The sequence below is a fragment of the Anas platyrhynchos genome, chromosome 2, assembly GCF_047663525.1.
Source record: "Anas platyrhynchos isolate ZD024472 breed Pekin duck chromosome 2, IASCAAS_PekinDuck_T2T, whole genome shotgun sequence".
NCBI classification, from domain to species: Eukaryota; Metazoa; Chordata; class Aves; order Anseriformes; family Anatidae; genus Anas; species Anas platyrhynchos.
In genome coordinates this window covers 133,532,089-133,653,984 of record NC_092588.1, presented here as the reverse complement: position 1 = coordinate 133,653,984, position 121,896 = coordinate 133,532,089, and the positions used below count along the sequence as shown (strand labels likewise).

Here is a 121,896-nt window from a genome sequence, read left to right as displayed (position 1 = left end):
CTGCTGCTCACCACTGCCATGTGGTGCAGTTTGGGCCCAGCCCTTGCAGGAATCACTGGCAGGTTTATTTTGTTAGGGCAATTGTCCTGCTGCTGAACAAATAGCTCCACCTGACCGGCTTTCTGAAGGAGCCAGTGTGAGAAGACACTGCTCAGGATCTGCCTGGTAGGGAGTGAAATACAAACCCAGCCTTTATTTTCAAGGAGCACGAGGAGTGTGCCCCATCCTCTCGTGATGCTGCCACCTGCTCCCATGGGGTGAGAACGAGCTGCAAACAGCCCTGGCTCTGCGCTGGGGCTGTGGCACCCGAGCTTTCTGCAAAGTGAAGGCCTCAAACTGAGCTCAGATGGAGCCAGAGAGGGCTGCATCACCAGCAGGGGAAGAAAGTGCAAGCTCATCAAGGGCGATGCAGCAAGCAGCGCAGGAAGGCGAGCACCGTGGGCTGAGAAGGGCAGGGCTGACTCACAGAGAGCTTTAGGACGGGGTGGAGGACTCTGAGGTGGAAGAGCCAAAGGTCCTGTGCTTGGTGAAGGGCAAAGCAGCCTCCCTCAGCTCCAGGGCCCAGCTCAAAGCCACAGCAATGCGTGTGAGAGGCAGAGGAGTAGGGGTTTGATCTGAAAGGCACTGTGCGGGTGACACTGGGGATGGGCACTGAAGGCATTAGCTAAAAGGGGCAGACTGTGCACAGCACTGGCCAGCCTGGAATTTGGCCAAGCCACAACAACAACAAAAAGTGTAGGAATGGAGTGCCAGGTCCATGGGCTTCAAAACCCATCGTGTGCATAATGGCACTTGGACAAGGGGTGTTTGAAAGGTGAGGGTGATACGGGCTGCCTCCCGAGCCTGAGCACGCAGACCTCACCAAGGAAGGGCCAGCCGAGTACTGGCTGCTGGAGAAGAGGCTCAGCAGCGTTGCCTCAAACCTTTCTTCAAAGAGCCCAATGCAGCAGGGACAAGCCATTGTCTGCAGGCACTCGGCGGCGTTGTGTGGTGAATCTGCCAAGCTGAAAGGTATTTCCTTCAGGGGGTTCAAAACCAACACCCAAACTTTCATTACGTCTGGAAGCAGAGGAGCCCCCACCCTGCCCTGGACCATCAGGAGGGCTTACTGCAGATTACAGCCTGCAAACAGATGACAGTGCCATGGAAACACCTGGGAATAGGTTTCTTCCCACAAAATGTGTGGGAGAAATTCTAATCCGCTTCTGAGTTTTGGCACCCTCAGGTACAAAGCGGAGGCGGCGGAAGCCTGAGAACTTCTCAGGGAGCTTGACGCCATCCTAGCGAAGGAAGGTCCCTGCTGACCAGTGGCAGGTGGAAGAGGTTCCCCTACCATGAGGGCAGCATCAGTCTCAGTGAAGGCCACAGCTCTTCTAGGGGCAGCAGCCTGGCCTCAGGAAGCTTCCAGAGCTGGTTCTTCTTCAAATTCATAAGCAGAGCCACTTTGGCACTAGAAGCAACACACATCCAGAGCGTACCAGTTCCACAGCCTGGATGTGAGTGAGCACAGAGACCAGCGAGCCCTTGCCAAAACACCTTGAGATCTTGGCATGAGTATTTCAAGCAACGCCACTGCTTCCTAGTGCTGTGAGGAGCCGCACAAGGAGCAGGCAAAGCAATTACCACCCATCGTAAAATGCCGCCTGTCTGCAGCGTGACAAGCACCTTGCTCACCTCCTCGCGTCAAGCTCCTCGTGTCGGTGAAAAGCCACGTGGGCGGGAAGAAACCCCTTCATCCCAGGCGGCTTCTGTTCTTTCTGCCCTGTTTGAAGCTCTCTGGAGGCGCTCAGAGTACAGATGCCTTGCGATTTAGATATTCCCAACCATTAAATAACTTACGAGTGATTACCGGCTCTGGAAACTGTCTTCCAGCTTATGCAAAACAGGGACAAGGTTTCAACTGGGAAGCACCCGGGGCCTCAGCTCCACAGCAGTGCCTGAGCAGCGTGGCCGGCCGAGTCCCTTGGCCCCGTGAAGGGTGAAGTCTGGTGGTGCTGGCACGCCATGGGGCACGCAGCCGGGGCATCCCCGAGCAGTCCGTCCCTGCTGAAGCATGATGCGGAGTGGTTTGTCAGGTTTCCTGTATTTAGCAGGTTTAGAAAAACCTGCCCAAGTTATTTTTGAAGCCTGTGGTATGTTTGCTCGTGAAGGCATCCCTGCGAGCTGTGGCTGTTAGGGCAGCTTAGACCCAACCCATTCCTTGGGGACCAGGCAGAAAAGCATCCCTCGGCTGCTGCGTGGCTGAGAAACACAAGGGGGGACTGCTTGAGAGTCCCCCCAGCCCGCTGTCACACCGATGGGTATCACCAATAGCCCATCCTTTTTGTTTTTTTTGGCAAGCCCCCTCATAGGGAGGTGGCAGGACTCGCAGGCAGCCAGCGAGGTCACATTTTATCCAGTTCCTCCCAAGGCTTTGCATAACTCGCCCAGAAGCCCCGAGAAGACAAACATCTAAACGCTGGCCTCAGGGCCTTTTGTTTGTTTGCAAGGCAATCCTGCAATTTCTTGGCCTGTAAACTTTTCAGAGCAGGAATGCGTCCTTTTGTGTCTGGGGGAAGCCGACTGTGCTCGAAAGATCTTCCCCGAGATCTCCGGGCAGAGCTCAGAGCGCTTTGAACTGGGTCACGCACCACTGGAGCCACCACAGGCTCCTTGCTGGAGCCTTCAGGGGCTCTTCAGCCCCTCCATCCCCTCAGCTGGCCCTGAGGAGAGCTGCAGGACAGACCCACCCCCAGGGGACAGCTCATGGGGGAGGCTGGGGCCTGGCGGGGACGGAGCTGTGAGGGGAGAGCTGCTCCCAGGCCTTGTTCCTGGAAAAGGGGCAGCACCCAGGGAGAACATTTAACTTTTATGACAAGATTCAACCAAAAAACCCTGATAGTTAATTCTGGAGAGATACAAGGGGCAATTTTTTTTAACCCGTTTTTGATACAAGGGAGCTGTCAGCTGGGCAGAGGTGGACAGCTGGGGCTGAGGCCTTCTCCCTGCACCTCCAGGTGTGCCGGTACCGCGGGCTGCTCCTGCCACGGCTCCATCTCACTGGTAGCTTCGGAATATAACTTCATCCAAGAAAATAATTTTTATGATGACTCGAAGACAAACACAGCAATATAGCACTTTCCACGTCAGTGTTTCAACATATTGCAATACAGTGTGATATCATGCCCCTTATTTTTCTGCAAGGATATTGCATCTAGGGGTTCTCTCAGTTTACAATCAATATTGCAGGCACCAACACCCCCTGACCCCTCTGAAGAAAACAGCATCCTTCTATAAAGGCCCAATCCTGGTCTTCAGAGGGATCACAGAAGACACCCAACATTATCTTCAACTGACTACGTAGTCAGATTGATTATAACATATTAACAAACAAACAAAATAAAAAAGGGGGAAAGGTCAAAAAAACAAAGCTTGCTTCAATCCTGTTTTCTGACTGAAGAAAAATCTCTTTTTTTTGTGCAACAACAATACCAATGCATTTCTTTTATACACAGGGGGATACAGGTAACTTTGTTCTCGAGCTGCAGGTGTTCCTATAGCCTCCTTGTCCCAGTATTAGCTTTAACTTGAAGCTAACTTCATAAATGAAGCCGAGCAAGCTGTTGGATGTACAATGCCATTTGTGTAACAGAATACCATGTGTGCATCTGTTTGAAAGGTTTATTTCTATCTTCATAAATACATCATTTTCTAAACACTGTGCAAGGCACCAAAAAATTAAGTAAAATCTTTTCTTTTAGAGTATTTTAATCTCTGTTGACTCAATGAAGTAAATAAGAATCTGAAACCACCTATTTGCCAATTACAAGCCAGCAGTTAAGGCAGGTACCATTGATACAGTGCATGAATTTTCTATTGCAGTTATTTAAACAAGCAGCGTTTTACTAGAAGTGCATATACAAACTGAATTCCAAACATCAGCAACCCAAGATAGGCACCTAGTTATGAAATTTCCTTGTATGTGTAGTAGAATGCCAAAGTACTGCCATAAAGTGCAAAGACTATGGACAATAACACTTTCTTTTGAGCATTTTGATACCAGTAACATAATACAACGGCTAAACATTTATAAATGTGGTTTCCATTACAAAAACATGTTCCACATAAAAGCTTCATAATACAATCCAGAAACAGAACTTGTGCGTGTACATATTTAAAAAGTTGAAGCTGTCCTGGCAGACTCAGGTACCGGGTCTCTATTCGCTGACCTCTACAGCCACGCACTAAGTTTATAACCAATTTACACGTACAGTCAGAATCATTCCGCTTCGAGCACCGTGATATCCACTGAGTTTTTCCATTTGAGTGACGATGTGTGACATCCGCCCTGGTAATCTGCAACCGAGCATTGCCTGTAAGATGATCTGGTTCACAGCTCTCACCCAACCCTCCCCAATAAATGGAACCTAAAATTAGTGTCTTCCCAACACAAGCACATGTCAGATGTGGACAAATACATTCATGGTCCCAAACTTAAAACAACTGGTAAGAATTTCACAGTGATCTGGTTAAGGAAGCACAAAGACAAATGATTACGTTTAAGATGAAAATTGCTTTAAAACTCAAATGAAGCTAAATTGTTTTATATGATGAGAAGCTAAAGGAACAAAAGTATTAACCAATTAGAAAAGTGGCTCTTTCCCAACTAATAACAAAAAATCTACAGCAATAAACTTAGGGTCCTACTGCTGCAGCAGCCTTTGAGGTAGGTGGTGATGGCTTAAACCGAGGTAGGTAAAGTCCAAACTTGTTTTCAATCCCTGCAAAAGTGGCAACTGCCAATTTGTAACCACCAACATGGTCAGGGTTAGGAGCAGGGAGCGTGATCCTAGATTTTGGAACTGGCTCTGATCCGGCTGGTTTTCTGCAAAATAATAATAAGAAGAATTAATTTCCATAGCGCAAAACGAGCATTCACAAAAATCTCCTCCAAAAATCAACCTCAGCACACCTCCCAGTGAGTGACTAAATTAAAAGCTGCAATGTACTGACAAATAGCAGTCATGGGCCTTCACCTTCATTGAGACAGGGGATGGTCAAATCCAGATAAAGCTCATAGTCTGCTAATCAAAACTGCAGCGTGGGGAAGCTGTGCTCCAGCAGCCTCTGCTACAACACACAGTCAATCTGGGAACTTAGCAGAGTTTAAATAACTTTTGTGGTGGCTTTCTATCTATTGTCCCCAAAGCTTCCTAAATGTTCTGCAGCTGCTCCTGGTATGTTAAAATAGCAACGTGTGCACCCACATGAACTGCCCGCAAAGGAGGCACAGCTGAGGCTCCATCAAACAGTATTTGGGCCTGGTAACACCTAGAGACTTTTTTGGGTGTCGAAATGCCCTTTACCACACTAACAAGGATTAATGCAGAGTGTGTCCTGACCTGGTAGGTGTCACACATCCCTGGCAGCTTTATCCCCACCCCATTATTTAGCCTCTTGCTGTCTCCGTAACCCAGGTCCCCAGCTCAAAATGGTGACATAAAATGTGGTAACGTCTTGCTGTGATGCAGGTCCTGGAATATCCAGGTGTGGTGTGGCTTAAATAACATGGACAAAACCTTTGCGATGCGCCCTACGTGATGGTAAGGTCCTGCCCCTGACATATCCAGGACACACAGAACCCAGAGCAGCTGTGCGGCCCCGGGCAGATTTGGACACCACATACTTACACTCCCCCGAAGTCCACGTAGAACCATCTCTGCAGGAGCTCGTAAGTCACCAGAGTTACACCGAATTGAGGAGATGATCGGAACACACGAGCTTGAAAGAAGAGCAAACAGTCTCTAAGTGACAAAATAACACACAACTAAAGCTCCCTCAGTGATCAGAGCTGTTTCACACACCTCCCGCTCCTTTCCACAGAGCCTTTGGACCTTCCTCTCGAAGGATCTTCACAAAACAATCCACCACGCCGCTGTAGGTGGTCTGCCCTGCCCGCGCTGCCACCTGGAGCCGGGTTTTGATGACATCCGCGGGGGTCACCAGAGAGGCCGCGGGCATACCTAGGAAGAGAAAAACCATCAGGTTTTTGCTGCCTTCTCACAAGTGCCACAAACCCCAAGGGCAGATGTCATCCTTCAGCCGAAGCTGGGAAGGCAAACAAGCAGCAAGAGGCAGCCGTGGCGGCCGCGGCTCCCCTCTGAGAAAGCCTCTCCTGGAGGAACACCCCTCTCACACGCTTCCTGTCGAGCTGGGAGGCACGGGCTGCATTTTTCGGCGCTAACCAGAAACTTGCATAGCTAATGAGCACAAAGTTTTGGGAGGTGAGGTCGGTCTTTCCTTTTCCTTTTCACGCCTCTCTGCGGTTCCTGGCGCTCCGGCCGCACGCTGTGCTGGAATAGCCTGCACACACACGTCCCCCTCAGCCTCACACAGCACTGCCACCACAGCCAGATAATGCTCAGCAAGGCGCGAGGGCTAGGGCTCGAAAAAAAGGTTCATTTTCCTCGTTAGGGGTGGCAGATTGCTCAGCTGCAAAGCCACAGCTGACATCCTCAGAAGAACACTCGGAGGAAGATTTAAATTTACCCTGGCAGATCATCAGCCGAAGGCAAAAGCTACCAAATTACCAACGGGCAGGACTTCTAAACTCATTCCTGTCCAAACTGGGGCTGCCCATGTTTAGAATTAAGGAGAAAAAAAAAAAAAAAGGCACCAAGACTGCACCCAGAAGACACTGTCTCTTATGGTTTTATTACTTTTCCATCCTGTGTCTGTTCCAAACCAACTTGGTCAGATGTAGATGCATAAATCTCCTCTCTTTTTTTTTTTTAGGCTTAATAATTCTGTAACAAGTTTTGTCCAAACCAGCATGGTCTGGCTTCAGGCACCAAAGCACCCTTCTTGCAAACTGCTTCTGAGAGATGTAAATGTGCGAGTGCCACCAAAATCAGAACTCCCCCTCCCCTCCTGGTCCTCCCCCGGATCACACACATGCTGAACTTGCACAGTGATCAGCCTGGCAGGCAAGCGCTAAAACCCAGCGTAGGTTTCTCAGCTCTAGAAAGGTTGAAATTCCTCTGTGCTTATCCTTACCCACACCAGGATATTGGCTGAGTCTTCAATTTAAATTTGGACTTTTGTCCTTCAAAAGCCAACCAGTGTTTTCAAGGAAAACCAAAGGACGTACTTAGAAACAATTTTGCTTACTACACATTGACTTCCCTCTCCTTATTCCTCATTCCTTATTCCTGAGGATAGTTTGCATTTAAAGCTGTTGGTATTTTTTTTAAATCCTGTTTTCAGAGCTATTTATACAGCACAAAAGACTTCACAGACAAATAAAATTTTACAGGTCGCTGCCCCGAGGAGCTCACAATTGGAACGAGACAAATTACACAGCGGGAGCCGACAATAAAAAAAGAGGAGCGCTGGGAGGAGGAGGAAGTTCGGGGAAGCAATAAGCAGATGGAGCAAATTAGGGAGATATCCTGTAGCTGATATTAGCAGCATCTCTTCAGAACGCGCCGTGGCCCAACAGGTTGAGACATCTGGCGAACAGCACGAAGCAGCGGCAGACCCAGCCGGGTGACAGCCGCGTTGCGTGTCCCCAGCAAGAACAAAAGGGAGGAAAACACACACAGCAACGCCTGCTGGCCAGAGAGGCAGGTGAGCAGCTAAACCCCAGCTTGAACGTCCCAGTACAGAGGGCTGTGGAGAGCTGGTGTCCTTTAGAGCCCCAGCCAGTAGCTGTGAGGTGGCAGGGCTTTGGTTGTGTCCTCCCCTTGGCAAAAGGGAGCTGATGTGTGCACCCCCCACCACGCTTTTCCTGCATCCAGTCAAGATGTTTCTTGTTTTTGTGCGCAGCATGATGAGTGCTCCATCTTTACTGCTCATGAGAGTTAACTTAGAGTGGATTTCACAGGAAGCCCTGAATAAAATTGGCGTTATAGCCAGTTTGGGAAGCCATATCAGCAACAATAAAGGCTGCTTCTGTGCCTGAACTTCAAAGGGGCAGTTATCTCAGTCTGCAATCACCTGACAATGGCTAGAAAGAGAAAAATAGGAAAATCTAAGAAATGACTTGGCTTAAAAATGCCAGCTTATGTTTCAAGTCTGTAAATATGATCTAAAGTTCAAAAATTGTTTTGTTCCACTAAAATGGGTGAGAAATAAGCTGGATGTAAGCTCCGTCCATGAGGGGCTTGGAGGCTGGCTCTGTTTTGGGCTGGGGGAGGGTAGAGGACAAGGGTTTTTAAGCAGCAGCCATTTGAACACCGCTGGTTTTCCTGGTGCCGGGTTGATTCCTCTGGCCTATGAGCTACTGAATGCAGAGCCAGCACACAGAGCCGAGGCCATGAGCTTCTGCAAGGCACACCGACTGATCTGCACTGGCCTCGACCACGGCCAACATCCAGTTACTGGCTGTAAAAGGTCCTTGCTCTTCAGGAGGGACAGCCCCGTGTGTAATCCTGACTGAGAACAGCTTCCCCAGGGAGAAGAAACCTTACAAATCAAACAAACCTTATAAATCAACTACGCAGCAGACTGAAACAAGCAAGTGCTCAGGGTAAATTCTCAGCACCTCTTTCATATCTGGATAGTCTAGGAAGCAGCAGCTTGTGGCACACAAGACAACAAGCTACACCTTTTGCCTTCTTCTGTGCCAAGTCTCTGTTGCAGTGGGAAAGAGAGCAGGATCCAAGCTGGTGACCCTTTCTGAAACTGTTTTCCAGCACAACACAGCCAGACAAAAAAAAGCACCCATCCATCATGCAGCTTCGTAGTGCAGGCAGAACCTTTCCCAAGCCCTCTACGTTTTTACCTTTTGTCATAGTCATGGTTTCAGCTTTATTTTTACATTCCCTCTTCTACCTTATCTTATACGTTCTACTGTCAAGTGAAAGTCTTCTTCTAAACCGTCAGAACTATTTTCAAGCTTTCCTGTTCTGATAAGGATGAAGTCCTCACAAAGCCAAGTAAGTGCATCAAATACTCTGGATAGCAAGTGAGTTTCATCATTTTGTCACATGTTCTGTCTGTGTTCATACAGCTGTACTGCCAGCATGGCTGTTGGATTCCATACAACAAAATTCAAGATTCCTTTGATCACAAGGAATTTCACGACTGCCATGATTTTAGTTTCAGTGATTTCATTTATGAACCATTTCAACAGGACTGTACCAGTCGGCCAACCAGCCAAAGCCAACAGCACAGTAGCTTCACAAGCAACGATTAGAGATGATGACAAAACATTAGAACATAAATCTTTCCCTTCCTTTTACCTCCTGATCATTACGAATAAACCACAAACTTACAGGATCTTTATTTTTAACCCCAACTCATTTCTACAGCATGGTAGAAATGTCATTGGGCACAAGGCTGCAAGTTCTGAGCTTTTCAGAGTTCCCATTGCTGTAACTACTGCTCTGCAGGTGTGACATAATGGCACGCAGAAAGAAGTTGGGGCACTTACCAGCTATAGATCCAGCCAAGAGTAGATTTCCAGGGCTGACCCTCCCATCCTCATTTGCGAATGAAGATTTCAAATGAGCATAGCAGGGGAAGTAAATAGCAGAGAAGGGAATGTCACGCAAAAAACACGCCTTAGCACCCTGTGTGGAAGAAGAGAACAGGTTTTGAGAATGAACAAATTTAACACGATGAACTGTGAACACCAGAAAACGGAGCAACATCACAATTTTTGTCTTATCACAAAGGGCTTATAGGAAAAGCAATTCCTCCTCTCAAAATTTTGTGAGATACACGTGTTTCACTCTGCTGAGTAGCGTCTGTGCATTGTTTCTTGATTCAGTGATTATTATTGTTATATTTATCTTGTCTGTTTGTTCTTCCCTACTACTCCTTAGTAGTGTAGTTATTTATTGGTAATACGGAAAATGTTGTGTGCTGGCATAAACTCTGAGAGTACCTTTGAGAAGTAGTAAATAGTTGATGCATTAGCCATGTGCCTGCAAAGGAAGTTCAGGGTATGTCTGAAGAAAAGTCACAGGCCAGGTCCATCCCTTATCGTTCCCACTTACAACAAATACCTCAGAGAAAACAGTGCCTGGTCCATGCATCCGTGCAGACACTGCAATTGATATTGCAACATGTATCAAGGGAGAGGAAGAGGGCCAGAACACCGGCCCTTTCGCACAACAGTAACGGGGTGATTTATTCGTGATTTTTGGAGTACGAGTGAGCTGGGATACAGCTTGTTTTCAAGCTTCAGCTCCTGATACCCATTTGTTTAAGTGGTACAAACAACCAACGTAGTTAGTAGCAGCGCAGAGGGTTTCAAATTAAGAGGGCAGTAAACAGGCAAGGAAAACTTTGGGGTAGCAGCAAGCAAGCAAAGCTTGCTAAGTTTTCTACCAAGAGGAGGAAAAAAAAGCCTCTACAGGAGGTCAGCCAACATTTAATACCAAATAATATCCCCGCTCCAACAGCAAAAGGGACTCGCAGCCTGCTTTTGCCCAACACGGAGATCCAGAAGACACCTGAGCCTGGACACACCAGGGCTGAGACAGGCGGGCAGACACAAACAGGAGGTGGATTTAGGAAACGGGTAAGCTCAAGCTTCAGAAAGACACGCTTGGCGGACGAGGCTAAGCCTCCTCTCTTTGAAGCCAGGGTGGAGTTGTGGTGAAACTACTTGAGGTTCATCCTCCAGCCCTCCTGGGATGCCCTCGTTCCTGCACTTGGCTGTACAGTTCCGCCAGGGCATGGCTCGCTGCCAGGCATTTCGCAGGTGACGTGCTAATACGCCCAGAATTTAATTAAACCTAATGATATGCCTGCTCCTATCTGGGAGCTTAGCTTGTACTGTAACAGCAGTGAAAACAGACTGCTGATGCAAGCTGGATGCTGGTTATCCAGCAAACACGCAAGGGTTGCAAGGTGTCAGGAATACTGCAAAGCCTGCAGTGCCTTCCAGAGAGGGCATCATGGTAAAATCAGATCCTGTAAGCCTGTCCACGGGAGATGCCAGTATGTGTATATTGAGAACACCTCTGAGAAAATAGAGATTTGATCTAAGAGCAGCCACTAGATCTCTGCTAGTCACTAGGAAGCCACTGGGAAGCTTCCTCAGCTTTCTTCTTGTCCTTTTCAGAATGGGAGCTGCCCATATTCCCTGACTGTCCATTCCAAAAAAAAAAAAAAAGAAAACCCAAAGCACTGGGGTTTTACCAAGCTCTGTATGAAAAAACAACTTTTTAACGATCAAACGTCTGCACTGTACTTACCTCACAGAAAAATTATGAAATTCACTAATGAAACATTCCCAGCCCAACACGGTTTCTTCCAAGGTTTATTTTTAGAGCCTACTTTTCCTCGGAGCAGATCTCCTCGCTGCCTTTGCCCTCAGGGCACATTACTTTTATTTTCCTTGCAGTGTTGCCATTAAGCACTGTGCACACTTTTCCCCCTGAATTTCTTTCATACTCCAAAATATCTCTACATAGCTAAAATAACTTATGGAAATCAATAAACTCCAACTGCAAGCAACCCTTAGCTGAACCTGGGATGCTAATATTCCTCCCCCTTCGTTAACAGGCTCTTCTTCAGAGGACAGAAAGAGCACATTGCTGATATCACCAACAACACGCGTTCGGGGACACCGAGAGAGAGGATGTCCATCAACTCAGTTGGCCGAGTGTAAACAAAACCCGGATCAAAACTTGGATCCACTTGAATAATAACCCGGATTGGCTCCGTTCCAGTATCACAACAGTCTAGAGTTTCCCCCCATCGCCCCGTTTAAAGTCTGGGAAAGCGTGTTTAAAAGCAGGCCTCGTTTAACTTCAAGTTAATCATCCGCAACCGGCCTAGGCCAATTAGGATGGCTTAGGGAAGCTGGCCGCAGTATCTTGAAAAGCAAAAGCGACATTTATTTTGCCTCTCGCGCTTTTTTTGATGTGGACAACGTGCTGAAAGCCATACGGAGTTTTAATCAGTCCCCAGCTAGCCGTAAGGATGGCCTGCCCGGGGTTGCTCTGGCGGCCGAGGCGCAGCCCTGCCAGGCGTGACATGGGTGGGAGATCCTACACGCCTCTTGGCTCCCACCTTCCATCCCTTTAATAACCCTAAAGCTCCTGATCTGGGATACTATCTCACTGAATACACCAATGGAGGGAAAAAAAAAAAAGAAAAAAAAGAAAAAAAAAAACACAACGGATTGTCAAAGATTCTGATAAATAAACCCAAATCAGGGCCGGGGCAGGTTCTTTAGCATGCTAATTCCTGCTTATACCAGCTCTACCTGCAAAGAAGGCCCTAAACAAACTATTTCTACTACAAGGGGAGGGTAATTATACTGACAAAGGCACCTCTGTGTCGGGTTGGGCACAAGGAGCCGGCAGGTCTGGGAGACGCAGGCTTAACCGAGTCTCCTGCAGTGAATGCACATTGTCTAGTGCAGGGGGAAAAATGCCAGACTGGGGGGACCCAGCAGCATTCAAGACAACAGTGGTGCACCTTGTCTGCGAGGGTTATTTAATGCTTCTGGCACCTGTACTTACAGCCACCCCCTCTTTTTCTCCTTTACAGGTTTAGAATTTATTTGGCATGTATAATTGTTATTTTGATCCTATAGCTACAAACAATAGGCAGCATGTCATTTCTTGATCATTTTGCATTCTTCTTGGGTTTTACTACCCAGTTAACCCTTTGGAACCGGAGCCGTGACAGCACCTAACAGGTTTTGTAGCAGTCAGACAAATATTACTGGCATTTGCTTTCAAGGGCTGTAATTTTTTTCTACTGTAAAATGACATTGCCTTAAAAGCCGCTGTAGGTTTTTATTCACACGTGTTTACCCCAACCAGCACACAAAACTGATTTAGCACATCGAGTTGGGGAATAAAGCACTGGTTTCTAACGCTGTGCCAGCAATTCACATTCACTTTGCAGACAAAAATTCTAACACTTAGGCGGAAGGGCTTTTCTTGGAAATAAACTTTCCGAACAGCAGGTTCTCACGTATGAGAACACAGTCACAAACGAGCGTGCTGGATGCAAATTAATATAATTCAAAACTTTTTCTGCTCCGTTTCATATGTTTATCATCTTGCTGCAAACCCACAACTTGAAGAGGCGAAATACCTCGGCTCTTATCAAAAGCTGCCAGGTGGGAGCTCGGTACACATCCTGTCAACTGAGATTACACTTTCCAGGTCAACACACCAGAAGTCCGTTTATGCAGTTGTCAAAAAATCATTGAAGAACAGACTATTGGGAGCTTTTCTCACTCTTTCTGGAAACGCAAGCTCTGTTGGCAGTATCAGCCCAGGCACGAACCTGAGCTAAATACCTTCTAGGAATTGTAATCATGAACATTACCACAACCAGTGTATCCTTTCCTCACAGGGTCTTTCACTACCATATTATTTCCCATCTTCTTGGGAATCACGGAATAACTTTGTTGCACAAAATTAGGAAGCATCACTGTGTGTTATGCTGCAAAGCATTATCCAGAGTGATTATGTGTAAAAGGAGCAATATTTTATTGCAAAATTAATGTTATTTTTTTTATATATGTTCATATGATGTACAAAATAAGTAGGTATACTCACAATGCCAGCATTGAACAGTACGTGAACATTTTAAAGATGTCTTTGGAAACCACTGCGCTATAAATTCAACTGACTTTAATAGGACATTATGCATATTGCTGTAAAAGATAGGCAAAAAACAGATTACCTGATCTTGTACAATCACTTCAATGTTCTATTGTAATCAGAAATTACATGAAATCTATTAAAAACAGTGAAAACCTGAAACGTATCCTTTCTCACTTCTGCCAACATAAATGGTATTTTGCATTAGGTTAAATGATATTTTCCCTGACTGGGATATTCTGTCTTTATATTTTTAAGAATAGCTGTCATCTACGGAACATCTGCAGCTGAAGAAGGATTTACCACCCATACGCTTCCATGCCCTGGTGCTTTCACAGCAACAATTACTGGCAGAAATAAGACAAATAGAGGCAACAAATTCCTTCTGCAAAAGTGCTGCAATGTGCTCCCCAAAGGAGCAGCTGGGTTTTGAGAAGCACAATGGCCTAAAATTGTATTTACACAAGCAGTTCTGAATTTTAGACAAAGGTAGAAAAAACAATATTTGCTTTCTAGCTTTAAAGAACTACAGGGCTTCAAGCCAGCAGTGGGCCTAATGAGCTGTATGTATCAAGTCTTCTTTCTGCTGGAGTTAATTTTATTTCAAAGCTGCATATCATTACAGAAGTGCTACTCTCTTAACATCTAAGGTAGAGTGAATCTGGAGGAAGCTTCCATTTTAAATTGTATTTGTGATGAAGGACAATTAAATGACAGGAAAAAAAATAATACTTGTCTTTAGTTCTTTGGTGGGGAAGGAAGATGAGAGGAGATCTGAGTGATCTGACCTGGACCTCTGTGCACCATGACAGTGTTTTCCCTCCAAATAAAAACACTGAGGGTTACAAGGGTACCTGAAGATAATACTGGTCTTCAAGGATAGCCTCCTGAAAGCACAAGGATGGTCTGCTCTGCTGTGCAGAAAGCTGAGCAGGCGTGTCAGGCCAGCACGGATGGACAGGGAGCTCATGAGTGAGCTCCAGTGCTGAAAGGAAAAAGGAAGCAGAGGCTGGGACAAGCTACCCAGGAGAAAGGCAGAAACACTGCTTGGGTGCGCAGCAATGCAGTCAGCTGGAGCTGGATCTAGAGAGATATGCCGAGGGAGAGTAAAAGGGGCTCCTGGAAGCACATCAGCAAAAGGACAACGAAGGAAATTATGAGGCTGTTGCTCAACGGGGCGAGGAACACAGAGACAAAGAACATGAAAGAGGGTGAAATTACTTCTTTGCCTTGCTTTTTACTAGTAAAATCCGCACTCAGGCTTCTCATCTACATGAGCCTGCTAGAAAAGCCTGCAGGAGCACGGCATTACCTCCAGTAGGCAGAGCACTTAAGCCATCTGCACACAGAGTGTGTGAGGCCAGCTGAGACACCTCCGGTGGTGCTGTGATAGCTGGCTGGTGTCACAGGGAGCCTGCTATTACTGCCAAAAGATCGAGTCAGTCAAAGGGGTTCAGATGACTGGAAAAAAAAGACAAACATCACACCCACCTTGAAGAGGAGCAAGAAGGAAGATCTGGGAAACTACAAGCTGTTTGGACACAGCTCGGTCCCTGGGAGATTTACAAAGCAAATCCTCCTGGAAGCTGTTCCCAAGCACATGAAGGGTGAGGGAGATGTTGGGAACACCCAGTACGGGTGTACCAAACCGTGACTGAACAACCTGACCTCCAGACTTGTGGATAACACGGCTGCACCCTCAGCAGATTACTGGATGATACTGAATTTGGAGGAGTAGCTAGTGGGCAAGGCTGCTGTGCAGAGGGACCCTCACAGCGTGGAGAGATGGGCTGACAAGAACATCATCAAGTTCCAAACAGCAAATGCAAAGTCCTGCATCTGAACTGGAAAAGCCCCGGGCAGCAGGACAGGCTGGGGCTGAGTAGCCAGAAAGCAAATTTGCAGCAGAAGTCCTGGGGGTGCTGGTGGACAAGTTGAGCATGAGTAAGCAATGCCTCCGTGCAGTAAAGACAGCCACACCCTGGGCTGCATTAGCAAGGGTGCAAGGGAAGTGATGTGCCCCTTCCACTCAGCACTGGTGAGACTGCCCTGGAGTCCAGTAGCCAGTTCTGGGCTCCCCAGTACACCAAAGACATTGCCACGCTGCCACCAAGACGGTCAGGTAGCCCGTGGCACATAAGGAGAGGCTGAGGGAACTCTGCCCAGCTCTGACACCTTACTGCTTTCTTCAGCCACCTAAAAGAAGGGTGCAGGGAAGACTCCTCCTGTTGGGAAGTTTTTTTTTTGTTGTTGTTGTTTAGAAACATGAATGTGGTCAAACACCGAGTCAGGGTGCCCAGATGAACTCCAGACCAGCTTTCAACACAAATTAACATTGTAAGTCCAGCAGCGCACAGAGCTGAGATCACAGCAGAGCACTCCCATGAGTTGTTCTGACATGAGCACAGCAGAGCACGATGTTAACACACCAATGAATGGCCCCAAAGAATATTAATTTCCCTAAAACAGGGGGGGCATCAAAACCGTGTGACCCAGCTTCCCACTGATCACCAGCTGGCTCTGCACTTGGACTAGAAAACTGGGATAATTGCGACCATAATCAATACAAGATTTGCTCAGTTGGATGCAAAAAAGGTTGACATAACATTTCCTTTGTTAATTTGTTGACATGTGACACAAGATTTATTTGCCTGTGCATTAGTTTTCTCCGTTAATGGACAACGGGAGCACTGAAATTACCCGTATCGGGGTGCGTGGAAGTTTTTTATTTGAAAATCTACAAAAAGCGTTTCACGGTTAGAAATTAATGCAAAATGAACTAATTCAAACAACAAGCAGTAGATCTTGTTAAGACACGCAGGCATTTGCCTTGTGAAGCTAGGACTGACGTACCCTCAGTCCTTTTGGCTGCGGGTATAATTAATGGCAGTGCATTCTTCCCTGGTGACTGCTATACCGGACTCACAGATTTTCACCCAAATTTTAGCAGAAACGTTTCTTAGGAAGTAAGCAGAGCATGCTGGATTGATCTGTTGTGGTCAGAACAGCTTTCAAGTTGATTTATGTCTGAACTGGGAACACAGAACCGTAATGCAGTCTCCCTGCAGTGTGGTAAGTGAAACAGCACCAAAGCACAGACAGAACCAGAAGAGCCAGCGTGCCACAGACTGGATGACCATTCCTGATTTAAGAGCTTTGTAACTTATCAACACCGAAGTAAACTTGCATTGACAAGCAGTGGAAACACTTCTGCTCTACTATGAGCTGATGGACTGACTGGTAATGTGCTCGTTCATCACAGAAATACAGCTGCTTGAAGCTGTGCTTCTGTTTTGAAAAGAATATCATTATGGTAATATTAATTTCAACATACATCACAACTTCTGGAGTCCACCTTTTATTAAATATGTGATATCTCCCTATTTACTTCATGTCTCTAGCAAGTCTGTTTTCTCTATTGGTAGCAGTACAGAAAATCAGTGATGTTTGCTCTCTGTGGATTTCACCAGCCACCTGCTAGGCTGAGGGAATCCCTTTCCATCCCTTCTCACAGTGAGACCTCTAAGGAGGTTCTGCAGGCAACAGGGGATGGTGTCACTCCACAGCTTCTTCTACCATCCCATGGCCTCCTCCAGACAGTGGCCATCTTCACTTTTTCCTGTAGTGCCATCAGACCTGATGCTAGAATGGAAACTTCACCTGTTGTAGTGTAGGACACAGCACTACGGGCACTGGTTAATGGCTTTTTGGAGGTTGGAACCAGCTATCTTTAAGGACCCTTCCTACAAAAGCCTTTCTATTAATCCAGTCATCAGAAGTGAGTTATTTGGCTGGTCGCCTTCTCATATTCAGATACTGAGCAGTGGTGGAAACCACTGCAGAAAACTGCGGTCAACCCTTCTCAGGGCAGTTTTACAAGAGTTTCTAACAGGTCAAATGGAAAAGAGGGAACATTATACTCTCGAACCAAAGCTGATAGAACAGGCAATTTTTGTTGGGTTTGCTTTCTCTGGGCCACAAAAGAAAGAAAAAAAATATCACAATTATTCAGAAAATACTTCATAGCAAACAGAAAAAAAATGAAAAAAGTATTGACTACAAAACAAAATATTACATTTAAATTTTGGACTGTTAAACAATTTAAAAAAAATAATTAAAGAAAAAACATTTCAAACAAACAATAGAAAAAATCCTGAGAAGTCTAGAATTTTGCTTTCACTTGCAAAATTAAGTGAATCAGTTGGTCCTTAATCATCACTAGCACACGACAGTGTTTAAACATCTGGAATATTTGCATGAAGGCCCATCAAGCCTGTAACTTCAAGATTCATAAACAAAAATATTTTCTAAAATAAGTATTTGTTTTTGTTCTTCTGCAGTAGCGTGTATACATCATTATTTAGTCCTACTAAAAATAAATACACTTGGGGCATCAGGTATATCTTTACGAGGATATGAAAAACAAAGCTAAACCAAAGTGTTAAGATGCAAATGAAAGTCCTGTTCATGTTAAGAGAGACCAGCACAACAAGTACTGAGATAGACACAAAATCCTCATTTCTATTTTATAGTTCTATAGCTAATTTGACTAGTTAAGAGTACAACCATTCCAAATTTATCAAGATAGTTCAGTTCTCTTCAGCACAGTATTTATTATCTGATATTCAACTGCTCAGTACAGCCACTGAATTAATTTACGCGCAGCAGCAGCCACACAGATAGCACCTTCCAAATCTGGTTTAGGCTGAAACTCAGTTTCAACCACTGGTGCCTCTGGGCAGTGCTTTCAGGGGCTGGTGACTTACACGCGATGCAATGAGGTATTAATCCCTGCCTGACCTCGCCAACGCTGACAGCTTCAGCACAGGCATTCAGACAAATGATGCTGATGCATCTAGCACTGCTGCTTCCAGAAGCACCTCAAGGCACCGTGAAGCTCCTCTGATGCAGAACGATGAGTTCCCCATGCTGTGAGGCCACTCTCCTCCCTCTGTGTGGACAGACCATTGTAAGGAATACACAGCAAGTTCATTGTGTTCAAGAAACTAAGCTTTTTTTTTTTTTTTCAGTTTTAATTAATTTCCCATTCCTGATTATTATGTGGCTGCACCAATATTCACAGTGGTGTAAGGAAAGGACAGCAGATAGGACTGCTCTTTTTTCTTTTTTTTTTTTGGCTCCAGCACTAAAATATTTGGTGAATAACAGCATGAGCGTGCCCAATGGCAGAGCTAGCAGTGACTAAGGGTGCACTCGGACACGAGCTTTCTGATGTGGGCTGTGCTCTGTTGGGTGGATGACTGACTTCCAGGTCATTTTCTAGTTTTGCCAAATTTGTCCAGTGTTTGCAGGCAACAAATTCAAATTGGACTTGCAAAAGGACACGAACACAAGGAACAGGGTCAGGGAAAGAAAAGAGGAAGGGGCAGAGAGGGAGAGAGAAACAAAGACAGCAGAAAAGTAAAAACAAATCAAAACCCCTTCTGTAGCTTTTTTTTTTTTTTTTTTTTTTTGTGCAGATAAATGGACTTAATGAATGAACCAACAAAACCACATAGCTTGTGATTAAACAACACTGCCTGTCTTAATGCAAAGTAGTGATGTGACGGCTCATGTTCAGGTGTATTCCTTAAAAATATTCTCATAGCATATACACTAGAAAACACAAATAAGCCGTATCATCTCAGGTTGTATTATTTAAAAATGGAAAAAACACAGCAAACACTGTTGGAAAACTAATAGCAAGTATTCAGGAAAAAAAAAAAAAAAAAGTAGAAATGCTACCTTGAGTCAACTAGCTTGTCATTCTTTCTCATTTTGTGTTTTATTTTTACTAGTTCATGTAAAAGTCAGGAGCTGCCCTCCATTCCTACACAGCCTCAGGGATGCAGACTGTTTACCATATCCATGTTTTCAGTTGTAAATGTTGACCTGATCGACACCATAATGTCATTTACTAGGAGTTTACACAATGGCATCAGCTTCAGTAAAACACCTAAAAAATTAGCAAGTCGATTTAAAGGGAAAAACAACTCCCCATTAAATCCTATTCAGACCTGCTACTTCTCTCCAGGCCAAAACATACATACATCTACTCCCCGGGCAGGCTTCCTCTTTGTAATGTTAAAAGAACAATTTAAAAGGATTGTGAGCTTTAAAATGTGGATGAAATTTAAATATTATGGAGGAGGGGGATGGGGCTCATTTGTTTTTCTGAAGCATCTTCAGTTTACAGTTGCACTGCTGTAAATAAGAAACAGAGGAATCCTACACATTGCACTAGAAACACTGGGACAAACAGCCAGTGTGAAAGCTTTCTCCTGTAAAGTAAACTGTGAAATTGTAAGAAACACCACATGATGCTCTGCAGTGTACAGCATTCATTACAATTTTTGTTTCATTACCTAGCGTAGTGGCTATCTCAAAGTATTCCAGGACCTTTCATACCCCTCCGTATCTTGTCTACTTCATCAGAAAGTGGAAGGCAGTATGTTTGCCCTTTAAATTATACACCCAAGCATACATCCTGTTAGAATCTACAAAAGATGTTTTTAATCCTGCTGTAGTCTGTGTGTGTGCACGTGTGTTTATTGGTCTAACATTAAACCTAACTTTATTTTCATATATTTATGAGTGTATTTATATATATATGTATGGAGGATAATGGAGAAAGCACAAGCATAGAGCACATTCATTAAAGCAGCTTTTCCCAGGATTATTTGGTACGAAGTTCTTCTAAACTAGTAAGAGGAAGCTTGCTTTAGGAGTTTACTTTTACGCTGGGCTCCCACTGTCTGTATTTCCTCACTCCTCATTGTGCTGTAATTAATTCCCATCACCAGATTAACAATGACATCTGGGAAAGCTGCTGAATCAAACACAGAAAAGCAAAAGCATTGCTCCACAACTGTAAGCTCTATATCATGAAAGCAGATGAAAATAAGTCTATTTTTACACCAGGCAGAACATCAGGAATCATAAACTAATCCTCAATGAACAATACTTACAGCCAGATCTGCTGAAATGATAAAAGGAATTTTTAGTGAAATTCAAAAGAACCACACACTTAAAAACACAAGACAGTTCCTTCCCTTAATTAGAAATGAAAAATGAAGATACAATATCACACATACACACACACAAAAAAAAACAAAACAGAATTAAAAAGAAGTACAATTATGTTCATTCATTAAAGTTTGAGGGAGTATTGAGATGATCTTCCGGTTTGAAATATTCATAATTGGCTTTTAACTTATGTATAAATAAAAAGGTACCTTGTAGAGACCGAAGAAGCCCAAGTCCCGTAGCACAGTAAGGGCACTAACTCGTGGTCCAGTAGTAATTTCTCCAGCTACCTGTAATCGAATCTTGACAATTTCTAGTGGATTGGTAAAGATCACTTGAGAACCTCCAGCCTGAAATTAAAAATAGAAGGCAGCATGTTAACTCATTAAATTATTTCCAACATAACGTCCCGATACATTCGAGAGAAGATATTTTTAATCCTGCTGCAATCAGTTGAGTTATTAGCAGATGTGAGTTTTAATATTAGCTAACGAACTGCATCTCACAAGGCAAGAAACCTACCCCACAGGAGATGAATGGTCAGAAAACAGAGAGGAAGCAGGCCAGCCACTGCAGGACACTGCAGCACATCAAACAAACGCTAGCTCAATTCTTGCTGCAAGGATATATTCACAAACGCCAATTTGGGCAATACTGACAAGCCAAGAACATTGTAAAGCGAGTAATGAAGCAAAAGAAAGAATTAGTAACTAAGGAAAGAAATCGAGATGAACCTGTCAGTACTTAGAAAGTGAAAACACTATTGAAGAGTAAAACTCTGGCAGAAGCTTTTTCAATTTTGGCAAGAATTCATACAACAAAGCACCCAGGGATTCCAAAGACCAGAACTGCAGATAACTTTTCATTTTTTAAAATCCCAGTGAAACACCACTTTCGGTGTCATTAAGTGCTGTTTGATTCAAGAATCCGAGCTCCACATCGTTATTTGTGCAGCAAGTAAGAGAGAAGGTCTACAATACTGAAAGATGCCATTAATCACGAACTGTTCAATGTTTTTAGAGTGTCAACCTCCATTTGTTGGTAAGGTATCGTTCAACAGATCTTGAAAGTTAGTCGGATTTAAAACACAATGGTGGGATGCATTTTAGACTCTGAACTAGTCCTAGCACAGCTCATTTCATTCACAGTGTATAGCATAAAACATAACCTTTTTGCTACACCGACAGATCCCCAGCTAAAAATTAGAAAAAATAAAAAAAAGGTTACATAATATAGCCTAGGTGTATTCAAACCTTCAAGCTCTATCTGGCCAAATTCATCAGTGTCCTTCTAATTTCTGTTAATTTCTTAATTATAAGGCCTAGCATCTATGCTCTTTCTAGGTTCAGATGTCACAGACTATCCAAAGGGCAACCCCCACACTCCCCACAACAAAAACGACTAAAATAAAATAAATTCCCCTTAAAAACACTTCCATCCAGCCATGTCTAGTATGCGCACGGTATGTGCACATCTTTTTTAAATTATCCAAATGTTAAAAGAATTAATCACAGCTCAGATTAACTATCATTCAAAATAAAAAATAGGCACAGTAATATGGTTTAAATAATGTGCTGAAGAAATGGCAAATCGCACGAACAACTATTCTTGTCTACCACTTAGACTGAGCATACACGGTGTGGTTACAAATTAAAGTCTTTACATAACCCCCAAAATATCCCAAATGTTTCCTATTTTGACCAGAAAAAGCATGCTCTTGTGTAACTCAACTGGTTTTGACTTTCAAATTGGCATAATTTAATTTAACTGCATTTACCAAACCAGAATCCTGGTACATATAAAATTGCTATTCTTATTGCCATCAGAAATTAGAATGATAAATTATTTGGCACATGCACTGACTTCAGTTTTGCACTTAAAACATATTAAGTAAGCACTCAAAACAAAAAACGAGACAGTTTCTTTTACTTGTCTACTCATCTTGCAAAGTCTCAAAATCAAAAAAAAAATCTTGGAAAGGTTTTTCTGGTGAATTTTAAATTCCTATGTAATAAACAGTACGGTCTATGTATTACAAATATTAAGTGTTCCCACATGCCATCACCCTTTTCTTTTTTATTCCTAAAAGGATAATATCCCAATTGCAAGGTGCTAATATTCATTTGCGAATTTGCTACACCACAGCCATCCCCTAAAATACACTATTTAACGATTCGTATCAACTGATCTAGGTTAGCACAAACAAACTGCTTTCTCTCAGTATGATTCTTGCAGTTCATTGTGCATGACTCCACATGAAGTGGTTCTTTAATACTCACTATGGGAAAACCATATCAAAACTCAAAAGATGACAGCAAAATTGAGTTTAATTTATGATTATTAATGCACCAAAATGTTGAGTAATTTAAAAATCTATAAGATGTTTATAAGTGAATTCCATATTTAGAGAAAGGAAATAGAAACGTACCTGATTTTAAAGGAGAATAAAGGCAAATAATTTCTGAATTTTAACGAATGGGAAGTGTTTAAAGTGCTGGCACACACCAGTGTTTGTGTTTGCATGTCCAACCTGGCTGCGGTGATACTTGGAGCGTCCCATGCTTGTGGCTCTGGCTACATCACACAAGCCTTTCTCTGTTTCAGCTTGCTGTTTGAAAAATGGGGATGCTATTACTGACCCACCTCACATAAGCAGGCTTGCTGTATCCAAATTTTTAAAGCACTGAGAGCCGTACGCACCAGCCATTACCAAAAACACTGGAACAACTGATGTGAGGACTCCTGGTTTCGTTGCCCACAGAGGACATCTAACGAAAGAGACTGGAAATTGCCAATGGAGTCTTCCTACAAATCCGTCTTGGTACTAGCCCAGCACACTGCACAACCTTTGTCATCCCCTGAATTTGACCAAAAGTGTACCCCAAAAATCAAATGATGAGTAATTGAAAGCGATGAGGCAGACGATACCTGACAGAAGGTTTGGGGAGGAGGGTTTCTGCCACCTGCCTACTTTGCGATGGAGACGAAGGCTGGTTTGCCATCAGCCAGTGCACGGGCAGTTCCAATGGTAACAGGGACAGCTGCCTGGTGGGGAGCTGTTATCACCCTGTTATTTTACCGTCTATGCTGGTAACTGCAGATCCTTACTCTCAAAAGGGAGGGGAAGCAAACTGGAGATGGCTACTATACTCTCTAATGAAATGATTTCTTGCTTGTCTGGTACTGGTAACTCCTATTGTGTTATTCATCATCATAGCATGCAAGTGTCTCTCTCATAAATATTAATGGCCATTTCCTCCCGGTGCTCCTGTGAGGAAAGTACAATGACTCCAGTTTTACAAGCAGGGGATTTAAGGTAAGGAGGTTAATTGTATGCCCAGTGTGTGTGTCCCCCTAGGTTGACTAGTAACAGTCTCCAGATACCCTGATCTCCAGATCAGTAGCTTGAATCACAATAGCATTGTTTCTCCCTTCCGTCTGAGTTTTTACTTAGTGAATGCAATGAAAGAAATCTCATTCATCTATTTTTTTTTTCAGTCTCTTCAAGGTACTGGTATAAACTGTTGTGGAGAAAACAGACAAAACACAACCAACACGTCATATCATACTGCTCATTTTATTTGGCAAAAAGTTTAACTTTTTATTTGGTAACTTCTGCAGTTAAAAGTTTATGTCCTCATTTTAAACTTTTAAAGCACACTCCCAAAGGTAAGAACTGGGATACTATTTTCTTGGCCAGAATAAACACAGTTTAAAGCTCGGGCAAGCTCAAGCTTAATGATTTCTCCATTAAACATCACAAAAATCATTCTGGGATAACTTTTATCAAATGTTTGATGTAGGTAGCTCCCAGTAACACCAATTTTTCTAGACTGAAGTTACAAGCTTGAACACCCCCAACTCTGAATTCCTTATCACCTCTTCCAATGTGTTGTTTTTTTCCCCAGCTTTTTAAAGAAACAAACGATCTAATTGGAACAGCAAATCCATTGCTTTTATTATCATGTGATTAAATAAAAACTACAATTTTGGCTTATTTACAGGAGTGAATACCTAGAGCTGGTGCATAACTATCTGAAGGGGCCCACAAAGGGCCCATATTATTTAGAAAGAATTTAACATTTGACCTGATCACAAGCACTTACGGTCTTGTTTGATGTAAAGCAAGAAAACAAAAGAGATACACCCCTCCATCATCCTAGACCTGATACATGCGTTACTAGAAATCTGCATGCCTATAAAATGTTCAGCGTGTTTTAACACGTGGACAGCTAGCATGCATCCATATGTATGTGAATGTTTATAAATATATTTTTTGTCACTTCTGCAGTTCTTTAACTGTGTACTTGGTATGATATCACCCAACACCTCTCGATGGCAGTATAGCCTTGTACAGTAACACTACTATCTATCACATTCCTCCTTCTACTTTCCTACCCCACAGAACAGAAAGGAGAAGGAGGAATAGTTGAGGTGTTCTGTTGCTTTATTTTTTTGTCCATGGGGAAATACAGCCCACTCTATACTGAAATAATAATTTTTAAAAAGTTTAATAATGACCAGATTAACAACACCCCAGTTTTAAGAAGTCAGAATGTTTTCTTCTCCTTCACATGTCTAAATCACCTTGTAATAAATTTTATTGGTAAATAAACAGGTTTTCACCTGCTTCATTACACTAAGACAAGAAATTTCCATTCTTTTTCATATAACCACATTTTGTGTCTCTCTGAGTCTAGATAAGAAATCAATACACCAGATCTAACCCTCCTGAAGCTTTCAAATATCCATCTGAAAGCTTCATTGTAGGTTCTGAAAATAACCCAACTTGCAATTCAGGAAGGAAATTCTGTTTTCCATCCCAGAAGAAAGTACTAAGTTCTTTGCCTTTCATTACTATTGCTCATTAACTCTTCTAGCAGATCTAATTAACCTTATTTACTACTTTGAGCCCTAGCCTTTTTCTTGTTTTCAGCTAAGAGCATTTAGGGTCAGCCTGGATCTTTCTTCTTTATCCAACTTGTCACATACCATCTTTTAGCGTTTATGGATGAAGAAAGGATTACTACTGCTACGAGAGTGTTAATATTTCCAACAATATCACCCAAGAATGGCAATTATAGCAATTAATGCCAACCATTAAAACACATAAGCAACATATTATACAATTAACCTCTTGAAAAGAAATTGTCTGAAATGTCTTGCTTACTCAGTGGATTTACAAGACGACAGACTGGTGCAAGGTCCTAAATTTCTAGACAACTATTTATCATATCCAGTCATATGGGATATCACACTTGGTTCCAAGCCTTTATTCCTTGCTGCTTGCCAGATGCAACTTGTTTTCTTGTGCAGTTGCTAGCATACATTAATCCTAATTGAAGTCAAGGTTCCTAAAGTACTGAGCATTGTACAGACACAAAATTAAGATTGTTCCATCATAAAAAATAAATAAATCTAAATTAAAAAGGCACTCAAGAGATTCAAGAATCACCATCCTCATTGCTCAACAAAAGGCAACATTACTAAAAATAAATAATTTAACACAGAATCACTAACTCTAAGGCTTAGAAGGGAGATTTACAGAGTGCCATTGCAGTGCTCCAAACTACCTGTAAAAGTCTTGGTGTTTATGTATCAAAAGATACCAAAAGATATCATCAGATGAATTGTGTCGAGCTGCTGCACAGGTGATTTCACTATGGACTTGCCTGTTACCAGAAAAGGTACTGAGTAACAGACATCTGTCCAAAGTGACTGTTTTTCTTATATATTTCAAAGGTGGAAACCTTAATTATGTGGCACTCTGTGTCAAAGGTAAATCACACTGGGTTCTCAAAAGGTTGGTTCTGTGTTACCTTTTTTCAGATAAAGCCAGGCTTCAAAAATCCAGACAAGCCATCTTGTGCTATTTTGTGTGCTCTCATCTGCGGTCCTATCTATACAGGATTCTGATAATGCTCTTTAGCAATGGGAGTTCATATAGTAAATACCTTTTCTTCAGACCACGAGGAGATTTCCTGAGCCCTCAATCATCTGCTTTTCACTACCCCGACCAGGCTAGCACAGAAACAGCTTTCATGCTGCTCAGGCAGAACTGTGTTTTTCCCCAGCTAATCTTTCTTGTCTTCCGAGGACAGACTTCTCTTGGTCTGGCAGAGGTTTTAGTCTGGAGCAGCACAAACAGCGAACGCTGCTATAATCACGAACTCTTGTTAATGTCCACATGTACATAAAACGTAAAGCAAGCCTCTTCAAACGTTCCCGTAAATGTGCTCATAAATAGAATTGTAATTAGTCTGAAAAGAAGAACATTCCTGCTACTGCTTCGTACAGATTTGCAAGACTCAGATACAAGTTGTGACAACTTCCCTACAGTAGTTTATTAATAACCAGGCTAAACAGAAACAAACAGGAGTAAGGTTTGTTTATAAGCACTGACCAGCTCCGCGATGGGAAAATAATTTAAAATTGTGGATTTGATATTTTCTGTGTTATAGGTAATTCAGTTCTCAGAAGCCCAGCCAAAAAAAATCAAAGTGGAGCCTTCTTGATTGGCATTATAAAAGCAATTAAGCTACAGACCTGTCAAATATGTTAACATTTGGCTCTGTCTGCTCTACTTGTCTATTTTGACTAGTTGTGGAATCGTTTAATGATTTACAGACCTTTCAAGTCTTAAGGCATGGTAGCTGTATTAAAACTGCGACCCATTATTTCTTGGTCACATCATAAATTACTGTGACATCAATAAATATCTTCCTTTTTCTCTTAGAAAGCTAGATTTTAATTCCTGATTTGAACTTGAGGTTTTGTTTTCCTTTTTTTAAATTTTATTACTATTTTTGAACTTGCACTGGTAAACACTACAATATTTTACTGCCTGTAAAAGAAGTAGTAACAGGAGAAAGAGATGGGTAATAAAATATAATTGTCAAAACAATTATGTTTTAAGCTATAATGCATCTTCATATAAACTTTTTCAGTCAATATTTCTAATAAAATAGTAAAAAAAAATAATGGAAAGAATATGAGGTATGTTTGCTGGCAAAAATGCGCTTTTTAATAGTTCTGAACTGCTCAATAATAAGAAATATATCAGCCTACATCTGTGCACCCTTTTTTGTTTTACAGTTTGTAAAAATTCCACCCCTAATCTGTGTCTCACTTTTTTTCTTTTCCTTTAGGAAGAAGAGATGTGAAAAGGAATAAGAAAGGGGAAGGAAAGGGGGAAAGTAAATGTTAGTTGTTATGGGAAAATATATTTTAAAAAATTAAAATCGAATGAACTCATCTAAAAGGAAAATTCAAAATAGAGCGATATCATGTTCTGCATAACTTCTGAATGTATTCAGGAAAGTCCAGTTTAAACAGGTATGACCGGGTGAAAGATGCAGCGAACTATTTTTTAAAACATCCAAACCTGCAAGGAAATGTGGGGTGAGGTCAAAGAAAAGCAGGAACCCTACACCAGGAACTTCCCCACCCTTTGGTACAACCTCTGGGAAGGGCTATCATGTTACCCTATGTTGCCTTCCCAAACTTTACTGTAAGGCTTTAAAATAAGATTAGTTGAAAATTTATCCCAGACAATTAAAACAAAGCAGCATTGAAACACAATGGGTTTGCAAACGTGAAGTTAAATTTAAGTCTATATCGAGCTGCTCTTTTTTGTATCAGTTTAAAATTACTTAGAACCAGCATGCTGAAAATAACTACAATTAGTGGTTCAGAAAAGAAAACTATACTTTAAAATATCTAATTAATTACAGTATACTCTGTTACATTATATTAATTAAATTACATATACTTTAAATCTGATTTATTTAACAAAATCAATTATTTGCAGTAAATACTTTTATTTTCATCAAGAAAAAAAAGCATTAGGAGCCTTTTGAACCTTTTTTTAAACAAGAAATGTGACTGCTGGGCTTTTATACGTGTATGTAGAACTGCTCTTTAAAGCAATGGAAGTTACAGTCCCTGGCTACAGGGAGAATAGACATCTTCAACAAATCGGTTAAGAGTACAAGAAAAGAAATGTATGCCATTTGCTTTCAAAGGTACTGTGAGTAATTGTAAAGAAGACCATTATTACTGAAGTATCTCAATAAACTGTACCAAGACTTTACTGTGGTAAGAGTTGTTCAGATTTTTTTTCAGATATACACTCAGGGATTCCGTCCCTGCCTTCTTAGTGCTCAGTTTCATTTTTATCCATAGCTCACAATTCCTTGCCAAATAAATCCGAATTTTATCTGATTTAGGTTTCTGAAAAATGAAAACAAGAATAACACCTTCAATATCGTTTAGCCTCCAACTTAGAAATGTCTGAATTTTTCTAAGTTAGAGATCTAGAAAGTGTAGCAGTTGTAGTCCATCTCTCTACCTCAAATACAATGCAAAAGAGAAAATGCAGCTCAGATGTGGACTTATCTTTACTGCTCTCTCAAACATAAAATAAACGTTGTAAGTAGCTTAATAAAACTATTTGCACTGGACTGGTTATTTGGCACAATTCACCTGGAATTTCACATTGTATTCCCTCATAAAAATTAATTCTGGACAGGATTTTGCACTTTCTAGATGAACTCCGTCTTAACCATATCTAATTTTTATGTTCCATGGCAGAGTTGAGGTTGTCCAAGCAGGTCCAATATGTTTCAACTTTATGATGATTACTATAAAGTCTCTAGAAATATGCCTAAAATTGTCTTGACAGCTTAAATAAAAGCAGATCTGTACGGGGTCTGTAATTGTACTGTGCTACATGATTTAAACTAGCTAATAGTGAGCACACACTGAGCAGCTGGGAAGGAAAAGACTGCGTGCACTTGGAAAGAGGAGGGAGAGCAGAAGGAAAGGTTACAAAGCAAAATGTTTCTCCCTTTTCTTGCAGAACATTAGGTCTCCAATTTACCTATATAATTGTATTGCTATAAGCAGACAAGTCCATGTATATTATATAGCTGTTTCCTTTCAGCCATGCTATAATACTTCTCCTGTTTTTGTTAATGTGTGTGTTTTCTGATCGCTCTTTATTTTCAATCTTTGCATTTCTTCCACTGTTAATTCCAGAAACACGGTGTGTGTTTTTCAATTAAATGTGAAACTGCTTCATATATTTAAGGAAATAAGCAAAATGATTGTCTCATCTAAAACCGTAGTGGTAACTAAGTAGCTAGCATTTCAAAACCCCCAAAATAACCTTTATGACACTTTTACAGATAGTTTTAGTTGTTTAATATAACCCCACAATAGGAATAATAACCAGTGCTGTATCAAAAAATATCAGATTATTTTTAAATGAAGCTTTTCAGTAATTAGGTTGAAGAGAGCAACTAAAGCAATAAAATCAGTTGGAGTAGTTGTTGTTTGTTGTTGTTTGTTTTTTTTTTTTTAATATAAATTAAAGACCATTAAAAAAAGAGTACAAGATTATTGCCACTGTAAATAAAGAGACTTTAGGCTGACTTAGAGCTTACCCAAATTCATCCTTTTATCTAAAAATCCCTGAAGGTAAGTTACAGCATCAGCAGAAATCAAGCCTAACATTTTTTGCACTTTTTCATTCGAGGAGGTTAAGTCAGATTTGTCATTTAGAGGCTTAGCAGATCATAGCCCTACAGTATCATTACACTACATCTTGGAACCAGAGCTTTTTACTGGTCTAATAATGGTAAAGGCTATATAGGATTCGCATGAGCGATAAGAGTCCTAAATACACAGGAGAGACCAGTGTTCGTGGTGGGTGTCAGTCATTGTACAAATCTTTTCCTATATATTTACATAGGTAACAAGTCCTATAGGCACTAGGAAAAAATCTTACAGAGGAGATGGAAATTTTGAGTCAGCGATTAACATAACAACCCTCCTTAAGATTCTGTATAAAAATATCCAGGCTCTACTTTTAATTGTATTCTTGAGGGTCTCAAAAAAAAAAAAAAAAAAAAAAAAAAGCCTCAACCTATCACTTTCATCTTCACATAATAAAAAGCTATGAAACAGGCTGTTAACTGAACTAAGTGCCACGAGGTCAGAGAGTAAAGGATCTTTCTATTTTCTTCTTTTCTTCTTTTTTTTTTTTTTTCAGGAGAGAAAACAGTTTACAAAACAGAAAAAGACTTGTTCAGTGAAACAATCAGCTTTAGTTGCAAGTGCAAAAGTCAGCCATGTGTACTAATTCTCAGTAATTATGATGCAAAGAGCGCTCCTTAGGGACTTAAAAGTCAACGACTGGCAATGGTTGGGCGACCAGCAGAGTGGAGCTGCTCAGGTGATACTGACCCCTTCAAAGCCCTTTATGTTACTAAACAGCCAAAACCATCCAAGGATCTGCTTGGTCCTCCCTTTCTTAAGTAACAATGCTGTAACGCACTTATAGGACTGGAATTTAAACCCTTAAAACCTAGCACGAATTCCCCCACAAAATCCTTGCTTAAGCGATGAGTGCACTCTTGGGAAATATAAGCAGAGAAAAAGGAAAATTTAACATCTGTGTTTGTAACACAATCACAGCTGAGAACTGGACGTGGAGACTGGAAAGTTGATAGGGCAGGTTTCTTTTAAAAAAATTCATCCTACTTGGCTGCCCCTTCTTAGACTAACACATCATGCTCTCTTCTGTCTTTTTGCCTCCCACATACACGATTACTACATTTTGGAATGAGGTAAAATCCAAGGCTGAAAATTTTCAAAAGCATTCAACAGTGTCCTTACTGTTTCCATCGGAATCACAAGCTTCACACTAATTTAAACTGGGACAAAAAGTTAGACCAGTCCTTCACTGAAAGCTTGAGGAGAACGCCTGCCTTTGGCATCTCACTTTTTATGCATATATTAACACCATGAGAGAAAAATTCATCTCCTTTCCCCAAAACACTAGGCACCACTTGTAATGACAGCCTCTGTTGCCAGTCTGAATTCAGTTTAAAATTACAAACAAATAAATAAATAAAATAAACCCACAAAGACCACCTGCAGAAGAGACGAGTCGCAGCCTACCTGCCTGGCACCAGCCTATGCCCTTAAGCAGAGCACTCGGGTTAAAAGGAAACCCGGGGCACTCTGCCACCGCACGTCTACTGCCAGAACCTTATGCAGCATCCCATGCCTAACGTGTATTTCAAATACCAAATATGACAAGCCAACGCTTACTGAGTGTTTAAGACACATCTCGAGCCACCTATCTCTTCAAGCAGATCCCCAGTTTGCAGGGAACTACTGGCAAAAAGCTTGCTGCAGTACTCGTGAATGACAGGTCTCTGTAAAGAGTGCTTTTTCTACCGCATTAAAAAAATTCACAGCAGTCTGTAAAAATAAAAACTCTAGATCAAATGGCATTTTAAATGAAAATTTTGCTGAGTTTCTATGGCTGCTATGTTCATAAGATGTTTTATTAGTGTAAGGGGCAAATACTTTTTCCTCTGCAAGTACTTTATTGCATTTTTCCTTCATTTACAGCATGCATTTTATTTAGGGCTTTAGAGACCCACATTCTTCTTCACTCCCCCCGCCCCCCTTCTTCTCCCCTGAATGCTCCTAAAGTTACAGAACAAGGGATCCTACCTGGCAGTCTACAACAGGTCAGTGATCAAACAGAGGGAGCAGTGAGACAGCAGCCAAATCCTGCCCCATCTCCTGAGAATTACAGAAAGCCGGGGCTTCTCAGCCTGCAACGTAATCAACCACTGCACCCTGAGGCTTAGATAATCGCAGCATGCTCTCCGCAAGCACACACACAACAGATGTCTGCACCTACTGAGGCTAAGACACAAGCAGTTGTTTTTAAGTTGCTGCTCAAGATACGTTTTCAACACAGGTAGAAGCTGCTTGAAAATGTGACCTCATCTGTCTTATGACAACAGAAACAAAGATAGATTGAAAATATACCAACATCGCTCTGCCCCAGTGATCAAAGCCAGTTTAAATAAACAGTGTTCTTTATCTGTAAAGTGCACTGGTCTTTGAACAACTATTCATGTTACTTCAAGTATTTGCATTTGCTAGAACAAAATCAATATGCCAGATAAAGTAAGCTGTAATGTGAACAGACAGAACTAGACCAAAATGTGAAGTATTATCATTTACCCAGTAATATACCAGTTGTTCATTAAGATACTACTCCGTGCAAGGAAAACAATCTTAAAAACGTAGTGGGTTTTAAGTACAGCCTACATTCAGGAATGCATTATGCACTGAGTTAACATTACACAGCCTACGTCTGCTACGAACTCAAAAGAAGCATGAGTAGTTTTTGCCATTTCAAAAAGCCAGTATCACTGCAAAAAAGTGAAAATTAGTGGGCACAATAACACATCAGGAAAGAAGTGACGTGGCAGAGTGGGTGCCACAAAGTAGTAACTAATTATTAACTTCTGGAAAGGTTAGCATGAATCCTCTTTAGGCCATAAGCTACAGCCAGCATTCATAAAGACACATTCTTTATTAAGGAAACAAACTCTAAGCTGTGAGAATTATACAGCACAGTTAAAAGACACGATGCACAGAAACATTTACCCTTTCATCAAGAGCGGCTGGCCTATCTAGGAAAGAACTGAGATGCTCTAGCAGAGTCTGCTCTTGAACCGGATCTGTGGTTAAACAGAAGCCTTAGTCCACATAGTTAGCCTTACACACTGTTCTTTCGTGTATCTCATAGGAAGGAAATTAAAGATACTTACACAGCCACCAGCAAGAATTTCTGCAGCCAGCGGGACAGAGCCATCTTTACTCATAAACTTATCTCTCACAAAATCATTAACCTTAAAAAACAAACATTTATGAAAGTTGATAAATTAAAAGGTTGGAGAAAACACTCATGAGCTGCAAATTTTGTGCAACTGAAAATGCAAATACAACCATGAAGCTACCAAGCTAACAGATGTTAGATGAACCAAATGACATATTGCAAAGTTAGCTATGATTTTCTTTCCAACAAAGATTTTCAGCTTTCAGTTAATGAATGACTGGAAAAAAATGGAAAGTCAATAATTAAATAATATAATCACTGTCTAAAAATTAATGATAAACTCACTTAAGATTTTTTAAATGTTCACTACATTTGGAAATTTAAGCATAAATCCAAATTAGTATCAGAATGTTTAATAATTTTTAATGCAATAGTAATTCCATTAACAACAATAAGTACCTTTCTGTTTTTAAAATGCATTCTACTAGTTTTTATGAATAACCAGTCATTGAAATTGGGATATAATGCAATTTTTACCAACACTTCACTACATGTTCAAATAATTTCCAGTAGTGCAAAAATCAAACATTAAACTACATGGAGAAACAACAACTAAAGCCCACAAAACCCAATAAATAGTTACTAAATTTTTGCTCAGGCCTGAGCTATTTACAAATAGGATGATAAGATGAAGAAATTAAGTAAGCTTGTTATATTTTGGAGCAAATCCAAACAGTAAGTTTTCAGTAAAATTCTTAAAATATACATGTAAGTATGTGACTTGTGTGCCACCTGTAACGTTTGCAAGTGAGATATAAATAGTTGGTTTGTGCGATTGTAATTAAGTTTCTATCAAGCAAAAATGATGGAATGCAGTGTACCATGTAGCTGACACATTAAAAATAAAAATCTTTAACATGCTAATTGTAATTAGACAGATTTTAAAATGTGGAGAAATGTGAAAATAATCCATTTGCAAACTTACGGTAAGTTTTATGGCCTTCTCTGGTGCTACTCCTAATAGCTGTGGTAACAGACCTGCAACGTGGAAAAGGAGAATTCAATGCATCAAGTAACTTGGTATTAACTAAACAAATCAACAAATGTATGTAGAGATCACCACCTAGAAACGGGCAATTTTTGCAGCGATTTTGTGTTATTAGATTTAATGAGAGTACTTAAACATTCCATTTTGAGAACAAACTTTGTGCTACCACTTCAAGTCAGATTAACTTCCTACATACACCATAGCTACTTTAGCTTTTTTAAATCTGTGATATTAGCTTGCTTTACACTTAAACACCAATACAGATTTTGCCAACTATGTTTCAGTACTTTGTGCTACACTAACATTTATTTTTTGCGTCTTCACAGAAAAACGTTTGAAGACCTTCTAATGAATTTTTAAGATATAAGATGTATTTATTTTAAAAGTCATGTGTGCGTTACCTTTTTCTGGCAAAAACAGTAGCACTAGATGGTGGGATCCAAGGGGAAAAGAATCAAAATAATGCAAAACATTCAAGCATGTATGACTGCATTCTTGAGCACTTTTCCCAGTTAACTCACCAGTTCTTAAATTATGCTACTTTCTTCCCGGGTATGGAATTTCCTGTTTTATTTTGTTAGAAGTGATGCAGTATAAACTGCAAGTGGGAATCTGACTACTGGTTTCACTTGCCTGAAGTGAATAGACTGTATCTCGTTTGGGCAACACAACCTAAAAACATGCAGAGCTTACCAAGTAAGCCTGGGGCTAGAATGGTGTTGTAAGCGTTCACAAGGATAATGAAATTAAGGCACCATTCAAATGACACAGGATAGAATAGGCTGCTGGTGCAGACCCCTTTGTTTTAGCAGCTCAGGCAGCACCTCTTGGTACTTTCTACTAAGTCTGATATTTGCAGGTCTCCATGGTTTTCTTTTTGGAGAAAAAGAGACAATTAAGGTTCCACCTCTAAGAGCTCACTTGCTGAAAAGCATTTTCCCAAAAAGCTAAACATCAGAATAACAAAGAAAAATGAACATGCACTGGACTAGCCTATTCTTCCATTCTGCTGCCATCTATCAATTTACTGGTTACTACCAGTTACTGGTTAGTTTCCTTAACAAGGAAAAGATGGCAGAGAATAGCACCATTTGGCTTGCGGGAGCCAAAAAGCCAGCCATATTTATAAACTATCGCCTTTAAAATTTTGCCCCTGTATTACTATTTTTGTTTTTAAAGTGTCAAAAAGAGTAATTAATTGCACATACAGCTGATACACATACACACCTAACAGTTACCTGAGAAAACCACGTTGAAATATGATCACATGGCTGAATATTCAAACAAAAGAGTGCAGTAATACTAAGTTCACATACAGTTGCTCAGAAGAAGAGATTTTGCTAAGTATAATTTCAAAATTTGAGTTTCGGAATCAATTTTAGTTGCATAGTTGACTTGAATTCAAACCTCAATGAAAAAACATTAAAACCATCACAACTGTATGACTGAATATTGTACATCTGTCACACTAAGAATAAAAGCAAGGATATACACTGAATATAATTTTTACAGCTTTAATCTTATAAAGACCAAATTCTCTTTGTATCTGTTACAATATTAACCTAAATTTACATCTATGGGACAGATGTGGCTTTGTACAGACATTTTTGCTATTGAATTTGTATCTTCGGTGATTAAAAAGACACTGTCTCCAGCTAAGAGAGGTAGAAGAACTCTTCATTTGCTCTCATACCTATGTAATAAAGCTATTTCCAAGTGGTACCCGTGCATTCTATACATTATGATTATCAAAACTCAATTCTCTTTATTATTTATCCTTTTGATGGAAGCCCTGAAACACTGTTGAAAGAGTTCTGAGCAGAATAGAGATGCTAGGCTTGAGAAGAAAGATAGCACATCTAGGGATACATAAGAAAATGCTATTTTTCTGTTGGGGTTATCCTGACATGCTGAGCATTTTTCAATATCACTGTGCATTAGCAGATCAGCAATGTGTCACATGCACAGATGTAGGACAGGCTCAGAATTGTCTTAAAAAACTGTATGCTCTTGTAACATTCCAGAATAACATTTTGCACAACGGCAGCCTGCTAGTATAGAATATAGCAAACACATTATACAACCCATTTTTATATATCCAGTGCTCTTTCATAGCTCTTTACGTGAGAAAGATTACTGAAAGCTACATTCAGAGTTACTTACTGAAAGCAGCCTAAATATAACCGAACAATATACATGCAAGAGCTCATCCAGCTCAGTTGTGGTGATGGTATTGAGCAAGTCTTATTTGGTCAAAGAATTTTTCAGACTTAACAGTGAAACTTCAGCTTCACATTGTGTAATGAACATCATCTTCCCATGGTATTAGAAAAACCTATAGAGTGAAGGAGCTGTTGCTCAGTGTAGGTTAAATAGTTGAAACCATTTGGACATATGATGTTAAGGTGGGAACAGAATACTGCAACATTTTTCTATTACAGGATTCATATGAGAAATTGGGCAATTAATTTCCAGTTGCCATTTAAGCACAGCTTGATCAGACTGCAAACAGGGTATTTATTTCATGAAGATGTTGTGCCGTGACAAAACTTTAGGGTAGGAGTAGGCTTGTATTTCCACTCTACAAAAGTGCTATTTCATTGCATATTCTAGAGGAAAGCTCCTGCCATGGTCTTGTATCATTTGCATGGGAGTCCATCGAGAATAATGAATTTGGATCATGAATGAATGAATGGATGTTAAGATCTAAGATCAGAAGGCATCTGGGGTCACTGCAGTGTTAGAAGCACCATCTTAAGAAATAAAACTAACAGGTTCCTTAACAGTTAATGATCAGAGATAACAGTCTTCCACAGCATTTCCTGTCTTTCTCATCCTCTTGGTGAAGTGGCATTAACCAAAATGAAAACCGCTACTGAACATTTTAATGAGCTGCATTTTATCTCTGGTATTTTTATTTTCCATAAAAATTCTATCAGGTATAGATGAAATAATCTCTAAATCTCACTGCTTAAGACTGTGAAGCATTCTGTGACTCGTTAGGTAGACACAAAATTAAAATAATATTAAGAAATATAGGTGACCTCATCAGTTGGAAGAGATGTTGACAGATCACAGCTTCCAAAATTTTCTTGTATTTGCATATATATAAATACCTGCAAGTTTCTAAACACATATTTCAGGTATAAATGTAGCCACAACAGTAAATTATAGGTACCTGAGATGAATTTTCTTTTAAGCCATGCGGAGAAAGAGAGATGAAAATTCTATCTCAGATGCACAGTCTTAACAAAAATTAATGTAACAATGCAGCATTCAAATAATGGATATCATAAAGTTAACGATTCTAAAGCAGTTGATACCACATTTGGTTTTTTTAAAAAAATCAAAGCATCTTCTCAGTAGAAATGCTGATTATCCATAGAACCAAATTTGCATTAAACAGAATTTAGCGCTCTCTGTACATCCACAAGATGGTGTAATTTATCCTTATCTGAGATGGTGGTTTACAACATGGTGGTTTTGCCCTTTTCCAGTTTGGAATAAAATAATGACAAAAAAAAAAAAATCAGTTCACTTCACTGGATGTAACTATGTGCCTTGTATTAAAAATATCCTCTGAAATGGCTGGGTTCAGAGCAGGGTTTGTAATTCCTGCTGGCTATCTTGCAGTGTGGTATGACAAACAGACCACTGCTCCAAATGTTTCTACAAGTTTTTTTTGTTGTTCTTTTTTTTTTTTTTTTCTTAAAGGTTTTGCATCACTATTCAGCAAAGCAGGAGAAAACTACCAATTACTGCTCCCTTCTCCAGTAGAAGAAAAAAAATGTGCTTAACTCTGAATGCCACACAGTATAAGAAAGAACAGCAGTTACTGACAAGGAGCAAAAGGTGATGTACTTCAGTTTGTCTTAGCTAGCCTGGTAACTAAAATTAGAATTACATGATTCATGCTATAACTTTACTGCGCTACATTGTGTAAACATACTAATGTATAAAATGCTCCTTGCAAATTTTCCTGTCCTCTCTCAAGCTTAACTGGAAACCTTTATTCTGCACGTGGTTGCTCAGCTTTCTCCGACATGATCTACTTAGAAATTAGGCACGAGTCTGAATTTATGGAAATGTGCAGAGGAAGCTCCAAATTCTTAGGAAGCTTTCAGCATTTGACTCTTCTTAATGAGAGAAGTTAAATCAGGCTGCCTTTTAAGTAGAGAATATGTACAAGTGCAGGTCTCAATTTGCCTCTGAAATGATGGTGTTCTTTGCCATTGCACAATTTCTCCTATATAATCCAGAAATGAGATTATTGTCTTGGGTTTAGAAGACCAGCACCACCAAACTGCCTGGGATTTTACTATTCTGTATGCCTAGGAAGACTGAAAAGTAGCAAAGGGGATGCAGAATGGAAAACCAAGCTATACTGATGGAGGCTTCAATATTTTCCTGAATTTGGCAATGAAAGATCACTCCAAAACCACAACAAACAAATTGAATTAAGAATCCACATTTTTTACATTTCTGAGAGTTTTTTTTTCTGGGTGAAAAATCACCATAGTTCAGAACTTACATAAGACAGGAGTGGATGGATGGTTGTGGAGTTCTGCATATTTATTCTTTCAGGATCATGGAAAAAGCAAGCATACATTTGCAGGGAATATATTTTGTTCTTTAGCCAATAACTGAGACTTTTTATGATCCCGATTGCTATAAACCCTTATAAAATGGAAACCATGTCAATACCCTTTATTAAATTACTAGGCCTACTCAAAACATGGTCTCAGTCACAATCGATAACAAGTCTTCCCGTCTCCAATTGTGCTGAAAGAATGACGAAGTCTGTATTTTGTGGAGAAGCTCTTTAGCCAACTTCCAGCAATTCAAATCATATATTACAGAGTGCCCATGTATCACAACACTTACTTTTAGAGTTGTTTCACATTTTGTCTTATGCAACTGTTAGCGTGTTTTATTTTGTTTTTCCATTTTGTTTGTTTGTTTTCCCCTTTCAGGTGCATACAGCTTTGCCACACCATAACTTGTTCTACTGAATCTATTCCTCTTTCCTGACTCAACTGTTTTTAGAAAATCAGTTCAGTCATTACAATATTCTCATTTTCAAAAATTTTAAAAAGTTCCTAAGCAAGATCGCTAAAAATAAATAATGCAAATTTCAAATCCACCCCAATAAACATGGCAGATGGGGGAAAGATATCTCAGTAATGCAGATACTGGAAATATAATTTGCTTTATCTCTTCGACAAAAAGGAACTACAGATAAATGCACAGAACTCAGTAGTTTATGTTTCTTTATAACTACTTCTGACTTACCTGAACTTACATCACTGACACTGTAACAGTGACAAGGACAAAATAAAAAAATCCATCACTTGACTGTGGGCAATTATCTAAGATGTCTAAAGTGAGGATGATTTAGTTCCTGGACCGAGTAGATGAGCTTTTGGAGCTTTCTCCATTGACTATAAAGGGAGCTTGGAACAACTAATTTCATAACTTGGGAATAATGGTTACATATATTAAGCTAAGTGGGTTGATCCCAGCTAATCTCTCTGGCTGACTCAACACTGACAAGCTCAGAAGAGGTATACATAAAACTTGATAAAGATGACAATTCCCAGTGATCAGTGAAGCACATGGAACTGGTTCTAAAAGATTTGATTTGTCACAAGAGATATCACAAAAGGAGATCTGGTTAATAACAAGGTGCCATATTTTCAATACAGTTGTATGCTTTTAATAGTAAGAAAACAGATGAGAAAGAACACTGAAAAAAACAACTGAACAGAACAAAACAAAACCAGAAAGGATGATTTGTCTAACTTCTTACTAAACAGGACAAAACATTCTTGGTACTAAGGACTGCTAAGGGAATGAAAACTTGACTAATAGTATAGTTTTGCTACAGGAGATTGCTGCTGCCACCCTATTGCAGATGAGGAAGGCAAGGACAGAAAGGTCCCACAAAGACATTCTCATTACAATGTTTTAATTATCAATAAGTTCACAGACAGTTCAGCTAGAATAGGAATGCAAATCAATATGAGATTTTAAATGAAGCAAAAGTACAAGCCAGACAAAATTGAAGTCTTTACAAAATGGTCTTAAAAACCCTTTGTTCCCCTGAACTCTTCATTGTATCTTATTAGTATATGCCACCTTTCAAACTTACCTCTATAAAGCCCAAAGAAACCTTCATAACGTAGCACTTTCTTGAAGCAATCAAAGCTGTTTTTATACATAAGTTCTCCCACAAAAGAGCCTGTAGAGCGCTGGTTTTGCATACGAGTTTTTACCAAATCAATTGGGTAGACTGCCGTGGCTCCAACAGCTGCAAATAAAAATCAAGCTGTAAGAAAATAATGATTTGTGGTGTTTGACTGCAACTGTCATCTTCCACATTTCTCTCTCTCTCTGCACTTGGTTTTATCTTTTTTTTGTTTTTCTCCTTATTATGTTCTGGATATATAAAACTACCACCCACAATTTTAACCAAAAGCATTTCTTGACCCTACTTCATTATTAATCTGATTCTTCTGAAACTGGTTTGGTGACAAAATTAAGTAGAAACATCACCCCCAAGCTCCAACAATTTTCCATAAATTCCATAAATTCTTGTAGACCAGACCACCTCTTCCTCTTCTATCTTATAGTCATCCCAGTCCTCAAATGTGGATTCAAGGGAAAGATGGGGAAGCCTTCCACACTCAATTGAAAGGCAGAAGTGGAGAAGGGGAAGAAGTGCAGAAGAAAAAAAAAATACAAGCAAAAACCAGTGAAGATGAATTCTATTTTGCTCAGCCATGACTAACCTCCAGCTACTGAACCAAGGGCAAACCTGTACGCTGATTCTGCAATCTGGATGAGAACAGGTCGAGACACATCACCCGGAGCTTTCTGTTGAGACAGGATTTAAAATAAAAGAAAGAACAAGAAAAATAATCAGACAATTGTATTTCACAAGGGAACATTTCATGATTAGACAGTATACAGATACCTGGAGAAAATCCCAGAATACATTGGAGATTTTGTTTTTAATTATTATTTCTTTTCAATACATTTCTAAGCATCATATAGTACAGCCTCTTCAGTTTGGGACAGAAAATACAAGAAAGACTGATGCTACAAGAAATTATACAACTCTAAAATCAACGATCCAAATACGCATATAAAAGGGCACGCATATTACACCTTAGGTTATTAATTTTCTACAGCTAAAAGCAACTCCAGTTTGGAATTGTGGCCAAAAATAGGTGTGCCTATTACCTCTCAGGCTGTCAAAGCATGTACGTGAGCATTATTCATATACATTTGCTCGAGGACAATAGGGTTTCATAAAATACCCCTACAATTTTAGTTTTCTTACATGCCATGAGCATTAGATTCAACTGAATGAAAAATAAATTTCAGAACTGCTCCAGATTAAAAATTGCTATCCAATGAGAGAATATATATATATATATCAGTAAAAATATATCAGAAAATATATCTGTATAACAAAAATTATGCAGGGTCCTTAGTTCTTCTTATATATATTTTTTGAAAAATAGATTATACATATAGATTTTTTTCTGAAATATATATAGATTTTATATACTTTTTTTTTTTTTTCTGAAAATAAGTTTAGGTTTAAGCTAATACTCCGATCTATCTGGAATTGGCCAAAAAACAAGATGAAGGCATCAATGTAGCTGAAAATCATTTCAGTTTGAGCATCAAGCAGATGACATTAAAAAGGAACTGGATGGGAAAACCAAAAGGTAGAGGCAGATATGGAGAAATGGTGAGATTTTAAGCAGGTTCATATGTCCTAGCCTCTTAAAATGGCATAAATTATATTGGCAAAGACAGTGGCCCCAAAGCAAAATTTGAAGATGTTGCTCCTTTCATAACTCTGCATTTTTGGCTACATTTTACTGCCACCTATTGTAACTTATGTTACTTGATCTTAGGTCCAAGCTTTTAACTCCTTTAGGAGTCTTCTAGGAATAGACAGCCAGCTTTTGGGAGCCTACTCATTTGAATTCACCCCAGCAGAGTCAACATTTAGTCACTGCTCAAACAAACAGAAAACCACCATCCTAGATACTGTCTTGGAGTTGTGGTGGTGGTGTTCAAGTGTAGGGGAGGGAGGAGAAAAAGAAAGAGAAGTGAAAGAGACGCATGTGTGTACACATACACACACAGGCTTGGCTTATGGCCTGGTAGCCCTAAAAATGTAGCCTGCATCAAATCATTGTGGTCAAACTGGCGTCTCTGCACAGACCCAGAGTAGGAAAACAAAACAAAACAAAAAAAAGTTAGTCTCACAAGACACAAAGTTAAGACTGCCTTAAAATAGACAGAGAGAAAGAGAAAAACAGAAACAGAGACTTAGTTTTAAATCTATCTGTTTAGTAACTTGTATCATGAAAAATCTAACATATGCTACAAAAATATAAAAACTAAAAAAACAGTAAATTTGACATTTAAATCAGTAAGTTTGACTTCTTTTTTCCTCTAACACAACAGAAGTTCATCTTCTGTTATACCATCAAGAGAAGACCTTTAGTTTTTGTACATACAGAGACTAAATATTATTGCTTATAGGGAAATTGTGATGGTAGACCAAACATTATTTCTCCTATTTTGATATTCAGCAGAGTATAAAGCAAAGCAGAGAATACTCTGAAGCCTTGAACATGCGTGCATTTTCAGAACAAGGGCTGTCATTTAATAGACTAGATGCTGAATTTACCATCCATACTTAGAGCAGGAAGTCTTTCCTCATTAAAAAGAACAGAGAGCAACAGAATCATGAAACATAAACAACTTAATTAGGTATACACCTAATATTTACTAAATGGCTGGATAACACTCATATGTCTTGTTTTATCTTTCCAAAGTAAATTACATTTAACCTGTCAAAATGCAACCCAAGAGAAAGGGGCACAGAGAAGAGATGGAAATGACATGATGCAGGTTAAAAATAAATTCTAACAAGAAGATATTCCTCACAGATATTACAAAACACAAGAGAAAAGCAACTCAGCTTTATGACTACATAGAGAGGTAGGGTATCTATTTATCTAACACTGAGTACAGAACACAATACATAACAGCATCTTGCTGGCTCCTGTTCTTACCTGCCTCTGGGCCTCAGCCAGGTTGTAGGGCAACGTCCCTTCCTCCAGAGGAGCAATTCTTTCTATGTCAGCTAATGTCATGCGCCTGAGGAAATTAATTCAGCTTAGTGATTGCTTACAGATAGGTTTTGGATCACAAGGAGTTGCCCACACTTGACCACTACATTACACCCTTCTGCTTCCCACCGCCACCTCCCTCTCTTTCAGAGTATGAGAGAGGAGGAAAGAAAAAAGGGAAGGATAGATAATTCTTCACTTACCCCCGCGGCTCATATAAATCTGCTAACTGAAACAAGATGTCAACTTCCATGGGTGTAACCTGACCAAATTTCTGAGCTGCCAGAACAAACTCCTCTGCAACAGAACAGAAATACAGAAGAGAAAGAAAAACTAATCAACCCAGATACATGTAATCCAAAGCACTTTGGAGTTACTTTATATTTTAGTATTAAGGAGAAGATGCTGGTGTGGAGGGGAAGGGGGAGAGAGAAATAAAAGTGACCCACCACTAAAGCGTTCCTGCCACTACATAAATGTATGTTTGAAATGGTATATCCATCATGCAAACGAGCACTACTCTCTGGTCTTAAAGCTTAGTGCTATCAGCAGGATTTAGGATATTTGACATACGGTATCAATCAGTTGTGGGTCAGGGGGAAAAAAAAAAGGCAAAAAAAATCAGGAGTCAAGAGATGTGGAACTTTTCATGCATAGTCAGGGTAGGCCACATTAATGAAACTTTGGCGTTGCACAGGGAATTCTCTATAAAAGTGGTTAGATATAGCAGATAACATCTTGTTCCAAGCTTGTAGATCAGCTTACTGTGCCGCCAATACAAGTTTATGGAATTCTTCAACTACCCTTGAAGGTCACTTTAATAGGCTGCCAATTTGGCAGGAGTCCTAGGAAGTTTTTTAAACTTTTAAATATCTATACATACTTTCCTCACCCTGCCCCCACTGCCAGTTTTACCAGGACCTTTTTCTGATGGAAACAAAATGAAAAACCTGGAAGGTGGACTCCAGCAGGAATGTACAAAACTACGGATGTACCAAGAAACGGGAACAAAGCAGGCTGTCTCCCCCTCCCATGGATTTAAAAGCATACAGATGAGGTCTTCCCCTCCACCCTGCCCCAGCCAAATGCCCAAGGAAACTTCCAGACTGCAAACATTTATACCAACCCTTAGTGACTTCCACATCTTTTCTATTTCCAGCCAGAGTACTGTAGATCTTTCTAATGAGCTCCATGTTGTTAAGGAGAGAATTAAATCCATTAAAATAGGAAAAGCTGACCTGATGGGAAGTGGTACCTCCAGCAGCCTAGAGTAGAGACAGTAAAAGAAGAAAAGAGAAGGGAGAGTGTTAAAAGATTTAGAAAAATCTTGACATAAAATTAATGTTTCAAAATCTTTGTAAGAGTGACAGTAGCACAGAGTTGCTTTTTTTTAAAAAAAAAATAATGCGAAATAAAGAAAACTATGAAAGATTCTTATGTTACTGAAACTAATCATGACCAGAATGTAAAACTCTCCCCACCCTACAAACCTAAACAAATACATATGCAGGATTATAACAACATAACCAGTAGTAATTTACAAAGTTCAAGTTTCAGTACTGTTTCAGTTGGAAATGTTTTATAAGTTGGCTTATTTCTAGTAATGAGGAAATCTACTTCTACATGTAAAGTATATTACTATACAGAAAATTTCAACAAAATCAAAACATATTCTGAAAAAGGTCAATTCAAACGTTTAAATTCACAGGCATTTCAAGTTGTGGAAAACCAGCAGTAAGCTCTCAGGCTTATATCAGGCAGTCAAACCAAATGGGAACAATGAGGTTCAAACAGCTATTCGTTCTCAAATGAGTACTGAACCCAAGCCTTTATTGTGAAGTGGTGTTGGGTCTGCACACAGAAAAAAATATTGGGCCAATTCACTAATTTAAAGTATAAGATTGGTGATCTGCAAAATTTCTGAAAACAATGTGTAAGCTTGCCAAAATTTAATTGACCTTGAGGGAGAATCAAAAATCTCATCTGATATTTTCTGAGAGAGTATACGACCCAGGAAAGCTGCTAACAAGACTGGGGAGAGAACAGAGGAAGAAGGTATCAGGAATCATTGTCCATGAGTCTTCTGGCTATGCTTTTCACTGTATGCTTCTTCCAATATTCTGCACCCAGTTTGCAGTTCTCATCACTTCACACATCTCCCTGGAATTCTCCATTACAAATCAAAGAAGAACAAATTTCTTTAAACCTGGATATAGCCAAACTTCATATTATTTGGAAAGAGCTGCTACAGATTTCCAAGATTAGAAACTGTGGTCAAAACCAAATGTACCTTTTTTTTTCCCCTCTTCATATTTATCTAAATATGAATAATATTTAATTTGGCCTATCATGCTGTAATAGAAGTTCGGCTTTGTGAGAAACACAGTTCACAAAAGACGAATCTCATATGTTCTGAAAGGCCATTCTTCCTGGAAAACTAGAGACTTTCCTCATGAGATACAGCAGAAAATTAATAAGTTACTAAAAATTAAAATTATAGATTCTGCTTAATGGAGAACAGAAATATAACAATAGGGTCTAGAAATCAGGAAAACGTCCACTAAATAATAAAATGCATTTCAAGCCAAAAAATGTGTACACTGATGTGTAACTACTATCAGTGAATGCACTTGGGTGGTGTTGCAGTTCATACACTCTCTAAGGTGTCTGGAAATTGCCCTCCAAAGACCAGAACTGACATTACAAAGCAAGTCCTTTGAGGATGAATTCCTAAATAGGATGCAATAGTGTTGTGCATTTTTACCTTGAGGAAAAAAAAGAAAGGAATGACCAGAAATAGCCACAGAACTCCACATTTGTAGGTCATTACTAAGATCCACCTACTCGCTTTGTCTTTTGTCTCAGGAGACCAGGAACATTGAGAACACATAATGTAATGAGGGTTAACTTTCCTATGTGTAGAATGACTGCTAAGCTTACAAACATTCATTTGTAATGTGGACTATGTGCCACACAGAGCAGTCAAGTTACATAAAAAAGGAACCTCAGCCTTGTATCCCATGTCTTTCCCAATGGTGCTACCAGAGCTACTCACAGCTACTAGACATTCTTCAACAAATGGCGTCAGCATATGTGGTCGGATGGTGACCATAATGTCCCTGAAGTCCATAGCTGTGACTCTTCCAGCCTGAGCATTGTCCCGTTGCACAAAAGCTTGTTTTGCATGTTCTAACTGTATCTCCTGAAAATATATGAAAAACAAAACAAAGCAAAAGGTTCAGAATTGTTACCTTAACAGTCAGATTTATTTAATGGAATCCCATAGATTGTCTCATACTTAACAAAACACAGTTACATGTAACCTGGTTTTAATTGATACTGTATGTATAATTTTCAGCCTTTTCCAACTGTTGTATATATGGCCTCTGTCACTGATCTCAGCATCTAAAACAACAGCTATGATTTTTCTGCCCCTGGGGCATTAGGTCATGCAATTAATTTAACTGAGAAATGAAGGGCATGTTGATATGCCACAAGTGGAGGCAACCTCCCATGCATGAACATTAAAGTGTTCCATGATGTGCATTATCCAGTTTTGTGCATTATCCACGTGTTGCTGCAGGTCAAAAAATATTCCATAAAATTCTTTGCTACCACTTGAACGAAGACAATGCAATGATCAGAGATTTCCACACAGACATCCACTAGTACTGAAAGCATTCCCTCAAAAAGCATCCTCTTTTAAAATATATTTATCTATAAAGAACAGCAGCAGTTTAATTTAAAACTCATTGTATCGTGACTAGTTAAAGATCACCTCTTGGTATGTCAGCTGCAGTAACAGGCAGAAACCTATCACAAGTACTATCTGACACAACCACCTGATAAACTGTGATTCAAATATAACACTGAGAGAAGATAAAAAGGCATTAGACCACTCAAAAATTTGTCTTTTTCTACCATGACCTTCTCCATTTCTTCATAAATTACTTTTAGAATACTTTCTTATTTTTTAATTAAAAAGAACAATCCTGCACAGATGCTAACTTGACAATATGTATCGAAGTTTTATCTAGTTCTACAGATTTCCTTAAAGCAGAATTACATTTTGGTGGCATAGTTTGACTTACCAATCAGTGTTCCTCTACTGACTGGAAGAAAACAAATCATTACCATCTCCTTCCTTCCAATTTCAAGGCTTAAAAATACTTCACTGGAAATACAGTGCCTCGTCTGAATACAAATTCATAATCAATTACTCAGAAAATGGAATCACAGCAGAAGTATGTCAGTTACACTACACCAAGTCTTGCAGTGGACAACGACACTATCCTATTACTTTAATTCCATTTGCAAATATGCCTTAAAAGTCACATTAATCCAAGACTCACGCTAGCTGGGAATCACAAGCACGATGTACTCTCGATGAACACGATCCTCTGTAAGTCACTGTTTATTTCTCAGCAATATTCAAAGGGGCAGAGAGTGAATGGTGAAAGGCAAACTCAACAGGTGCAGGACCAGGTCCACAGAAGGCCTGCAGCCACCACCCATCCTTCCACTCACCCACCGGTGCACGCTGCCATTCAAACCATTTTTGCCTTTTCACTTCAGTCTCCCAGCCTCTCTAATTTTAGTCTTAACTCCTAATTAAAACGCTATACCCTGAACTGAAAGGTATGATGAAAAGCAGCCCATATATTAGGCAGAAGAAGGTAAAGGCGGGGGGAGAGGAAAGGCCCGATCGGTGTTTCAACAGGGCACTTCACTCCCAGAATTATTCGGAAATTTCTGCTTTTAATGAGAAATGCTTGTGGGGTATAATTTGCAGCGTTACAATTTCAGTTCTGTCACGTTTCCTTTACATTACAGCCCCCTGTGTGGAGGTGTTACAATTGAGCAATCCGGCTGGATGCGGCCATCCAAGCTTCTGCTTCATTCCGGTTGTGCCTATAATTTCAACAGAATTTGGAAGCAGGCAACACTGGGAGGTTTACAGTGGGAGGAGCACAGGAACACACAAAAAAAACTTGTCAGCTTGAGGCAGGCAGCTACTCAGGAGGCACGCAGCTCTGAAGAGGAGTTAGGTGTAACAACCCCTGTCTCCCTAGATGCTCACCTCCTGACAGATGGGAACACAGGAGCAAATGAACAAAAATATGAAGACATTAACAAAAACAATTGTCATTAAGTGGCAGCATCATAGAAAAACCACCTATATTTAGCAGAAGAATAACATGGGAAACAGTGAATGTTGCTTTCTTCTCTCTCTCTCGTTCCAGTTGTTTTAACCACCAAAATTGCTGACAGTCCTGTGGTGGCAGAAACCAGCATTTAAATGCAGTTAAAAAAAAACAACACACAACCTGGAGGACCACTTGCAGAACATAAGTCCAGTTTGCTACCACCTCTGCACAGCAGGTGTTGGTGGGCCCTTGGCTGAGAGCAGTGTCACAGCCACGGAAGCAAAGCAGCGCTCATGATCCAGAGACATATGTTAAGGGCATGTTTCTTGTCATCACTCGGCTAATTACAAAATGGCTTTAGTACCACAATCAAGTACAAGCCAAACCACCCCATCTTCTCCTTGCTTACATGATTCCTTTCTTGGTACCCATGGAATTAACTAGAGAGAATTAATTAACCCACTTGGTTAAACACGTGGTCAAGGCCTCAGCGCTGCCACTTGCCCATACTCTCGTCAGCTAGTAAATAACTGCTTAGCTGTAAAAAGACAGCAAGTCAAAGCTCTGAATAGGGTGATCTCCATCTTCTGGAGCTCCCTATTCACACCCTTAGATCAGAAATGAAAGAGTTTAAGCAGACTGGCAATAGCTAGTGAAGACATCCCACTTTCTCAGCAAGGTTGGGTCTTTCCAGGCTGCAGCTGTTCTGAGCTGTGATCAGCACTGCTTTGTTCTGGTTGCATCAAACGGAAGGAAGCACAAGGACCTTCTGTCACAGGACAGTCCCAAAATGCGAACAAGACAGTGATAGGGCATATGAGAATGTTCAGACATTATATGCAGAGGAGACTTAGCCTCAAAACCAAATTTCTCATATAAAATCCATCACAAAACAGACAGATGTCACTTCTCTAATCACTGTACATTGCACAACAATGCAATAAACTCCTTAAACTCCTTAGCTCCAAAGAAAAGCTACTGATTCCAGCAGTCCCTGGTGAGTCTCAACGTTAAGGCACCTCACAGCTTGACTGTGTTTCAAAACGAGGCTCAGCAGCTATGAGCAATTTATCAGGGAAATCTGATGAGACATTCATAACATGTCCTATGCCGTGTACATGCAGTAATATAAAAAATACGACTTTAAAATAAACTGAAAAAAAGCAAAGCTGTAGTAGCATTTACAGACGCTATCTGATCTGCAGAAACATTTGTTTTACCTATTTCTGTCCAGTACTGCTTACTGAGATAGATTATGTTTAAAAGGAGTACAATCCTCATTGCTTTGCAATACAAATTACACATGTTAAAGAACCTTCTCTGACTAGACTTTTTGTAAACATAGATATACTTTAGAAAATAAGCTTCTCCCTTGATGCTGCGAGTCCAAAATTCCCCCAGCTAGTATAAGACGTTGTGAAAAATTAATTTGCACATCATGGCAGGCATGCTGGCACCAAAATGTTCATGAAATTATTTCCCATCTACAGATCTTACCTCAGCTTTCACTTACAGCTCATTATGAACTTCATTATTTTCCAGGTAGATAGAAACTTATGCTTGGATTCCATCCCAATGGATCTACAAGCCATCATATGCAGCACAATCCTTTCTACCAGAGCAAAACCTGGGGTGTCAATTATAAAGAGTACTACTTCATCAACTAATATGCTGGGCATGAATAAATCCCCAGATAACGTGGAAATGGATTTAGCAAGTCCACATATAAGCATATATTAAAATCCATTCTGCAGAATAGATTTTACATGCTGGGAAAGGGGCCAGCATCGCGCTTCATGAAGCAGACTTGTCGTTTAAGTGATAATAGAACAGGGCTATATCCAAGCAGATATAGATGTGACTGATACGTAGCAGAGACATCTGAGCTAATTTTAAGCTAGCAAAAATGAGAAGTGGGGTAAAACAACACACCTTGAGCGCTGCATTCATGCAGATAGACTGTTAAGCATACTTGAGCTAAGTAGTTTGGAGGCTATACTTTTGGACTTCTCTGTTACTGTAGACAAAAAAGGGGGTGGCTGGATATAAATATTCAGAATACCAAAAAAACTCTTCTTATTTAAAGCTAGAAGAGATCTGTCTTGTGCATGGATAAAATATACTAATGTTATTTTCCACCTAGCTTCAGCTTTGCCAGAAGTGATGATTAGCCCAAATGCTGCAACAGATAATGAATATGTAACAACTTTATGTGGTATAATAGGAGCCAATATGAATGAATTTGACTCTAGCTGGATTATTCCATTAGAAGTGGCAAATTACATTGTACTTACAAAGCAGTACCTGAAGCGCCTTACAGAACCATCTGGTCCATGTTAAGTGCAATATAAAGAGCATTCACACATCTGGAATGCAGAGAGGTAATCTGGTATCCACTGTGGTCTCCTGCTGTCTAAGGTCCAAGGTCTAGACATCAGAACAAGGAGACTGACTCATGCGAAGGCAGAATGTCAGAAGGAAAGGCTGAGTACCAAAGGTTACAGAACTTAAAGGAAGATTTCTACGCCTGTGCCCCAAATTCACTATCTATAATATAAAGCTGCAAAGCAAGTCAGTAAGGAAACTCATGTTCCCAGGATTTACAGTAACAGAAAATAAGTAAATAGGTGTACCTAATTACTGCGACTGACTGAGCATCCTAACGAACTGTACTGATAGCAGACAACTGTTTCAGCAGTCTTAAAACAATTAATTTGCTTAAAAGTTTCTGCTGTCTGTGCCAATGCTGAGAGCAACTTTATTTGCAGCCTTACAACTTTTCCTGAATGCATCTCACCCCTCTAGAGGACACTTAAAATTGTTGATCTTATTCTCCATGTTTACACTCATCCTCCCTCTTTCTGTCATATGAAGATGACTGAAAGGACCATCTGGTTCATGAGAGGATCACTGATGTGTTCCAATACAACCTTTTACTCTGCACCGCTACATAGCTAAGACATGCTTTTGCAGTATAAAAAGGTTAAAAAAAACAACCACAAAATAACAAAAAAGACACACCAAAACCAAACACAATTCTCCCCAGAAAATTATCACATAGAAGGAAGTCCTTTTAGTCAACAAAAGAGGATCACCCCTTTGCTAGGATGAAAAAGCCTAGTAGTTAGGACTTAAATCCAAAGCTAGACGAGTCATGCCTCAGCTCCTGCTTGTCCTAATTCAAAGAAAGAACATGAAAGAACCCAAAAATGGAAAACAAAATAAAAGAAAACAAAAAACTTAAATCTTCCAAATACCCAGCCATGAGGTTATATAGTATTTTAGGCTGATGGCTCTGAAACTCTTTCGTATGCGCGTATGTGCATGCAAGTGGACACCTTCTTGTGGAAGGTGTCTCTGCCTGTGGCAGAGAGGTTGGGATTTGATGATCTTTAGGATCCCTTCCAACTCAAATCCAATTCTAGGATTCTACATGTCTTCCTTTCATTCTGTGTTTTTCTTCAGGCTTTCCTCTGATCTCTGAACAGACAGATACATGAGGCAAACAGGACTGGTAGTCTGTTAAGCCTGTGATTGTAATCCAACAAAATCAGGATACACATCCAGGGCTTATTCTGTATGGAAGGAGGTACTGGAACAACCAAGGAACACATGTGGCCACAGGCCTTTTTTCAGACAAAGTAATATTTTGGTTCTTTTATCCAGAAGAGGTTCTAGCTCAGCATTGTGTCACAAAATCGGTGCATATCCAAGCTACTTAGGAGTTGCAACAGTCAATACAAAACCTAAGGGAATACAATTTAATCATGTGATACCTGACGTCCTCTTCATACAAAGTTAATTAGGCTCTGTTCTACAAAGTCAATTTGAAACATTTGTCTCAATAGCATTATCTTAATTATTCCTCATCAAAATGATACCACCCCCTACTGTGAACTAACATACTTGTGTAAACAAGAAAAAAAGAAACCTTGCAGTCTTCAAGCAGTTTCCCATTTTAAAACTCTCTAGTGTAAATACTAATACAGGCATTAAGTATTCAGACAGAATACAAATAAGAATCTCACATGTTCACCACTTCAAGGATCACTTTTCCTACTACACAGTATTTTTAATAGTAGTGCTGAAATGCAGATAATCTGTTTATTTTTTTTATTAGCACAATATTTTGCTTTCTGTAACAAAGTACCCCAAAGTGTATATAGGCAAGAATTCCTTGTAAAAGAAATACAGTATTTTATTCTTCATATACTAAAAGCAAAACTAAGTAGTATTTCCTTATTGTAAACACAAAAAATGAGGAAAAGGAAAGAATTGTGTGGAAATGGCCTACAGCAATTATCATGCAAAACATCATCTTACTGGATATCAGCACAGAATTAAATACCAATTTGGTAAACATTCTATTTATGGACAAAATTATTTCTTAATATGGCTTAATACTGTTATTTAATATTCTTTGACTCATGCAATATAGGAAACTTTCAAAAACTACCTGACTTTCTGCACACAGGTGCCAAAAACAAAAGAAAAAAAGAAGAAAAAAAGAGCTACCCAGAATCAGCAACTTTACCACTAGTTTATCCTATTTATCACCACTATCAAAGTTCAGCTGTCCAACTGTAAAAGCCCACGCAGTCTTTCTCACAACTTTCCTACTAGCACGGTATTTTGCAAGTACTTTGAATCTTATTAATCTTGATAACCTGTACTATACCCACCAGTAAAAACTGGGTGAACTCTGCGTATGTTAGGTGTCTTTTTCTATCCTTTCCAAAATGCAGCTGTACGAACTCTGAATTCCAGTTAAATGGAATGTGCTGATGAATCGTGGTCTGGCCAAAAACTTGCTTAGCATCCTCTGGAAAAAAAAAAAGAAAAATGTTAGTCTAATAATAAAATAAAATAACAATAGAGACGAGCATATATTTATATAAGCAAAACAAATACAGCATATTCTAACAGGAAAGCAATATTGTTCATATAAAGTAGTAACATATTGTAAAGCTAACCTAGCTTTTTCTTTAAACAAAATCATAATAAATGAAAAGTTTTGAAGACCCTCACAAATACAATCTCTTGAATAATCTTATTTGTGAAGTTCTACATTCACAGCATTTGATTGGAAGAGACTCAACTAGATATTTCAAGTTTCAAAATCAAGCAAGAAAGGATAAAAAATTAAAAGACAATTTATGAAAAGATGACTAAAGCTAACCAATTTTCAGCATAATCTTTTCAAACTGCTAACAATGAAAGTTTTGTGTCACTATAATTCAGGCTTTTGTATTATTCCAAGAGTTCTCCACATTCAAACAAATCAACTATAAAAATACCAGTATTTCAAGATCCACTTTTCTGTAGTTACCTTACAGGAACAGTATATGTGAGGCAGGGGGTGGAGGGACATGGCAGACAGAATACAAACTTATCACCACCTCCAACATAAAGCAGACTTTACAGTCTCATTTTTGCTATGGGATGCAGGGCGAGCAAGTTTTGTTAATCACACCTAAATGCAAGGCTGATAGTTTAGTTCAGATTAGTTTAGTTGTCCTAACTGGCCCTCAGTTTATTATGGACTTGGCAGATGTTTTGATAGTACATGACATTTTTGGCAAATGAATACTGTTTGAAACACACCAACCTGTATCATCAGTAATAAGGGCAGTATGTTCCTGGAATTGGACTATACGTATTTTAACTCACAGAAACATAAGAAGACCTGAGGAAGTACTCGTCTTTCAGACAGGTCTCTCATATGATGAAGCCCACTTCAGGGCAAGAGCAGTTGTTGTCTCAGCCAAAAATAAATGGCAAGCACATCTTGCAAAGACAAGCTCACAGCCAGAGGTTCCCAGCTGCTGTATTCCTCCCTCACGTCTGCACAAGCCTCCAGCAATGCCAGCCAGGAGCCAGTTCTTGTCTCCTGCTATCACCTGTGGGCACGGCGAGCTGTTCCCAGGAGACGCTCCCTACCCACAGGTAGGGCCAGGAGGAGGCTTCCTGCTCCCTTCACACTTCGCAGAAGCGCAGGAACCCAACCTCTCAGCTCCTGTCTGTCTCTGTGAGCCACAGAGCTGGAAGCCAGTTCCCAAGTGTGACCAGAGCCTGGGGGGAAGGAAAGCAGCACAGCTGTCTGTCTCCCTGCCTGCAGAAGAAGCTGGAAGCCACCTCCTTGGAGCCAGCCTCTACCTACGGGCAAGGCCTGGGAGCCATTTCCTGCTCACCCCAGTGCCACAAGTGAAGTGGGAGACGCCGCTTTGGGGCCATGAGGCCTCATCTCCTGCACAGGTTGAGCTCTGTTTTCTGGTTCGGTCCATGCCAGATAGGCACAGCGGCTCTGCTGACCTGGGGAAACCCAGCCAGGATGAAATTCACGGTCAGACAAAGAAGCAGGAAATGGGTGAGAGCCAGGATGGAACAGCTGAGAGCCTGGAAGCTGGCAGGAAGCACCTAAGTTAATGAAGGACTACGACATACATAAAATGGTTGTGAGGTGGTGAAAGAGGCAAGTGTCCTGCCTCACACAGACCCAAACTCACTGCAGCTGGTACTACCTGCAGGATAAGGACAGCTTGTTCTAAAGCAAGGGGGGAGGTCATAGTCTGGGATTTGTGGAGACAGTAGAGATGATATCGAAGACCTCTTCACATCTCAACAAAGTCAGTAGTTTCATCTTTAAAAATGCACCACCCACCGATCCCTGGGATCAGTTGTGAAAGAACAAGTTGGTTTTAACTTACAAACAGAAAAACTGACCCTAGTTAACCTCAAATTCTTAAAATTCAGATCTTCAGGCCCTAACGTCCTATGAGAATTTTCTCCAAGCAACTTGAGACACTGCCCCCAGGGCAGCATTGTTCATTCGTGTCTTCAAGCTCCATCACAACTGGCTTGGGTCTCGTCAGCCAGCATTCTCCAGTGGCAAAATTCTGCTCTCAAGGCAACTGGGAGGAAAAGTCAATCGGTTCAGACTGACTGTCCCACTACCAAATGCCTGTTATTTAGGATGCTTCCTACCGATGCAGCTTAGGGCAGAAGTCACATGTTGGAGATTATCTTCCCGATTTCTGCCAGACTTCCTCCCCCAGCCCTCAAAGAAAGGAACCTGCAAGAAGAAGGCAGCCAGTTCTGTCCACCAACAAAAGGACTGTAAAGCTGTCTCCTCCTGCTAGCAACCACTCCGCTTTTCCAGAGGAGTGAAGATATTCCCAGGACAGCTACAGTACCTATTTAGATGCCTGTCTCCCACACAGCATTCAGATGCTCATCAGTTTTCTTTGTCCCTCTCAACCCATCTCCCAGATTTACACAGAACAAGACACTGATTCTGTTTGGATGAGTTTAGAAACATTGACATTTACAACAACTAGGTTTGGTTGGACTCCAGACTTGTCATTGTCAAAGACAAAAAAAAGCGCTTTCTTACTTGATGTGAAATAAGAGATAGGAAAACCGTAGTTAATATAAAAGCAGTCTCAAACCTCTTTTGATGACAGCAGGCTCCTCACAATCTTTACTTATGTTTACATATGAAAATTACAGTGTCCTGTGATTATGCCACTGTGATTTTATTTTGATTAGTTATCACACATGAGCTATGTTGCAAGTACAATGTGTCTTGCTCCCCCGAGTTGCCTTGTAAACACTCCTTGGTTGTGGCATACAAGAAAAATTACCACTCAAGAAAATCAAAAAACAAAAAGTGAAAAAAAAGCTAACTTCTGACAAAAGGACAAAAACAAACAAACAAAAAAACCCACCTCGTAATATTGGCACTACAAATAGGAAAAGGAACCTTCAGCAAAGGAACATAAAACCTGACCAAGCCTGCTAACCATCAGAAGACATCCAATTGTGTACTGGAACTCACTCCAAATTATTACTCACTTCTAAATATAATCTACTAATCATCTAAGTACAGAATTAAAATAAAAAATGTACAATTTAAAAATGTAGTTTGGACCTTAAACCTGGAGCTGTGAAGTTCCACCAACTAGCTGAACTATACACCTTAAAACATAGAGTAGCAGAAAAGTTTCTCAATAGCCACGTGTTTTTTTGTTTTGTTTTGTTTTTTAAAGGAACTTTTTTCAGAGTCACAGAATAGTTTGTGATGGAAAGGACACCTGGACCTCATTTGGTCCAGCCTCCTGTCAAAAACAATCCAGTCAGGTCAGGTTGCTCAGGACCGTGTCCAGCTGAGGGCTGATTATCTCTAGGGATGGAGATGCTTTCAAACTATATATATACACAAGTGCCTACATGTTTGATAGCTACAAAAAAAAATCACGATCTACAAAAATCCCACTTAGAAAATAGCCGCAAAATTTTTGCAAATAGGCTGTCAAAATGGGATTTGCTTTATACAGTTGTATGTTACATCTTTATGCAATTATTATTATTACTTTGCTTGGTATAGAAAACCTGTGCTAAGAGGTTGAGCCTTGAGAAAAATGAGATTATCCTGATGATATTGGTAGTAGCAACTCCTGCAAAGAATACAGGCTACCTTCTGCAAAGAGGAAAGTAAAAGACAAATTCGAAAATACATGAGCTATCATAAGCTAACAAGAGTTCCACATGTACCAATAAACTTTTCAAACCCTTATGGCAGTAGCTGCTTCTATATTCATCATACTCAAGGGCCTGAAGAGGAACATATGAGCATTACAGCTACAGCTTCGCTCCAACAAAGTAAAATGAATACAAAGAGTGTCAGACAGATCCTTTTTATACAGAGATATGGATTTTTAAAAAACAGAATATGCAACTCCCCATCATTCTGCTCAGACAATAGGTGATATCTTTAAAAAAGGTGTTTTGTTAATGTTGCACTACTGTGATCTAGCACTTGGAAAAGCTTCCTTTAAATGGTTGAAAAAAGTTCAATGTTTTCAATTACAGAGTCATTTAGATAAAAACTCACATTAAAGAAAAAATTAAAGAGGGAAGTCCCGTTGGTCAAATTAACCTATTTGTGAGTAGCCGTTTCACCGTCATGACTAGAAACCCTAACACCTCGCCAATCAGCAAGTAAAACCTGACCTAAAGCCCAGTGGAGATGAGAACAGAATGACTTTAACAGGCTTTCCACCAAGTCCTCGTTGACCACTTGGAACTACATTCTTCCATGAGGCTCCTGACCCTGTGCCACCAGATTCTGCAACCTCTTCCCCCTGCCCCATCTATGAGCACTTAGATCAGGGTCTGGGCAAAGAGCTGTGAGAAGCTGCGTATCTCAGGTCCTTGGTTTTTGCCTGAACTAGTCCATATGGACACTTTTGCCTCAGTGATCCCAAACCTGCTGACTCTGACTGAGGCCTGTCCTTGAACCTGCCTCATCACCACTGGCTTGTCTGGCAATTGCTGGACTCTTGGCTGACCTTGGTCACTGTCACCAGACCTGCTTTGGTCTCCTTGTTTAGGCAGCATGGGGCTGTGCCCCTCCTTGGTGAGGTCTCTGCCTGTGCCTGCCTGTCCTCTTGTCACCTCTGCTGGCTGCAGGCTCACCCGCCCTGTGGAGCTGCCGCCCTCGCTGCTGCTGGCAGCAAAAATAAAGTATGACGGACCTGTGCAAAAACGTGTATGTCTAGAGACAAGTACATATGTATGTCAAAAACACTCAAGCAATAATATTTTGTATTATCTTCTTTTACTGAAATTGTTGGGTTTTATCCAAGGGTTCTTTGTCCCTTTTTTGTCTTTTTTTTCTCCTCCGTTTCCCTTTCCTATTTACTGTTGTGAACTTCAAATATGCAGCACAGAGTTTATTTCCATCCTTCCACGGTCTGGCACTAAGACTGTTCTATAATTATGCCTTTTTATTTTGGAAAACATATGCTCACATCACATCTGCTCAGCTAAGATGTGAACTGATGTTTTCCTTATGGGTAGTCCAAGTACTTGACTGGGTTGTCCAGTCATCCACATTTACCCAGAAAAGCTGGAGCACTCTGGAAGTACTAGCATTACAATCACCTTCTTGACCTCCCTGATGCTTTGTAAAGGAAGTGGGTTAAAATAGTTTTATACCTGGCATGCTGTGAATTAATAATATCTCGGAACACCTTGATTACTATGGATTGCAAAGGAAAAGTACTCATCCCTCCAACATCCCTTAGCAAAGAAGAGCAGGAATAGCTGTCACAGCCACCTGTTTCCATGGGTGAGAAGTCCTGACACAGTACACTAATGCTGTATTTTTCTACCTCTTAATTCCTTGCAAAACATGGGCTACAAGCAATTCCACAATTCGGAATAAAAAAAAAAAATTACGTTAGGTTCTTTCTTTCTGAAAAATACTATTAGGAAGATATCTGTTAGAACTCTCACGCTGAAGCTGGCGCGGTAGAAACCGAGTACGTAATTTGAAGATAATGGGATTGTATTTCATGACTTGAGAAGGGGGGGGTTGATCTGAAAAAAGGTAGCAGCTCAGGTCAGTGCAATTCATCTGCACTCCATCATGCGGTATGCTTCTGTTTTAAAACATTCATTCAAAGGAGTGCAAAACCTTCCATTAGTGCATCCTGTATATTTAGACTAAGATCAGTTTCACCTGCACCTAAAATGTGTGGCTGTATGTAGACATTTTGGTATAAACACCTTAATAAAAAAAAAAACAAAACCTGATTTTGCTTTTGTTAAATTTTTGTGCATGCATATACGTGTAAGTGGTAGCTTACTGGTTTTTTAATAGGACTAGTTACTCCAAATTCAGAGAAAATCCCCAAAGATGCAATTAAACACAAATAATAAAAATGGTAATTTTAAACTAATTTAGCCGTGTTGAGCTAGTCCAGCTGTGGACTAGTGCTGAATTGTAGTGGACAAGCAGAGGTTTTGCTGCCTAACATAAGCCAGTGCTGCTCATGTGTAACCAAAGCTGTTGTATCAAATTCAATGTCCCAATTTCCACGTCGTAAGTGAAATCATCATCTGGACTCACTTCTGTTATCCCTGTCGTGGAGATGTTAAAATCCCAGGACTTTCAGAATCCAGACTGACTCAACAGCTTTCTTGACACTGGCAGGGGCTGACTTTGCTGTAGCTGTCCAGGAAAACAAATTTCCTTCAGAGTTCACCTGATTGTTTCCTACAGCAGTTTAATACACCAACCAAAGTGATAAAAGCAAACTCCTGGCTCAGAGAAATTATTCTAAAAGAGCATAAAAGTTATTACACTTTACTCTCCAAATACAGACTTGAGAGCTCTATTTCTTTAACAGCTATTTTGCTTAGATAGATGGTATTAAAAAAAATCACTTTCTTGCAAAGCATTAACATACATTTTCCCCCACTTAAATACTTCAATTTCAAATGCACCACAAAATGTACTCCCACAACAGTACTGTATTAGTATAAAACTATTTTAGTTCAATTAAAATGTCTAACTATCTACCCCCAAACCTACCTAAACTGTAATTTTCACTTTGAGCATTTCCAACATGTTCTCAGTTTTGTTTTCTTTTATCAGCTTATCAAATCAGGTCCTGCATTCCAAATGTTGGAAAAAATAGTTATTAACTGCTAGGTAACAGCAGATTTTCCAATTTAGAAAACCGAAGTACACACACTCTGAAAGTATGTGTATTTTGCCATCTGAAATTTCATATTAAAATTTGTAATAACAAAATACCTTGCTAGCTTTCAGGGCCTGCTGAAGTTTTTTTGCCTTCTAGTTCATAATTCTAGGACAATTTGAAAAGGGGATGGAAAATAAATAAATAAAATCAAGCTTAAAATAGTATACTTCTGCTGCTACAGTTTAAATATATTCTGGTGTGGAAGCTTCTGGTTCCTCTCCAAATGCTGCCAAGTAATCATGTTGTATTTTTTTCCCCAACAGCATATACAGCTGCATGAAAGATGGCTAACCCTGGGCTTACTGTTAACCAAAGAGTGACCTCATATAGTTGAGATTTACTCTCAAATTGGCTTTTTCCCACCTTTTCCACACCTATTTTTTTCTTTTTAAGTAGCACGAAGTAGCAGCAGAAAGCACAATATTTTAGCCATTTGAGCATGTAGTATTCTTGAATTATCCCACCAACTGGAAGTGCTCTCTGTTACCTCTATCTTTTAAAATTGAAGCCATTATAGTCAATCGTGCAAATCTACAGTTAGCCTTTCATAAAAAGTGGATTTTTGACCCACTGAACTGGAACAGCTTTCTGAGCCGTTCTTCCGTCTCTGAGAAGATACCACACAATCCACGCACGTCAGTCCGATATTGGTGTGCACCTGCAGTCAGTTGTTCAGAAGACATTGCTCATGAGTGATTAAAAAAGGTTAAAAGTTCCCAAAAAATCATGGTGTTGGCTTTGGGATTTTTTTTTGGAATGCAAACTGATCATTTAAAGAAGTGCAATAAAGCTCTACTTTTATCAAAAAGTGGCTGCCTTCACAATGGTTTATCACCTTTTATTACCTCCAGGTAACCTATTAACATCTGGAGCAAATCAGGGGAAAGCAAAAGCTTACAATGGATCCCGAGACGCCTGCATAAAATGAACTGGTTGACTCAGCACATCTCCAGGCAGTACTGCAACAGCACCAACTGGAGCATCAGCTCCCTTAGAGGCATTCACAGCAGGGAAGAGAAGCAGGAGGATGAAGTCTTCCTTTGCTAAGAGTGTCTGCTTTCACTAGGACGTGAAATATATCCATTTTGTGGTTTGAAGAAGCAACAAAGGCTTTACAGCACGTACTCTACACAAGGGTGAGATTCTGAAAAGTATCATGAACCAAACGTCATTCAGATCTATTAAGAAGACTGTCATGAGAATGACAATCACCAAAAAAAACCCAACCCAAAGACCCCACAAAACCAGGAAGTCTGGTACAAATCCTAATAAAAAGTTCAGCGTGCCTTCTCTTTTAGATGAAACATGCTATCTACTGAACAAAATCCAGTGGTTATAAGTTTGTTGCCCTATCCAAACTTCTCAACAAGGGCAGCGCAGTATTACAGATTAATCTTACTTCAATGAAAACATCACAGAGAACATGCTTCTGTCTCTGTGATTTTTCATCAATCACAGAAGATCCATGACAATCTTCACGTTTCACCCCTCTGCTGAAAATGTGCTCACTTTGTTATCCTCTTCATCTTCCCCTGCTCTGGTTGTTTGTACTCTGGTCACTTCAAAAACTACGAATGCGCTTCCTCGTGACAAACCCATACATCGTCCAATTCATCTTGTCTGTGATTTCTGACTGAGGCGAGCACATCTACTACCTCTGCTAAATATTGAAAATACTCCCCAAAAGAGTTTCTTTTTCTAGAGTACCGTAGCTCTCAGTATTTAAGATCCTGCATCCAAACTTCTCTGCTTCTTCTGCCCTCCTTGGATGTCAGGGGAAATAACATGAAATTTATACACAAAGCATTACATATTTGGCTTACAGAAAAGGTTTTGAACATTTTTTCAAGATGTAAATCCTTTAAGATATTTCTGCTGGAGAAATATATCCATAATTTCAGCTTATTGGCAATAACCTTACATTTCTTTGTTACCTTTCCTGGCATCCTTAGAAGTGAGTGACAAACTGCCAGAGCCCAAAGACCACAGGTTTGGAAAGCACTAGGCCCCAGGAGGGCACAAAAATTAAACTTGCCCCTTTTGCCCTGAAGAATAATAATAGTTAAAAAAAAAAAAAAAAAAAAAAAAAAAAAGCAGAGCACTTCGCACTTCTACCAAGACAAACATAATATGCTACCTAAAATAAAATATAACTTTATCATCTCTATACATCACAGTCACAAAGACAGTTGGGTGTTGATGCACGTGACGTGAGAACAGGCTGAGGGAACGGGGTTTTCTCAGCCTGGTGAGGGGTGGGCTAAAGGAGAACCTTGTGGCTGTCCACAACCACCCAGCAGGAGGGTGTAGGGAAGATGGAGAGGCACACAGGAAGCAAAAGAAGCAGTGGATGCAAACCAGAGCGTGGACAATCCCAACCAAGAATCAGTAACTTCTTTTTGACCATCATGATAGGCAAGCTCTGTAAGTCACTTGCTCACAGAAGCTACGGAGTCTCCATCCTCAGAGATATTTAAAACCTCCACTGGGCACAGTCCTCAGAGCAGCCTGGCCTCGCTGGCCCTGCAGTTGGCTGCCACCATCCTGTCCAACCTCAACTGTTCAGTGATGCTGTGATCATTCCTTGTTCTTTTTGCTGAAGAGAAGAGAGATGCTCAGTCTTCGGGTCTGACATCTGCTAATGGGGAACTTTAATTTAAAAAACAAACCAAAAAAAAAAAAAAGGAAGAAAACTAAAACAACAAAGATCAAACACCAAATTTCAGTTCTGGATGACTTAGGAAACTCAGTTGTATTTTCTAGACCCAATGAAACACATCTGCATGAACGGATGGAACCTCTCCTAACACTTAAAAGGACAAATTGGCTTTGTGACTAAACACGCTTTGTTTCACTTCAGATGCCTTCATGAAAGTCTGCCTAGTTATGTAACATTTCAGGCAAAAGAAAAAATAAGAGAAGCTTGCCAGTTTGACGTAAGTTTAGAAAGGAAATTATATGAAAATAATATCAAGTATACTTCAAAAGTTGTTTTGAAGAAAAATAAATATACTTACAAGTCTTCCTTACATCCTCTTTTAATTAAAACTAGCTGTAACTTGTGCAAAATCCAGTAGAAACAACAAAAAATATCAGAGACTAAACACATTTTGCACTTGTAATGCTGCTGTTGGGATCATCATATCTAGGCAACTGTCAGTTATAAACCAACAAATGCCTCGCTGTGTAGGTGTAAGCTAACACATCACTAGCTACAAATGGTTTCTAACCAATTTCAACCTGCAACGGAAAACTTGCTAAGAATTACTGAATATTGCAATTTAGCAAATGATCAAAGCTCACAGCCTCAGCAATTTAAGGTTGGTAGTTCAGATTTAGCTTTTCCTTGCTTTCCATGGTTTTGAGCGTACCAGGCTGGGCATCACTAAGCTAAGTGTTGTACAAAAATAAAAATCCAAAAAGAAGAGCCAGGTCACACCAAGCGAAGCATAAAATAGGGCAAAGCATAAAATAATCCTCTGCAACAAAAACAAGCTAGCTCACAAAGTCTGAACCTAACCCTTCGGTTAGGAAAGCAAGCGTTGTACTCCTGTAATAATTCTTAGCATATTGACAAAGAGTCAGAGCGTTATCACAGAGCAAGAAGCCCGAAGCTCATAACAATAGCTGTATATACGCATTCAAACCTCAGTGAAGAGCTACATGTTTTTATGAATTTACAAACAAGTGTTCAGGCAATTCAAGTATCAGATAAGCAAGCAGGAGTGCTTAGTAAGATGCATCATTAATTCATGTGTTCCTCTAAGAAATGTGTACTGCTATAATTAATAACAGGAGCACAGAGCCACAATAGCTGCTGTCTGCATGTAAATAGAGTTCTGTTTTGAGACAAAAACAGATGCATTGCTTGACTCTGCAGTTGTTATGCCAAACAACAACAATTTAGTGTTTGGGTTCCCCATTCCCGTTGGGTTTTCTTGCTGTCTAGGGAGCAGGGGGTATTTTTTGTTTTTGTTTTCTTTTAGTTTTTTAATGAAAGGCCAAACGTGTTTTCTCAGGGCAGCACAGCATAGCATCCATTTTGAAACAGCTTCAGGTCGAATTAGAAGACTTTAGAAGAAATAAATAAATAAATAGAAAACCACAAACTATACCACAGCTACATTTCAATAACTATGAGAGTTAGAACTTCTGTTTGTAGGGTAAATCTAGTTCAAAAGAAATCAATGAAAATCTTCAAAGCCAGGTTCAATGCTGGTCGTCAGCACAGACTTGGGCAATCATTTTTCTTTTTCTGCCTTTCCTTTATTAATGAGAAAAAATTACATCTACAATGTTCATTTTGCCCTTCATTAGGGCTGTGAGAACCCGTATATGAGAAATAAAGTTCCAGTTCACAGGTATCACTGCTGTGTTATTCACAGCTCAGAATTGTTAACTCTCATCATTTCATTTATCCATCCAAAATTAAAGATAGAGGTTAAGACAACTTAGTTTTTAAACACTGACATTTTTACCCAAGCATCTCACCTTTTTTTTAATGCCATCTAGTAAAGAATTTCAAAGGGCTTTGCTTCTTTAATGAGGCATTAAAATACAGTCATACGACAAAAAAGCAACTCTACTAAGTCTCTTAAACCCCTGGACTTACATTATCAGCTTTTATGTGCCTGTCAACACTCAACAGTAAGAAGCAATGGTTTGCTCTTTGCCTCGAATTTAAAAGCCAGCTAAACTTCCTCCCACTTTCCTGCTGAGAGCTTTAACTCCTTGCAAACTGTCAAAGCTTTGACACTTCAGCAGCAGATAAATCTACAAGGTGATGCAACGGCCAGGTGTAGTCTCAGTCAGCCACTGGCCACTAATTTACTGCTGGCCATTTCATTCATCTCCCAAAAGCAATAAACTAGAAATATTCCCCCCCACCTCCACACACACACCGCTTGCAAATCGGTTCTTTTAAATAGATGCCACCTCTGCCAAAAGAACTACATACAGTTAACTTGTAACTTGAAAGAATAGAAACATTTAAAACTGTAGAGATGTCAAGGTTTGGCTAAAATGCAAAGGACTTGCCAACCCAGAAGCTAAAGATGCAGTGTTTTGCAATAAAATATTGAATACCAAAACTTTTTACCCACAACATTTCCCTGAACATCCACAGCCGGGATGTGGCATTCAGTGTAAAAGCTCATTGATGTAAAACCCATTATTAATCTGTTTTACAAAGGTGCCAAGCTAAGCACACATGTGGAAGAATATGAATTGGATGACTTGCTTAGCAGAAAACGGGAAGTTCACAGCCAGGAAGCCCTATGCTTCGTTCAGTATAAGCTAAAATATTTACACCATTATCTCATTATACAGAAAAACAATGACTGCAAAGATAAGCCATGCTTTACAACAGTAAAATGAGATACACATTTATAAAGGGATCCTTGAGATAGTACACTTAGCAGCAGCATAGTGAAAAATGATCCTTTCCCTTTTCTCCTTTTTCTTTCACACTGTAATTCCCCAGTACATAAAACCCCTATTTAACTCTCCTAACCTTGATAAGGACTTGATCCCACTTTCATTCAAGTCAATGGAAAAAGATCTCATAATTAACCTTGCAGATGCATGTCTGAGGCACTGAGTGGCAAAGTTACAGGAGAGCATTGTAGTAACTAATTTGTGAAAATATTTGTTATTTTTTACAATAGGAAAAAAAAAAAAGCTTCTCCCTTATGACAGAAAATGTACACTAGCTTTATCTAAAGTTCATTTGGTTTTGCTGAGAACTCACAACACTGAGACAGCTCTCACATCCTTCCTACTCCAGGCATTTTCTGGGGCGGTAGCTACAAGGTACTATGCAGAAGTTACAAATGCTTTCATGATTTTAGAGTAGGGGAGGAAGGAATTAAAAAAAAGAAAAAGATATCTGAGGTTCTGCCAATGTTGGCATGCTTCTTCTTTCAAATACCTTAAATACAGCCTGGCATAAGAGTTTCTCTTATTGCTAAAAGGACTTCAATGGGCTTCAAATGCCAAACGAATCCCTTGACTCACTGTGTCGAACCCCAAGGGAAGCATTTGCCAGCAGGAAAAATATGAACGAGAACGCCAAAAGTTAAAAAGCTACGTTGGACTGATTCAGCATTCAGATCAAACAACTACAGTTCTTCCTAGATTATTAACAAGTGCTCCAAGCGACTGGGGGCTCTGACGCAGACAAGAACCTGCACATCACAGGCATTCCAGGAAGCCTGGTTTGCCTATGCTGGAACAAAACCATTGCAAAATATCTGAGCCTTCCTGATTTAAAAGCATGCCGCCTCTCGTTGTCTCTCTGTCCATAAACATGCACAAGACTGTCAGGCACAAAATACTTCCTTCAGCAAGGTTAGGATCAGCAGAAATTTATCCTGAAATTCTTTCAAATCCTTTAGAATCCATAGTAATTTTTTTAAAGCTGTTCTAACAAGTAGTATTGTACACAAGACATGTCTTTCACAAACTCAACAGACAACCAAAATAATGAAAAAACAAAACAGACACAAGAAGAGACAGTAAGTCTTCTCACCAGCCGCAACTTCAAATACAGATTTTTGGAGATGGAAGAAGGAAGATAATGATGCTTCAAGCAACCGTAACAGGAGATCTTGTCAGTTTAAATGGGCTGGAAAAGAGCTTTTTTAACTAAGCATGTAGTATATGCAGGCAATACTAGCAAAAGACAAAGGACATATGAACCATATAGGGGAAGGTAGGAAAGAGAAAGGGCCACTGTCATCCAGATTTCCTTTTATTTAAAGATGTTTAATAACCCATTAATGAAACTTGAGACATATGGATAAACCTCTTAAAATATAACAGATTAGAAATAACATTTTTATCCAATGCATGTGCTTAGGGTGAAAAAATGCCCCACACTTTTTCATGTGCAGTTCAATGTCTGAAGTTCTTGAAGCCTCCTAATTTCTGATTCTTCCAGACGTAATGGTCTTTGCCACTAGGCAGGTGGCATAGTCCTGCAGATACCAAAAACTGTCTCTGTGCTGTCTAGAAATAAATAGTCCCCACAACCATGTTTTAAACTCTCCTAAGTATGCCACACTGTCTGTGCAAACACCACACCCTCAATGCACAGCTGGATTTTCTGTGGGGTTACAATATATTTATCACTGAAAAATCTCACAGAAAAAAAAAAGCATTAAGCCTTAAAAGGAAGTCAGCTTGCAACATGGCCAATATAAACAAAAAATAATTCAGGGTAATTTCAGACTCAACGTTTGCCCAAGTCCTCTGGCAACTTTTTTGTGGTTTTACAATCGGTTCCTATAGCCACCTTTCACTGCTGTTCTGAAGACCTGCACAAACATGCTGGGGAGAAGACGAAGTGACCAGTTTTCCAGAGAAAGCCATGAAGATAACTGTGTCCTTGACTTCATATTATACACGTGGAAGTGATTAAAAAAAATCATCCAGAAAGTGGCACTTGTATAGTGCTATTACTAATCACTATATTTGCTATGGTAACAAAAGGTAAAATAGTTCGGTACAAGTAGGGATAGATAAATTAAGAGCGTGCATTGTAGACCATTCTTACCAAAAGTAACTTCTCCTTTGCCAGTCTTGTCAAACAGCTGAAAGGCTACTATGAACAATGCATCTGGAGCGCACAGGACTGATTCAAATGCCACAAACTCTTGGAAGGATATCAACCTGAAGGAGGAAGGAAAAAGCAAAAGCTATGAAACCACCTGCCTGCAGAAAAGAAAAACACAATATAACACAGATTATGCAAAAGAAGACAAAAATGTATACAAGTTGTTATCAACAGGGATTAAACCTTATCCTAAAACACCCAATCAGTGTTAGCAGCCCTTTACACTGCTAGATGGAAATGACTCGGTTGAACGAGGAGCTGTTCTGCTTAGCAAGTCACAACAGGCCATAAAATCAGCCAGGCGCTCAGTGTGGCTACTCACCTCGGCTTTAATGCCTACCTGAACTGCCCTCTGGGGGAGCCTGCCTCCCTCCAGCGCCAAGCCAGCCAGCCAGGATATGAATAACTTCCCCTGGGACTCGGGATTTAGGGCTTCTGGGAAGCAAATCCATTCAAAACCTACATGCTACCACTCACTCCTGAAGGAAAGGATTGGGGAGTGCTACCTGTTTGCTAGCACATATTAGTCACCCATGGCAGCCCTCGAGTGCTGCATGTGGAGTCACGGGTTTCAAGCAGCAGTCTGCACAGCCTGCCTCTGCCAAAGAGCACTTCAGTCAAATTCATCATCCTAGCCAGCTTCCCAAGACACCCGTGTATTAGCAGAGCACAGATAAAAGCAGAGGTGCCTTTCTTTAGGATAGCTAATAAGCAGAAATACATAATGAGGCAACTTGGCGTCGTTTCCAGCAGTAGGTTTGCTGCAGCAAAGGCCTTGAGCAGTTTTAATTTCTCCGGGTCACGCCCAGGAGTTTAAATGGAGATCAAACTCCTTTTCTTACAGGGACAAAGGCTAACCATTCTTCTGTTCGCTGCTTCTTTAATGACTGGGTTGTACAGCTCAAAATCATCTTCAAATGTGTGGCTGCAGGGCCTGCTGCCAGCCGGGGAGCTTTAGGACTGGCTCTCTCTGGGCTGCTGTGTGCCAGGGCAGCAAGCACACGGCATTAGCAGCTCCACAAGGCAGCAAATACCTGGGGAATGAAGATTTCTTTCCAAGATGCACAGAATTCATTGCAACAAATGTTAATAAACAAATTATTATTATTATACTTTAAAAACTAGCAATATCCTCAGGACTTTCACTCAAAATGGTACTGCGGCTGGTTCCACAAAAACTTCCGCTCGGTATGCAGTAACAGCAAAAAATGATGTGTTTGAAGAAAAAAGGCATTTTTTTCATCCCATCATGTTACGATGACCCAGGACTGTACACCCATTCCCAGTCACCCTGTCTCAAGGGAATTATTTTTTAAGTCACAGAGAAGCGTGCTTGCTGTCAGCAACTAAACAGCCACAGAGTACCATGAGCTGATTTCCATGAAGAACATGAAAATAAGAGGATGAACAGAAGAGTACTATTAAAAAAAACCAACAACGTAATATAGAAAAAAAGCTGTTCTACTTTACCTCCCTCAATACGCACACACTAAATAAAAGTGAAAATAAAAGCGTATGTAGAGTCAGAAATACTCTAACAAATAATTAGCTTTGGAAACTTGCCACCATAAGTAATTATGTAGCAAGAAAAATAAATAAAAAGAAACCTCCTCAGGTACTCTTAATATTAAACTCACAAGTGATGATGCCAATAAACATACGAGCAGGCCTTAAGTTTTACTGGCAAAGAAGCCAGTGACCTGCAACATGAGTGCACGTTATCACATGGGCAGGCTGCAAAGTCATTTGTTTCAAGTTCCTGAGGAGCTCTCGGTACCACCGAGTATGAAACCCAGAACGTGCTGCAGATACTCAGTCTTTAAAAGGCAGAAAATTTCCATCTCTCCCAAACCAAAAGGCTTAAAAAAAAAAAAAAAAAAAAAAAAGCAATACTCAATTTAACTTTAAACCTACACATCACAACCTACTTAGTTTTGCATTTACACATATTTGTTGTTACTGTGTGACTTTGAGGTTATAAAAGCTCATTATGATCCATTATTATTTGTTACGTACCTGACAACTTCCACAACAGCAAACAGCTACAAAGCACTGAATGCTTCTGTCCCAAATATTATAAAGCCCAGACAGAAGGAACAAAATAGCAGGCAACGAGACTCTTGAATAGGATTGTTTAGAATTGAAACTACCTGCCAACACCGACTTGATACAGCTGCTGTTTGTACGAAACAACAACCAACCTATGTCCTTATCAAGGGATCCCAACATGTGCAGCAGTGGTGACACAGCGCCCTTCCCAGCAGAATCCCAACGCCACGCTACGAGCACATCCTGTGCCACTACGCCGGGATTCGATGAGGACTCCAGCACTGCTGCAATATTTGATACTGGCAGAAGCATTCTTTGTCAGTCCTGGCAAGTAATAAACCCCCCTAATAAGTCAGAGAGAGATGATGAAAATAACCCCGTATCCATTTTTAAAAACAATTATTCATAGCCCTAGGAAGATTAAAAGTGTACAAATTGTGTGGTTCTTGCCAGACTATTAAAGAAGAGACATTAATATCTGCTGTGCCAGCTGAATTCAAATTAACCCAATTTTTACATGTTAATTAAACCAGCTATTTTCTTCTTATTGTATTTTTGCTCCCTAAGTAGACTAGCCTGCTAGTGATTCCCAACAGATCTATTCTAACAACAATGACGTATTCATTTACTTCTATTATGACCATACAATACAGTAACTGAGCAGTAATTTTTCACAGTCAATTACACGTGTGATTCTTAATGCTTAAAGATGCTGAAATAATGTGTACTACATAGCCATATGCTCACTTCTCTATACTGCACAAGGGTAGTTGCCTGGGTAACACATTTTCTCTGTGGTTTAGCATCACCCTTTTGGGTTTAGCATAACCCTTTGCTGAATATCATTAGGTGTCATTAAACAGCACATATTAACACGGACTTCAATATACTACTTAAGAGTTATTTTATCTACCTAAACAAGTGCTCATTTATGTTACAAAAGCAGAGAAAAGCCTAGCGATTGTAACAGCGCAAAGAGAGGAAGCTGAAATGTTTACAAAAAATTTACTTTGGTGTTAAAGACATCCTACCCAACTGGTTAAGTCTTTCTTCACCTTCATGACCTCATTAACAGTGCCAACATTGCACAATTTATTCAGGAAGACTGAAAGACTGATATTTTAAAAACATCCACACACAAGAGTTACAAGCCAAAAACAACAACTGTGTATGGGGCAACACAACTGCTATTTATTACTCTCTCCTTTCTTCCAAACTTCACTGGCACTTGTGCCCATAGTACCTGGGCACCACGCAGGTGTAATCCTTTTCCACCAGAGGAAGTCTGCACGTAGCCATATAAAGAAAAAAAAGCCACTACCCACCACAATAATACATACAAATGCAATGATGAAGAGGTTTCTTCAGAAATCAATGCATATGTTTCTACTGTATCAGCAATTTGAACATGATAACATAATAGGACATAAATTGAAGCTACATCTATTATTTTATGCTGCAACCTAGGTAAACTAAGTATAGTGTAAATTGGTACATTAGAGAATAAATTTATATCCAATAATAATGGAAAATGCTGGCACTTCCAAGTGTTATTCTTGAACAGTTTGTCCTTTCTAAAAATAAAACGTATAATGTTTCTCAGTAAAGTGTTAGTTACTACAGTCCAAACAGAGATGCGGAGTAAATACTTATTCTGTTAGACAGATATTTAAAAGTACAGCAAAAGGCTGAAAAGCAATATGTTACAGCAGGCAAGATGGAAAATGCCTGGCCTGTTCCTGATAGGCCTTGAGAAAGCCACAGCATTTCAGGTAAGTTTCTAGTCCAGCTGAAGCCAAGTGAAGCATTACATTAAAAGTAAATTTTCCTAAAAAATCCGAATTTTTACACAAAGCAAAACTAGGAATGAGAAGCTTAAGATCTGGAACTAAGCAAGACTCTCAAATCTGCTTCATACAAGCTACAGCCACACGACAAGACTTTCAGAACCTGTGTGATTACAGTTCCACTACTTTGAAATGCTTCTCTGGACATCAGCAAGAAAGGTATTCCCTTTTCTTAAAGGAAACCTTAAAAAGATGCCCCAGTAAGAGGCAAGAAGATAAACCCACCTCCAAATATTGCTGTGCCCTGACTTGAGATGGAGACAAGCCTTGCTCCCATGGCAACAGATACTCACAGAACCCGAGCCTGCCTTTGAGAGGTCTCGTGTCTTTGTCACGCCGACAGCAAATCCTGTAGGCACTGTCAGATCCTTAACTCCTGGCAGTGCAGGAACTGTGCTACAGCTACACAAGAGATTTTGTCCATGGCAACCACAGCGAGATCACGTGTAAAAGATACTGTTCTCTGCTTGTGATTTTCTCTTTCTTGTTCAGGTCTCTGAGGAAAAATATGCAAGAAGCAAATTCCCAGCGTTGTGTCCATTTCATCTGCCTCTTCTGCTCTACACCGCCCTTACACCACACAGAATTTACAGAATCTGCTAAACGCTGATCATTTGCTAAGTAATCCTATCTGGATGAGAGATGAAATGAAGCATAAAGTTCATTTCCATGTCCATCGTTCACCCTGAGGACTTCTTCAGCTCTGGAGTAAGCCACCCTCCACCAATCTGTGCGCTCTCCTAATGAGTCTGTAGGTCTCATGATGTCTGTCTGCCCTTCACCCACCTGAGTTACAGCCTTCAGTATTTCTCACCGACTACACTTGGTATCTATACGCAACTTCTCACCAGAATCCAAAGGAGTTAAAACCATATTAACAAGGCCAGGAGCAACCCTGGTGGTTCTGGGCTCAGACTCTGCTCCTTCAGAACAAAAACAGAGATCCCCTACAGTGCAAATACGTTTACAGAAATACTGTAGCAGTATTTTCAGTACTGTGCTACTTTAAGCCATTAACACTAGAACAAAATTAATTTGTCATTGCTATTGCAAGCCACTTCTTTTTTTCTACTAGAAATAAAGCCAAAGTATTGAGCAGACTCTAATGACCTTAGCACTGACCAGCCTCACAAAAGCAGTTTTGTACTTCACTTTGAAACCAGGATCTCTGGACTGCCAAGTTGGAAAGAATTCAAGAGAAGACCAATAGGTCCTGTTGACATTCTTATGGGATTTCATTCTAGCAACCAGAAAGCAAGTTGTCCCAGCTTCCAATGATCACTCTAAGAAGTACTTTACGCCCCATCACCACAAGGTACAAACGTCTGGCCACATGGCAAAAAAAAATAATAATGCTACAGTGCCAGATTAGAAAGATGAACGCTAATTACTTTCTGAACTTGCTCCATTCTTTTACATAATAGTGCAGCAGCTAAGTAAGAAGATGGCCTGAATACCAGAAGGGACTCTTCCGAAATGGTGGTAGGAGCATGCAGTCCACTGTCACTGCAGGCTGGACTTCCAAAACAATCCTTACCCATGGCAGAAAGTGGCAATTAGAAGCTTCAATACTACACTACAAAAACGCAAAACTCTTGCAGGATCACACCAAATTACAAAATCCCAACGTGTCAACAAGTTCGCATAGGTTACAGCTTTCTATTTTGCTCATTCTGACACCATCTTCTGCTTGTGGAGGTCCAAATTACAAGGCATGTATCATACTCACAATCATCTTACTACAAGATGATTTTGAATCTGTGCAATCCAGAAAATGCAGTTTTTACAGACATCAAACCAAAGGAAGAAATCTGAAAAAAGGCTTAACATTTTCTGTCAAACACTATCTGAAGCCACCACTTTCTTGCTGCCATTATGCCAACATCACCAACGTGACCTTTTACAGAATTCTTTTGCCATGGATAACAATAATTACATTGACTTCTCTACGAGGTTTAAGGTGCGCAGCTGCCAAATACCTGAGGCTGCCTGAGCAGAAAAGAGAACAGAGGAACTATTTTAAAAGTTCTCAGTTACGCGTGCATCTGTTCCCTAGGAAGCCTGCATTCTCTAGTCATGCTTTATTTATCTCCCATTTTACTCTCTGCAACCACTGATATGAGTCATGCCTGAAGTTTTCTGGTTTCTAAAAACATCACAACTACAGACTTTAAGTCCATAGCTAATTATTCTAAAGTTTCTCTAAAGATACTTTAAAGGCAGGGTTCAAAAAATGCATTCATATGGGCGAAGAGACAGCTTGCCTGGGCAGGTACCAGAAGCAAAGGCTAGAGTTTCATTAAAGAAGGGGGAGGAAGATGGAGGGGTAGCTAATCTTGCCTATTGGCGAAGTCAGCCTTTCAAATGCAAGCCACGTGCAACCAACTTCACTGCTGTCTTCCCATGTTTGCAAGGTGGCTCACTAAATATTGCTGTTGTTCCTCCTCCCTCTTGAGGAAAAGCAATGGCAAAACCCTTTAACAATGCTATGTCAAACCAAAGTGGAGGCATTTGTTTTCCTACAATCTCTTCCTGCATCATCTAAACTTGTTTTTGATTGCTATTTGAATGTGTTTGTGACAAATACATGAAATAAACAGAGACAGAAAGACTCATGGACAGAAAGGAAAGCAGAAGTTATGGGAACCAGCCAACAAACATGAAAGGTTCAATGAATGAAAAATACACAGTGGACAGAAAATGGTTTGTTCAGCGAAATGCTACAGGCAGCCCAAAACATTGTTTCTACTTCTTCCACTTTAAAGATGCTGTAACCCTTTGTGTATTTGTAGGCAAACAAACATCAAAACAAAATAAACGAAACAAAACAAACAAAAACAAGACCCACCAGCCTTGTTCTGGAAGGAATGGTTTTACATTTTATAAATGAATGACAAAGAGAAAGAAAACAAACAAACAGACAGAAACCTTACCCATCTTTTGTCTGATCCACCACTCCCGCCAGGAGCTGTACCGTGTTTGCATTAGGCACACCATCTCCAATTATCTTCAGGTACCGAGTGACAAAGTCATTAGGAGACATGAAGAATTCTCCATTCTTCTCCACGCTTGCATACTGTTAAATGAATACAACATCTGGTGACTCAAATGCATCTTTCTCCAGGCACTTTTATTGCCACTATCCACAGCACCCAACCAGCCCCAGGCTTACAGCAGATAAAGACCGTTCTGCTACGAAGAACCTAAAATCTGCACCAAAGCAGGACAGACTAAGCGGGGAACGCTAAAACAGCCAAAGGCTCTGCTTCCCAGCCAGGTGAGTGTCAGCTATGTGATTATTTATTTATCGTCTCAACAATTTCACCATGTTTAGTCTAGAAACAGTTCACACTCCAGTATGGATTGGTTTTGTTGTTAGTGGTGGGTTTTTTGAAGTAGAACAAGAAACACACATGCATTTGCAGACATGCCTATGGCACTTTAGGACCACTGAAAATGTAACAACTATGGGATACTCCACTGTATTTTAGTCATCTGAAACAACTCCTTTGTGCAGCCATTCCATTTTGGCATGAAAAGACGCCAAAATGTCAGGTTACACCTGACAAAATGACTTTGCCGTGCTAGTGGAGTAAACGATCCCACAAGAGCGTCCACCTGGGGGTGCTGTTTTGGAGCAACTCCAGCACACCAAATTCAGCCGCAGCTAGTCCCTAAGCAAAGGAAAACCTACAGCTACTCCTCCTTGGTTGAGCTGCTGAAAGAAAGGAGGTCAGAGAATAGTGATTTGCAGAAAAACATACAGCAAGAAATGGCAGTTTAGCACAATGCACAAATAAGCAGAGGGATCTGAGACCTCACCAAACACTGCTGGCACACAGTATCCAACGCCAGGTACTGGCAGACTGCTCCAGATACAGTGTTCAATATATCCAAGAGTATTTGCTCCTAAGGGAGGCTTCCAGTAACAAGTTACATATTCATTTTCCTTGATACTAAAATATTTTGAAGATAATGCATAAATAAAATTGCCTTTTGTACCACTCTTAGCCTGATTCCTCAGCCTTCCCTCAAACTTTAAAGCTCTCACGTTCTGCAGAAGAGCAAACTTGAAATCAACCCTAAATATTTTTTTTAAGGAAGGGAAAAAAATAAGGACAACAACTAAAACAAAAGAAGAAAGGTAAGGTAATCTAAAAACATTAGCAGAACTGTTTGTTAGCTTCAAGGGAAAGGTCTATCCCAGGATAACAAACAAGCACAGAAAACAGGAAAGTAACTTGTTAATTCCTCTAGCATTTTTAAGGTAGGATAATATCCATTTTTGAAGCTCCCCACAGAGCATTATCCACACCGAAGTAATAAATAAATTAGTTGCCTATTGATATTTTGTAGCATGCTTCAAAGACGTGTTTTGTTTTACATTGCTGTGCCTCTGCTAAGGGAAGGAAACTGCCAGTTTTCATTTCGCAGAGCCACGCTGGTGCCTGCCGAGTGCCGTGAGACCTGCAGTAGGCATACAACTCTCAGAGGGATGCCAAAGTGTAACAGTAAGTAGATTATTTTCTTCCAGTGCTATATAAATACAGTCTTCAGGTACGGCAATATCTTCAAGGATCAAGGCTTCAGAGAAGCAAGCCCAAACAACACGTAACTTGCTTTGGCATCTATATATTGGTTAGCATTTAGGGACACACGTTTCAATAGGCGCTGTTCATAAGACAAGCTTTCTAGGTGATACACTGTAAGGAATTTTCAATTGTATACTTTTACAAGAACTAGCAGATCAATTGATTTCAATGTAATCATCTGCAGGAAGACAGAATCTTTCAGAAACCCAGCTTCAAAAACTTTTAACACAGCTGCTATTGAGAAACAAATCAAATAAGTCAGACAGTCTATGCTTCTATATTTCATTTTTTTCTTCCAGGCTAACCCCCTGCTAGGGCACTCAATAACAGAAAACAGCACAAGGTTTCAGTGTCCCCCTGTTTCTTGTCATTGTGATTTACTCAAGTGTATTTGAAATCCAATCACGTTCTCTATACTACATATAGAAAATGACCTTGGAAAATGTCAGCTTGATCACTTTCACTAAAATCTAATCTCTTAGGGGTTATGGTAGAAGACTTTGAAAAACTAAGCTTACTCTTGGAAATTATCATAACAAAAAGAGAAAAAACATCAATTCTATTGGTTTTGGAGGAGAGACATTAAAAAAAATGGTTCTTTACAATTGTATTTTTCCTCACTTTGGCAATTATACCCACAGAGAATTTGATATTATACAATAGTACTTAATGGCTTTTTGGTAACTTATTTCCATACATTTTAGATACTCAAGTATTAACCAGTTCAACCCCATTTTAAGTAAGATTTGCAAACATTTTATTGGGATTTTGATATATTTAAAATAATGGAAGCTTATTGTAATCAACTGCATTGAAACTGCTAGCCTCATCTTTATTTCTACACAGTGGGCACCGTTCCTATCAGGGAATCTTACTTTCTAACTCGTAATTGAAGTAGAAAAATGGCTGTCAAGTTATTTTACAAGTGAAGATCCCACACTCTGCAGAAGCCACTGTATTGGCTTCACCATTCATCTGAAGCAGTTTAATTAATGCTCTGGACATAGCTTGCCTGTAAAGCACAATCCAACATACCTCACTCATTCATCCTTCCTTCTTGGTGAATAGCATGACAATTTCTGTACTGCACTGAACAAAATGTGTACTTTATTACTGTGCTCACTGAGACCCCTACTTTTCAGAGAAAACTAGAAAGACGCTTATCCCCTTCCTCAATGCTGCCATCTTCTTGAGTCAGCAGTCTACCTCCTGTCTGCCTTTTATGTTGCCTTGGTCTTGCTGTTCCAGTACTGACCTAGGAAAATCCCATTCTTTTTAAAGAGTCTTTTCAGTCTGACAGATAGCAGTTCCAGGGCTTAATAAGTTAAATCTTGGCTTTCCCAACTGCAAATCTAATTTCAGAGCTATAAATACGGATAGTATATGATAAATCTATAAATACTGACAATATACATAGTGACACCTACACATACTGTTAATAATAGATCACAAGGGCCAATGGAAAACATGCCAAGAAGTACAGGGAGACTGAAATATGACATTGGAGAGATGGAAGGAGGAGGGTAGAACTCAGAAAGATGTCAGCTCTCTTAGGCACTTAAGTCTTTCATAAAAAATAAAAAATAAAATCAGATTTAAGAGCTCCCTGCAGCACTGCGGCACTTACCTCACGTACGTATTCTTACCCCAACTTCTGCATTTTTCTTCATATCAGAGTACCGAACTATTCTAGGCACTGTACTTATAAATCTTCATAGGGTTAGGAATATTTCTTTAAATTTAGGAAATGGGTCAAAGAAAGCCATATACCAGCAAAACCTTGTAGCACACTTCTCCAAGTAGACAAAGCGAGCACACGACATTTAATCACTTGCATACATCTATAGCAGGTCAACACAGAAGGGATTTTAATTAAAAAATAAATAGGGCCACCACTTCAAAAGGTGATCTTCCCAACACTTCTACAGACTACAGAAGCAGGAATAACCCTGACTGAGGGAAGACAGCAGGGATGGGAGAAGAACATTTACCAAATGGTCTAACAGCAAGGTGTCTACACTAACATTTTACCACGTGTAGGAACAATACTGAAACTCCCACCCCATTCTCTGAACAATGCATTTTTTTTCTCTAAGATAGTAATACTTCTTCTGAGTCAATACAATAATCACTCAGGAATGTATCTGACTTCTTGGTGAGCATTGTTCAATTCTGATAATGGTATTTAAGTCTAACATGGTAATAATACAGTGAATGATTAATGGTTGGAAAAACTATCAAGAGTTGTATGCGGCAATAAAGGAGCAAAAGATATGAAAAATTTAAGCAGAAAGAGTAAAATATTTACTTTATACATACCTTCAAAAATATTGTTTTCAACTCAGCTGGATCAGCTCTCTTGGTTAGAGCCACCTACAAGTAAATACAATTATATTAATATCCATAATTTATAGAAAAGATGTCAAAGTGTCATTTAAAAGAAAGAATTCAAACAACAGAATGAGTGATGAAAATAAATGTTCACCTTAGATAAATTAGGCACTGCTTTAGCTGGTCATATTTATTTTACTCATTTCAGTTATAATAAATTATTCAAAATTTTTGTTGTAGCTGCTTCCCTTCTGCAGCCCTGCAATTCTTAAACAAACACATGTTAATAAGTCATATAGATAATCCAAGCATCAAATCTTTTCAACACCCCTCTCTGCTGAAATTCAGCATTACACCATCTTTACCATATAGCTTCTTATGCTTCCAGCGTCCTTCATCTAAGAACTTCAGAGTACCACATGCAGCCCCCAGCTGACAGATGGCAAGAATAAAATACTCAGACTTACTAACCTGTCCAGGAAAGCAGCTCCCTAGAAGACTGAATTCCAACATAATTATTTGTTTTATTAGTACACCCACCTAGTACTTCCAACCTTTTAAAGTATTTAAACTTACAGTGTAGACATTTTTGACACGGTAAAGTCAGAAACCGCGTCTAGATTTTCTGTAGATCAGACAAGCAGTCACTTACAACTAAAACACAAAATAATTAGAAAGGTTTTGCTGGCGTGTGTGTGTTTTGTTTTTGTCTTCCCAAAACAATCAATTAAAGAATATTGTATATGCACTATGGAGTAAGCCTAACAGGCTTATTTTCTTCATGTACATACCACGCCATCCATTTGCTGGTTTTGGCAGTAAGTAGATTCATCCTTTCAGTCTGTGCCTGCTATAGAGTTTCCCATTCTTTCTTCAAGATAACTTGATAAAACCTTGCTTGCCAACATAAAAACCATCATCTGACAGTCAACTCAGCACATCAATCTATTTCTAAGCCAAAAAAAATACTGTGTAAGCATACCTGGATTTTTAAAAAACTTATGAAAACATCTTTAGCAGTGAACTAAGAACCAAAGGGCAAGACACAAAATCTCATCCTCACCTAACAATTAAACATCAAAAGGTTTATCAATAAAACATGAATAAAACATGTCTACCTATTTTCTTGGCTTTCCAAAGCAATAGTAAACTGTAAATGTGAATGTACAAGCTAGACTGCAAGTGCACTTCCATACTAGGCTACTGATGCAAACGACAGAAGGGGAAAATAGAAGTCTGTACAGCAGGATTATATCCTCAACCATAGATTTATTGAGGGATCTTTACTATGGTTTTCCTCTGCCTAAATGGGTCATTGAAAAACTAAAAAACAAAAGCCAGAAAATATACCAAAATAACACGGAATATTTTAAGAAAACTGTATGAAAAGGGATTCTTACATATACTTTAAAAAAAAAAAAAAAAAGGAAGAAAAAAAAAATTGCACCTGAAGTTATGCTAGGACTTGACTGACAAAATCCGTAGCTGGAGTTCTGATTCTGCGTTTGCACAGAAATCTGTGTGGAGGCAGTTGCAAAAAATCAAAGTATAATTGTGAAGCTGGGAAACTAAAAATGTGTATTTGCTACAGTACAAGCTGTTCTAAATATACTCAGTGTGTAATAAGCAGACATTTACTTTAACCCCGTTTGCAAAAATCCAGCACTCTAGAGCAATTGGGAGCTTTGTGGAGGGAAAAAAAACCCACAACATTTCTATACTGCTGCAGCACTGAATCTTACCTCTACATGGGTAAACAGAAGACACCTCAAACATCTGTATCTATTAAAAATACTATCAGGATCACATTTCATCCACCTTAAAGTTTTACACTGTCCCAGAAATCTAAGCATAAAGAAAGCAAGGATGAGAAGACCAAGGGAAAAGAGTACATGCTGATAATTATACTTCCACTCATTTTTGTTGTGATTTCACTTTAATCAACAACCTTGGGAAACTCGAGACAAAAACATGCTTATGGTCCATCTGCCATTCTTCAGCCCCCTTTTCATTATTTATATATATATGTATATTTTGTTAACAGCAAGTTTATTTGAAAGCATGTACTGAAAGAGAGGCTGAAGGTGGTCAGGTCAGTGAATGCACAGAAACCCAAGCAGTGGCTGCAGACCATGGCTTCCCTGCACTTCCCACATTTTCCTATTTCCTGGGAAACAGGAGAGAAAAGGGATGGCTACCTCTCCATAATGGGGTTGTTAGTGCATCACCCACCAGCTGCTGCTTTGAAAGGTCCGTGTGGCCCCAAGCAAGGAAAAGATCCTCCATGATGTCCCAGCTCAGAAAGGCTGGTGCAAATGCAGCTCTACTGGTGCTAAGAGAAATACCGAATTCAGCTTTCCATCCACATCTGCTGTGGGCTACGCTCAGGCTGCACACACAGACATAAGAACTGATCCTGATGCCGCACGTTGCTAGCAGATTTCCCTTCTGGACAAGGTCAAAGCACTGCTTTCAGGACCACTCTGAAAACTGCTCCTGGTTCTGCGAGCAGCTGAGCAGAACTGCCCCGCAGGCACAAGCTGCTGCTCCTTCAGGTGATGTTTCAATATCCACACAGCTGGTCTTACATGACATGTTTTGTTACTGGAAGAAGGTGTCTATCTTACTCTGTTTTCTCACCATAAAGCCAAATCCAGCTATGAGCTGATAGACGTGACATCTCTTTAATTGTGTGAGGAGGCATTTGACAGAACAGGCCTGAGGGAAATAAGGTTTGCTGTTGCTCTTCACAAAAAGATGTTTTGTAACAGACATTAACACTTGAAAAAAAAATTACTTTTTATTAAGTAAGGTTTAGTGAAGAAAGCTCTCCAACAACTGACATTTATTTTAAAAAAAAAAAAAAAAAAAAGAGAAAGACAATACAGCATACAGGAATTATAGCAAAGTCAGGACATGCTACAGAAGGGACTGGGCTAATGTACAGAAAACATCAACAGGGATTTTCATTCCTAAGGTGGATACATGAAAGGTAAGAAGAACCAGCCAGCACTGTACACCACACACAATGTAAGAACAGAACTAAAAATGCCTAAGCTCTTCCATTTGCAATAGTGTTCAGCAAAGGGAGACAGAGGGAGCACAGAAAAGGGAAAGCTCTTTCAGTGAGGGACAGCAACGCCCAGGTTGATTTACATGCTGGAACTGTTCATATTCTTGGACTCATTGCACACGGATCTTAATTTCAGCCCATTTTCAGAGAACCATAGAGTGGTTTGGGTTGGAAGGGACCTTAAAGGTCACCCCTGTAGGCCCTCTTTAGGTACTGGCAGGCCACTGTAAGGTCTCCCTGGAGCCTTCTCTTCTCCAGGCTGAACAACCCCAGCTCCCTCAGCCTGTCTTCACAGGAGAGGTGCTCCAGCCTCTGATCATCCTCGTGGTCCTCCTCTCAACCTACTCCACCAGGCCCACATTCTTCCAGTGCTGGGTGCCCCAGAGCTGAAGCAGCACTCCCGCTGGGGTCTCAGGAGAGCAGAGCAGAGGGGCAGAATCCCCTCCCTCACCCTGCTGGCCATGCTGCTTTTGATGAAGCCCAGGATACGGTTGGCTTTCAGGGCTGCAAGCACCTGTTGATGGCTCATACTGAGCTTCTTATCAACCAACACCCCCAGGTCCTTCTCAGATCTGCCCTCAACCCATTGTCCACCCAGCCTGTATTTGTGCTTGGGATTACTCTAGCCCAGGTGCAGGACCTTGCACTTGGCCTTGTTGAACCTCATGAGGTTCCCACAGGTCCACTTCTCAAACCTGTCCAGGTCCCTCTGGATGGCATCCCTTCCCTCCAGCACGTCGACCACACCACACAGCCTGGTGTCATCATCTCCAGTGGAGATCTTTTCTCCTTGTTGACTTATGCTCAATTTACATCGACATACTTTTTCAGACTCCCTTCCACCCTCAGCAAATGAACACAGTTTCTTTCCACAAATATGTAACCATAAAACAATGCAAGGAAATGGAATCCCAAATCAATTAAAACTGTATTAAGTTTCCAGTCAACTCTATTGATATATTTGCTATACATAAGACATAAGGAACAAGTTAAGGAACAAGATGTCAAATGGTATGTGGGATCAAAAGTACAAAAGGACTGTGCTTCACTCAAAGAAGAACATGGGCAACAAGAAAAAAGGTCACAAAATTAGAATTAATAATGCCAATATAGCATTACCCAACGGTAAGTATGAAAACATCTGAACTTATCATCATCATAGTAAAAAGATCACTTTAGCAGACACCATTTGGGTGTAGAGAAGTGTAGAAAAGTGATAAGGATCCAAGAATTGGGATTTGCTACAATATTACAGAAAGTAATACAGCAAATCCCAACAAGTCCCAATCAAAGATAAAGAGAGAAACAGCTTTCTCCCTCACAGTTTAACCTCAGTACAGCTTGGGTGGAAAGGAGAAAGTTGACGAAGGTGAGGATGCTCCTCTCTACCTTGTTGTCTTTAAAAGCTCCTGACTCCAAGCAGGTAGGAGGCTGGCAAGCAGCTCTTCTTCAAGCACAGAACTGGAGTTGTGGCAGGGCTGCCTCACTGCCACGCTCAGCCTAATTAATTCTGGAGCACGCTATCTACAAGCACGTACTGGGAGATGTTTGCTAAAAGGCCTAAGAAATGATCGCAGACTCTGGTAGCATCATGTTGAAATTAGAGGTATTTTTTTTTAAAGTATTTCCATTCTTAAACACGACTGCAGAACACGATGTACTCTGCACCACTAAAAGTCCTCAAGCCAAGATTGAAACCTCATGTCTTCTCGAGATATTCTTCAGTTTCCTCACAAGTTATTGAGTCCACCTGTAAGACTTAAACACATGTGGCTCAGTTGATGTAAGAGGTCAGATTAGCTCATCATAACCTTTCCTTCTGGCTAAAAGGGCACATATACACTCAAAATGTGCAGCTCCAGAGGAGATCAAGCCAGGGTTTGACCTTACATTCTTGTTTAAATGAGTGACTGGAATATCAGAAACCGGGTAAAATGCAGCTACTCACCAAGTCTGAATTCACACTAGAAGTCTATTAATACTGTGTAAGTATTACGCTGAAACAACACCCAAGTTTTAATTTTGACACGTCTGACTTGCTTACATAGATGAGAAACATTCTGCTTCCACATTTCCATTAATGTTAGCACAAACACACACAAAAACTCTTCTAACCTAGCAACTCTCTTTGGTCGCTCTCCCTCATCACGCAGAGCATCACAAGCAGTGTTCTGCACCAACATCTGTCAGGGCACTGTTTCTTATTTCAGCTTCCCCAGTCATCCTTTTCCATTAGCCCAACATGCTTCTGCCTATTCTCACCTCAATAAAAGCACTGTCATTCTTTCTGCACAGACTCCAAGGAAAAGGACTTGTCTGTGATCTGAAATGGAAAGCCATCTGTGCAGAATTCAGCAGGACTGGGAAGTCTGCAGGCAAGATGTGGACCAACTCACTGAGCAGGGAACCAGACAACTGCAAAGAGAGCTGGCACAGCACTCCGGATCAAAGCAACCCTCTTGCCAGACCTCCTTCACAGCACGCTGCATCTCTCTCCTAGGAAAATACAATCAGCATTTGGCATACCTACTCAAGGGTTAGGGTAAGAAGGAAAGTCAGAGAAGCTGATAAGTACTAAGCAGGTAGTCCTATTGCATTCAGTCTGATCAGTGAGAACATGGTCAGCCTCGAGACAAAAAAAATATTTTCTAAAAACAGCTTTCATCCTCGGAGTTGAACATACTGGGCTTACAGTTATATTCTGCAGAAGCGCAGGCTTACCAATCCAAGTAGCAGTTACTGTATTCCTTTGTCTAGTAACACCTAAGGTGGACCATGAAGCCAAGAAAAATAATTGTTAACACTAATCAACAAAGTCTTCTTGGATTCGACAGGCTGACCTGGTATGCAGAGCTACTGAATAAAGCTCCTGAAACCGGAGAGTTGTGCTGAGCCTACCTCCCACCGTGCTAAAGGAGAAAAAAAAATTTGCTAGCTGATAGAGACAGCGAATCTCAAGCTCAAACTATTCTCGTCCATCTTCAGCCTGTCACAATTACAAATCTCTGGACAATTCCCAGTCCAGCTTCTGCACCATGGTAAGTGGAAGCCTCACTTCCCCAAGTGCATCAAAGCCAGCAGATCTACTTTATTGGGCAATTACTTGCTACCTTTGATCCTACCTTCAAAGTCCCAAAGCTACTGCAGCTGGCTTGTTTGTAAGCTGGTTCTTGCACAAGGACATTCCCAATAAATGATAGTGTTTTTATATACAAACTGATCAGGGGACCAACATACAATTACATACACCCAGGAAAGTGCTCGTCACCTTGCAAATACAGAACTCATCCAGTTCCTCAAATGCTTCCAAATAGGCCCAGAAACAAAGGTGGGAGTAGTAAATACCTTACGGAAAATTAGTACAAGAATTTCAAAGAATAGGTAATTATTTCTTCGTTAAAAGGCATCCAGACTGTGTACTTCTACAGATTTCTTAATTAAAGGCCTGAAAAACAGATGGACCATACAGCTGGCCCAATATTAAGGTAAAAATAGCTAGGCACAGCCACTGCTCAGCAAAAACGTTTAGCAAAAGGGACAAGCATCACACTGCAACCTGTACCATCCGCTTCAAAATTTAAGCACATACTAGACGATACACTTAGGAACAAACCGGACTATAAGCTGGTAGGCAGCCTTCGGACTAGGACAACGAAGCAATTGCTGTAATTCCTGTGATACAAGGTGAAGCACTATGCTACAGCAAGAAACTGAAGCTGAAAACAACTCTGAATAAATGAAATCTCTCTTCAACTTTTCATGTTGCTAGGAGGGAAAGGTCAGCTCTTCCATCATTTTCGCCACCTACCATAAAGTGCTCATCAGTCCATCTTCTTCCTCAAAGCAGTATCCTGAATTGTCTCATACCTCTTCTACAACACGTTTTTACTGGGAGGATCTTCAGTATTGCAATCCAAAGATCCACAAGCAAGCTGTTTTCTTATGGCATTACGTACTATTAACATATCTCACTGACTCTTAAACTAGAGATCACCGCTCACTTGAACAAATGCAGTAATTGCACATGAGATATATTGCAGGTTCTTCAACAAAAACAATCCATTTGTTTCCAAATGATAGTGGTCAAGTGACCTTTTCATCAACTCCTGTTCATTTTTCAAAAATCCCCCTCTCCTGCTCACCACATGTGAATGATATACAATGGATGCTAATACTGTGACTGCTTCCCTTTCGCTTCCTTACACCTTTCAGAACGGGAGGCACATCCAAGCATCACAAATATCAGCCTGATAACACATCTTTGGCAACTCCCTCAGTCCAGTTTATAGACTTTACCTTTTGGTTCTCCCAGGGCTTGTTGACTTACAACAGTGCTATTGCACAACCAGTGCACTGACCATAAGCTCAGGATGACACCACCCTCACCTTCAGCTTCCAGCAGCAGCTATCCCATTTCCTAGAGGCAAAGCTCATGCTTATGGGCTTGTGTTGATCAGGTAAAGAGGCATTTAACCCAAAGACAAAAAGGGTAGCAAAATTCTCCAGTGTAACAGCAAGACCAAAAACAAGTTCTTGGAAGCAGCAGAAAAACAGACACCAATACCACTCAATAATCAACAAGGAGAAGTGGCAGACTATTATGGCAACACGAATTTTACCCAGCCCTCGGCCCTCTATGTTTTGCCAGAGAACAAGGGCACCCACAGACACCCCAAACAGTGTTTCGAGAGGTTTCTCCTGGATTTTCTCTCCCAACTGTCAGTGTTGCGGAGGTTATGCCGTGACACCAGGTCTCTGTGAGGTGCCAGAACTGTTTTACAGCACCAAACGAGAACCTGCTGCTCTCTGAAGAAAACAAACCCACAGGGACAGCAGCGCCATAGAGGGGTGTCAACACAAAATGCTCTGATTTTAGCTATCCTGTAATTCCGTGATTATAAAGAAATAAGAAAGCATTATATGGATGCGGCTATAAAGTTACAGAAAGGTCAAGCTGAAGGTGTTGTGAGAGTAGCTGCTGTTATTTGTGCCTTCACACTCGTGAGTACCTGCAAGAGGCGATGAGCTGGAGAACAGTTCCTATACATTTCATGCCTTGACTAATAATTGTGTGACAGGAATTATGCAGGAATAACTGACAGGTAAATGTATTTTGTTTCAGTGTTGTGTTTTCTTCTTTGAACACAGAAGTTCACTTTCCAAGCTCCTATTTATAACCACATCCATCTATTCAACTCTATTCAAAATGCTACACCTCAGTAGCTCGGAGAGCTGGGAAGGGTGTGGGAGTGGGCATGAATCCCTGTGTATGCATGGATCCAGTTCTACACTCTGTAAAAGAACAAAAGACAACTGCGTAATGGAAACAGACAGCATCACACGCACAAAGCAAACTTATGGAAGGCTATAAAGGATGGGAGTCAAAGAAAACCTTCAGTCCTGTAGTCAGGAACCTTTCCTCATAGCTAAGAAAAATAGCATCAGCCTTCCAACAGGTACTTGGGCAAATAATAACACCGTGCTACTGAAATATGAGAAGGAAAAAGAAAACAAGAATCTTCAGTATTAACCATAACCAAACTGTTGCTGCTTAAATATTGGCAGATTACACGGCTGCTACAGGCTACGGTGGGAATGTGACCTTCCTTCTTGATACGGGCCTGCACAGAGGGCTCCAGCCAACAAAAAGCGTACTTGGAAATAATTTTCAGGTTCACGTGTGAATATCAAACGATCTAAATCAGTCACGTAAGGCAGATACTGTATTACCAAAGGTTGATCCACTAGTGGCTTGCAGCAACTTGGCCAAAATTATCAAAGAGTTCACAATAACTTTACAAAATCTGTAATAGTTGTAAGGTACCTGACAACAACTCAGAACCTCTCATTTCTCCTTAAGGAACTGGGGAAACATTTCTAGCATTTTAATCCATTTTAATTAGAATCAATTCTGATTTTAGCTTGCATGATTTGGCTTCTCCTCAGCGAGTCTCTGTTATTACATATATTTGCATAAAGCAACAGCTGTTCCATTAAAACATTACATTTACTTGTGCTGCACAGTCACATCACAGTATTTTTATGAGATCATTTGGTTGCTGTGGAAATCATGATGATGTCAAACCGAGTACTCTGATTTAAAGTCAGGAAACAAAATAAAAGAAAAAAAAAAAAAAACAAACTAAAATTACTTTCACACAGGCATCTTTAGCAGAGAGAAAAAAATAATCAAATCATTTTGATTTGTCGAGAAAAGGATTTACTTTTTCTTTAACACTGCAGTTAAACTAAAATCTAAAAATACAAGATGAAACATGGAAGGGAATGCAATGATGCGGTTCCCTTCTACCACTGCCTGACGTGAACGTGGTAAAACTCCCAAATAACCTTTCTGGCCAGTTGATCCAGGCCTTAGAAAAGCAAAAACTGATGCTCTGCCTCATGAAAATAGTGGATGATCAAACTGTGGTTACTCCTCACAGCTTTCACAAACTATGCCAGCCCAAGAAGCCTTCAAACAGTGAACAGAATAGCCAGGAGACCTTACACTAGTTTTTATTGTAGATTCATTTGTTCATCAGGATATGACTTTATTTAATTAAACTCTGGTTCACACACAGCACAAAGCAACCCCATGCTTTCTAAGCCATACAAGAACTGTAGACAGCAATTGTGTATAAAACTGTCTAAAACAGAAAATAATGCATTTGAAAGTCTTGTTCTCCATACTATGCTGTTTCCATCATTTTTCAGAAGTTCAGTTCCCTCTCCTCCTCCTTCCCTCCCCACACATCCGCAAGAAATAGGGAAAAAGCTGTTTTACCATCCTTGTCAATGGCATATAAAACAAGGAACCATTAATTGCTACATTAATTATGCAGTATTTGAGTTGAACGGTTACACACTTCAGAATCATGTCTTCTGGTTTGGGTTACTCATCACCAAAATACTGAATCTACAGGAGCATCAAAAGAGGTTAGGGTTACTCTCATTTTCTTTACTGTGAGAGGAAAGGAGAAGTCCCAAACTTCTGCAGTACAGCATCCGAAAGCAGGAAGGACCGCACCCACTGCTTCCCACCAGTCAATCTTGAGAGAAAAGATGCAGATCAAGAGATTCAGGCGTGTGAATGGAGTTAAAAGCAACTGCAGAAAGTTTGTTGTTGCCATGTTTTTCTTCCTTTTGTACAGCATCAACATGGGACTAATTCATGATCTTCACAAAGTAGCTTCCAGTTAGACTGACACACAATGGCAAGCAGCGTTAGACAGGTGAAGTGACAGGGAGGAGGAAGGCTGACTTGATGTCAGTGACAAAAACTATTTTAATGGAAATGCGAAATTATTCAAAAATTTCTTCCCCTAAACACGTGAAGATTTCTCTAGTCAGATTCAGCCTGCACAATGGGCTGGGAGCAGGAATCAGCCAGACACGGTATTTTTACATACCGCTTTTTTTCCTAATGGCTTTTCAGACTCAGTGCCTTGCTTAAAGGTTTCTTCTGCCAAAGATCTGTTAAATCAGTGATGTTCCACCAAGCAGGAGTTGTCAAACATGATAAAGCCTTATAAGCACAGAGCACGTGACCAAGAGGTTTTAGTAGCCAGGGATTCGGAGAAGAGTAGACCTGGGTCATGTTTGCAAGGCACAGAAAGATGACTACACCAACAAATGGCCTGCTGTTTGCTCAGCGATGTTAATTTTCAGACCTATTTTCTTCTGTCCCCAAATTAGACCTAGGTAACAGGTCGTGCGATGGATGGATGAGACAGGAAAGTCACGGAGCAAGGGACAGATGATAACGCTCGGCTGCTGCTGCACAACCTGCCTCTCAATTAGCTCCTTCAGGAGGGAGCCTCCTGCCCTGCTGCTGAGAGCAGGCAAATCCCAGCCCCTCTCCTGCTCTGTAACATCACACACCCGTCCAGAGACTCAGCTAAGAAGCTGCCACAGCACAACTACACAGAAATGGAAAGAAATAATAAGGCAGAAGACCTCATATTCTCATTTTTCAGTGCAGGAGGCCTGAGGGGGCTGCACTATGCACATACATGCACATTGTACATATTTATATGCACACTCGGATTTGGAGGCCTACGTTGCACTATGCACACGTCTGAGTGCAGACCTCCCAGCCAGGGTGGCTTGCACAGACACGGAATTTGTGTGTCGTGATCCTGCTGATGGCTTTTGCTGTTTTGGAGATGTTACCTGCATTTTGATTAACTGCAAAGCTCTCAGTCTTTGATGAAAGATGCAGTCAGATGCAGCTCAAGCTACTCCAACACTGAATAATTTGCTCTAATTTATTCCTTACAAGAATTATTCTACTTTACTGCTTTACTTAGATTAAATGGGCACATTTGCTAACTTCCCAGAATTAAATATCCATTGACTGGAAAAAAAAATGAAAAAAGAAAAAAAAAAACCCTGACGGTTCTATTGGCTGAGAGAGTTCAGAGAAGTTGGGATAAAACCCAGCAACTTAAATATGAAGACAATTACAATTTCTTCCTCCTACTGGCGGGATGATTGGCATTTGGCTCAGGATCATCCTCGTGAAAGCATCCTCCGCTGTTGACTAAGTGCACTTTCAGGCAGTATGCAAACACTATCAGGAAGAAGGTAGAAAAATGTGTGCCCTTCCGTGACTCCATATTCTCAGATCTATAGATATTTTTTCCCAGTGTGCAATGCCAGAAAGAAAAACAAAAGAACAGAGCGTGCTAGATGTTGTTCTCTCCTCGTCTCCTTGCAAAGCCGGCACTAAAAAAAGACTCCAACCTGCCAAGGAGCCTTCTTTGAACCTTCTATTTTGTGAGGAGTTTAAACTTATTCTCTCAGATGGAAATGAAGCTCGGTTCCAGGAAAGAACATTTTAAAATCTTCAGTGAATAAAGATCAGGTAACAGTCAGCTGCAGAAACTGAATTATGTGAAAAGATAAATATAAAATTGAGCACAAAGCTGGAAAAATCAGTGTTCAACAGAATTTTACACAACAAATCTGAACTCCACCTCATCAGTTTCTTATGGGTTTTAACTTATGAAGTGTCAACATCATTACAGTGTCAGAAATGGGGGGGAAGAATAATTTGTATTGGGGAAATAAATTGAATTCAAATACAACATATCACTATTCTCATCCTTCTAGACTTTTCAATTTAAGATAAATCTGTTCAGCTGTATCAGAAAAATTCAGCCTTTGATACCCCATTCCCTCCCTCCGCAGCTTCACAACTGCTCTGCGATATTATGCTTTACATTTCCTCAGTGGCTGTATATCTCTACAGCCAATGCTTTAATACACCAGGACACTAATATAGATGCTTCCGAAGGAGGAGGAAGAAAAAACATCAGCTACCTACTTATAAGGCTGGCAAACAACGATGGTCATCCAGCCACACAGCACCTTCTTCTGTGCTCTAGCTTTGGACTGATGGCTGCTCCTTACAATTCTTCGATTGCCTTAATCGTAAAGGACATCAAAATCATGGTTGTACAAAGCGCATATAATACTGTTCTGGTATGTCCCCATAACTGCAAAAATAGCCTTTAAAAGCCTTTAAGTTTTTATATTGATATATATATATATTTATAAACTAGATTTATAAACTAGATGTTAAGAGTTTGAGTGTATAATACTTTCACATGGACTAATTTACAGTTGGACCTAAAGATTGAAAAAATATATTTAAATAAATTTCTTATTAAGAGGTATCTTCTTAATATTTTTGTTTTGAATGGAAGACCAACCAATAGTTCTAGAGGTAACTATGGTTCTAGAATTATTGCTGCTGGTTTACCCAAACCTACCCCACAGCAGGTTGGTTTACCTGTGCTCTGGCACCTTTGGGACAATGACGTACACTGGTTAAAAAGCATTTAATGTGCTTCAAAAAGGTCACTTTTTCAGCGACTCATCTTCAATTTACACTGTACTGCTTGCCTCCCTGCTTACCTGATACCGGCTTTGCTGGTACTTCTCAGAGAGCCACCATTTAGAGCAGAGGTGCTGGAGCAGCGCAGCCTTTATCTGCGCTCAGTGAAGCACCGCACTTCAAAAAGCAGATGATCCTACATGCCTCAGTGAAGACGGGCATACCTCTGTGTGCTTCCCTCCACAATACAGCAGAATTAACTAAACTATGCAGTAAGATGCAGTGTTAACAGCTTTTTTTTTTTTTTCTTCTATTTTCTCCTAGTGTTAACCAGAGTAGTAATTCAAACAGTACTCAAATGGCTGAGAAGTCTTCAAGCCTGTCATAAGGACAGCTTGTGGAGCAAGAAGTAACACTTTCAAGGGTGGTTATCTGTCCTGTTCGTTGCCATCAGAGCCACCTGGACCATTAACAGCAAGAATGTTGAAAATTTGGAAAGGCCTAGGAGATGAGATAGGCTCATACAAAAATCTACAGCTACTGAAAATGAGAGGCTATTTTGGCACTGCTTGGTCGAGAGCTTGGGTGAGAACCAAAACTGTCTCACCTTCTCAGCTTCCACAGCTAACATTTTGGTGCAAAAGCAATCAGAAGTCACAGATCCTGCCCCCCCTTCCCCCCCAAAAACAAACAAACAAACAAAAAAACATACATCTAAGTTGAGTAAACTCAACTGCTTGACGAGGAGAGCAGGCTGTCAGGCACTAGAAAGGCTGCTGCGGGGACAGAAGCTTTCTAACTACGATATGATAAAAAAAAAAAAGCTACAATAACAAAACCTGGAGATCTAAAACCAGCCAAAACCAGAAAGCAAATAGATAGAAGTACCTAAAGAGAATCCAAGAGACAGCTAGCAATAATGCCTATGTAAATATCAGCTGGTACAAGCAAAAAGGTTTATATTGCCAGCCTGATGATTCAGAGCTCTAAACACCATGGACAGGGCTGTGCCTCCCATCCCATAACAACTCCCAGCACAAACTCCCAGAGGGACACACACCTCCCCTCCCTTCAGCCCTGGTCCAAAGTTTTTGAGATTGGGGCTCCTGTGGAAGGGATGAACAAAGCAAATAGTTATGCTAACACGGGGGTGGCAGGGAGTGGGACCAAGGGTATGTGGAGTGCACTGTCATAAAGGCAGCAGTAACCTAAAACCCAGTCTCATTGTAACTAGATTTTTAATTTTTACCTTTATATGTTTTATTATGGATAATTCAGAACAGGTCACAGTGCCTACCAATTTGAAGGTGTATCAGTACTTCAACAACTACCAAGCTAAAGGAAAAAAAAAAAAAAAGTTTATTTTATCACGTTCATTGTTTCATCATCCTCACTGCTGGGCTACCTTCCCTTTTTTCTCCCACATTTCTAAAAGGAGAAAAAAAGAGAGCTGGGATTTCACCACTCCTCATACCTACTGGCTACGACTGCAGTCGTCTTCTGTGTGGTATTTCCCTCTGTGTTGAGCTAGAGCTGATCAGCACTGTCAGAAAAATGTGTAGGAACCCGCCAGGCTAATCAAGGGAAATGCAGCTGTAAACTTGCCTAAAAGGCAGTAGTTATTCCTTCCACAGCAAAGTCACTTCACATTCGAATATATAAATAAGCCAACCAGAGAGACATCCTTAAAAACAAAACAAAAAAAACTCAACAAGGGCAGTCTTGTTTTTTATTTTTGCTTCTGTGGAAAATTCACGTCAAAATTTTCCTATTCAACATGTTCCTGTGAGTGCAGTTACTGGGCTACAGAGAGAAAAACGGACAAAAGACTTCCAAAGAAGCTAATATAAATGTTTAAATGGAAAGTTTCTTGGTGTTTCAGTTCCATTTTTTTTACTTTTGCTCTTCTAAAGATTAAGTCTGGTTATTACCCACTGGCATTCAGCTAAATGCTAGGGACATGAGCTGAGCAACTAGTTTTGTGACAGCCTCAGCTTTGTCCATGCAGAACTTACCATTACATCCTCGGGGCTACGTTCTTGCCCTGTGCATCGCACGTTAAGGGAAAAAAGCCCTGGCACCTGTACAGTTACCTCATCAGGGCTGTCAACAAATGAATTGCCTGATCCACAGAAAACAGGACAGACCTAATTTTGGTTTAAAAAAAAATAAAAAAATAAAAATCCTTCTCATTTCTGTGCTGTTTTACTGTGAGCTGTATTAGGGAGCAGATCTGACCTAAAGCAAACTGAACAAAAACCACCACCAACCAAACAGGTACATGCTTTGTGCCAAGGCAGCTATTCACCCCAGCACCATTACATTACCCACGTTGTGCTACTAAGCGCTTAGTAATAATATCCTAGTTGAACAGCAGCTTCAGGGTTAGGCTGGCTCGTAAAACACCGTGGCCTGGAGGCTCGGGAAGCACAGAGGAGCCTCAGCAAGCCGAGGGGCACCTCCCCACTGGCAGAAGGGCCACTGCGGGTTCAGTGCCGGCATCAGCGCGGAGGCACTGCCAGGCGACAAACCGGGCCCCGAGGCCTGGGCCAGCTTAGCTGAGGTCTCCAAAAACAAACTGACAACCTCCTATACTGCATGGCAGTGATGACCCTAAGATGATTTTTAAAATGTTTTTGAGAGGTTTGGCTGTCTGGCCAGAGAAGCCTGCCCACCTCAGTGCTCTCTCCCCAAATCAAATGCTTGTTGACTATTTGCAAAATCCACGGTGCTCAGCCCCCGAGGGCCAGGCCCATTAGCACACTCCGCTACCGGTCAGAGCATGATGCAAAACACGGTCCATCCACGAGCCAAAATGCGGTTTTAAGAGCTTCAGGATTGCCAAAGCCCCAGGAGCGTGCAGAGCCGGCAGCGCCACAGCGCAGGGGCGGCCATGTCAGGAGCCAGCCAGGAGCCGCACACAGGGCACGTCCCGCCGGCGCTGCCAAAACCGAGCCAAGCACCACACACAGCAGTCCCCCAAAAGCGTGGCAGGCCCAGGCACCAGGCATGCAAAATGCAGAAGCTTGGTGGCACCGGAGAACCGAACCTCCCCTCCCAGACGGGTGCCCCCACTGCCAGCAGCTGAGCGGGTCCTGGCCCTCATGTGGCTAACCAGGCAGCAGCCCTGCCTCAGACGGAGATGTAAGGCTTGCTGCTTGAAGATCTTCCTCCGAGGTCCTTATCTTGTTATTCCCCCCCCGCTAGCTGAGATGCCCACTGCTCAGCACGCTGCCTGCTGCTGATACCTGGTCCTGAACGCCTCCGATAGGTTTCCTAATTCTCCTGCCAAAGCCAAATGGCTAACAGTGAGGCGTGGAGGTCTTGATCTAGAGAAGACCAAAAGGCATTCTGTGCCTCAGTTCCAGGCTCTGGTTTTCACAGGCCCTAGAGGTGAGCCCGTGAGCAAGGCAGAGCTGCAGGGAGACCCCAAGAATGAGCCAGCAAGGGAGCAGTCCTCACGGGGCGCCTCAGGCTGTGGGACACCAAAACCATGGCTCCAGCAGCTGAGCTGAGGCACCTCACAAGTATCCAGCAAGAGGAGTTTGTCGTCGTCAGCCTTGTGACAAGCTCTATTTCTCCTCTTTCTTCTCTAAATGTATGTAGTTTGCTGTACATGTGTGCACACCTCCATTCTCTCAAATGTTTCTTTTTTTTCTCCCCCTCTCTCTAAAGAGAAAGAAAAATGCCAACAACCCACTCCCTATGAGCAATTTCATCCTTTAACACACTGGGTTTTGTGCAGGCCGAGTAACATTTTTGGTAAAGAATATAATTGCAATTGCACGTTTCTAAGGTATGGTAAATAGCATGAAATTATTTTAAAATGTTATGAAAAATGCATTTGCAGTGTTCCTTTAAGTGTTTTAACAAAGCTTCGGTTGAAATTGCTTTATTCCAAAGCAATCGAAGATAGAGTATTTTTATAAGGACCTCTTTATCTCCCTACAAATGCCTGAGATACAGATACTTTCCAGAAAGGGAATGCACCAGAAATTATGCAACCTTACATCTTACTAGCTACAGTTATCTAGCACCACAAAACATCGGCTGCTACGTTTCTGAAGGCTGTGCAGCAGCTCAAAGCAAAACAGCGTTATCACAGAAGTGCCCGGCAGCCTTACACAAGCTCAGGTTTGGTGCCACACAAACATACAGGGTCTGTTCAGCGCTGTCGAGCCGTTCTACAGCCAAAGCAGCAGCAATTGCACAGATCAAAAGCAACACTGAAGCTAAAATTAAGCAGCACATTCATGCCATCTTCCAGGAAACACAGTATCACATACCTCCTTGTCATAGTCCTTGGACAACATAGATAAATAAAATAGATATTGGCCTAAACAAGCTGGTCAGAAGACACATTGTTATCATTCAGGGACGTAAGCGTGTCTAAATTACAAGGTCAGGGAGAATGCCTTTAACGTGTCATTTGAAGCACACCTTGCAAAGCACCTCTAACTTGCTGGGATACAAAGGTGCATAGAAAGAGGAGTTCATTTCCTGGTGTGACAGGATCCAGGTAACTTAAAATACTTTCCAATGGCTACCACAAGGGAAGAGATGCACGTGAGGGTGTACGCATAACTGCTGGGTCCAGCAGCACTTTCCCAGAGCTATCCTGAAAGTGAGGTTATGCTGCAATTGCTCTCTTAGAGAGACACCAGAAAGGAAAAGAGCAAGTTTGAAGAACGTGTTAAAACCCCCAGCAGGTGCAACATGCGATCCCATTTCACCTATGAAAGACACAAATCCACAAACTGGCCCCCACCTTGCTCTGGTAAAGGAAAGGGGGAAAAACAGGAGTACATAAAACAGACAAACACATCTAAGACAAAAAAAAAAAAGGAACAAAGAAATAAAGCTCCTTTTCAGGGTAACTGCTCTCCCAGAAGGGAGCTCTCTGCACTTTTTCCAGAAGAGTCACTCCCTGGGTGGCTGCTTCCTTGGGATTATTCTTGCCAGTGGGTCTCATAACTCACCTTGTGGGATCAAGCTGTCCCCAGGAGGGTAAATGGCATGAGCAAAGAACTGTGCGAACGAAACGAAACCGAATGAAACCAAATGCGTAAGAATGGTGGAGAGGAGGGGGAAGGAGAGTAAGCCGCCTGCTTCCTTCTTCCTTTCTGTCACAGTCATCACGTGTGCTACTCCGCACTCAGAAGAGGTATGAAGTTACCAGGACTCCCACATAAATTCAGTGTCCCTTTACCAGGCCAATTCTGGTGCCTTAAGAAGTCAAGGCACAGCAAAAAGTCATAAGCAGCATAATAATACACTTTTTTTTTCTGAGGGGGGGGGGAGAATCATGCATGCTACGTACAGAATTTAAGAATGTACACGCTTATGTACAGCTCCAAAAGGTTAACCTACACAGCAAGCACTGCTGGGCCCATACAGACCAGCAGTGGGAACTTCCACTTAGCCCTCACACTGCACTAATATGCCCAAAAAAGTGATCACGATGCAATTAAATGTCATGACACTACTAAACCTACGGTACACAGACTTGGTGATGCTTCCAGGAAACAGAGCTGCTTCTCTCCTTACTCACCAGCCACTTTCCCCCACAGTTTCGTTGACCGTGCTGGGTGGCTGGCGTCTGTCTGTAAGGGGCTGCACTCCCCTCATGGACACAGCACCCATCGTGATGCTCGGATCCCTCCCCTGTTCCCTTCTGAGTGCCCACCGAATCCACATGCAATACAATGCCCTTCTTGGCTACCATTTTGCTGGAGGAAGAATGGCATCATCTAGGGCAAGAAAAGTGAATTCATCCCGTTCCCAGACACATCCCACCCTGCTGCTAGCATGAGGAAAGGAGCACGGGAGAAGGAGCTGAATGAAGAGGCACGATGCAGCTGGATGATGCACAAAAGGAACGTCTGGGTACCCATGAGAGCAAAACAACCCTTATGGCATGGTTGCAACAGCATCAAATAGTTTTGGCATTGTCTGGAATCACAGTCTTTTCAAATCTTACTGCCATGGTGTTCGTATTTCAACCACTGCTCATCCAGACCCCAAGGCCTAAGGAGCCAGGGCCAGAGGCACTGCCCTTCCCAGAGCTCCAGTGAGCTCAGTCAAGGTGACATACCTCGTGTGACTGGGGTCCTCAGGGGAAATAAACGTCTGACTACGTGAACACCACGACACACAGGGAGCTTGCGATGGACACTAACTACTTTTGACATGACAAGGTTTAAGATCTTTCATAATAAACATGACAGTAACCAGAAACAACACGTAGCTCCACTGACACAGCTTCCATAGTGAACAGTTCAGAACAAACAAACAGAAAACCAACACAAGCAGAAAGAGAATAAGTTGTTAAATATACCCAAACTGCATAACAAAGCTTCTTTCCCCAGCATTAGAGACATCCCCAATATCGTCATGTCGGTAAGGTCAGCAACAAATCTCTTTGTGTTACCTCCTTAGTGATGTATTTTTGACAGTCAGGCACTCAGCTCTTCAACAGATTCATGCATGCACTTAGAATTAAGCATGCAAGGAGTCCCACCCAATACTGATGTAAGGTTCATGCCTGTACTCGAACAGTCATTTTACAACTAGTTTTTTTTAGCACGTGACATTTGCGTTGCACTTTGTTGGTAAGACAGTAATCTTTAAACAAGCAACTTATACATTCTAGACAATTGAGGCAACCGGCTTGCGCCCAATGGATAAAAGTTCGCGCATGCACAAAAATGAATTACATTAGAAAATGAGAGAGATACCACAGTATTTAAAGATCTTATCCTATATGAGTACTATGCGGTTCAATACAAATGCCGAAATTTATTCACATGCTGTCCATGGCAGAGGTGAAGTTTAATGGTGAGCAAGTGCTTTCATGCAAAGCCCATGGTGTTTTACAGTTTCTAAGCTTTAATGAATCTACAGAAATTAATCAAGTTCAGAATTTGCTTTAATACAATTTTTAGCTTTTTAATGTAGCTTGTTGGTTATGAAATATAAAGTTTATATATATACGCACATATACATGCATACTTTCTCCCATTGTAAATATCACTCCCTGGCCTGAAGCTGAACAGATAAAGTTGCAAAGGAGCAAAGGGAAAATCAGGTGTGGGAACAGGTTTCATTAAGAACTATCTCAGAACCTCTCCCTGAAAATACGTTTATATTTTAACAAGCAGTAGGGCTTTTAAAAAGATACCAGGTCGCACTTTGCACATGCCTGATACAGCTGCCAGGGCCAGCACCCTGCACCAGCGTGCGAGCCCGGGCAGCTTACATTCACTCAGCAGGCACGGCCAACTTGGCTGTAGGACACACACCGGGAGAATAGCAAGTGGCATTAGCTAGATTATGTAACCTGTCTCTTTAGATGTGACTAAAGGGCAGACAAAACATTGCGCCTGCATTGTTAAACACTCAAAAATGAAGAAATAAAGCACGAGACACTGTGTACATATTCCTTGCTGCTCTATACGTGTGCTACCATAAAGGCTTTCCACATAGCCTATGTTCTGTGCAGTTCAGGGAATGAAGCCAGTACTTAGTTTGATAATTTAGTTATCAATGGGGTAAAAATCTACTGAAACATCTCATCTACAGTTTTCACTAGAAATTTGTGCCAATATAATTTATAATAAAGTTTTTTTGCAAAACATTTTCAGAAAATGTTTCCAAAGACTCCCAAAAGCCATTCATGTGTAATAGGTATAAAAACTTATACATTGTATAAACATTGTATAAGTTGTATGACACTAAGTAGCAGTGGTGAAAATTACATGGCCCTGTGATCCACATTAAAGATTCCACACAAAAAGCTCTGCCCATTTCTTGATACCTGAGTGCTTAACTATGCAGCTTAACAGTATCCCATTTGGGTTTTCCTCCTGACAGACCGAATTCCTGGAGTCCACTTAAAACGTCAACAGTGGAATTTTGCAAGTGAAGAACAATTACATTCAGTTTCAAAGCCTCATACACTTAAGATGGTGTAATTAAAAAATTAAAGGAAGCGGTCATGCAGGATACTGGCAAGGAAAAGGTACCGAAGGAATTTTAGAAAAATCATTCAACTCACCAGTCCATTGTTTGGCTGAGGTGAAAAAGGCAAACATTACTGAGATGCATCAGTGAGGAAGTTAGAACACAAATCAAGGCCCGTGCCTGCAAGCACATGTGAATAACTTCAGGCCCAGAAGCTGTTTGTGTGGCAAAGTTATTCATGTGTGTGCTTGCAGAACCTGAGCTCAGACGTTACCGTTAGAGCACAAAACGCTACTTACATTTTGTCGCTGACTACAATAAAAATAGAAAGTCATCTGTGTTTAACAGTTTAACAGCAACCATTTCACCTCAAAAAGATAAAAACCCTTCAAGTCTCCCAAGGTAACTTAATAATTAATCCATTCTAGCTGCTCCCAGTTCTACCATGTGCTGCTGCCTTTTTTTTTTTTTTTTAGCATAGGTCATTCAAGACCACACGTAGAAGCTTTCCTGCGAAGCTACCTGAGGGCTGTAAAACCTGCAGTACGAAGTGCTGTATCTCTGTCTTGCAATGCACCAAGGAACTTTATGACGCTAGTAACAACTGAGTATTTGTTTTATTAGGTGCCTCTTTGCCAAGCTGGACGTAATCTGAAACATACCGCATTCAGCCCAGTTTCTCCCTGAGCGTTTAGCCTTTCCAACACGTTGTTGGAAAGATTTTGGTGATCTGACCTCTACGATAAACCAAAGTGAAAGGCCACCATGCAAATGTGTGGCATGGGGTACCTGATTAGACAAACACTAGCTATGCATACAACATTTTAAAAATATATTTGAGTAGTATAGGTTCAGTTGGATCGCAGATTAAGAGGGAGAGGGAAAGATGATGTAGGAAAACAAAAAGTAGATGTTTCATAAATTGAGTGAACTGAAGACTCGTGTTTGCACAGCAAGAGTTTCATGGTATAAGTGATACGCTGTGCGTATGGACCAGCGGGCAACTAATAATAATAATAAAAAGCTTAATATTAATAATAAACATAAGGTTGGGGGGTGAGTATTTCATATACCATGGCAAAGAGGAATCGTGTGCTGTCCAACCACTAAAACTGGCTGTATTTCGGACAAGCCAAGTTCCTAGAGAGTTGGATGTCGCCTGGAGCAGCTCTGTCATGGCCCTACTGAGCGGGGCCGGGCGCGTGGGTCTCCAGCCAGTGCCTGAGCAGGCCTGTGTGTGCTTGGCTTTGCTGCTCAAAGCCTCACTTTTTGATGTTTCTGCAATTTAAGTGTCATCACTGGCTTCAACCGGGGCTGCTGGGTTTTAACACGCCTCTGTATGCGAAACCAGATGTGTTGGCCACACGGCACTTTATGTAAGTCAGGCCTAGCGCTACAGCCACAGCTAAACCTGCCGGCTCCCAGCGTGGCCGTCACCCTGCTGCTACCTCACTGCCTTTTTTATTTTTTTAGGGGGGGTGGAGGCGTGTGCTTAAAGCCCCGATGAAAAAATATTCCACCAATTTCTCCTCCTGCAGCAGCGCGGGAGCCTAACCCGGAGCCACCCGGCCGCCTGCTGCGGGAGGGAGCGGCGGGACCGGGGGCAGAGCCGCAGGGAGCAGCTGAAGGGCACCGGAGGCGAGCGGCCGGGAAGCCCCTGGGCAGCCCCGGGCCGGGCCCCGCCGCCGCTCCCCGGGCGCTGCGGAGCCGCTCGGGGCCGCCCCCGCCGCCATCCGGCCCGGAGCCGCAGCCGGGCGCCCGGCGGCCTCCCCCCGCTCCCCGGCTCCCCGCTCCCCTTCCCCGCTGCCCTCGCATCTCGGTGCCGAGCAGCGCCGGGCTCGCTGCGCAGCCCCGTCCCCGCCCGCCCGCGGTGCCTTACCTTGGCAGCCATGCTGTGCCCGGCGCAGCCACCCCCTTCCTTCCCTTCCCTTCCTTCCCTCCCCTCCCTCCTTCCCTTCCGACCGCGGCAGGCGGCTTCCCCGCCTGCGCACCAGCCCGCCAGCGCCGGCCCTCAGCGCTCTGCCAGGCACGGCTCGGCCCGGCCCATTGGCTGCACGCCTCGGCCTGGCACGGCCCGGCCCGGCCCGGGGCTGCCTTTACTCAGAGATGCCCTGAGAGCCAGCATTTTGTTGACCGAATTTTGGTGCTGCCGGAACGTGGCATGCAAGCACCCCAGTGAGAACCAGTGCCCGTGCCCAGAGCCACCACAAGCACACCACGCTCAGGCCTCGAAGGCGGTCTGCACGCTGCCTGCCGCCCGCCTGGCGAGGCAGGTTTGGCAGCACAGTGCCTAGCAGCACGCCATTTGGCAGCACACCGCTTGGCACGCCAGACCTGCACACCACGAGGTGATCGCTGGCCCTGCCGATGCCCCTTTGCACTGGCTTCGTGGCCTCCGGCTCCTGGGGAAGTTTTAGGCTGGTCCTGTAGCCAAGGAGCTTGAAACATGCATGAAACTAACAAAATATGAACCAGAGTGATTAACCCTTCAATTGATTGTCATCAATTGTCATATACTGAAGCAACAGAGAAATGAAAGGGATTTATAAACTCATCTACCCTTCCCCTCTATATGTCCTTGGAGGATGGCTCTTTTACTTCATTTGTTTTCAGTAAATTAATGACTTTTTGGTTTACAGCAAATGCTACAGTCTTCTGTGTACCTGAGAAGTTTCTTCCATCACCTGTGAGACCTGACAGCATACCTCCTTTACTTCTCAACAGTCTTCCAGTTTCTGCTTGTTGTCAAACCCTCCCACTTGCTGGATTCTCTCCCTCTTCTGCCTGCCCTGCATCCTTGTTCCTGCTGTGTGTGCACAGCTCTCTCCGAGAAAGCCCAGCCTTTCCCTTCTTCCCAGTTCTCTCTGACCTAGAAAACAGCAGTTAGGGCACAACAGACTTGGAGCCTTCCTCCAGCCACACCTTTTCAAGTGAACACAAAATAAAAATTATGTAGTTTATATCTGCAAACAACTGGATGAATAAATACTGTCACCTTGTCACAAATGAATAGATAATAGCAGTCCATTTATAAACAACAAAAACAATCTCAGATTATTTTAATAATGCCACTAAGGAAGGAAAAATTACAGAGAGAAAATAGCATAACAATCGTCTTAGAATACAAATATAACATTTTGTGAATATACAGAAGCCAGGATATTTAGATGCAAGGCTGAAAGTCTGTCCTATTGAGCTTTATTTTTGTGAAAACAAGCCTCAATGTGATGTTTTTTTCAAAGCTGAGACAGCTAAGAAAATTCCTACAGTTCTCACGTTATACTGCCACATGGTCTTGAGCCCATTATCAAGGAAAAACACAAACAAACAACCTGCATATGTTTCAAGTAGACTGGCGGTAATAGTCAAGTAAATAAAAAGCAGTGACTCTGGAAAGCCTCTTTCAACTGTTCCCTAAATGTGACAGTACCCAAGCTTTTCTAGCACTTCATTTCCCAGCCGTTCAGAGCTCCAAGTGCCTGAAGTCCTGAGCAAGCCTTCAGGAGTGTCTCAGTCGTGACAAGGCTGGAAGGTCATTCCCTGCCTTGTATGAAAACCTGAGTGCAATCAGCATAAAGGTTTCAGCAGGTATCTGTCCACGTCTAGTGCACATGCACAGGCCCAGGTTCTTTATCTTCCTATAAAAGGCAGTGAAGGCTAATGTTCACTTTTGAAATGGCATGTGATATGGCTGTGGTAGATTACAGCATTCTCTTTGGCTGCATAAGCAACTTGTTTTCAAAGTCCTCCGTTGACTTAGGTTAGATTCAGGCCCATGTTTCATATTCCTTTCAGTATGTTTTAACCACAAAACCATGGACTGCTCTGGGGAATAGGGGAGGGACATTTATCATTCTTCTTAGAGAAGCTGTGTCATTGTATGGAAGGGAATCCAAGATCAGCTGGATCAGAGAGAAGCATGATTATGCTGTATGGTAAGATGTGATGTGAGCAGATGTGAATTCTGAGTCAGTTTTCATCACAAAATATATAAGTATTTCTCGAAGAAGTTAGGAGGTCATGTCTCCTGAATAAATGGCTTTTTCTGTTCTTGTAATAGTCATAAGACACAGCACACAGTCACACCCAGGCTCTTCTCTTCAACAGGACACAACCTAGAGTTATGGTCCTGCTTGTTCCCTCTTCTGATATAGGGTATCTTGAGTTTGTTTATACATATGGGCACAGGTTCTGCAGGAAGATCTGTAGCTTGTTTCCAAAGTAAGTCACAACCTAGTATCTGGCCTCTGTCCCTGAGCTGAAAAATGAGGCTTTGGTTGTTTATTTGTAGAAGAGAATGAGAGCTGATTCACTTCTTGGTGTGTAGTAGGTTATTATGTAACAGGGCAACTGTATCTTCATTGACACACAGGATTTTGCTGAGTTTATTCAAGATCACCCTGGAGAGGCTGACAGCCTGGTACTCATAGGCTTTTTTAGTCTTCATTAAGGACTGATATAAGTATATGCCATACGATCAGCATTTTTTTGTTGATTATAAAGCAGAGCTCAGACTTCTAGCTGTTTTGCAGCTTTCTCTGACATTCATTATTCTTTCCATGAAGTCTCTTGCAACGTTCTGGATTTTGCAATGGCAACTTGATGGAGGCATTGCAGTATGTAGCCTGAAGGCAAGAAAGTCTCTTATTGGTTCTGTAAAGATCTGGAAATAACTGGATGTGGGAAAATCTGATCTGGAAAAATCTGAGTGCACCAAATACCTCAGTGAAAGACCAAGGTAAAGCAAAGGCTGACCCAAGACCCTCAAGACTATTACTGAGCTGTTTCCCTCAGTATACCTTCTGCCTGCCCCACAACATAGCAATTTTCTTCCAGATGGCTTCTTTTGTGTTACATTATACATACAGTAGCACAAATAGTATGGCGCATATTAACTTACCACAAAACTTGCACCAAGTATGTCTTCCTGTAAGTACAGCTTCTGCTAGAAATAAACAAATGGCCTCATTCCTTGTGGCAAAGATCTAAACTTCCAAAAGAAATGAGCACAATTGATTCAAGGTTTTCCTGAGCAGATTTTGCTTGAATAGTTCCTAAAAATCCTTTATTGATTCCTGTCCTTCAGTGAAGCCTCTAGGAAAGACACGAAGCATATCTCCTTCCTTAGGTTAAGGGTTTGATTTTGTTGTTGTTGTAGTTGTTTGGTTGTGGGTTCTCTTCCCCCCTGTTTTTAGTTTCTTTGTGTTTTGTTTTGTTTTGTTTTTAATGAAGGACGTCTGGCTGGTGTGAGTTAGCACATCGGTCTAGTGAATCTTAGCCAAGAATTTGTGCTCACACAGTAGGCCTAACCCTGAGAATTTTCTAATAAAATCCAGTATGACTCAGTCTGAATGAATCATTCACAGTCCTTTCTCTCTTTGCAGAATATTCTCAGTGGATCATGATTTCTTCACATATATTTGCTGTTCTTCAGGTTATTTTATAACGCTGTCTGAAGATAGTCAATGCTTTTTTTTTTTTCTTTTTTTTTAACACGCAAGTATTTGTGATTTAAACCCTGCTGTTTATCTGTGATTGCCGAGTAGGCCAGCCAAACATATTGTTTCCCGTCCCTTAGAACATAAGATTTTCAAATACTTTCACGTTCCTATTTAAAATTCATTGTCTTATCAGTGTTCCTGTGAGTTAAAAACCAAACTGGTCATTTAAATAGTTCAAGGAAAAGTGAGTATAAAAGCAGCACACATAAGCATGGATTCATTTAAAAATCCATACAAATGGTAGTATATTTTCATGTCTTTCCCATCTCAAACTATGACGCTGTCCCCCACTGAGTGCCTTGTGTCTACCAGGAGACGGTGGAATTCAGAAAGCTGGGGAGAGATGGCTATGATTCTGACTTAGGCTGATGATGGCATTTACACATAGATTATTGTTAAAATGGAACATTTGAAAATGCTTCGCCAATGCTATGTTTTAGAAATGCATCTGAAACAACGCAGGAGATGGAACCATCGATATTACAAATAGGGGGTTAATTTTGTTGGTGTAAATCAGCATAGCTGATAGATTTGTGCTGATTTACATGGGTAAAGCCCAGAAAATAGAGGAGATAATATGACAAACAAAGGATGCTATATTTATTTCATAAGTGAGAAATACTTCATAACTCAGGCACACCATTGGCATGAATAAGTTATGAAAAATCTTCACAGCCAAAAGAACATAATCATCCTTCATGTATAACAGATTTGTTTATTCTGTAAAGATTCATTTCAGTTGATTAATTATCAGTATCTGCTGATGGTGGAGGTAACAAGCCATCTCTGATGAGAGAATCATTTTAGGACATGCTCAGAATATTTTATCACCTAGCACAAGTTGTATATGCCTGGAATATTTATCATACTGTGTACTAATACTACCCCATTTTTAAAGTGAAGTACAGAATGTAAATTATATTATAGATACAGGAGTTACCTATGTTTTTCCTGTCTTTTTTTTCCATAAGGAGTATTTTTTTAAAAACAGATTAAAACACAATAACAGCATGTCAAGTGCTGAACCGTGCTGCTGCATTAAATCATTGTTATTCTGAACCAGTAAAAAAAAAATTTGCATAAGTGCAAATGCCAGCTTCTAACAATGCCAGCAGAATTGTTTCATTTTACACCAAATCCAATCTGTACCAGCCACTGTGCATGCTCACTGGCCATTATTCACAGATGGAAGTTAATAAGAGTGAGGTTTGTCAAAGGGTAAACTGGCTTCTTTTATTTGTAATTTTAATTATTAAGTAAGGAAAGTTGCAACACCAAGTTAAATATATATATATATATATATATTAGATTTTCTCCATTCTGAAGCATTTATGAAGAGAAGAAAATTATAATAAATCTGTCAATCACTGAAAAATAGTGAGCAAAAGTAGATCAGATTTTCAATGCAATAGATTAATTTGCTATTTAACCTAATCAACAAAACATCTAGAATTTAAAGCATTGTTATTTTATCCCTAAAAAGATAAGTTGAAATCCATTAACAAGTCAGTTCACCAAAATTTTTATTGTATTGGAATAGCCACTCTACTTTTAACCAGACTTTCCTCACAGATGAAACTAGGCATCACTTTATACATGTGTATGGCTGTGAAATATATGTGTTGATGACTGCGCTGTATGTACACACTGTACATACATTGTGTGCAGGAGGACTGCTGGCTTTTTGTTAGCCAAGACTCTTCAGAAAGCAGTGGACCTTCTGCAAAGTTTTGTACAAGGCACTGAGTTTCTCTTAGCTTTAACTTACGTGTTTGAAAATATAAACATTTGATCATCTTGAAATTGAGAATTTTCTTTGGTTTCCCAGCCAAAATAATTAAAAAAATATATTTTCCATGGAGATGCAATATTTATTAATTATAAATACACATTTCCAGAGGACCCAGTATGAGTTAGTCTTTTTCCACATCTCAAGAAAAGTGGTCTAGCTCAAAGTCCATTGAAGCGGGTGGGAGCTTATCTATTAGTTTCAATGTTTTACATAGACTCCAGGAATATCCCCCACCTAGGTATTTACAGCTCTCCATTATCAGTGTATCCCAGCTTTGGTATTAGTTTTGTTAAAATGAGTTGGATAAAGACAAAAGTTCAAAAGGTTCTTAATTACGTACAGAACTGGAAGCATTGATAGCAAGTGTGTTTACCTAGAGATGATGATAACTTCTAATTATTTTGAGCACTTGTTTTTTGTTTGATTACCAAAGAAAAGCAGTTAATATGATCACATTGCTTTTTATGTATCTGGTCAAAAGTCAGCTTTTAGCCAGTTTCAACCAGGATTGAGAGAAAAGTAGCAGTCTCAGAGGTATTGAATTCCTCCAGATTTTGTAAAAAGCAGCAGCCTGATAAAGAATAAAGGCGTCTTATTGCTTCCACCAAAGAATAGACTACATTGTAAGTTCATCCCTTAATAGACTCCAAAGAATCCATATCCAAGAACAGACTACAAAAGTCTAACCACAGGGGAATACGTCAGTCCAGTTAGTGATCTCTTAAACTTCAGAAGCATCCACAGGAAACCAGACTTTCTCAGTGGCTCTGCTTGTTTGTTTTGCTTGTTTCTTTCCTCTTTTTTAGCTTTGTTTGTTGTTGTTTTCGGTGTGGCTGGAATAAGCCTTGGGGAGGTGGGAAGAAACCATCTGGATCTATGGTTTCATTCTTCAGAAGCAGGCATGATGTTTCAGGATGAATTGTGTGATCAGTGGTGAAAAATGTGTCATGCAACTTTTGTGTTCCGTGTCCCAGAGCTTTTCCAGCTGAATGTTCACTCTCTACATATGGAAGGGAGATTTTAGGGACCTTCAGTTGAATTCCTGACAGTTGGACTGCAAGAGATGTCTTGTTTGTGTTTAGCCACTAATTCTGCTGGAAACAAGATTTAAACAATAAATACAGAAAATCCATTGCTATGCTTACTGAAATCAATGGGTAAATTCCCATCCGAGAATATGATTTGTCTAGTATTGGATTTTGTGGGCAAATAGTGATGTATGAAGCAGAAAGAAATCTAGTTCATCTCCTCCACAGCATCTACTACAGTGACAGGGCTAGTCAGACTGAAGTCAGCAAAGAGTCCTTTTCCAGGGACAGAGAGAGAAACCTGCAAAAGGAAAACATAAATAAACTTGTCTCTGCTGCAGTGGAGAGAAAAACTTCTTCATGTACTGCTTTGCTTGTTTATATTAATACAGTGACTTAGAGTGTACATTGCGAGGTGTCCATGGTGAGGGAATCCATTAACTTGGGCTTCTGTAGGGGCATTGGAGATGTAATCATAAAATGCACCCACGTCCTGTGTACTTAACTCTGCTGGTATTTCCCTGTCAGTGCAGAGTACATGAAATCACCACGAGGGTCATTCCTAGATTCAGCCAGTTAATGCAAATAGGTGGAGTATATTGATTGAGGGAAAATGCGCAACTTTTGTTTGAAAGCAGTACCTTTCTTGATTGCTAGGCCACAACTCAGAAGTTAAGGTGCACAAGCAAAGAGCTACAAGCTGGTTGTTCTTCCATAAGGGGCTGGCATTTTCATTGGCCATGTACCCACTCACTTCCATTTTTGACTTTGAGATTGGATTTGATGAGATCTCTGCAGAAGCTGAACCTGAGGAACATTGGAACTCAAGAAAATATCGCTGCCTGCTAAATAGGATGGCCTGTGGCAGGAATGCTAGCTTTAAGGAACTCCTGGAGGAGCATGCTATTATTGCTATATTGTTCAGAAACTCGTATAGCATAGTACATAGCAGCTGGAAGTCTCATAGTTACATCTTTGAGACTCCTTAGCTTTGGGAAGTTGCAAAATGACACTTCTTATGCAACACTTATCTCCTGAAGGAGTTCCTAGTTATATAGTGGGGATTAAGGCCTTTGTTTACTTGCCCTTAAAGCTAAGCAAATTGACAGCCTTTTCTCTATTCCTTTGTTGTGCTGGATATGAAGTAGAAGACTTATAAGCTGCCAAAGTTGGATGTGGACAGAAATAGCCTTAATTTCCAGGGCATGCTCTCCTCTTTTCTCTGCAGGGCCTGTTGCAGAGCCCATTTCCTGGTGCTTTTTGGACAAGAACCAAGAGAATGAGATCAGATCAGTTTTTGTGGGATTGTCTATCTCATTTTGCATTGGTGCATTTTAAGTTAAGCTGTAGGCATTAGAGATGAGTTTTAATAGTTTAAGTAATCAAATCTTATGAAAGTCTTATTAGTCCAAGTCAGAGACTTCTCTCCAGTGGAAAATAAAACATAATCCATGCATGGTTATGTAGAAGCAGCTAAGCCTGGACCACTCTATATTTCATGGAGATACCACTCTAAGATACTACTCTAAGATAACAGATACCACTGAGACACCACTCTATCCTTCAGGGAGAAATGTTAGGTACTTAGGTCAAGTATCACATCAGCTGAACTTTCAGTTTCCCTTCAGGCTGTTCAGTCTCCTTACTAAAATGAAAGATACTTACCTCAGTGCCACCGACATTGAAATGCTTATGTAAATCATTAACATGAACCATTTATTCTGACCACAGCTACATGGTCTAAAGTTGATATTTGGAGTCTGTTAATCATTACTTGTCAGCTACTTGCTATGTATCAGAAGGTGATCCCAAGCTCTCTTGCCAGCTCTGCCTAGCCCAGTGCCTCTGGCTGTCTTTACATAACCGACCTGCACCTAGCTTCTGTTCAAGTGTCCAAAATGCCTAGTCAGGTCTTTTTCATAGCCCCTCTAGTGCTGCCTAAAGAGAGGTCCTAAATTCTCTGGATCAGATGCATGAAAGGATGGTGAAATGGTAGGGAATGTGACTGCAGAACTGTGGTGTTTTTTATTTATTTATTTATTTATTTTAAAATTTATTTTCTTAAATAGGTTATGGTGGCACAAGCCTTCCTATACAGGCACCCAGAGCAATGTCACTGCCTATGTCCTCATCTGACCTGTTCCTGTAAGAGCTGAGGAGCTTAGTTCATAGCTCAGCCATGGTTTTAAGGACATAAATTGGCATTCCTTTGCCTCAAAGGCCTTGATCCGAGAGGTACATAAGACACTGAACAGATTCTGAGTGTGGTTTTCAGCAGGGTATAGGACAGCCAGTGGAATTTTCAGAAACACCTACGGAAGGGAATGATGGTGCTCTCCAGTTAATTTGGTGTCTACTGTTTGTAATTATTTCTGTTGCATTTTGTTGTGGTGCAGAAAATAAAATTTGGGATCATTGGACACATTAAAGTATTCCAGTTCTTGTAGGTACACTAGTCCAATGCATGTATTTTTAGGTCTTTGTGTTGTTTTTTTTTTTTGTTTGTTTGTTTTTTTCCCCAGTCATACACAAATCCACACTGGCCTTTCATCTACTACCTCATCATCCAGTCTTCCTCCTTTTCATGGCTTGGTCTTTGCCCAACAGATGTTCTATGGCCTCAGCCACTCATGAAACCCCTTCTCAGGCTGATTGCCTTTCTCTTCTTGGTCCTCATTGCATTCTCTCAGCCAGTGAATGTGCTCACTCATTGAAATGAGTCCTTGGTCTGACTAATTTCTAATCCTCGTGTTTGCAACCTCATCCCTCTTCAGTTCTAGTTTTCTTCTTATGCCAGTTTTTGAACTCATTGGACAATTCCTTTACATTTTTTCAATGGCTCCCATTCCTCAGTCTCAGTTTTCTTACTGCATACTCTGCTAGTTTCACAACACAACAGTTCTTACTTGCTTCTCCTTAGCCCTAATTCAGCCATTTTGTCCTCTTTTGTGCACTGGAAGCAGAACAGAAACTCCCTAATTTTAGTTTGGATCTTAAGTTCTATGTAAGCCAACAGTAGCAAAGAATAGTCATTCCATGGGAGTGCAGCCCTCAGCTGCTGGCTCCATTTAGAGCAAGTATTTGAAGAATTTAGGTACCAACCCTGAGCAAAACATTGCTAAGAATTTGCAGATTTCACATTTTCCAAAGTTTTAATATTGTGCAGTTTATTTCAGTGGCATGAGATAATGAAAAGCACAGACAAGCACATGCCTGACTGATAAAAGCATTAACGGTCTATTAGTCTTCGTTCATCTGCTCCAAAGTGTGGTGGATGCCACAGCTAAATTTCTAAAAACCTTCTAGCATTGAAAACAACATTCTTATTTTCTTGTTCTCCCAAATGACTGGGTAATTTTTGCTAAAACTTTCTTAAAAATTTCACCATCAGTTAGCCAGATAGCATGCAAGATCCTTGACCAGATTGATGGGTTAATATAAAAGCAATTGAAAATAAGATTTTATAATTGAAAATGCCATAAAAATAAAAATTTATCTTGAATTTTATGATAATTAAGTTATTTGTGTAAGAAATAAATAATTGCTTGTTGTATCTACATGCTAGATGGAAGATCCCACCTGCTTGGAAGAAATAGAGAAGTTACAAAAAATAGCTCAGAGAAAAAAGAGTATTTTTTTTCCAAATTAAAAGGCTTCATATGCTTACTCTTCTAGAAGGGTAAAAGACTGCACAGAATGGACTGTATAGACAGCCTTGACATTGCTTGAAACAATCATTGATTAAACACTGTAAAGCCTCACACAGGTATACTGGTCCGTAGAGAATGACAGAAATTAGAACAGATCGAAATATTTACTTTGGCAAGGTAGAACCAAAGTCTCTGAAGCAAAATTGTTTTTGACACAGTTGTGGAAGTCATTGTATAACATTAAAAAGCATTCTGACTAGAAATGGGATTTGTACAGTACATCACTGATTTCTTCGTTGCCTTTTGCTTCAGAGGGCATCCTGTATTATTGTTGTAACTATTCTTTAATTTAGAACTAATTGTAGATGTAGGGTGCAAATGGGCTGCAAACTTATATATGCAAATGCAAAAGAAATATGAATTCTACACTGCTGGGAAAATTAAAAACTTTGAATACAACTTTTGATGCAGAAATTCCAGTCCCAGATTGAACAACAAAATCTAATAGACCACAGGTCTTATTTCAACATTCGTGGTTGAAAATAGCATTGGTCTGTAGAGGTACACTGTTTATTAATTATTTTTTTCTTATTTATTTGTTTTCAGGGAATTCGATCTGTGTCATTCATGATGAGCACTACCCTAAAGGATAAATAATTTAATTGGCATTAATGATGCTGCTCCTGAATTTGGAAGTCAGTATTAATGAGGATCACAGATCCCACCTTTAGGTTTGCACCGTCCTATTACTAACACAAGAAAATAGATTGCATGGCAATATGCACCACTGATTTTTAGTGGGAACTGAAATTTTCATGTTCTGCAGTGTATTCTTACAGTTCTCAAGAGTGGAAGTCACATATATGTGACTGCTTTCTTCTGATGCCCTGGGGGAAATTCTCGGTTCAGTTTGTGGCAGTCATGCTGGATTAGCTGGAAGCTGAGGGAAAAGATTGTGAATAGATACACAGAAAAAAAATGTTTAAGGTTACTGCTGTTGAAGAACACATTTAATCAAGAATTAGCCAAAGGCTGAACAGAAAGATTTAATTGGTTAATTATAAATAAATTATAAATAAATTTAATTATAAATAATTATTGGTTGTATAATATTCACTACTCCTCCAGGAACAAAACAATACAGTGCTCTAATTTTAACCTGAAGTCTTTGCCATCAACTGTAAATTCTAGTACTCATTAATGCAAAGCAAATAAACACAAAAAATACATTCATTACATGGCAGTATACATAGCTCTGAGAAATTCAGTTAATCTTCAGTGTATTCCATTTTGTAAAGGACCACTTTTTAAGCTGAAGAGCATTTCTGAAAATTCATCTTTTCCCTGAATGTTTTTCTGCAATCTTTTCTGTACCACTGTGACATTTTTAAGCTGCAGATCTCCAGTGTTGTTTTCCGAGGGAAGCTATTTCCGTGGCCTGAGTGAGTGAACTGTGCAAAACAGGCCACAGAGCAGGAAAAGGAGAATGAGCGTCCAAAGGAAAACAACCACAACTACGAACAACAATTGCAATGAATGAACCAGGAGGAGTCTGAGGTTTTGTGTCTCTCTCAAACTAGCCTTTAGAAAGCAAAAGTAGATTCAGGTCACAAACATGTTTACTCGATGGGATGGTTTTGTGACATGTATTTTCCTTAAGGTCCCAAGCAGCCAAAAGATGTGTGACAGCATAAGCAATTGCTTAGAATTCAAATTAAAATTAATGATGCTCGGGGTAAGATTTCATTAAGGAAACCAATCATGCTCTCCAGGAGCAGATCTGGTGGCCTTGATTCATGTGAGTTAGAATCCTTCTGAAGTCAACCGGATCATTGGCTGGAGTGGAGAAGACTCTGAAGAGAAATAAGCCATTGATCCAAACCCTGTATACAGTCTACAGCACTTAGTAAAGTGGATAATTTACCCACACTTTATGTTCTGGCATTGATGGTGGTCAACCAGTGGCTATGAAAATGCAGTCACAGGGGTATCATCACTCTCCTTCTTCACTCGGGTGTTCCCATAGTCATATCTGATTCAGGGAGCAACTTACGGAAATGTCTCTTCAGCTGGATAACTGTGAGCTCTAACTCTGAGCAGTTGCTATGAGCTTTGTGACAGATCCATATTCATATATAGGATTATGTCTGCTTGTCAAAAAACTGTCTTTTGTAAACCATAGAAACTGAAGATAGCAGAGTATTTAAGCCGTTTTCATCCCGTGGACAAGACCATTCAGTGTGTTTCTTACTGGTTTGTCCAGTCTTGCTGGAATGGATGCAGGTTATACAGATTTCAGCATTTTTCTTGGAACCAATAAGAAATTCTTGTATTAGGAGAATATTCATAAAATTACACCTGAATTTTCTTTTGCTTATGTGCAATTTATTTTGTCTGTTTCCAGCTATGACTAGCTGAAACTTGGCATCTATAGGGATTCCTTTTAGAGGTAAGGGGAAGGAAGAAATATGCATAGAAGGAATAGTGAGGAAATCCCTTCAGAAGTTTGTGAACTTAAGTCCTTTGGGTCTACAGGAAAAAATGAAAAAACAAAACAAAACAAAACAAAAGGAATGATGGTGAGTAGGAAGGATGTATTTTAAGCACTGGCCTGTCTACTTCCTCTCTCTCCATACAGGCTGGTGTACAACACTTTGTGAGATTAAGGGAAAAGCAGAAAATTGTTGCAAAAGGGTACGAGCTCCTTTTACCCCTTTCCATCTCACCTAGATTCCTTAGACTGCTTTCAGCATCCTATTATAAACATCAAAGTCCATCAGGGAGAAAACAAAGCAAAAGCAAACAGCAGGGTAGGTTATTAAGAATGAAAGCAGATAATAGGTCTTATAATATAATTGGAATGATAGCAGTAAACAATTGTGACATTTCTGATACAGTTGCATTCATGGGTATCTGCCTGTAGATATCAGATTCGATTTCCATCACGTTAATCTCAAAGCACTGATCAAGTGAAACCAAACAAAAGAGAAGGTCAACAGTTGTTAGAGGGTGGAGAAGAGTCTCAGGGGGCACAGAAAACAACTGAAGGTGTTTCCTTCACTAAGAAGATGGCAGTTATGTTGTAAGAAAAGGATTGTTCTAGCAAAAAATGAGTTTGGTAGTCTCAAAAATGCAAGAACAGACTGCTTTTCAAAGAAATTGAAAGGCAATAAATGTAAAACTACAAAAAGAGATGGCCTTTTCCACTGCACATAATTACGTTTTAGAACACACTACTACAAAATGCTGCTGCATTAAGGTAGTCAGTAAAAATCCAAAAGAATTGTTATTTATTTTTTTTTTTTGTCATGAATACTAAGGATCTGATCCTGTTACATTTACTAGAATAAAACTGTGTTGAGCCCACAATTTGTGTCTGAATTTTAGAAAATGCTGCTGGAGCCAAGAGAAGATAACTTCTGTTCAGTGATTTTTCCTTTCTGGTCTGATTTTTTTTTTTTTTTTCATTAGAACTGTGGTGTGGGTATTTTTATTATGATTTGAAACAATGACTACTTTTGAGTAATAAGAATGCCATACTGCCTTAGATGGAAAGACTGTACTGCTATGCATACATTCTGAAATAAAAACTTCTCTTTTTGTATTACTTCACAATTTTTCTCTCTTTTGGATGCTTTGTTTATCTCCTTGTTTAGATTTGGATTCAATTTCAAACTTCTGCATTACTTTGAAAGTGCCCTTAACTTTATGACCTCTCTGGTTCTTCTTCTTCCTAAAGCCCATGGGTTATTAATATTTGAATATACCAGTCTAGGACTTCAGCTGTTCTTAGTTACTGGTCTTATTGTTCATTCATCCTATATTAATAGCAGTGGCTCCAGTAGAGACTGGGCCCTCAGTAGAGACTGGGCCCTATATCACATCCATTATATAGGTGTGATATAATTAGCAAGATTTTTCAAATACCTTTATTTATTTGTTTATTTATTTATGTGTAAGGCAAAATGGCAAGCTTACATTAATGTTCAAGATCTACTTGTCATTGTCTTTGTCTTTGAAAAATCGCTCTGAGAATCTCTTCTGTGGAGCGTTTGTCCCTTTGGTCACAGTTTTTGTTCCTTCCTGGTTGGGCTTGAGCCATTCTGAGGGGGCAGGGATGTCGTAATGCTAGCATCAATGCTGAAAAATATCCTATTGCTTTTGACATCCAAGTTAGCTTGGTGAGAGCATGCAGGCATCTCTCAACCTGCAGTACATTGTGCTATGTAAGAATAACCTTTGCATTGATATAAAAGTGATACCTTTCAATGGAATTGTCAGTAAGTAATTATCATGATCTGTGTTCGGTAATGAAGAACTGGTGTGATACATCTGCTATCGGCACACATTAGCCCTTCTGTCATGTCTTCACATCAGATGAGGCATTTTGTTTCCATGAGTCTTGTGCAGCCCCAGTTTGGCTTGTTTTTTTCCCGCAGCCTTGAGAAACCTTGGCTATTGCTTTTTTCTATTTACAAGATGCACTCAGTTTTCAAAGGTGCTCAGCATTATGAAATACCAGACTGGTTTTACAGCACAGGCCAATTAGCCTTTCACATATAAGATCCTGAAGGCAAAGACAAAATGGTCTCCAGCATGGTCAGAAGAACCTGCATAGGTAGTCCACTGAGGTCTCCAGAGGTCATTCAGGATTGCATCGCTAGTAGAGCTTTTTATAAACCACAGGATAAAGACTTAAGGTTTCCACAAAAGTCCAAAAGCAACTTTCACTGTAAACTAAGAGAAACTATATAATATATCTGCCATTTTAGTGGGCTTACTATTTTGGACGTGAGGATGAAAATGATGCAGTTATTCCGTTTTCCCTTTTTTTAGTCTTGCATTGGTTACAGTGTGGTAACCAGTAGACCAGAGCCTTTTCTGTGTAAAGTGATGAACATTCAAAGACCTACCACATGAAGTCTCAATCCTGCACTCAAACACGTGGCGAGAGCTTCCCGTGTTTCCAGAGGCCCACTTCAGCCAACAGAAACAACACAGATCACTTTGGAAGGTATAAGCTCAGGAACTGAGACAGATTTACTATTATAGTTTCCTTCCATCAAAATGCAGATGTATTTTACATTTATTTTTTCCCTAATCTCTTTAATTTTTAGTATTGTTAATTATCAAAAATATACAAAAGGGTCTAAAATATGACATAAGAGAAGTGATATAAAAATGTATTTTATTTCTTAATATAGAGGATTATAATTATGTGATTCTATGATTATTTTTCCTTCCCTGATGTTTTCCAGAATGTGCTATAAAAATAAAAACTTACCACTGTCTCCTGGCATGTGGTAACATGGTACTGGCTTTCTTTATTTTTCTTTTCCGGCCATTTCAAAGTCACTATTTTGAAAAATCAAAGTCTTTTTATTTATCTTCCTCTGGATCACTTTGTCCAGAATAAGTGTCCAACATCAACAAAGAAGAGCCGTGGTAACTTAGCATGTCCCTTTGTTCCCTCTGTGAAAAACGACAGTGCTATACATCTTTCCTCCCACTGGTTGAATGACTGTCAGATATCAGCAGCCCAATATTTTTGGAGTAACTTTCTCAAGTGTAGTTCATATTTATACAGACTAATTTATGTGTAACAGAGGACTCTTACAGTAAAGGAAGCGCAGCTCCTGACTAAACCAGCATCTCCTCTTCCATGGAAAGCTAGAAAGAGAAGTTAGCCTTTTCTTGTCAGCCTAGTTTATGGAAAACAACAAAACTGAATTTAACTGTTAGTTTCTATCAATACTTTCTTGTTGGCAAGGTGTGTAAAGTCATGTCGTTTCAGAAGTAGGTCATTTCAGACACTTAAAAAATGTATATATATTATGATAAATAACTTTTTTTTTTTTTTTTTTTTAAGGGAAAAATAATGCTATGATTGGTCAGTGAAAAATGATACACAGGTATAAATGTCACACTTTGCAATGTATCTGAGTGTTATACATGGCTTACCATGGTACATTACCCAACTGTTACATACCATGAGACCCTTTAGAAGGCAAGTCCTTCTTCATCTTGAGTGCTTCAGAAGTCAGGGTTTACTGACTAGTCACATTACTGAGCCAGCCTAAGCACAGAACTGGGTGTTAATAGTGCAGCACAGTGTCCATGCCCAATCTCAAAAATAGGCACCTGCCCCAAAGAGCTTCCAGTTTTAAAAGGTCTTAATTTGCTGTCATCAAGAGGGCTCGAAATCCAAACACTTGATTAAGTGATTAGTAATTATACATTAAGAGGTTTAGTAGTAATTGTAACATACAAATAAACCTTTAGTCTTTAAGTATATGTTGTTTTTATTATCCTGTAACCAGTTTGCCATTATGTTTCCATGTGATGGATTGTTTTCTTCCCCGAGGGACCCATCCGTTGCTCATATTTCCATTATGCTAATATTCTATGGGCCAATTATTGATACTGACATCACAACCTTTTTGGAAAAAAAAAAAAAAAAAAAAAAAAAGTACCATTCAGGAATCCATGTCATTCATGTTCCTGGAATGAGTTAATTTTTTTACCATTAACATGCCAATTACTTGAGGCTCCATTGATTACCCAATTCCTGTGGATACTGTCTGTCATCACTGCTGAACACTGATTTACTATTCAAGAGGCTGTCATACTGCAGAATATTTTTGCAAAACCAAACCGGTTCACTTCAGACACACAAGACCTAGGAATTCAAATGGCCAACCCCAGTCTCCAAGAGCTAAACAAACCACACAGCTGAGCTCAGATATGGAAAACCCTGCAAACCAAACAACCAACTCAGTACACACAGAGAGCCGAAAAGTCTCCCCGACAGAGCCAAGGCAGCCAGCTGAGAGTGGCTAAACAGGAAGGCATGCAGGCAGGAGCTACTTGAGCTAGCAAAAAGTAGGCAAAGATATTTAAGATAAAACAGGGATTAGCAATGATTTAGTCTGAATTACTTGCAGTCCAAAATGTTGCGTGTTACCAAGCTGCTGCTTCTTTTTCCTCAGAGTTCTTGGAGGAGAAATCCTGCAGGGAGCCTGCAAAGAAGTTGGTGTAAGAACAGCAAGAAGTCTCAGGTGGAGGTGTCCCCCCAAGGAAAACTGCTCCTCTTGCTTATAGTACCAGCAAATCACACCAACAGGTAAGTTTACCAGACTCTTGAGCTGCCTGGCCTGAAGCTCAGTACTAGGATCCTCTCATGGTATTCTCATATTGGTCACCTAGGACTAGAAAGCCAGGGGAGCAAAAGAATAAGATAGCTAGTATGTGTGAGCGGCTGCAGAAGAGGCCTAACAGAGGAGGATTAAGCAGTGGATTAAGCATTGCCTGTTACCTTGAAAAGCCTCTGAAGGGAATGGTTGCAAGGATTAAAAATTAATGTGATTATTTTAACAAATGATGTTTTTGAGAATGACAAGAGTGAGTTCCAAGCAGAAATGTCTGTGAGACCATGAAACAGCTCCCAAAGAAAAATTATTCCCAAAGATCCTTTGTTAAGAGTTATATAAACTCCTTTGGACAAAACAATTATAAACAGGGAGGAAATAATCCATAAAATAATGAATACAGTTCCTTTCCTAGTAAAACAGCTACCTAGAAAACAAAAACAAAACAAAACAAACAAACAAACAAAAAAACCCACCATCTTTAAATATATGAGCTTGAAAAGAAATGTTCCAATTTTAAGATTTTTTATTTATCTATTTATTTATGGTGACAGAGGTCCATAACCCTTTACATCTGTAGGATATTTGCAACATTGAGATTTCTGTCCTGTGTGAATGTCCTGCAGACCAGCGTACCAATGAAACATTTTGCAAAATGTAATAATTTCCTAAAAACTGCAATATGTATCATTTGTTGTGACCAACACATAACTGAGCAAGTAACTGTCACATTAGTACAACATACATACCACTCAGACGTTGAAAGATTCTTGAAGACTCACTCTTTTTCGACATTGACACTTGTTTGCTCTACTTTTTTTTCTGACAAATTTGATTTAATAGCTTAAGAAAAAAGGAAATACTCATTTCCAAATTCCTTGGAAATTCAGAGAAGAAACAGCATATTAAGGTGGTTGTTTCGTGGCAATTCCAGCTCTTATCACAGTGTAGCACTTAAAACACTATCATTTCCTGAGGCTGTTCTACACTTAAAAATATTAGGCTTAGAAATATTTAAGTATCATAACCTTGCTAATTCCTTGTTAATTGAAAGTCCCTATCACTTACAAACCCATAATAAGAAGAAAACAGAGGTGCCCAGTTCCTGTAGCCAAACCACTGGGCCTTTCCTTAGGCATTTATTTTCCATGAATGCTGCTTTAGGAAGTTTGTGTGCTTCAGAATGGGTGTCTTTATGTCTTTTGCATGCCCAGAGCAGTACCTTTTGCCTCTAAAGCATTTTAAGAAAAGATAAAAATTCAGACCTGTGTGTTCTTTAGGTACCTCTGAGGTTAATCTGTAGTTGAGCAGGAATTGGCAAGATTGCAGTCTCGGTCATAGGTACTTAAAACCTCCCTAAGTTCCATTTTAATCACATAAGCCCTTTTATAGATCTAGGCTTAATGTCCAAATCCCTCTTGGAAATTTTATCCTAAGAGAATGTCCTGAGGTCATGCAGAAAACTTATGAGAGAAAGAATTGAAATTAGGTAATGTCCTCAGGTAATGCTCTGCCTCTCTGGCTATCCTCCATAGAAGTTGCTTTGTGTTGTAAGAAGCTAATGGTGGGTTTTGGTGCTCTAAAATTGTTAGGAAGCTCCCTATTTTCAGAGCAGACTCAAGATGCCTTCTAAAAAGGGGTACATATTTACACCCAAAGGCTTTTTGTTTGTGTGTAGGAAAGTAGGAAAGGCAGAAAGACAGCAGGAAAATGCCCAGTTCCAGATCATTTAGGGCACATCTCCCTCTCATGGAAATCACTGTTAGAAGGTCAGATGGCATCAGGAGTAGTGGATTTAGAGTGGCTCAGCATGAGAGTCACTGTGACTTTCACAGAGCCTAGCTGTGCCTGTGAATGAAAAGGGAGGTGAGAAGACTATCTGGAGCTGGATGGCGATATTAAAAAGGGCGATGACTTCCATGGTGCACATAGCAAAGGGAGTATAGAGCAACATTGTTCCCCTTGCCCTGAATATGAAGGATGGCTGAACACAGAGAATGAGTAAAGTCACTTGCCATAATTACAAAACATATTAGATGTGTTTTATCTCTGCTTTCAACTAAATTAGTGTAGCATTCTCAGCACTGTGTGGTAAGAATATATAAATGATGTGGTTCTTCACTGAGGACAATATAGAGACGGCACTTTATAATTTTATGGGTAAGCAAGTTGGAAAGAAAACCCTGAGCTGGCATGAATTTTTCCTAGCTTAGCGAGGTCAATGAATGGTGACAATTACAATGCTTGAAGACTTTCATTCTCTTTCTAAATAATCTGTGTTTATGAAAACAAACATCTCAGCATCGTGAATTTGACAGTAGAAACAGTTAGCTACCCCGCCTGAAACCAAGAAATTAGAATCGATTCATCACAATGCTGTGTCTGCATAAAGTTGGTTATTCTTCTAGGCAAATGGTAAATTGTTTCTAAAACTTGTAATTAGATGTTGTGTGTTCAATTAATGCAGAAAATTCCATGACTGTATTTAGGTTTTCCCAAACTTTCATTAGGTTCAGATAAAAGCTGATGCCAACTAACAACATTATATAAACAAGAAAAAAAAGGAAGTTGCAATAGTTTGATTTAAACTAAAAGGAGAATGAATTGTTTTTCATGCTCTTTATTGAATAAAGCTACTTAAAGTTACTTTTAAATATAGCCTGTGGATTTTATACCTTTAATCTTTCTTACTCACATCCTTTTCTTTCGAGTCCTGTGTATGAAGCCATAAACACTCTTTTATTAGAGAGAGGGAAAAAAGTAAAAAAAGGTGCAGTTAAGGAAGCCTTTGCCTGCTGTTTACTCTCAGATCTCTGAAAAGTAGCTTTTAAAATAAAACAGAAAAGATGGCTGTCTGACATGTAGGGAAGATTTATCATTCTTCAAATGCATTTTAATGAATGTGAGGGGTTTTAAACTCTCTCTCTGTGACTGTACAGCTTGCCATTCCCTTTGAAAGTAGTTTAACTTCTGTAAGCATGCAGAGTCTGCTGAGACTCTGAGACTGCTAAAACAATTACAAACATACTTTGACTTGTGATACTACAGGAGGAAAAAAGTCTAATTTTATAAGGAAATCTGTTCCAGTATCTAAATTATGTTTTTATTAGTTGCTTATTGCATGAGATCACAGGTCAATAGATGCAGAGACCAAAGTAAAGGCTCTCCGTGACACGGTTCACCTGGTATTGCATTTGAAACTTCAAAAAGTTACATGCTGAATACATCAAAGATTTTTTGTTTTAATACAGTATATAATAGAGCTTTTGTGTTTTCTCCCAGAAGTTAATAAGCATCCTGAACTTTTATCATAAACAAA

The 121,896-nt window shown here is 40.3% G+C and overlaps 1 protein-coding gene across 4 annotated transcripts; it reads right to left on the bottom strand.

Moving 5' to 3' along the window:
* Positions 1-3,646: 3,646 nt before the first annotated feature.
* SLC25A13 (solute carrier family 25 member 13) lies at positions 3,647-101,440 on the bottom strand. 4 transcript variants are annotated; one of them, XM_027450820.3, is made up of 20 exons: positions 101,338-101,364; positions 99,553-99,567; positions 95,783-95,797; positions 78,571-78,624; positions 74,593-74,735; positions 67,704-67,819; positions 53,279-53,418; positions 46,505-46,651; positions 44,576-44,714; positions 43,653-43,746; positions 43,393-43,477; positions 41,080-41,164; positions 40,440-40,598; positions 34,226-34,278; positions 33,233-33,313; positions 20,798-20,938; positions 9,416-9,554; positions 5,844-6,002; positions 5,670-5,760; positions 3,647-4,864 (listed from the first exon to the last, which is right to left on the bottom strand). In XM_027450820.3, the coding sequence occupies exons 1-20, from the start codon at positions 101,347-101,349 to the stop codon at positions 4,675-4,677; spliced, it is 2,058 nt and encodes a 685-aa protein (XP_027306621.1). In that variant the 5' UTR covers positions 101,350-101,364; the 3' UTR covers positions 3,647-4,674. The 4 variants fall into 4 exon arrangements, with proteins under 4 accessions (XP_027306621.1, XP_027306622.1, XP_027306623.1 ...); XM_027450821.3 differs by lacking the exon at positions 95,783-95,797 and having other exon boundaries at positions 101,338-101,404; XM_027450822.3 differs by lacking the exons at positions 95,783-95,797; positions 99,553-99,567 and having other exon boundaries at positions 101,338-101,440.
* Between the last annotated feature and the right edge of the window lie 20,456 nt (positions 101,441-121,896).

What these genes read in the sequence shown, in the direction of transcription:
- SLC25A13 (XM_027450820.3), bottom strand. An exon ending in CAAAGGAGAAGTTACTTTTG is followed by an intron (nt 53,419 to 67,703) that starts GTAAGAATGGTC and finishes TTTTTTTTCCAG; the next exon opens with AGGATGCTAAGCAAGTTTTT. An exon ending in GATTTATATGAGCCGCGGGG is followed by an intron (nt 43,478 to 43,652) that starts GTAAGTGAAGAA and finishes TAATTTCCTCAG; the next exon opens with GCGCATGACATTAGCTGACA.